The 121,980-nt window shown below is 39.8% G+C and overlaps 4 protein-coding genes and 1 long non-coding RNA gene across 9 annotated transcripts; 4 read left to right on the top strand and 1 right to left on the bottom strand.

Moving 5' to 3' along the window:
* Positions 1 to 1,422: 1,422 nt before the first annotated feature.
* Positions 1,423 to 19,124, top strand: abcc12 (ATP-binding cassette, sub-family C (CFTR/MRP), member 12). The gene is made up of 30 exons (XM_056374170.1): positions 1,423 to 1,475; positions 1,666 to 1,817; positions 1,930 to 2,076; positions 2,359 to 2,506; positions 3,494 to 3,730; positions 4,535 to 4,708; positions 5,307 to 5,454; positions 6,157 to 6,305; positions 6,572 to 6,679; positions 7,132 to 7,350; positions 7,435 to 7,506; positions 7,681 to 7,805; positions 8,512 to 8,584; positions 10,238 to 10,441; positions 10,570 to 10,704; positions 10,972 to 11,068; positions 11,468 to 11,518; positions 12,361 to 12,459; positions 12,559 to 12,662; positions 13,447 to 13,629; positions 13,849 to 14,075; positions 14,221 to 14,358; positions 14,605 to 14,794; positions 14,890 to 14,979; positions 15,149 to 15,338; positions 15,545 to 15,704; positions 15,792 to 15,870; positions 16,121 to 16,234; positions 17,214 to 17,378; positions 17,459 to 19,124. The coding sequence occupies exons 1-30, from the start codon at positions 1,425 to 1,427 to the stop codon at positions 17,567 to 17,569; spliced, it is 4,140 nt and encodes a 1,379-aa protein (XP_056230145.1). The 5' UTR covers positions 1,423 to 1,424; the 3' UTR covers positions 17,570 to 19,124.
* Positions 19,125 to 22,648: 3,524 nt separating this feature from the next.
* On the top strand, positions 22,649 to 68,165 carry LOC130174027 (myocyte-specific enhancer factor 2A-like). Of its 2 annotated transcripts, none has more exons than XM_056383626.1 (10): positions 22,649 to 22,802; positions 41,165 to 41,351; positions 45,733 to 45,936; positions 56,535 to 56,669; positions 57,139 to 57,343; positions 57,731 to 57,784; positions 59,199 to 59,365; positions 63,503 to 63,629; positions 64,171 to 64,273; positions 65,287 to 68,165. In XM_056383626.1, exons 2-10 carry the CDS (start codon positions 41,298 to 41,300, stop codon positions 65,618 to 65,620), a joined length of 1,383 nt encoding a protein of 460 aa, XP_056239601.1. In that variant the 5' UTR covers positions 22,649 to 22,802; positions 41,165 to 41,297; the 3' UTR covers positions 65,621 to 68,165. The 2 variants fall into 2 exon arrangements, with proteins under 2 accessions (XP_056239601.1, XP_056239609.1); XM_056383634.1 differs by lacking the exon at positions 22,649 to 22,802 and adding an exon at positions 40,175 to 40,440.
* A 1,176-nt stretch (positions 68,166 to 69,341) lies between these two features.
* mctp2b (multiple C2 domains, transmembrane 2b) lies at positions 69,342 to 104,790 on the top strand. 4 transcript variants are annotated; one of them, XM_056379197.1, is made up of 23 exons: positions 69,342 to 69,473; positions 74,770 to 75,346; positions 79,515 to 79,568; positions 80,820 to 80,937; positions 83,385 to 83,527; positions 84,003 to 84,079; positions 85,527 to 85,641; positions 85,807 to 85,839; positions 88,019 to 88,189; positions 89,631 to 89,761; positions 90,158 to 90,344; positions 92,078 to 92,171; positions 92,274 to 92,376; positions 92,504 to 92,606; positions 92,797 to 92,898; positions 93,005 to 93,079; positions 94,299 to 94,418; positions 97,959 to 98,072; positions 99,734 to 99,775; positions 101,864 to 101,973; positions 102,281 to 102,390; positions 102,855 to 102,952; positions 103,789 to 104,790. In XM_056379197.1, exons 2-23 carry the CDS (start codon positions 74,819 to 74,821, stop codon positions 103,834 to 103,836), a joined length of 2,676 nt encoding a protein of 891 aa, XP_056235172.1. In that variant the 5' UTR covers positions 69,342 to 69,473; positions 74,770 to 74,818; the 3' UTR covers positions 103,837 to 104,790. The 4 variants fall into 4 exon arrangements, with proteins under 4 accessions (XP_056235172.1, XP_056235188.1, XP_056235180.1 ...); XM_056379205.1 differs by lacking the exon at positions 69,342 to 69,473 and adding an exon at positions 69,489 to 69,711; XM_056379213.1 differs by lacking the exon at positions 85,807 to 85,839.
* A 3,275-nt stretch (positions 104,791 to 108,065) lies between these two features.
* On the top strand, positions 108,066 to 114,305 carry LOC130177525 (uncharacterized). Its single transcript, XR_008829032.1, has 3 exons — positions 108,066 to 108,260; positions 112,544 to 112,603; positions 113,230 to 114,305. It is a non-coding gene; the product is annotated as an uncharacterized LOC130177525 (long non-coding RNA).
* On the bottom strand, positions 108,978 to 111,067 carry LOC130177464 (high choriolytic enzyme 1-like). The gene has a single exon (XM_056389286.1). The coding sequence runs from the start codon at positions 109,951 to 109,953 to the stop codon at positions 109,168 to 109,170; it is 786 nt and encodes a 261-aa protein (XP_056245261.1). The 5' UTR covers positions 109,954 to 111,067; the 3' UTR covers positions 108,978 to 109,167.
* Positions 114,306 to 121,980: the final 7,675 nt, after the last annotated feature.

Below are 121,980 nucleotides of genomic sequence, written 5' to 3'. Positions count from 1 at the left end.
GGTCTTCAGGTTAAGTGGCCTCATGTGATTTGGCGAGGTGTTTCAGAATATTTGCACCCTTTCTTCTACATCTTATGAGACGAAATATTTTAAAACCTGCTCAAAATCCAGTGACTGACACAAAAAACACACCTCCGTTCATTTTACAATGTTAACAATACAAGTTAGAAAATATCTATTAACTCATATTAAGTCCAAATGATACAAAGACTGTTGGCTAGAGAGCAAAAAAAGCAGTTACTTTGATTTGTTTATCTAAGTTGAAGCAAAGTGTTGTTACTGCCCCGCCCACCACTCCAGTGAGCGTAGAGGGAGATCTGCCTCTCTGCTCAGATTAACCTTTGATCAATGAGTTAAATGTTGCTCCAGTGTCAGCTTCAGAGTCAGTGTAAATAAGCTGCAGTGTGTCTTACCTGTCCTCCACAAAGAGGTACTGTTCTATTTCAGTGTGCTACCTTACAGCAAGTTAGTTTTGATCAGTGTTGGTTGTTTTGTTACTTAAGTCTGTTTTTTTTAGGTGCATTTGAATTCAGTGATATTGATTGAGGTTATTTTGATTGTCACTTTATTTAATTGATCAGCTCTAACAGGAGGTTCCTGGAGGTCCCCAGTAAAAAGGGGAATAATTAATTTTCATTATAATTCCATGCTTAAGAAACAAAATGACAGAATGTATGAATATTTTAGTCATGGGTTTCAAACACTTTCTTTTAATAAGACATCTAAAAGCAAGAATCTTATCATATCGGGGTACATGGTCTAATTTGTGTCAGTTTGAGGGTCCTTGATGCTAAAAAGAGATTAGAGAATCAACTCAGGACTTTTGACAAAAGAGCAGTGTCATTGACCCCTGTTGGTTGTATTGTCTGTGGTTTTGTGTTGGTTTAGATGTTGGTTGTTATGCTGTAGGAAAAAGAATAGACAAGTCTTTTATATATATATGTGTAGCCTAATTTATACCCACCCTCATTGGGCATTATAACACGTAGTATTGCAACTGATCAGAGCTGTTTCATCCACTGTGCATGAATGGTTGTAAAATATTGCTGTTTCACCTCTTCATGAAATAACTAGAAACAAAGGTCACATGGACTCCTCTTCATGCATGTAATTTAATTCAGCTGCAGGAACTTTGACACAGTATGAATGGAGGTGAGAGGTAGATAGTAGGAAAACTCCTGAAGTTCATTGACTCTGTATTTTCAGATTTTACTTATGAGGCATGAAGTGTAATATAGGTGACCCTCATAAAAACTCACGCCAACACATGTTATGTAACAGAATGAGAGATGCAGCCTCCGGGCTGATACTATCAAACATCTGTGTGTTGTAAACAAGTTCTACAGGAAATGCTCCTACTTTTTTATATTTAATATTTTGTTGTCTGGTAAAATTCTGACTTTGCACGCTTCGCACAGGACAAAATGAAGACGGACTATTGTGTAGAGAAGAATGGTATTCGAGGAGTCTCTTTTGTAAGTACAGAAGAAACAGCAGCTTCCAGCAGAACATTCCTGACCACATGTTGCTTTTCACTTCCTGAGATCTTTTTCCTTTGCCCATTGTCTCTCCTGCATCTACACTCCCTCTCTACTCTCTGTTTCTCCGTTCAACTCTGTACGTCTGATTCTCTGACTCTGTCTCTTCTTATTTCTGACTCTTCAGGCAGTAGATGGTGTCAGGTGGAGAACTGGATCTGAGGTCTCCAGTCCAGGGCATGCTGATATGGACAACAGTAAAGTACCCCACCCTTCCCCTTTCAGAAAATACCACCAGAACCTTCAGACTCTCAAACCCATCCGCTGGTCCTCCTCACAGTCAGTCTCATTGTTGGCATACTTTGTCTTTTTTGATGCACTTATCATATGATAAATAGTTTTAATATAACATTTTTACCTTACTTATATCAGGCGATGTTTCTGTGTCTAGGTCCCACCCTTTGGACAATGCAGGTTTCCTGTCCTTTACAACCTTTGCCTGGATGATGCCCATGATGTGGGCTATGTTCAGGAATAAACTGGACATGGACTCCATCAACCTGTCTCCCTTGGATGTTGCCGCCACCAGTGGAGAAAGGTATGACACTGTTTGTGTTGGTGCATGAGGGTCCAACATTTCTTTACTGTAATTTGATGCAATTGCAGCACATTTATAGACCAGGCAGATGACAAGATGAGTTGATGAAACTCATATCTGGAAAAGAATTCATGAAAATGAGAGGAAAGTAACAGCTTCATATGGGTTTTTACTCTGAGGCTAAATTGACAAGGCCAAGAATTTTGACTCTGACATGTTGGTAGAGATAATATGAGAAAAGCAAGTGCACTGTACCACCCCCTGATTGTGTGTGTTGTGCAGGCTCCAGAGACTCTGGGAGGAGGAGGTGACAAGGGTAGGCCTGGAGAAAGCCTCTCTGGTTCGTGTGATCCTTCGCTTTCAAAGAACCAGGCTGATTCTGTCCGTCATGATTGGTGTTCTCTTTATGGTGGCTGCGTTTGTGGGCCCGGTGAGTGGTATTTAGATCTTTGACTGAAGTGAAACTACCAGTACACTGTAACAATACTCCACCACAAGTAAAAGTCCTACGTTCTAAACCTTGCTTATGTGGAAGTACGCAAGGTATTATCAGCAAAAATGTACCTCTCTGAGCTTAAAACATTTAATTAAATGAAACCAACTAAGAAGTGGAACTACTAACAACTCATTGACATCTGAAACATGACCATGTGACCATGTGACCACGTCCATGCAGACACTTCTCTTGTAAACGCTCACAAGTCAAAAAGATTGAAAAACCGCTGGTTTAATCTTTAACAATGTGCTGTATTTTATGGACACATAAAATTTTGCTAAAATCTTAAACTGAAAAGCAACTACCAACTATATAGCCATGTTATAAATATAGTGGAGCAGAAAGAACAACTTTCTCTGACACATAGAACAGTAGGAGTAAAAAAGGAACATAAAAGCTAAGTGAAATAAAAAGTACCTCAAAACTGCATTTAAGTACAGTACCTGAGTAAATGTACTTAGTTACTTTACAACACTTAGAAAACACAAATTGTCTGCTCCCATACACAAATGTAATATGTTTACATATTGAATTTCCAAGAATGGAAAGATAGACATGTTTAATATAGATATTTTTAATATATGTACATGTACACATTTTCTATGGATATTTCATATGTTATAAACCCATATCTTCATATATCAAGAGCATTTATGTGATAACAATATGCCATATATTATAATTCTGTAAGGGCTGTATTAGCGTCAGTGCTGGATGGGAGTTGGTGGTAGTGTCCCTGACTGTGTAGAAATGGGTAATTAGTAACAAACAAGTTGTTCATACATTTAGGAAAAAGTTGATGTGTTTTCAAAAGCTATTCCCAAGCTGTTTTCCTGCATTGAATAATGTGTGATGGTGCAAATACTGTTTATTACTGTTTACTGTTTTATGTTACAAACCTGTCTGTCTCTGTCCTTTCAGGCTGTTATAGTTTATAAGATCTTAAACTATATTGATGACCCAGGGAAGTCCACAGTGTCCCATGGTGTTGGTCTGTCCTTTGCTCTGTTCTCCTCAGAGTTCTGCAAAGCCTTCCTCGTGTCCTTGCTGTGGGCGATGAACCTGCGCACAGCTGTCAGGCTGAAAGGTGCCTTTTCGTCAATGGCCTTTCAGAAAGTCATCTCTCTGCGGGTGCTCGGCAGCATTTCAATGGGAGAGGTACAGACTGTGTGTCACAGCAGGTGCAAGAAACACAGGGGAAAGGACCCAGCAGAGGCTCAGCTAATTTAGTTCAGTGATTTTATTTACACAAAGAGGAACAACAGCTTTCAGAACATTGAGGCGGACAACAGTCAAAACCAGGGAAGGAAGTCCAAAAAAGGCGAACAAATCCAGAAATTCACAGGAGGAATCCAAAGTCTAGTAAACAGGCAAAAGGTCAAAATGCAGACAGACAAGAACAAATAAGCAAGACATGAAGCACACAAAGGTACAAAAGTGATCTGGTGTATGTAGTGACTGCAGGGAGATTAGAGGTGGGAACAGGTCTGTGGATGGGTGCTGCTGTCAGGTACTCAGAGAAGGGAAAGTATGAGCACATCTGGCCAGTTGATTCGGGGACAGGGTCAGACAGGCCAACTGAATGTGGTGCAGAAGGCTGGCAGCTGGTCTATAGGCAAACTTTTTGCACTTTTTCTACGATGAACATATTGAAAATACATTTTGTTATGAAATATTATATTTAATTATTATTGTGTAATTTTTCATATTTTCTGTTTTGTAAGGTCTGACAGGATTAAATACAAATAAAGTTATTAATATTATTATTCGTTTTAGAATAGCAGTAGTAGTAGTAATAGTAGTAGTAGTAGTGGTTGTAAAAGTTTCTTATTCTAAACTTCTTTTTCAGAAATATCCTGTTATTCACCTACTCTGATGTAGTTCAAGCACCTTGCCCTGGCAATGCAATCGTGACAAATGTTGATTACAGTCTTTCTGTCTCTCTGTGTTTCTCCCATCCAGATGATTAATGTTTTAACCAACGATGGACACAAATTATTTGAAGCTGTACTATTTGGGAGCTTCTTGCTGTCTGCCCCGGTGCTCTTTGTCGTCTGCATCATCTACGCCTGCTACATCCTGGGCTACACCGCACTGACTGGAGTCTTCACCTACATCATCTTCATCCCCATACAGGTCTGTACATATAGTTCAATAATAGACTTTTTTTTTTTTTCTTAAGCAGTGGAAAATAAATGGTTTCATTTTTTTCATCACAATCAAAGCTAAAACAGGATAATGCAAATATCAAAAGTTATAAACAAATACATTAAACAAACTATTTATTCATTCATCATGGTTCAGTTTGGACAAAAACCTAAGGTCTACATAATGCTGTATGAAGAATAGTTGTTGCTGTGATTTTGTACAAACAGATGACTAATCTAAGTCATCTTTACTATGTTAAACAATTAAGGTCCCATATTGTTTCCTGTTGTCCTGACCAATACTGAAGTAAAGGTGTTTAAAGACTCTAACATGAACCCATATGTCTAATTTCAGAAATATGACGCAACTAGTTTGTAGAAACAAGGACAATAAATCAGAGAGTTTGTAGTTATGAAACTTCTGCATCTCACCTCTCTGAAAAACAATTTTCTTCAGTTTGATTAGCCACTACCAGGCTAATATCTCATGTTTTCCAGCTAAGTCAGCCACAAAGGCACCTCCAAATTTGGCATCATTTACTGCTCACATTGTCACTAACACTGATGTTGTTTTTTTCTGCTTTCAGGTTTTGCTGGTCAAACTCATTAACACGTTCAGGTGGAAAGCCATAGTGATCACAGACAGCCGTGTTCGCACGATGAATGAGATTCTCAACAGCATCAAACTCATCAAGATGTACGCCTGGGAGGATTCATTTGAGAAGAAGATTGCAGGTAGTGATAATTGGAAATGCAGATAGTGAGGTAGTTTAATTGGGACAATACATTTTACATTACTTCTTAAAATTAGTTTTTCAAATAAGCATGCTGCACTAGAGGTTGGAGATGAGGCTGCAGCCACATTCTCTCGCACACCTTGTGCTTTCTTTGCATTTCAGCAACTGTCCTATTTGTTGAAGTCCCTGCTGCTGTGGCTGAGTTTACGTTTTTTTGTGAGATTGTTGACCTCTGCCTCGCTCACAAGCTAGATATTCATTTAGATATTCATGACAAATTTTACTTTGATAATTTTATGGTCAGTTGAGGGATTGTGGCAGGTGGGATGTGGCGTTCATCCTCGTGTGAACATTGTTTTAATCCTGATTTATAAAAGTGAAATTGCGTGTGTGTGTGTGTGTGTGTGTGTGTGTGTGTGTGTGTGTGTGTGTGTATGTGTGTGTGTGTGTGAGTTTTTGAATATGATCTTTTTTTCATGCACACATTTTTGTATTTTGTGTGCTTGTAAAGCTTTAAATATTATTAAAAGAGGCCCTAGGTCTTCAACTGTATAAACATTTAAATGTTTAAAAGTGAAATGAATGTAATATATTAAACATCTTCATAGTGTAAACACCTTCTAGCTGTGGCTGGGGCATTCGTTATTTGCTCAAGATAACGTATGCATGCGTATAACGTATGTAACAATGTCTCTTACAGTTTTGAGGAAAAATGAGAGGAAACAGCTACAGAGGGTCAGTTATGTCCAGAATATCAACACCAGCATCACAAGCATCATCCCCACCCTCGCCACCATTCTCACCTTCATGGTTCACACCTTGCTACGCTTAAACCTCAACCCATCTGATGTGAGTACCATAACAACCTTTGCGCACTTTGGGGTTGAAGTGGTTAATAGAGGTGTGTTGCTGCATATACGTGGAGTTGCTGTAAGTGTGACATGAAATGTGTATTTAGATAATTGTCGTTCTGTTTTGTCACCAGTTATTCATGATAAATGCCACAGACAGGTGCTGGCTACTAGAGCATTGTGGGTCTATTTAAGACCAGTGTATGACCAGTGTGTTGTGGTGTCTCATACTGTTTGAGCATCATTTTTTTGTGTTGATTCCAGGCCTTCACCACCATCGCCGTCTTCAACTCCATGAGGTTCTGCCTGGCGCTGCTGCCCCTGTCTGTGAAGGCTATGGCTGAGGCTGCCGTGGCAATAAAACGACTGAGGGTAAACTGTCACTGCTGCTTTAAACTTATATCAAGGCTCTTTGGATTGTAATATCTTAACTTCCGGTGTTATATAATGATATATGAATGGCTTTCCTTCTTCAATCATCCACAGAATCACAATCAGAGTCAGAGTTTTTATTTCATCTTCTTTTATTTTAAATATAATAAACAGCATGTATGAAGTTTTCATGAGTAATACCAACCTTCTGTACAAATGAGGCTTTAATGCTTTGGTTGTTGTTTGAGTTTTAAGCTTTTTGGTAAAACTTGATTTAAAAAAGGTGTTATTTTTTATTTCACTGTATTTCTGATTTTCATAGCAGTCGGAGGCATTTTCCTCTTTGTGTGTGCAGGATTTGTCACTGCAGCTTTGAAGGCCATTGTTCACTTCAATCTCCATTTTTTTAAAAAGAGAGAAAAGCTTTTAAAAGGAATGTGTGGCTGTTTCAGAGAATATTGATGATCCAGAATCCAGAGCCGTACCTGATGCAGAGGAAAGACAGCGACTCGGCTATAGTGATGAAGAATGCTACGCTTGCCTGGACCAGAACAGACGCAGTGTCCAGCACAGACAGTGAAGTGAACGGACACAAGGCGGACGAGGTGTCCCAGGATGAGAAGACTGAAACCATGCCAACCCTGAGAAACATCTCCTTCACGCTGCCTAAGGTGTGCTTTACCACTGATAAGGATAAATTAGGTTAACTCTATTAGACTGAAGGTACATTTATAATCCGTGTTATTTTTCTGAAGGGCAAACTGCTCGGTGTCTGTGGGAATGTGGGGAGTGGAAAGACATCACTGATTTCCAGCATTTTGGAACAAGTTGGTTCTTCCTTTGTCTTTTCCTTCCTTTGATTTTATCTTTTTTTTTGCTTATAATATTTTGCCTTTTCATTGTCTACCACTCTTTTACACATATTTAAAGCTCTTTATTTGCATTATGTTATCTCTACACCAGAGTTCACTCATGGATGTTTGTTGATTTTGCTATTTTAGATGCACCTTCTTCAGGGCTCCATCACAGCTGACGGGACATTTGCCTACGTTTCCCAGCAGGCCTGGATATTCCATGGGACTGTTCAAGAAAACATCCTGATGGGGGAACCTTTTGACCAGGCCAAGTAATTAATCAGTTAACCCACATATATCATTATGACTAATTATAAGTAACTGCAGATAACCTCGACAGTTGAATATGGAAATGAATCAACTGAACACCATTTGTGCTGTTAATGTGTTTTGCTGCTGTTCCTCGTGGCTGCACGGACACCGACCATTAACACAAAGCATGAACAGGCCTTTCCTTTGAGAAATGTTTAACTTTAGAAAGTTTCTCTTATCTCTGTGAGTTAGTATCTGGCCAGGTATTCAAACAAGAGCAGAGGTCATCTCCATTATCTAACAGGACTCTCACTGGAAAACGACCCCATGCTCGCAGAGATGGCGAGAAGCAAGACTGCTGACCTGTGCACAGGATTTGATGAGTCACTGCACTTGGTTTTTATGATTGTGCTTGGTCATTATAGCTCAGCTGTAATCACCACTACACATGAAGTAAATACTGTAGGAACAGTTAGATCACCTCCTCACAGTGTTTTCTCTAACTACCCACAGAAATGCTTGTTGGCTCTATAGCGTGTGCGTTGTTTATTTCTCATAAACTTCCAGGGACAGTGTGTCTGAGCCTTTCTGCAGGAATCACATGCTATTTGTTGTGCTGCTTTAGCTTTCAGTTGGAAGCTGATCATTACAGTGTGGAACCCAGTATAGGTGAGTACAGTAAACGTGGCTGTCAGACAGTAACTGTCTCGCTTTGATTGTGCACAGATACAACAGAGTTGTAGATGTCTGTAGTCTCAGAGCTGATCTGGAGATCCTCCCATATGCTGACCAAACCGAGGTAGGAGCTCTCTCTCTCATACACTGAACTATCCAAGCTGACTGTTTTTAACGTTTTTAATCATTTATTAAAAGTGTAGTAGTATCACATCATCCTCAAGTCAGGTAAGAAACCTCCTGTGGACATGACATCAACAATTAAACACTGAAAATTAGCTCTGACTGACACTGTCAATTAAGCTAAAAATACTGTACATTGTTGTGGGAGTTGCCTCATTTTGTTCCATAATTCAGAAGCTTTATTAGCCTTTTCTCCATACTGGGGTCATTGTCTGTGGCTGGAAAGTTTGTAATGTCCAGCCAGCAGCCAAAACATAGTCATATTCTCAAGTTACAGTTTTACAGGGTCACAAGTATCTATCACTTTTATAGTGAAGTCTAAAGTCAAGTTAAAAGTTGCATGAATGAAGGTGAGTCACAAGTGTTGAACATAACTATGAATATCTTTTTAAATTGATATCATAGTCAAAATGTTCTAGTTACAAGGCGTCTTTTACTTGAGTTAAAGTTGTAATGATTCCAGGATAGCATTGGTGTTGAGTTCTGCTCTCTTACCAAATGACTCACAGTTCAAGCTAACTGTATCAGTATCACTATCTACTCATACAAGGGGTTGTAAGTAACTCTCAAAAAAGCGTTTTAAAGCGTTTGCTTATGAACAGCAGCTGCCTCATAGAAATCTGTGGCAGTTTTAAGTTAACACTACTAAGACAACTAAGAGTGCTTTATAGTCAAATCAAGTCAATTTTATCTATATAGCACCAAGTCATAATAGAACTTATCTCAGGGCACTTTTCATATAAAGCAGGTCTAAACCAGAGTCTTTAAAAATTTTATTTACAGATATCTATATTCCCTCATGAGCAAACACCTAGCGATACCCGAAATACAATCTGCAACTAACTAGTAACTATAGCTTTCAAACAATTATATTATTTCCCTCTGAAATGCAGTGCAGTGGAAGTTTAAAGTAGCATGAAGTCAGGGGACATCTGGTGGACTGATGGAGTATGGCAGGTCAGGAGATGAAGGGATGAAAATCCAAAAGGAGTTCTGCAGGCTGCAATACTAATAGTTACGGCCACTTGCAGTTATGCCCCTCCCTTGCTCTCTGCAGACAGACCCCTCTCTAAAGCTCTAAGACCTATGACCTGGGAGAGGTGAGCAGGGGCTGAGGGGAACTGAAGAGCAGACTGTGACACTATTTAAACATTAGTTGGGACAATCAATGAGCAGCTTCACTTTTACCTTTCACCATTCAACCTTGTGTGTGACCTTAATGCCAGAATTCTTTTGGATGGCATCACAGTTCCAAAAACAAAACTAAACTAAACAAAAAAAGGGAAGAGTGAAAATAGAAAGTGAAGAACAGAACAAGCTCTAAGATTACAAAAACAAGATCTTGCAGTGCATGAACCATGTTATTCAGGTCTTAGTCAAAAGTAATTAATAGCAAGTTGAACACCGGGTCTGGACTGTGACTCAGTTTTGGGTCCAACTGATGTTTGTATGTGTATTTGAAGCTGCGAGCACTTTCTTGTCTTCACTCGTCGTACACTGTTGTAAATTAGTGAAGGTGGATTTTGAGACGTGCCAGACCCTGTGGCCTGTGGTCTTAGTGGTCTTTTAGGAGTTTTGTCTGTGTTACTGGCAGATTGGAGAGCGGGGGCTCAATCTGTCAGGGGGGCAGAAGCAGAGGATCAGCCTGGCCAGAGCCGTCTACTCCAATAAAGACATCTTCCTCCTCGACGATCCACTGTCTGCTGTTGACGCCCATGTGGGGAAACATATCTTTGAAGAATGCATAAAGAATGAGCTTCAGGGAAAATCCATCATACTGGTTACACACCAGCTCCAGGTAGGAAAAGACACTGCTACACTTTAGCAGACAGTGAATATGAAATAATGGCGATCCAGTCAGAAAGTCAAACTCATCTATACTTATAGTATATTCTGGGCTGAGTTTTCTTCACTTGTGTTTTCTAGTATTTGGAGTTCTGTGACGACATCCTATTCCTGGATGACGGGGAGGTGCGGGAGGCTGGACACCACGAGGCCTTGATGAAAGCCAATGGACGCTATGCTCAGCTCATCAGAAACTATGAGATGGAGCAGTCCAAAGTAAGATTGTCACAAAACTTACTGTACAAAAGTCTCATGTACTGCAGCTCTTCTATTCTTATAAGCTGTAAAACTTTTACAAGCTGTAAAACCTTTTCCCCAGTTCATTATTGTTTAAAGTTATGACACAGATGGTTTTCTCAGTATAGCTGCTACATTATTTGTAAGTTGTGACTCAGACATGGAGAGATTTCTGGTTTACAGGATGCAGAAACATTTTAGCATCAGTTCGGCAGCATCACTGTGTTTTTGCTTATTGTTTTATAGACTCAGAAAGAGGAGGACGAGGCATCACCCCAAGACGCTGCCCAGCTGAAGGAGGTGGAGCCAAGAGAACGCACAAGCAGTGGGATAGTGAACCCAGGTAAGGAAACAAGGAAAAAATATTTGTTAGTGTAATGACCAAAAAGAGTCATACTTTGTGATGCCTCAATTCATCAGTAGAGAACTGAAAATGAGGCTGGAGTTCATTATGTAGTGGGAAGTGTTGTATGTTCTCTGTTGGAAACACATTCACATCAAGTGGCTGGCAAAAGAGCCAATATTTAACCATAAGCAGGAAAAGGTCGTAACAGGAGTCCATTCAGGTGACAAAGGGACAATGGACGACAAAAGAAAGGTCAATGTGTAAAACGAAACCAGACAGGGCAACAAACCTACAACCCCTAAGGTCAATATACTGGCAGTGTTGTATTTTTAGGGACATTTTTATGCCTTTATGAGAGTCTATGACTAACGGACTGACATCTGTGCTTCATTTCAGCATTTGACATGTCAGATGAAAAAGATGATGGGACACCTGCTGACCAGAAATGTAAGTCCTCAGCGGAAATTAAAATGTAATTGGTGTTCAGATGTAATATATTGAGTCTCCACATAGAGCTCAGGCTCATGTAGCTTCATTTTAATGTGGAAGCCTAAAAGATGAAGCGTGCACATGTGAAGCTGCCAGTCTGCTTCAACAGAAGAGCCTGTTGTATAGTTGAACAGCTTCAGAACCCCACCCCCCCAGAGCCCCCCACACCCCCCCACCCCACACCCCACACCCCACAACCCCCACCCCTCCCACCCTCTCCCTCTCCCCTCACCTCTCCAACACTGGAATTGTGGACTGTGTCCAACAATTTCTTTAACTTTCCAAAACCAACAATATGAAATTCACACTTCATTCACACTTCGTTAGCACACACTATTTCTGTCACTTTTCGTGTTTACAGCAAACATGTGCCAATGACTTCCAGGAGAGAAAACACACGCTGCTGTCCCCATATTCAAACAATTAGCACGTCTCGCCCCTTTTTAAGATGGTTGGGTTTTTACTCTGCCTTTGAGTGTGACTGCTGGGAACAGCTATAAACACTTTCTTTCTTTCTCTCTGCAGAAATACTGCAGCAGATTTAAAATCCAGAGAGATGGCTAGTGTCTATATAAATATAAAATTATATTCTTCTGTAGTTATGTGAATTTTCACATTTGTGAATGTAACAAATGTTTGGGTGAATGGATCTTCAGTGAGGCTTGTGTACATTTACATATTTAGTTTTTTTTTTTTTTTATTCTTTTTCTATAGGAACACAGTCCAGTTAGTCAGGACACATGCTGACACAAACTAAAGTGACTTTAATCGTTCTCTAAAATCCTTTTCTTCCTCTTCAGCCACTGTCAGTGCTGATGATCAGCTGGTCAGTCAGGAGGCCTCCACAGAAGGCGCTGTCTCCTGGAAAATTTACCAGCAGTACTTCCAGGCAGCTGGAGGTCTGACATAACACACACACGTATGATTCTATGTAATAATGCACGAATCACCAATGCACAACCTGCCTGATGATATTCTGTGTCACTTTGTCGCTGCAGGCTACATTATCACCTCCCTCACCGTCCTCAGCATCGTCCTGATGATCGGATCCACGGCCTTCAGCAACTGGTGGCTCAGCTTTTGGCTGGGGCAGGGTGACGGGGTGAGAACCATCTCTCTCTCTTTATTGTCTCTCACATGCACACACAAAAACTGCTCACCAGCCCTTACTGCTGAACCACACCAACTGTCTGCCTGGGTTTGCCTTTAGAGTTCTGCACAACAGTAATGACAGACATACAGATCCACACTCTATATTTATTTACATTTACACAGCTCAACACATGTTTGATACTAGTGTGTGGTGATGAAGCAGAGTAAACCCAGTGATTCCTGCAGAGGGAGGCAGGGAGTCAGTTTACAGGCCTAAGCACAGACTCGTCTGCCTCTGTCCCATGAACGCAATTCTCAAATAACACAGCTGGCAGGCCGCACAGTGTTTTTATCTGACCGTTACCGTGTTAGAAGGTGATTTTTATTCATAGCAACCACCTGAAGAGAACATCTTGTCATCTCATGTCTGTTCCCTTTTGTACTAAACTGATATGAATCTTTTTATTGGATTCATTTCACACAGTATCCACCCTCAAAGGACCTACACATAAACATAGTCATCAGGATGTGTCAGAAAACCAGATTTGCCTCTCACTGTAATCTTGTCTTTACAGAATCCTCTTAAAGCAGTGAATTTGGCCATTATCATTATACACATTTACATTATACCATTATACATAGATACAGTGTGTGTTATTTCCACAACTCTGTGCCATATTGTGTTCACAACAGCATAAAAGTCCTTCTTGGAATTAAAATAACTTTTAGTACTAATTAGATCTCTCTATGACCCTGATCTCCTCTAACATCATACATCCACTGTTTTGTCCCAGTCACACAACAGCACAACTTCACACCAGGGCGACATCTCACAAAACCCAGACCTGCACTTCTACCAACTGATTTATGGCATGATGGTGGTCGTCATGGTGATACTTGCCATCATCAAATGCTTTATCTACACTCAAATGACCATGAACGCTTCCTGCAAACTCCACAACACCATGTTCAAGAAGGTACAGTACCATCAAACATTCAAACTTTACCATTTTAATAGCAGATAACAGTGTGAACAAGTGAACTGAATGTGTGTTCATTGAAAGTCTGCCATCTAACCATCTAATAATGTGTTTGCCGTTTAAAAAACGGGGACGTTTTTCATTCCTGTTAGAAGCCAAAGTAGCCACCAATGAGGTGCTGATGATGAAGATTTTTTCTTCTGTTCCTCTCCGCAGATTATTGACAGTCCCATGAATTTCTTCGACACGACGCCAGCAGGTCGCATTCTCAACCGCTTTGCGAAAGATCAAGAGGAGCTGGACACTGTGCTTCCCCTCCACATGGACCCTTTCCTGGCGTTTACACTAATGGTCACCTTTACAATTATCATCATCTCGGCCGTTTTCCCTCTCATGCTTGTAGCTGTGGTCATTATGGGAGCTTTGTTCACCCTCATCCTCTTGTGAGTTAATAGCAGTTTAGTCTAAACATGATACAATCATTTGCTACAGGCACTGTAGGAAAATGACAAGTTTTAGATTGTCATGGAAATTGCTGTCTTCACAGTGGGCTGAAAAGTTGAGATTAAACTAGTGATTTCTCTGCAGTGTCTTCCAGAGGAGCATCCGTCAGATGAAGAGGATGGAGAACATCAGTCGCTCTCCCTGTATCTCTCTCACCACCTCCACCCTGCAGGGCCTCAGCACTATTCATGCCTACAACATAAGACACAGCCACATAAAGCTGTAAGAAATTTCAGTTTCTCAACATGACATATTTTGTTTATTTTTTCTGTCTGCTGAACTTTCAGGTTTTTTAAGAATTCAATGCCGTTTCAATTCTTCCCTGCTTTTTATTCATGCGGTGCAGCAGCAGCAGGTGATGCCTTAGTCACAGTGTCTGGTCCTGGTCTGTGTTGTATACACTGTCTTATTAATAGTTGGGGTAAAGTGGTGTTCACACAGCCTGACCTGTCCAATGTCATATTGTAGGTTCAAGTCCCTGAATGACATCAACTCCAACCACTATTTACTCTTTCACTCTGGGACACGTTGGCTTTCCTTCTGGCTGGACTGCATGGCTTCATCCATGACCTTGTTTGTGTCTCTGTTCGTGGTGCTCAGCAGTAACGACGTCATCAGTCCATCCTTGAAAGGCCTGGCCATGTCCTACACCATACAGGTGCATTTCTACAGCAAATTTACAAATGTTTGGCTCAAAACATGTTGAAAGTAAATGCAATGTGTGTGTTTACAGAATCTCTATGTGTTTTCCAGTTGACAGGCATGCTTCAATATGTAGTGCGGCAGTCGACAGAGGTGGAGGCCAGGTTCAACTCAGTGGAGCGGATACTGGAATACGTCACGGTCAGACTCAGATTGCTCTAGAGAAATAATAACCATTTACACACAGTCCCACCATCTCTCCTGGTCCTCTTGAGCCTATTAAACTCCACTCAAGAAGTGCAGTTGTAAAAGCCTTTGCATGCAGTTCAGAGCTCCCTCCCTCAAAGTAGTCGATGTTTATTCTGTACAGAGTTGCAAGCCTGAGGCCCCCAGACACATAGAGGAGGCTCCGATCCCAGAGGACTGGCCAAAGAGCGGAGCCATCACCTTCCAGGACTATAAGATGAGGTACAGAGAGAATACACCCATCGTCCTGAATGGGCTCAATTTCTTCATCCAAGCTGGAGAGAAGCTGGGCATTGTGGGAAGGACAGGCTCTGGTAAGGCCTTTACACCAGTAGTTGTGAGTCTGCAGTGACCATAATTTGTCCCATACAAGGCAAATTTGACAACTGTGTAACAGCAGCATCTTTAAAATAACAATGTTATTTTTTTTAAACCATGACTGTACGTTGCTGAGGGAAACCCTGCTTCTCTAAACAATCAGGGTAAGTATGATCAGGTACTCTCTGCTTTGCGTTTGTAGGGAAGTCCTCTTTAGGTGTGGCTCTGTTCAGGCTGGTGGAGCCAGCTGCAGGAAGCATCCTGATAGATGGAGTGGACATTATGGCCATTGGTCTGCAGGATCTGCGCAGCAAGTTGTCCATCATCCCCCAGGATCCTGTCCTATTCATTGGCACAGTCAGGTAACTGTACCACCAACTCCCCACAGCTGTCTGTTTACACACTTTTTTTCACTAACCAACTGTGATAATGAATGCGTTTGTCTACAGGTACAACCTAGATCCCTTTAATAACTACACTGATGAGGAGATCTGGGCAGCGCTGGAGAAGACCTACATGAAAGACTCGGTATGACACCAGAACAGTAGATTTACACTTTTATTATGGTGTGTGATCATTTATGCAGACCAAGATGCGACAGCGGAATTAACCCTCTCATTTAACCCTCTTCAAAAACACAAAATGTTATTGTTAGCATGTTGTTGTAATTAATTATTAAGTTAATGGACTGTTTGATCACTGTCCGTCTGGTCAGTCTTGTAGAAGTTGTAGCTGCAGCAGTAAAAGTGATGTTATGATGATTGATGTGTCTCCTCAGATCTCCAGGCTGGAGGGGAAGCTACAGGCACAGGTGCTGGAGAATGGAGAGAACTTCTCCGTAGGAGAAAGACAGCTGATGTGTATGGCCAGAGCGCTACTCCGTAACTCCAAGGTTTGTCTATTCTTTTTGCACACTTGACAATATTAGTGTTACTGAGCAGTTCAGCCATTTGATAATCATCTCTACATATTGTATCTGTGTGCCCGAAACTATGTAACTGCTTGTGATTTCTCTGTTCACAATTGCATAAATTACCTCACCATGACCAGAGTGTTTGTCCGGTAAGATTACTTGCTGTGTTGTATCATTAACTTATATATTATATCTTCACTGCTCTCAATTGTCAATTGTTCTGTTCTAAATATCAATCTGTGGAACTGTAGATAATTGAATATTAAATCAAACTAAAAGGAAAAGCACTCAAATACAAAAACATAACATGCTTACATTATCAGGAACGCATGACAGGAAGACTGGATGGAGAGCAGAGAGAGCTGCAGTTCTGAGTGAAGGCCTTACGTAGTGGCACATCTGTCTGAAACTGGCCATCAATAAGGGGAATGACTGAGTTCAAACTGTTGTGAATACTTGGTCCACCAGGGGCTGGCAGACTCCTCAATTTCCTTTAATAATACACACACACACACACGCACTATCACACTACAATCACAAACACAGACTGACTGAATGTATATACATATTCACCTTCCACAAACGATATTTTTAATCTACTTTTACTGTATTTTTAATCTGCTGCTATTTCCCTGCTGCTGCATTGTGCACTAATTCACTGTCTAACACTTGAGCACCTTATTATTACAACTGACATGTTGCACTATTTGTTATGTCTGTCGTCTATTATGTCTATTTATGTTTGTGTTTATATATTTATATTAATACATTTTTTTATACGACTGCACATTGAGCTGGGAAAACACAATTTAATTCTGCTGTGCACTTCTGTTGGATGGTCTGAATGACAATAAAGTTCACTTTGACTCGTTTAGACAGCATGAGAGAATTCACAACACTCCTCTTTGAAAAACCAGTCTATTTATCCACAGTAACGGTCCCTCCTGTTGTCCATCAGATCATTCTGCTGGATGAGGCAACAGCCTCCATTGACGCAGAGACAGATGCTCTGATCCAGAATACCATCAAAGAGGCCTTCCAGGACTGCACCATGCTCACCATCGCCCATCGTATCAACACTGTGATGCACTCAGATCGTATTCTAGTCATGGACAATGGACAGGTAAAACACAAATACAGTACACAAAGATTAAGTTTATATAATCATGAACCCACTCTGATAGTATGTGTTGCATCTGACAGGCGGCTGAGTTAGACCACCCAGATGTGCTGAAGCAAAGACCAGACTCTTTGTTCTCATCACTCCTGACAGCTGCTAACACTGTGAACACTGGAACCACAGAGGACCAGTGACTCCACAGCACAATGGCACAGTAATCACTGAAACATATTAATAGTTATTCATTTAAACAACCCAACCAGATCTTAATCAGTATGCTCATATTAAACTCTGGACTGAGGTGCTGGTATCAGGTGTCACTGAGCAGCAGAGATGTGGTTTGATATTAATGTAGGAAAAGAAACATTTTATTTAAATAGTGGTTCATTTTTCACTCCTGTCTGAATCTGTCATGTTTATTTAAAACATATTATTTATTGATTTTCTACATCTTTGTTTGCTGCCACTTGATTGGAACTTGACACTTCTTGCGAAGTTTCAGTCTGCTGTGTTAATATGCACTACATATGCTACTATTGGATTTTTATCGTATTAAAGATATTTATACAGAAAATGTTACTCATGTCACATTACCTGATCAGTTTCTGCTCACACAAACTGAGGTAATAAATCATGGATATTTGTAAAGTTTTGTTTGCTGTATTTTAACTGTGCAATTCCAATAACTAATTTTTCTTTTTCTTTGTCATATCCCATAATTTTCATTTAAAAAAATATCAGGCAAATTAAAGCTTAATATTACTCATAGCTTATTTTTACACGGGGTGGCATGAATAATGCTCTCTGTTTGTGGATCAGTTAACAGAGAAAGTTTGCTACTACAGTTGTGCCTCTTTTAAAAGACAATTTCACACACATGGGCTTCAAATCCAGTCATCTTATGAGGAAGAGAGTTTTCTGCTGTGAAATCTCATTAAGGCATGACATTCCTCTCAGCTTTGCTTATTGTGTTAAAGTGGTGGGGTCTCATCCTCAGTCTGCTCTCTCAATCCATCCTTTATCTCTCCCACTCTCCATTCTCACGTTCCACTCATGATAACAAACCACAGGGATACACAATTTACATATTTAGATATATAATCTTTACACATTGAAATATAAAGGCATGACTCACTTTTTAAAAAAGCATGTTAAGAGCTAATCTAATGAGCACCTACTGCTCAAGCCAATTTCTTGTTGCATAGAAACCCATCTTCAGTAGAAGGAGATAAATAACCAAAATTACATTTTAGTTTTAACTTTTACACAGATCATGATGTTGATTAAAAACATGTGAAGTTTAGTTCTAGCTGGTGCAAACACGCGAGAACTTTAAACATCGCATAAGGAACCCATAAACTATTTGAGGAGGACTCACAGGGCAGTGTTTACAGCTGATTATCCAACTGAAATAAGGGAAATGGATTTAAAATGAAAAGAAACCGTATCATAAACAGACCCAGAGTAAGTGACAAAATGGGAGTCAAACATAAATGAAGGTTTAACAAAAGAAAATAATTGTAAATTTACCTTAAAATGTGTTAGTCATGTTGTTTCCTACCAGAACACATTGTACCGGATCCACACTGGCATCCTCTTGATGGATATTATAGAAAATATTACCTGTTGTTATACAAAATATTTTCAGAAAAACAGCACTATTTTTGTACTGCACTCAATTAAAACATGTCTAAATTGATTCACTGATTTTAATACAGGCCTAAAGTGTGCACATAAGCTGGACAATGTAGGGAAACAATGGTAAAAATGTTTTTATTAAATGTGGAGTCAGATACACTTTGTCAGAAATGTTAAAATGTTAAAGTCATACACTGAATTACAGTGAAACTTTGAATTTAAAATTATCCAGAAGATTATGAAACATTGTTTGTTACAGTTTATATGTGCAATTCTTGATGCCAGAGTGGTGTGTTTTCTACATAGCTGAACATGTCACATCCAAGTCAAACCAAACTGGACATGATATAATCCCGTTTCTCCATATCTCCAGTACTCAGCAGGTGCAACAGGTACTGCTGAGGAAGGACTATTTTGAATTCATGAAAAAACAGCCATCTCTCTGCTGCCGCCAGTGGGGGGAGACAGAGTCAAACACAGGAAAACTCAATATTGAGATTCATTATGTGCTATATTTTCTGCACCAATCCTCATCTGTAACAGATCTGCAGATTTGACAAACATTTTTGTCTCCTGCTGTTTTAACCAGTGTTTCAGCTGTCATTTGGCTCTAGGACACACGATGGCACCAGAGTGTTTTGTTCTTCCACCCCACAGTACAATGATGCAAATACTACTTGAAATGTGTTTGCTCATTCTCCTCTCATGAATTTCAAAATGGCACAGACGATACTGAAGCTGTGGATCTTACTTGTCTTGCTCACATATATCCACATGGATGAAAGAATGCCACCTTCAACTAAACCTCTCTAAGACTGAACTCTCAAAATCACCTCTTCATCTCTTACCCCAATCAAGGTTGAGAGAAACCTGGGCATCATCATGTTTGATGACAGCTCCTTCTCTAACCATGCTGCATCTGTCTCGCAGTTGTGCCACTTTGCACTACACAACATCAGAAAAATCAGGCCTTACCTGACTCAGACTCACCACCTCCCTCACTCAGCCCTCTAGCTGAGTGCAATGTTACCAAAATTGTAACATGTAGTAATCCTACTACATGTCCATCCCAGTCTCCCCAGGTTAAGGATGCATCTTTTCTCTAATTCACCCCTCTCACTGAGAATGATGTGTCAAAACTTCTGACCACTAGTCATCCTACTACATGTGCAATGGAACCCATTCCCACAAACCTTCTCCAAGCCATGTGTCCCACCATTGTGCCAGCAATCACACTTGTGATAAATGGCTTTATGAACAATTCCAACTGGATTCAAACAGGCTCAGGTAACTCCTCTGCTCAAAAAGCCTTCACTTGACTCTGCTCAAGAGGAGAACTATCGACCAGTCTCACTTCTTCCATTCTTATCTAAGTGTATCGAAAAGGGCAGTTTCAATCAGGTCTCAGAATTCCTCTCACGGAGCAACCTCCTTGATCCAAATCAGTTGGGCTTTAAGAGCATTCACTCCACTGAAACGGCTCTGTTGTCTGTGACATAAGCCCTAAGGGCAGCTAGAGCTGCACCTCAGTCCTTGGTTGTTATCTTGCTGGACCTATCAGCAGCCTTTAATATGGTGAACCACTGCATCTTGCCTTCTGTACTCCCTGACAAGGGCATCTCGGGGAAAGAGCTTTCTTGGTTTGAATTCTATCTCAATGGGCCCCCGTTGAGTCATGGCAACCCATTGCTCCCCCCAGGGATGCCCCAAGGATTGGCCCTGGGAACCCTTCACTTTGCAATATACACCACCTCCTGGTCCAATTATCTGCTCTCATGGTTTTTCATATCACCACTATGCAGACGACAACCAACTATACCCCTTGTTCCTGCCAGACGAACCCCCAATCTCTGCATGGATCTCGGCTTGTCTCTGACCCATCCACATGAGTGAAGGAATGCCACCTTCAACTAATCTGATCTAAGACTGAACTAAAAAAAAACAAACAAAATCAGGCCTTACCTGACTCAGTACGGAACCCAACTCTTGGTCCAGGCCATGGTTATCTCCCACCTTGACTAGTGCAATGCTGTTTTTGTGGGGCTCCCTTTATGTACAGTGAAACCCTTACAGAAAGTCCAGAAGGCAGCATCTCGTCTAGTTTTCAATCAGTGTACATGTTACTCATCAACCTACACTGGCTACCCGTGGCCCCCCGAATCAAATTCAAGTCAGTTATGTTTGCCTCCAGAATGACTTCTCAGTCTGCTCTCATCTACCTGAACTCAGTCATACAGACTAATGCTCCTTCTTTGACATTGCCATCCCTGCAAACAAGACAATCACAGTCCAGACTGTTTTCATTTGTGGTTCCCCGATTGTGGAACAAGCTACCAAATCTCTATCTTCAAGGATCTCTTGAAGACTCATCTCCTCCGAAAGACCTCCTCCCCTAACACCTCTAACACCCTAACATGCCTAACTAGCACTTACTATGCACTTTCGGTGCACGTTTTTTTTTACCTAATTTCCTTGCACTTATTGAATAGATGTAGTGCTTATACCAAGGTCTTTTACTGCACTGAAGTTTTGGTGTTGTCCCTCACATTTAAGTCACTTTCGATAAAAGCATCTGCCAAATGAATATATATGAATGTAAGTACACGAGATAAATCCTTCTACCTCTGGTTTCTGGTTTCCAGGCAGCATCACTGGAACAGTCAAGACTGGGAGGAGAGTAACACTGCATGGCCTGCTCCAAAGCAGATCTTCTCAGCTGGTTAGGAAACCTGAACCTGTTGTCTCACAGTCACAAGCTTTTTTTCTCCCTCCCTCAGGCAAAGGCTAAATAAAATATCAATAGAGCAATTATTATACGAGGCTTGTGTTTGGGTTGAAGGCGACTCACATGCTGTGCTGTGTTTGCTGTGTTTGCCAGCTGAAAAGTCTGGTATCAAAACTTTTTCATATGATGATCCCAGCTTTTATATGATTACATCCTTGGTTTTAACTGTTCTTGTACACTATAAAATTATACACTAACAAGGTAGAACCTCCATTTTTCCAGCTGCTATTTAAGTTTACAAAATTCAATGTCTCTGTGTTTCTGAAATTAATGAATGGTGGAATGATCTTGTTGAACTAAATTTAACCTAAATTTTCACTCATCCAGTTGCTGAACACACTCATCACAGGTTTGTAAGCAATCAAAAGCTGCACCAGTATGAAATGTTTGCATTGACGTTCAAGGCTTCATTCTTCCACTGCTGCAGGAAAGCTGGAAGTTAACCAGTTTTCTAACCCTTAAGGCATGTTTCTTTTAAATTTACATAGTTTTTCAGATTTTGGTGACCTAGACTTTTTTTTATTACTTGGCAGTCTAGCATTTGCATTTGTATCATTTCGCTAGAGTTGTCCTGCCGAAATTTCAATAAAAACAGAAAAATTGGGCTTTCTAAAACTTTTGACTGGTAGTGTACACAGAAATCAATTTAAAACATACTGATCAGTCACAATAGCGCACAAACTGAAAGACCACAGCAGAATTACGCATGAATAATACATTGAAACACGCATACGTGCACATCATTAACACTCATATGTTATCGTAAACACTCCTACACTCATATGTAGGAGCGTCCCTGACACACACACACACACACACACACACACACACACACATACACAGGCACACACACTGGTGGGAGGAGCTAAAACCTCTGCTGCTCTGAGTTTGTCAGTTTCCCAAATATAGCGGACGAAGCTCTGTCTGTGTGTGTCCATCGGAGACACTTTGATAAAAAAAAAAAAAAAAATCCGTATTTACAGAAGCACGCGGAAGGCAGTGAGGTAAGTTGAGCAAACACATGTGTCTGAATATGTGAGGAAGTGTGTTTACTGTTTGTCTTCTCTGCTGTACTGACTGAGGGAGGGCAGCCACTACACTTCATATCACGTAAACGTTGCGATATTCTTGTTAACAAACTGTTTGACTGTTATCTTTCCTGAACAGACTGAAATAATAACAGTAATCTACTGTTACTACTACTAACCGCTTATTGAGGGTAATTTATTGTTGTTGTGACTGTGTGGCTATAGGTGTCAGTGTGTGTGAGTACAATACGTGTACTGTATATGTGATATGCCGAAGTGCCTTGATGGAGGGCTTTATAAAACTCTGATTAACTCTCTCTCCACACAGTACTTCTACTACTTTACATCACGTGTCTTTGAATGTAATAGAGGCTGGCGTTTCTGAAACAATGTGTATATGATCATTAATAAGAGATACACCAGTTGGGTTGCTGCTGAAGTACCAAAAGCTGGATGTCCCTACAGGACCGTTAGGCTACTATCAAAGTAACTGAGGGAAAAGCATGAAATGCATTAAGACAACAGAAGTCTGTTTGTTGGCCCAGTTTAATAATGTCACACAACTAAAAGACACAGTAGTGCAGCAGATATGTGAATTCGAAGAGGTTTATTTCAAAATGTATCTCAAAAGTGCCAAACAGTGTCCCCCTCCAGGACCTGCATGACTTCGATGAAGGCAAGTTTCTCAAAGGTTGTTGAAAACCACTGCTGAGCCAGAATGAAAAGGGAAAGTAACACTCTAAAACCATCAATTACAGTCCTCTATCACAAAATATTTTCCATATCAACTGCAATGTGTTCAGATGTAACAGACAAGAGTAATGCAAATAGCTGGGAGACTTACAGAAAATAAAGCTAAAGCTTTAGGCAGAGACAAGAAACAGAACATTTAATTTAAATAGTGTATTTATTTTTTGTTTTACACTTGTGATAAAAATCAATAAATACATTTCTGCGAAAAGAGTGAAATAAAGTAGAGACTCTTAAAATCAACAAACTAGCCGAGTAATATCAGTTACACAGAAATGCTGTGCTAACGTTAGCTAACATGAGCTTACATTAGCCAATGGTCGTTTCTGCAAGAAATACTGATCAGAAGAGTCTTAAATGAAATAATTTGGGACTTACCATTTAAATAAGGAAGGACGTTTTAATGATTTGCCAATGCAATGATAACAATTAGCCTAATTTTAACTCAAGGTGTGGCAAGTAGGAAATACAGCAACAAATGGCCAGAAAATATGATTAATTCAGTGAAATTCATCACCATTTTGAACAAATTCAATACCATTGGTAAATTATGTTTCATAATTGCAAACACATTTAATTATTGAGTGTTACACTGGAGGTGTGACTATAGTCTCAACCCATACTGGAATTTTGAGACTGATATTGAAATTGTTCATGATTGGTTTTATGGTAGCTTAAAAAACAAAATTTAAAATATGGATCCTTACATTTGTTTTTTCGAGAATTATGACTAAGATACAGACTTCTACAACTTGTCAGTGTTTAGCATTTCTGTACTGCAATTTCTTGTTATTTAGTATTAAAGCCTTAATTTTAACAGGTAGTCTCCTTGAGATCGCAGTGTTTTTTTCAAGAGAGACCTGTGTACAAAAACAATTGTGCAATATTGGCCAATATATGAACCAATATTGATATATTTGCAAGAAGCTAATATTGGCTGATATATGGGCCTGGCGGATTTATTGGTGAAGCTCTACCAAAATGGAGAACAATGCCGAAGCATGGCTGACCGGGGAAAATATATATATTTCTGAATGTTTTTACATTAAAGAATTAATTGGCCCTTTTCAATGATGTGTGGAGCCAATTACCAGGTTCAGGGGTATCATATCATATCACCAAATACAATGGCGATTTATTTTAGACTAGCTGTGTTTGCCTTGCCAATACCTGTTCTGCTTTACAACTGTTTGTTCATGAAGCAGATAGCTCATCTGGACAACACATTAAGATAAGTGATAAGTACTGGGGTGGGAGCTCCACCAACTGATGATTGGGTGAGCAGAGGTTCCAATACACTTTGTGCCTCAAGGCAAATATAGTTTTAGTATTTCTGAATGTTATGCTCCAGCATGACTCAGTATCACTGGGCTCCCACAGAGGATCTCCCTCTGTCAGAGAGTTGTATTTAAAGGCAGCGTGAAGATGGTCTGATATGCTTATTTAGCCTGGCAGGGACTGGGGGATTCTCAAAAAGTCGATAGCTAGTTTTGGAATGATTTTCTTTATTTATTCACGATTTCTAGGTTTTCTTCCTTGTATTACGAGCTTTAGGAACCTCATAACTCTTAGTTCAGTCGGGACAGATTCCAGCAGGTTGGGAAATATGCTCTGGCTTCTTTTAGTTGAAAATTCAGTATTTTTTTCACAAGATATTGAGATGTTGATATTGATCTGCTAAGAACAATATTGGCATATTTAAAGAAACATTTGTCTAGAGGTTGTTTGCTGTTGTATGACAGGTTTGCTGTACTTAGCCAAGCGCAAATCCAAGTCTCTTCAGAATAATCTTTTTTATAGTCAACACTGTAGATGCCGTAGGTGCCAGGAGGGCAACTCTGCAGTGCATCAGAATGTTTATCACTAAACTAAGATAACAACACCCATCTGTATTTGATGAATGTGACTAATGGGAACACGTGAGACTTGATGGGAATGTCGATGGCAAAGACCAGTCACAACATCAGCTAAATCATATATCATTATCATTTGAAGATCAATATTGCTGGTAAATAGACAGAAAACATCCTGCTCTGTAGTTTAGGCATCTCTGATGCCCTGCTGCATTGTCCCTGCTCTTTGTTTTCATATTTCATTAGCTGGGCCAGCAGCATGTAGCGTCACCTTCAATTATCCTCCCTGTCACTGGACCGACAGTGCCTGTCTGCTGGCTTTAGTGATTACAGGCTTCAGGGGACAGGTAATCAGGTCATGGTTACACTGTCACCCTGTCAGACTGCTGAGACCACAGGGAGCATATGGGATGAAAGAACTCTCCCATCTCCAGTCAGTTATCTCTTAGCAGGCTTACACATGCTGATATTGTTTGATGTAGAGTAAAACACATGACATTACAGTACAATGCAATAGTTTTTTTATTTTAGATGTTAGTTCATTTATCATGTTGGCATTACGGATAAAAGGTGTCAATAATGAGCCAACAACACAGCCAGGGTTATAGGACATATATAAGTGTAAAATGGTACAGTGCAAGATATTCTCTTTTCTCGGGCTGTGATGATGAGCTTATCTTTGTTGATATTAGCATTTAGCTTAAAGCATTGCTGTGCTAGCCTCAAGTAGCTGTGAGTATTGCGTAGTTTTGTTATATTAACAATGGATCACATGACTACTTGTATGTGAAAGGTACCGCCTGAAGTGATGTACTCACAAAGAATAATCTCTTTCCTCTTGGCTATATGAAGCATTTTTATTCTCTTTCGGCTCATTGTATTGGTTTTGTAGATGGCAGCTTTGCTGATTTCTCTGCTCTAAAAACCCACATTACACTACCTGTCCAACATCAAACGACAGACAGACACAGTTAGCCGCTAGCTACTGAGCAAAGTGGAGAATTTAGCAGCTAAACAGCCAGACATTTTCCTCAAGAATTGTTGGAGACCTAAAAGACCAATACATTCGTCAGGTGACCAGAAACACAACTTCAAATGAATGCTAATGTTGCTGTATGTGTACACAGGCAATTGTTTGCTAACATGTTAGCCATGTCAACTTAAAAGATGATAATATGTTGTGTTTATAGCATGTTTCCTCAAATTTCCTCATAACATATTTCAGCTAAAGGCCCTAAATGACTAGTTTTATGCCCCATATGAAAACATTCATTCAGGGTTGACACGGCATGATTTTAGGAACCTGCACCATAAGACACTTATGGTGCAGGTTCCTCAAATTATCTATATAACTTTACAGTCATCCAAGAGTAAAACCCAAAACATCTTGTGCTCTCAAGTTTGACAATGCATTGGCCAAGTCATAATTAAATTGGGAGTTTTTGTGAGAGGGGCTATGTCTTCTTTAAGGTACATCATCATGTTACTATGTGTTTCAGTGAGAACAGTTCTTTGCACATAATGGGTACATGCACACAATGTTCTGATTACTTTAAATCTGATTAAGATGTACCGTATGTTTTTTGTGTTTACATTTAAAGGAACATAACTTCCCTTCGTAGTTAGGTCAGCCTACTCAGAGAATAGGATGGGACACAAAAAGACCCAAAGCAGGTCATCTCTGCATCAGTCAACATACACAGGAATATCATCAACAAGATTTTGATCATGTGGTTAGTATAGTAGAAAATATTTTAAATGTGCATTAATAGACACTTCAATCTGTCTGCCAAAACGCAACAGAACACCCTCCAAAAACTGGTTATTGTACTATACAATGGTTGGCTGGATATCTGATATTGTTTCATGAGAATCAAAACTTCACTTTGTCCTAATGTAATGTAGCTGGAAACATTCCTGGGATCCTTTCCCACTTAATCAAATGGACTTGGTCTTCTAGCAAGCATTTGTTGCTGAGTGTTAGTGAGTGTGTCAGATTTGTTTTTTGGCGATGTGTTACTGATAGGGCTAAGAGTTTCTGACCTGAGTTTAGCATATTACTGAAGTGATAGAGGGGATTATGTCAGTTGATGTCATGCTTGTTGGACAGTTTAGCTTCATTTGTGCCCGGTATTCAAACTGAAAAGAATGAAAACCAGACAAGATCAGAACCTGAATGCTTAAGAAAAGGACTGTGTTGTTGATGTTGTCCACAGGTTAAAGGATTGCAACTTGTGTTTGATGACCTCACCTAAAGGTATGAGTTTCAGTATACCTGGTGGCCAGGCATCTCAGTGGTGCGCATGTGTAGTAGGAGTGAATAGCAATTGGTAATAAAAATCTATCTAACTTAATGTTAGCCAGTCAGTTCTCTCCCTCTCTCTCCCTCTCTCCCTCAGCTGTGTATCACCACATGACTCCACTTACTGTACCCATCGTTTGAAAGAAAAAGCCCTCTGCAGAGTCATGTACTTGCCAATTCATGACATTGCAGCGGTGGCAAAGAAATATGGCAGAAACACCGCTGTCCCTTTTGGCTTCTCTGGTTGCCCCAGGATACTTCCTCTTAATTACATCTATTGCAAAATTTTGAGATAGATAGTGATGTTGATTCCTGTAATCTATTGGCCATCAGAAAAATGAAATGCATGCCAGCAACTAAAACAGTACATTATACCTTTCTTGTGTCATGCTGTTTTTAATGCATGCAACTAAAAAATGGTAGAAAATGAATCACCTCCAGAGTAATGGCTCTGGTTAGAACGGTATCCATACATACATGCAGTCGTTGTGTGTATCCTGGAACAAATGAAGAGGTGTGTCAACTAATGAAACAATGTGAGAATGAAAAATAAAGGTCTGCACACTGTAGCTCCCTTATGTAATTTTAATGAGGTATCCAACAGGGATGTTTCGAGCTACATGCTCTTCTTCAGACTGAAATGACTATATACAGTCACCATCTTGATATCATATGATGTTCGTGCAAACCCATTATATCCATATATACAATCACAAGTACCAAAACATACACATATAATACATAGAAACACAGACGTATGAAAAGAAAAAAAGGATCCTGAAAGCACAATAGAAATATATCAGGCCAGAAGCCATCGCACCTTCAATATGGCCAGAATAAAATAGAGGCGCGTCTATATTCTAACACCATTCAACAGATAGGACAGAAATATGTAAATAAACAACAGTGTGTGTTGTAGAAAGGCAGTAAGCAAGTCCAACCAAGGTAACTATGCCAGGTTTGATGTCTGACAACACTCCACCATGCAAAAACACATAAATATAAGACATACATTGACTAGACAAGATACTGTAGTTTGAAAAAGTAAAATTAACGTCAAGACAATAATTTTTTTTTTGTTGTTGAAAAAACGCTTTGAAGAAGTTTTCAAAATACAGTCATGTGCCAGCTACACTTTTTAAAACTCAACTACCCTCCATTGTACTCCATCTTCAAGCAGTTTCACATCATTTTAGTTTTCAGCCACAGTGGTGCTGCTTGATTCAGCCACTGTGTTGGTGTTTGCTCCTCATGCTAACTTTTCTGGGCTCTACACACACCATGTTATTTACAGCAGTACCGCATTATATCAATCAAGAATGGCGAGTGGAAAAAACAGAGATTTGGCAAATTATATCTTATTGAGAAAATATCATGTTTGTGACAGTTTTAAATGGACATGTATTGTTGAAATAAAATCTGTTACCAGTAACATGAGGGTCTTTAACCACTTCAAACACAACCCTGTCAGTTAGTTTCATTTGTGTGGCTGTACGGAGCCCGTGTGTTCCCCAGTGGTATTTCCTCTCCCTCCTAGTTTCCCTAATGATAGAATATTTGGAGCCTTGTGGTAAACAGAAATAGCAACACTTCTGAGGGACAGGCTTCTCTTTTTGCACCACACACTGCAGAAATAGAGGCTGCACTGTGTGTGTATTTTATTGAGTGGCTATTTCAAGTCCTCCGTGACTGACTGACTGACTGACTGACTTAGTTTTTTGTAGTCAATTACATGACCTGCTCTAGCGGGTCCAAGCTAATGCAGGCTGTTTCTGTGTGGACTAATGCATTTCCTATCCACTCTGATGAGCTGCGGCGATGACTGGCTGAACAAATCATATGCTGTTTCACAAAGAGCAGAGAAGACGAGAGGTTTAGCTGACTCTTGCCGCTGTGTAGGCTTGTTACCTGTCTGTGCTGATGCTAACATCAAGACTAATGTGATTATGGAACAGCACAGACTCCTTTTAGTTCTGTCTGCTGCACTTAAATCGTACAGTTAAAGGTTTTATGACCTGTGGAATATACCTGTTCTCTCTGATGTGATTACATGAAATAGACATCATATCTGTTTGGTGGAAATTATTGTATTTTCTCCGATGGTTTCATCACATCCAGTAATAAGGCTTTATTCAGTATGGAGGGTCTTCACATAAACAGCACACTTGTGTCTACATATGAGGAGAGAAGCAGTTTGTTCTCAATGTAAGAAGTGATCTTAAGAGGTGAATTACTGCCCTCATTTAATCTCCACAATAAAACACACCCTTTCCCAACCAGAACAGAACCACTTTTTCTACTTTACCTGACATTTTACCAAAAGAAACTGAAGACTATTTTCATTTTTTTTTAATGCGTGTGTAATGTCAACTCTGGATTTCCTGATTCTGATTACTTGCAGAAAGTGCTGAGGGCTCAGGGGAATTTTAAAATGTGTTTCATGTTTATATTTATATGGAAGTTATGTTGGTTGTATTGAGCAATACCTTCTAACAGTAAAGGGTTGCTCCTCTCCTCTCCTCTTGCTGTGGTTTCTGGAAGAGCTCCTAATCTACTGGACTTGAGAACTCTTCCTGCCGGGTCGCCCCAGTAATCAGGCCTGAGCTGGTCGTTCCAAACCAGCCAAACCTCTGGCTGCCTGCCGTCTGACCGCTGGGCCACACACCCGCACGTTTGATGCTAAATTTGCCGCAGAGGAGCTCAGAAATTACACTCAATAAATACAGAAATCAAATAAAACAATTTCCAAATATTAGCCTTGCAATCTACTTTCCTGCAGTCACATAAAACTGCCTTTGTTGCTCCCAGTAAATAGGTTTCCCTTGGCCCTGCCAACTTAAACAGTAATGTTGGGTCAATGGCAGCGTGGCTTGGCTTAATTAAACTCAGTGTTGATTTGCAGAGACAAGGTCCAGACCAGAGAGCGGTTTGGGTCTACTCAGAGTCCTGACACGGTTCTTAATGGTGCCAACACTTCATTAATGCCGGCTGCACATGAAGACAGTCTCACTCCATGCTGAGCTGAGGACTAGGTTATACCAGCAACTTCCACGCACTCTAGTGTAGCTGGTTTAACTTAGTGCTTCTGACTATGAGCTATTAAAATGAGAATTTATTATAAAAATATGTATCCCCTTTTTAATCATCTTACCTTTAGAAGTACTGCAAACAAATATAATAGCTAAGAGGCAATTAAGATACGCCTTAGAGCATATTTCAACAATAAAAAATAAAAAAAGAAACTCAAAAGCTTATGCACTGTAGCTTTAAATTCAACCTCTGACTTATTTTGCTGAGCTTTGACATTAGGATGAGTTTGTACAGCTTCACATACCTTAAGTGTACTGTTATTTGCCAGACTTCCAGATATGTGCATGATATCTCTGGTCTTGTGTTTGCTCACCTCTGATATGTTTGTCCTGAATAGATGTTGATAGTGATTGTCTGGTTATTGGTGATTTGGAGACCACAGACTGACGTCAGCTCGCCTTGTTGCAGCCTGGCTGTTCGGTCTGATGTTAATTTCCAGCAGAAGCACCCAGTGTGATGTCACACCTCTTTCAGCAAATATACACCCTAATCCCAGGTGACCCAGAAACTGATGAGGCGATCCCAGCTGTAATTTCATTTCTCATGCCAGCAATTCAGTTAAAGAGAAATAACTGTGAGCAAACTCAGACAGTTAACCTTAGTTTCATGATTCCTCATAAGAATAGTCTGGAGCCAGTTTGCAGGATGGACAAGCTACCAGCTGCTAACATTTATTCAGAAATCACACATGATACATTTCAATAATTTTAATAAAGTTATGTTACAATTAAAACAGTTTAGATTAGACAATTAACTGAAAAAGTATCAAAACTGACATTTACAAGCTCGCATGACTTAATCTTGCTCATGTTAATCCACTCAAGCGCAAGCACTGAGCCTCAGGCTACGTCAATGCAAATACGTTTTAGGTTTAAAACTCATCACTTTTGCTGTGTTAAGATCTGATGTGCACTACTCTGGACTTTTTGTGCCCCTAAAACAGAGAGTTCTGGAAACACTGCTGGACTTCAGGGTTGCATTCTTGTCTGGACAGGCAGAAACAGAGACTTTTGGAGACGTTGACACAGACACTCGACTCCCAGACAGTACCAAAGGTCATTTAAAAAAAAAGAGAGATAGACAAAGTAAGTGTTCATAAATTGTAATCAAGTTAAAAGTTTGAAATAATCATGATATTGATTTGATCAGCCCTAATTTGCCACATTTACAAGCACTTTAAATAACATCTGTATGTATAATTCTGATTGAGTTGTGTGCTACATCTGTTGCCTTTAAAAAACATTCATCCAAACTACTCCTGCAGCACAACACTGTCAATCTGTAGCCTATATTCTGAGCTTTCAGTTCCTTTCATTTCAGTCCTCATCTCTGTCTTATAGGAGTGTGCAGTGAATTGCACATTTGAAACACCCAGTTTTTACCCCAAATGGTTATCTTGAGTGTTAAACACAACAAATTCAAAGATGAACTTTAAATGTCTAGATATAGCTTCAAGTTTGCCAGAAACAGTTTCAGTCATTTAAACAGGCCAAAGCTCTGAGTTTGTGTCACTTAAACTAAAATATACAAAATAATCTATATAAAGAGCTTTAGTGGCACATGTTTCTCATGGTCTGCCTGTCTGAAGTGCCACTTCACAAGGAGCAATCTTCATTACTGCTGTATACACCACTAACATGAGATTGATGCAGGATGAATGCATGTGGAAGCGCTTGCATAATGGCTCCAACTGAACTCTACTTGTCCTGTACATACACTAACTTGAAAAAGAGTCCACTGTTTACCCAGTAATCTCAAAGAGAGAGATGGTAGTGTTGGAAAATGTGTTTATATGAGTGTAAGAGGGAGTCAGGGGTGGGGGGATAGGAGATTGCCTGGAGGACCTTCAGCATAGAGGCCTCAGATCTACTTACCATTGCCTCGCAACATTAAAAGGAAGATATTACTTTGCTGAAAGCACAGAATTTCAATGAGAGCAGGAACAAACAAAAATGTTAAAGAATTAATTATAATATCATTTAGTAGATCAAAAGATTGGGCTGAGGCTAGAGATGCTTCTCAGTGATGGAGTTATGAAGCTCTGCAAACTCATCTGCAGTGAACACAGAGCAGGAGGGAGGAAAAGACTGGTGGTGCAGATCTACAGTATATGTGTAAGTGGTGTTTGCATGATGGTGCTGTGGGATATTATACTACAGTCTTCAGCACCGCCTCACTCAGCATTGCAAGAGGAGTGTTTTGTAAAGATATACAGTAATATGTAACTTTTTCACAGACCTATGTTATGCTTCTGAATTTGACTGACTAAATGGGCTTGAAACGAGGTATTACAAGTCACAGTAGCGTGTTTGAGGGTCCTTGACATGTTTTGGAGCAGTTATAGGATTTTTTTTTATTTTATTGGCCCAGCAGAGCTGTGGTCTCTTTTCCCTGTTATAAATATTATAGTGTACTTGCTGCATGAGACATTTAACCAATGTCATTTCTCCTCAGTCCACAGTCACTGCAACTCATTGTCACCGCTTAGCTAGCAGAGAGCAAAAAGCATTGTGTCAGTTTTGAAAGTTCTGTTGAAGACCAATTAGTGTTTTTTTTTATTTTTTTTATGAAAAGAACAGAGTATGGAAGGGGAAGCATATTTTACAGGGCAGCTTGTGTTTCAATCTGTGTTGCAAGCATGACATCAGTGTCTCTGTGTTGAGACAGGAAAATCTTATCCCACTGTCATAAAAGCAACACAATAATGAAATGACATCACAGTGGGCCAGTAATTAAATGAGCAGACTGCTGCCTTGGAGTTTTTACTAGGCTGGGAGATTGTGAGTAACATTGCAGCATGCAGGAAAATAGGGTGTTGATGAATGTAGGCATTAAGCTAAGAGCTTGAGTGTGAAATTCACAAATTTTGTATCAGGGTTTTCTTTTTGTAAGAACACATTTATTATTTTCTTGTTATTATGCCCTGCATAAATGTATACTCACACTCTCATATGAGATTTTTTCTACTCTCATTCCCTTCTTATAGTGATCCATACTTCACACAGTAACACAAGCTCTTAGTTTGCTAACTGATTGCAGGAGTCGGGTAGTATGGCAGATGACAGTTTAAGCCATATAATCTGCCTGGCCTTCAGCCTGGCATTAAATGGCTGGGCTGCTGGTGGGGCAAGATGACTTTAATTATTACATTTCAGGCAAAAACTCATTAGCTCAGTGACCCGCAAAGCAGCAGAGGCCAGCGTCGATACTCAGGCTGCATGATACCAGAGGCTAGCCTGTCTGACCGTGGGTGATGAATTAATCACAGTGCGTGCTCCTGCCGTGCCTGGCAGCAGACAACAGCAGCACTTGGTTTCCTTGTTCCTGTCTTGCTGTAAAAGACACGTTCATGTCTCAGTGAGCCACAGTAAAGGGTGAAGTGGAACATTTTGCGTCTCGGGTTTTGTCATTGGGCAGATTTACAAGGACACTCATTTGCAGCTGTCGTTGCTGGTTGTGACGTGTGTATTAACTTCTGCTTATTCAAAGATCCTTCATTGTGCCAGAGCATCATTTGCATAAGAAAATGCTAATTTCATTGCTGGTGCTTTTAAGTTGCTGCAACTCCATTATGCTTTTACATAAATTGTCATTCGCTTTCGTTACATCAAAGAAAACTCATATTCACAGCTGGGCATGTGGGGAGGGTCGTTCTGTAAACAGGGAAGTGTTAAACACTTCAGCCAGTAAACAAGCCTGATCTCACTCCATCTCCCTCAGGGAGCTGGTCCACCACATAGGCTGCCTGTTTACTATGAATAAGTTCCCCCAAGAACTTTAAAAAAACTCCATTTATGAGAACTTCAAAGAATGCCCGGGCTTGCCGAGGGGGGGGGGGGAATCTTCTATCAGTCCGCCTCGTTATGCCTTGAGCAATCTCTTCCTGCTGATGGCTACGATGCAAATAAGCTGCTGGAGGAAGAGGGATGAGAATGAGCAAAAGAGGAAGTAGAGCAGAGCAAGGAGATGAGCCAAGCTGTTGGGAAGGTAAAGATACAAATAAACAATATAATCTGTGCCATCAGTCCTTAACACGTTTGTAAACAGTGACGAAACAGAAACTTTCAGCTTCCAAGAAATGGATCTCACCATGGCTGTCTCTGCACTGATAACCAGGCTCAGCTTCATGATCTACCGAACCAGATTTATGTTTACTCCTGCACAGATCAGAGACAGTGGTTTCTTTATTCCACAAGTAGCCGAAGATTGGGGGGGTTACCTAGTGGTGCATGCTGGCTATCATCAGCTTGAAGCCTCATTGATTCACTGCTGGAGTGACTGGAGCAGAGGTCACGGTGGGGTCAGCACAATTAGAGATGAGCCCCTGGTCTTTAATGAGGAGGAGGGATGAAAGGGTTGCCAATTACTCTGTGCTGTTTTGCACTGGAAACAGCCTGATGCTGCTAAGACTCAGCATGATTAACCTTCACCGGCTCTAATTTTGTTTATTCTTTAAATGAGGAAATGTTAAAAGGGAGGTTGTTAATTAGAGCTCATTATGTTAAAACTGTTATTAGAACTGTGATATTTACACTTGTGTTGACCTGATTTGTTGGGGTTTATTGGGGTCAACAGGCCAGTGTCAGAGGGGCCCTGCCATGTTCTTGTGCAGGATGGATGAGATGCACGTCACTGTGGAAGAGCTTACAAACCATTACCTGAAGAATAATTGGTAGAAAGATTGCCTGAGTGTTTTCAAGGTTAAAGGTAACACTTTTCACAATTAGTGAAGGTTGAAAAACCCCTCAGCATGTGTTACAGTGTTGAAAAGCTAATTAGGAGCATTCAAAGTGTACAGGAAGCTTCTATCACAGTGTCTTGCTTTAAATGAAACCGTGACAATTCTTTACACACTGGTTTTAACTAATAAAGTCACTCCACCAGTTTTCCCTGTATCACATCAATGCAGCAAAGCTTTGTTGGTTTAGTTTAAGGGAATAGTTTGATATTTTGGGGAAAAAGAAACGCTTGCAAATTAGATGTGAAACTGTGGTGAGTATAGTGAATATAAACCAGAAGCCTCTTAGCTTAGCTTAGCATAGCTTAGCTTTGTGTAAAAACTTGAAGAAGTCAGGAACAGCTTGTCTGGCTCTGTCCAGAGGTAACAAAGTCCAGCTATGAGGTTACATAGGATTTTTTTTTTTACCTTTTTACAGAACCAGGCTAGCTATTAGCCTAGCTATTTCCAGTCTTTATGCCAAGCTAAGCTAACTGTGTGTTGACATTTAATGCACGGATACGAGAGTGGTATTGATCCTCTAATCCAACTTCAGACAAGAGAGCAAAGATGTTGAAGTATTCTTTTAACTGCTTCACAAATTCTAGTCCTTTCCATAGCCATATAAGGTGTTGTAGACACAGTGTCTTCCTTATCTCCATTGGACAGGTATAGTATGGGACTTTGTACTTCTTCATCTAATCACTTTACCTGTGTCTTGTTCTATCTCCACAAACAACTAAACTAGCTCAAGCCGTGTTGTTATAATTAAGTTAATTGTTGATGTTGCAGTTCTGTTGTTCTGTCAAACAGAATCTGGTTTCATATTGGCGAGGTGTTGTGGAAGTTTATTCTACTTTTGCTGTCCGTGTAAATTAGATTAGATACAGTAAGAAATTTATTCTCAGCTGAATGAGAAACGTCAGTGGAGGTGTGTGTGTGGGTGGTGGTGGTTGGAGGGTTATTTCCACTTACGCTCCCTCTTTAACTGCCAGACAGGTCATGAAAGAGGAGGTAGTGTAGCTGTCAGAGCTAACAGGAAGTTAGGAGTGTGGAGGGGTTTTATTCTGTGTCCAGTCCTGCTGGCATCATTCTTTGGTAATCAATACTATTGTCTTTCCTTTAATGACAGAGCAAGCTGAGTTCTGAGACATACATTGGTTGATCTGTGATTGTAATTCCAACATGTTTTTAAATGAGCAGGATGTCGTCAGTTCTCTGAGGAGAAGACAGATGTTTTAGCATTCATTTGTTCGTGGAAGGATGAACTTCATGCAGCTCATCAGCAACACCCTGTTCTTTTTCAAACTCCCACTTTCTACACTTCACATTTTCTGAACTGCCCAGTACAGTCATAGGTCACGGTCGTCTGCTGTTACTGTGGTTATTAGAGGATCCTGCTATTGCAACAGTATCAGTCACTAGTCACTGAACAAACCCTACCATCACATCTAAAACTCACTTTGTTTTTTCTGTAGTGTAAAAACAATAATTTGTAGTTTTAAAGGAAATTATGTGCTGGACTATTTCTTGGTACAACAACATCCTGTAGTCTCAGCTCATTGCCTCTCAGTATCACAGTGATGACAGGATGGATTTTATTACTTTTGGACAGAGCCAGGCTAGGTGTTCCCCCTGTTTCCAAGTTGTATGCTAAGCTAAGACAAACATTTTCTGGTTCTAGCTTCATATTTAAATATATTTAAACTAACTCTTGGCAAGAAAGCAAGTAAGTGTATTTCCTAAAATGTATTATGCCATGTGAACAAATTTGTTACGTGGTCACTTTTTCAAATGACTAATACCTTAGTGTGGCAGTAAAATATATTATCACAGCAGACAGCAAAAACATGTTTATTTTCTCCTCATCGTACGTTCATGTATGCCATTCAGAAAGGTCCCATTTACCCAAACAACAAAAAGTGACATTCTGCTATTGTATAGGCGTGACAGCTATAAAATCCTGTTCAATCCAACCTTAGAAAAGTGTGTTTCACACCCTAACAAAGAATGGTCACGCTTCCAAAGATCCACAGGAATTGGATTTCATGGGTGAGATAAAGAGGAGTGCATTTGGCTGTGAGGTTCGCTCTGGGGGCTTAGCACTTCTTGTTAAGGATACATCCAGAGGCAGGGAGTATTTTGAAGTTAGAGACAGGCGTTGAGAAGGTCAGAACGAGTATAGATAAGAAAACTGTAGAGCTGTTTCATTGATGTTTGTATTTTTTTTCTTTCTTTTGCCTTTGGAAATGATGTAATAAACACTAAATATTCAGAAAATAAATAAATAATTGTTAAAATGTGTTATTCTGCATGATACCAAAAGTACTTGCTATACTTGATATAAAATAGAGGAATCATACAGAATCATTTGTGGCTCTTATGTTGTGTTTCTGTTGTTTTCCACTCCTGTGTGAATGTGTATAATCATTTTAATATATAATCTAAAAACATTGAGCGTAGCTAGAATTATTCAAGAGGATTCAGTCTGTAAACGTATAATTTAGTCACTAGCTACTGTCGAGCGTATCCTGAATTGCTATAAAATGTTTTTTAAATTGTGGTGCTCATTGTATTAGATTAGGTGTGACTTTTCTTTTGGCTGAAGTTATGATAAATAGCCCGGCCGTGCAGATGTCTGTGTGAGTGCTGGTTGCTGCAGCCTGTTGGCTCATCCCTCTGTGCTGTATTGATTTTCACGCCACCCAGATAGAGTTTCTGCCATAGTAACATATTACATCTGTGCTGATCAGGACAACTTGTCTGGGAAGCACATGCACAAGCAGATGTAGAGCAGGCAGCAGTAATGCTCCACAGACTCTGCAGACTGAAACTGCAATGATCAACTGCTAGATCAGCCCTGTCTCCTAGAAATTATATTCATATACTAATTTGTAAATATATTTTGTAAGAGATGTAATGCTGCTTCAATAACTTTTATCAACATAATGAGAAAATGTTGTTAATGAACATATCTGCAAAGTTACATAATGTGCAAAATGTTCACTGACAACATATTTTGTTCGCCTGTAGCAACTACAATAATTTAAAAAACGTTTTTATGGTTTTGTTAATGCAGTCACAGCAATTCAGGTTAGGAAACTGTCTCAGGTGTCAAAAATAAAGAAAATTAAAAAAAAAAAAACTTGCCAGGAAAACATAATCCAAGCAGCAATTGGGTTTCCATACAAAGTGTCTTTAGAAAAACAAATTAGTAGTGTATACAGGGTTGACAGGGTTGATTAGGGGTGTGAATTCCTTTATTAACAGAAATTAGATTAGATTAGATTCAGTTTGTTAAATTAGTAATTCAGGTGAAGAGTGATTATTGAGTTTATTTCTCAATTTAATATAATTAGATTTTCAAAACCATTTTTGATTTCAGTAACTGAATGAAATAAACCTTTGCAATAATATGAAACTTTTTAATCTCCTGCGAAATGGAAAATAGACATCAGAGTTATATTTTACATGTTTTAAAGTAAGACTTAATGAGAATGAGAAGAATTTATGTTACAGTATTTCACTAAAATTACTTCAGGAAATAAATAACGCCACACACTGGGGACTTCAGACTGTTTCTAATAAACAGTGTTGTCACACTGAAAGACTAAAGATCTTCACATCAAATCTGTCCTGAGTAAAAAACAAACAAAAGTATTTTTCAGCAGTATAGTAGCGACCATAATATTAAATACTGGCATTGGCAGCAGTAGCAGTAGGACTAGTGTCAGTCCCAGTTTCAGGTTTTCTGTCCTGACAGACAGGAGAGTAGTTTTGAGTCTGTTTGATTATTGTGATTAAGATTGTTTGTTGCTAAAGCTGGAGCATTATGTCTTTACAGAAGTGCTAGAAAGTGTCTCCTGCTTTTTCAGGGCTTAACTCCTAACTAGACCAGAGCACTAAAGAGTGACTTAATACAGCTTCAGGGATTTAGCTGCTTCAAAATTAGCAATATAACATAGAAATCAAACGGCACCATCACTCAGAAGCACAGAAATGTGTATTATCTCTTTTGTCATGGAAATGAAAACTCAGAAGAGTGGTGGATTGTTCTTCTCTTTTCAAATTATTTGTGTCTTGCCATCAAATCATCCATATTGTAAAACAGATAAATCCTTGTGACCTTTAAATCCCAAATATCTTTGTTGCAGTGTTTACACCCTGAACTGTCTTGGCAGGGTCAGCTGGGATCTGGGCTGGTGGGGAACTGGAAGGGTTAGACGATAACATACAACTCAGCTTTTAAATGTTGAAGGACGACAAAAGAAGAATATGAAATATGAGATGGGGTGTATTTTCAATAGGAAGCACTGAAATAATCAGTCAAATGGGGCAATAACAGAGCAGGCGAAGGAAGACTTCAGATAGTAGGCTTTAAATGAATTTTAAATCAACATGGGATTTTCTATTTCATTTTATTTATTCCTTATTTATCTGCTGTATGGGGCATTTAGGTGACTGGCACTCAGTTATATTATCAAATACAGAGGTCATTTAAAACAGCAAAAGTCACCAATAAATTTCCACTGGTGCATGACAAATGCATTTGTCCCATCTCCCAACCCTGAGAACTGGGTCTGCAGTGGGGGTTTTGGTGGCTCAGCTCTGGGCTCCACATGCTGCAGTAATCCAGAGAGGGTTAGGATAAAGCCTGGCTTCGCCTCACTCTCTGCCTCCTCCCAGATCAGATGAGATTAGGAAAGAGCTAAGGAGCTCTGGGGGAAGGCAAGGCTGAGAAACACTGAGGCTGAGGAGGGACACGGCAAGGCAGGTGGGCACTCCTGCAGGAGGAGGAAACTGGAGAGCAGAGGCGAGTTCCCTCAAGACTGCAGGGTTAAATATGTTGGTGCACATGAGGGAGTACTGCTGTGGGGGAGAGTTTGGAGACAGCTAGAAAAGGTGCGTAATGAAGGAGATGCACTGGACTGAATTATCCTGGTTTTTCTCAGCCACTTGTGTCCGTCTTGGCGTGTTTGGTCTAGATCCAGTGTTAACATTTTAATTTCAAAAACAAAAGATGAAAAGTACTTTGGAAAAGACTGCGTGAGACAAAAGAGATATTTGGATTCCAACAAACACAGTTGGCATTGATTGTGGGTGGGAATCCAGTGAGGGATGAAAGTCCTGCTGGTTGGTCAGTAAACCTTGGTGTGACACTCGTTGCTGTCAGGTGAAGACGCAGCTGTGACAGAGGACAGTGGAATTAGCAGTGACAAAGACATCTGTGCATGGGAATGTACAGTAACCAGACTGAGAAGAAAAATGGCAAATAAAGAATGAAAGCAGAGCCTGAAGACTTTTTGCAAGAATGATCCATCAGGTGCCACCAGACTGACACAGATTATAATCTGTAGCACTGTAATCTTTAGTAAATATTGTAGCCATTCAAAAATTTGATTAAAATGAATGTATTGTGTCTAGCAAACTGTGTAGACGTTGAGTTTCTTGATACTATCTTGTGTCTTGTAAAAAGCCTGGGTTTGAAAACTTAGATGCATGAATCTATACTCATTTGTTAAGTGATGCTCTTATGAACATGCACTATATGATTTGTGCAAATATTGGCATTGTTCATGCTGTGGGGGGATTAAACTGATTCTGTCTCTGTCTTGCTCTTTCTCAGCAAACCATGCCAAGCTGATACTGGACTAACAGAGCTGACAGTGGGACTGTATGTGAGGATCGTCTGTTGAACCCTGAACTACCTGGAGTCTACTGATATTCTTCTTCGGCTTTTATTGGAAGGTATTTTAGCAATGGGGAGGAAGAAGATCCAGATCACCCGGATCGTGGATGAGAGGAACCGACAGGTCAGTGTCCTCTTCTTTTGTCCTCTTCTGTTACATTTTATAATTTTGCACAAAAACCTGTGGGACTGACACTACTCCTCAGTCTTCTGTATCACAACAGACATCCATACAAAAACACACAGTGTATTTCTGCTGTGGAAAACAACATCTAGCAGCAGTTTTGGAAGTTTTTGATATTATATTTAGTTTTCATGACATCCTGATGCGTTGATGTGTGTCCTCTGAATCGTGCTAGAAGCCCACTCTAAAGTGAGAGATTCACTCTGTTCATCCAAAAGGAACAACAAGGACAGTTGGAGGCAATATTTTAAAAGTAGCCCTGTACATTTTTCAATAGAAAGATCAAATATTATATGGATGTGATGTGTAAGTATTGACAGGTTCAGGAAGACTTTGCGAAGGGATCCCTCAAGGACTCTTCTGCAGATCCCCTATAGTTTCGATGTAAAGACCTCTTAAAGATTCTTGTTAGCTGTGTTACTTTCTGAGAGTGCAGTGGTCACAGCTGGTGGCGAGGGCAGTAATTTGGGGTTAGCTGGGTCCAAACGGCACCCTGTCATTAGCAGGGTGGGTCAGCGTTAGGGACACACAGTGGCCTTCTCTCCTCACAGTCTCCTTGCTCAGCCACACTGCTGCCCACTGGAATCCCTCTCTGTCTGTCTCCTCTATATATATCACCTTCAGCAGCACAACAAATACCAGCCTGTCTGGAAGGAAAGCGCAGGCTCTGGAAATAGGGATGTGGCTGGAAAGTAAATATCTGGGATGATGTTTATATTTGATGTTTGGTTGTCTTGGCTGGAGCATTTTTAGATAGACACTGCTTTAGCTGTTGGGTGTGCACTATCACTGGAGCCTGCTGTATATTTAGTTTCTTGCACTCTATTTTGGGAAGTTGGCTTGTTCTCGTTTTATCTGTCAAGTGCATCAAGTGTTTTTAGCAGTTTTTCCTCTTTTCTTGAAGTATCACACTATTACACACTCTGCAGATTATATGGTGGCGACATGACTGTAGTAGAAAGATGCACCAGCGATACACCATCGACCAGCACACACATATTCTAAAAGAGGAACAAGGTAGTTCTTCTTTATCTCTTTTCACCAAAATATATTTGCAAGTCACGCCCGAGAAATAATGAATATAATTAAAAACTTTGTTAAAGAGGAAACTGACTTTTCCGCCAACAAAAGTTAACTGTTCTTGGAACCATAGTGAGAACTGTAGCGTCAATTTTACCACTATCCTCTAATCTAGTTACTGTAATGAGATGCAACATTTATTCAGTGAGACCTGTTCCAAAATGTTTCTGGCATTAGTGCAAATGTTCAGCTTGGTTGAATGTGAACTTGGTTCTGGCCTCTGGTTCCTAACTGGAACATGTGATGTTTCAGGAGCTCCAACATCTTAGACCCTTCAAAAACAAATCAAACCGTCCTGGAGACAAATGACATCATATCATCCCCATTGGGAAAATGTTGAAATATCTTAAGAAGACTATAGTTTTATGGCCAAAAAGGATAATAAATCACTTATTAACGGGATAGCGTTCTCTCCCTGGCTTTCTGTGGTAGAGAATATATATAAAGCCACAGTGCTCTCATGCATATAATGGTACTTGCAACAGTTCCCTGGATAAAAGCCTCTGAGTGGGGATGGAGGGCGGCTGTAAGATACTGGGTTCCACACATTAAAATGCTTTGGCTTACATAGCCTACGCTTTACACCGTGCATATGTCAGTTATCTGACATATAGGCCGACAATGATTAGGAAAGGAAAGGCAAATTTATTTGTATGGCACATTATCATACACAGAGGTCATTCAGTGTGCTTTACAGAAAATAAAAAAAGCTTAAAAATAGAAATAAAAAGCATAATAAGAAAACTGTATAAAACACAGATTATAAAATAGATAATATTTAATTAAAGTGCAAGATTAAAAGATTAAGTTAGCAGTGGAGAAAAGAGCAATTTTTAGCTTCTTTTTAATGCCAGTAACAGTTTGGGCAGATTTGATCTCCATTGGGAGCTGGGTCCAGCAGTGGGCAACATAGTGGTTGAAAGCCATTTCACCCTGTTTAGTTTTAACTCCAGCTCCTGCAGATCTCATAGACCTGTTAGGCTTATGTACATTGAATATTTCACAAATATATTTAGGGGCCCAGACTATGACTTGTAGACAATAAGTAAAACTTTGAAATCAATTCTCTATCTGACTGAAAGCCAGTGCCAAGACCTGAGAACTGGTGTGATTGCTCTTTTTTCTTAGTTTTAGTTAAAACCCTAGCAGCAGCATTGATGGAAGCATCTCATGTCCTTCTTTGCAAGGACATCGATGCTCAGACATTACAGACTGAGGAGACATTTCTGTGACCAGTGAATAACCAGTGATGGTGAGGAGGTGCCAGGAGAGCCTATGGAGGAGCTTGAATGTTCATTTCAGGAGCCTGTAAGAGCAAGAGAAGCAGAAAGCTACAAGAGAGGAGTGGCTGATTTCTACTGAACGGATAAGATGTGTGAAATGCACACATACTTGCTTGACACACCACTCTGCCAGTCTGATTAGGAGGTACCTGCTCTTCCCAACCTCTCTTCCAAGTTATGTTTATAGAATAATTTATACTTCTCCTCAGTGAATTACATTTGGCAAAACACTAACTCAAAACCTTGGTTGAAACTGAAACTGGTAAAACTTTTTGATGATCAAATGTGGATTATATTGTGTATCTTCTTAGAATGCAAATGACTGTGCCCTGCTTCATGGTGTCCATGTTTTTGTTGAACCTGACTGTTTTCTGGGTGCAGTTGTTGCTTATGTTTTGAAAAAATTAAGACTCTGACCCTCATCACCTACAACTGTTATTGTGCTTTTGAGCAAGCCTGAACTACCAGCTGCTTCAGAAAAAACTGCCCTGTGACCTGCAGAGCTGTGAACATTTGCAAACGTGAGAACATGAATTGGGCAGGGGGGGACCGCATGAAATACACCTGTTACTCAACACTTCTAGAAATCTTGGCGGTGTGAGACAACGTGAGAGTCAGAAGGAAGTTTATGAAGATGATATGAGTCAGGATCCCAGAAGCTGGAGGGAAGATGCATTCAGGTGACTCACTGCAGGGAGTTAGCTACACACCAAAAAAGGGATGACAGCGTGATCGATGAGTGACCTGTGGGTTGTATGTGGGTTTGATATGAGCTGTAAATGGTCCACTCCGAACAATGCATTTCAGATAAAATGTAGAGGTGCATGTCATGGTTTAGGGGAACATGGTTGCTTCATTTTAGATATCACAGTACAATATAATACTGTCTGCTTGGAGGTTTGCTTTATATTGGGAGGGTTCAGTCACATTATTATGAATTTACAAGGAATATGATGACTGTGAGGTAACACCTAAGGATGAACACCTTAATAGTACTCATTAAGGGAGGGAGGGGAAACATTACTGAGTTGCTTTACCCACCCACATTTCCCATCCATTCAATCAGTGGCATTCCATTGGAAACAAATTTCCAGGATATTGCCACCCTCCTGGGGGAGTTCAGTTTCAGAACCCATATTCTTGAGCCACCTCTTCCCTCCTCATTCCTCTCCCTCTCTTGGTGACACAGACACATTTTAAATATCTTTTCTCAGTTCATCCATTGGCTAATTATCAGTTGTGATGGATAAGAACAGTCGCTTAATTAGGGGACCACAGATGTAAATGAGCATTTTTTCTGCAATCCAGCATGTTTACATAATGTATTTTGTACTGATGTTCATTAACTTGCATTGTCCCTATCAAATTAACAAATAAATAAATAAGTTCTTGAAATGAAACATAAATGTCAATGCAAATCTGTGTTAATATGACACATTTGACTCAGATTAGAGGCTGCAGTGGAACCTGCCCTTTTGCCATTAAGCTATTTGGATTTCATCACCTAAAAAGCCATTTTTACATCCACATGTAATCATGGATGACAAAATGCTGAATTACACTGTGATCTGATGTTCAGAAAGTTTTACTCTGTTTGAACTCTGACATCACTCCATTCTGGGAGATTTATGTCTCTAAAACATTTCAAATTTGTTTTTTCTGCACAGTTTACAGCACTGATCCCAGTTCACAGAAAATATTTTGGAGACACTCCTTTGCCCATTTAACATTTTGTATATCTTCCACCTTGACATCTTTTTTATACAAACAATTAAGTCTTCTTGTATCAGGATTTGCTTGAGGTGATAGAATGAAGAGGAAATGATGATCAGCTGATTATGCTTTCAAAATAACTGAAAAATGCAACCAGTTCTACAGCTACAGCTTTGCATGTAAACTCCTTGTCTGAGTGGATATTTGAAGGAAACTAGACTGATCCTCTGCGTCTGTCTTTCCAGGTGACGTTCATGAAGAGGAAGTTCGGTCTGATGAAGAAGGCCTACGAGCTGAGCGTTCTGTGTGACTGTGAAATCGCCCTCATCATCTTCAACAGCTCCAACAAGCTGTTTCAGTACGCCAGCACCGACATGGACAAAGTCCTACTGAAATACACCGAGTACAACGAACCCCATGAGAGCAGAACCAACTCTGACATTGTAGAGGTGGGTGGTGGTCGTGCCATAATGTCAGCGCTGGTGTTGTAATTGGGAAAACATATTGCATTGGGCAGGGTCTTATTCATGTCCAGCCTGACTTTGTAGAGAAAATGTGGACTTCCCTCTTCCTCTTTGTGTGGGTGAACCATTGCATTTATTGTGCTTTTTCAGTGTAAGGCAAGGCATGACAAAATTATTTGTATAGCACATTATCATACACTGAGATCATTCAATGTGCTTAACAGAAAAATAAGAAGCACAAAAAATAATAGCATAATAAGAAAACAGTATCAAACACAGATTATAAAACAGATAATATGTAATTAAAATGCCATATTAAATGATTAAATTAAGCCAGAGGAGAATAGAGCCGTTTTTAGCTTCTCTTTAAAGCCAGTTACCATGATCACTGAAACTAAGATCCCCATCCATGATTACACCGAGGTTTTTAACATGAGCGAAGTCTTTAATGCTTTAGACTCCAGGTAGGCACTGAATTGCAACCTTCCTTCTTTGTTCCCAAATAGTACTATCTCAGTCTTACCTTTATTTAACTGAAAGAAGTTTTGTTGCATCCAGCCATTCACTTTTCAAGGCAGAGACACAAAGAGTCAGTGTTGTCTGTTTTGAGTGTCAGCTAAATGCCTACATGCCTAATTCAGCAACCTCTGTCATTTGATGGTTTTAAAGAGTGTATTCATACCAGGGGAATAGATAGACGACCCTAGACAAGTGTTCTGTTTCTCTCCAGTAGAGAGCAAATACAGAGAAAGAAAAAAACTGTAGAAATGATAGAGAAGAGGAAAAGAGAGAGGGAATAAAATAAAGACTTGGAGAAACACAAAATCAGAGAGCTCATAAGAGAGGGAAAATTCTTGAAACTGTAAAACACTATTGAGGATTTACACTCAAACTCTTTACTTTCTGAAAATCCGTCAATATTTGTTATGAAAGCTCTGACGCTGTTAGCATCCATTTAGAGGATTAAGGAGGGAAATGACTGCAGCTTGTGCTTTAGAAAGATGAATTCCTAGAAAGCATAGTGACTCAGGATTCAGCAGAACTGGTCCAGCTGTGTCTGCCTTCAGTGCTCTCTGTATTAAGCATTAACTCACGCCAGTTGTAGCAGGCCTACTGGAGAACATAAATGTTTTCGGTGATAAGATCAAGCCGTCCGCCCATTCTGTGGGCTCTTGCAGCGTCATCAGTGCTGTGACGCTGGCAGTGTTGCATCATGGTCCTTGAGCAGCCCTATCCTGTCCCTCACAGCACGTACTCATTGCTGCTTCCATTAAAAATGAATGGTCATCTTGACTCATGTTCTGGCTGTTTATGTAAGCTTCTAATGCGTGTCTGCCTTGCTGAGAGCCTGTATTTACTGCTTCCACCCATCCTCCTTTACACACACACAGCAGGGCTGTACCAAATACAAACTGAGTGTAAAGGAAGCTTAACTTCCCAAATTAACTGTTTGTTTTGAAAAATGCCTCTTCCCACTTCCTGAAAAAGAGAGAAGCTTCAATGTTTCAGGGGAGTCCAGTTTTCCATCTGCTCAGTGTCCTCTATCTTACCACATTCACAGATTCTTAACCTTCCTAAGTAAATCTAACATTGTTTCTCAGGAGGAATTAGTCAATTATAGGGCTGTAAATAAAAAGAAATTGAGGATACAGGCTTAGGGATGAACAGAAGCCGATTTCATCCTCTGATACAGTGGTCTCCAACCTTTTTTACTCTGAGAGCTACTTTAACAAAATAAAAGGGGCTCCTAACATCTTATATTACTGGTTACATTTATTCACATATTATATCAAAATACAAATGTCCAAATCAGATTAATAATCAAATATCAAAATCAAAAATTCACATTTTGTACCAAAAAGTGTCATGATTCAGTCAAACCTTAACACACAGACATGACACCACTGCAAATAAACGTCTGCCTAGAAAACAGAGAAGGAAGAAGCTCCTTAGTGAGTAATCCAGTGATAGTTCTCAGTACATCCAATGGTAGCTACATAACAGACAAGAGCTTAAAATAGATAATTCAGTACATTTAATTTCCCAAAATGTCACCAAACATGGGCTGAAAAAAAATGGGGCTCAAATTGAAGCCCACAGCTTAACTCACTTAAAAGTTTATATATGTTCTTTAATTTAGAAGAGTTGCTATCACTGCATGTCGCCTACAGCATATGTGAGGTAGACAAACTTGACAGTGTAACTCATTTGACTGACAACAGGGGGGTGTGTTTGTGTATTTCATTAGTTGCATTTGGAGTAGATTTACAGAGTGAAGTTGTGCTGTTTAAAGTTTGTACTATGCGCCCATGGTTCATATTATATTCTCAGAACCTTTGGGTGAGCTACTGGTAGCTCGCGAGCCGCTAATATGTGGTGATTGCAGTGGTTGAGGTTGCATCATTGATATTGCCCATAATGACTCTAAATAAGATAATCATGTCTATTGTCCTGATAAACCACACACAGACACCTGTACCAACTCTGTAGCCTTTAGCCAGGCTTTATTTGCCTAAATTAAGCCCTTTGTTTTTTTTCCCACAAATGTCACGCAGATAGACAACCTGGTTAAAACAAAACCTGGATAGTGGGAGGTTGCTCTTTTACATATGGGTCGGTCCATCTGCAACATTTAAGCATGGAATTTGACTATGTGTAAAATAACACCCCACTGGCTGCAACAGAAAACACCTGTCACCAGGGACCGGCAGAAAGATTCTGTGGGTTCATTGTTGTTGTTTGCTGAAACATGATGTTTGCTAATGATTATCTCTCCACAAACAAACACACAACAGCTCACAGGTTTCTTTGTCACACACAGGCAGCCTTCACAGGAGCGCTACCACATTCACAATACACTTTGTCTTTTTACTTTGTTTAAGTATGTTTTACAGTCAAATTGAAATTTGCATTCTACTCACTTTTTGTCTAAGGAAATGTAAACTATTTCTAAAGGGGGATAAATTCCCTTTAGGGCATAATTGTGGAAGCAGTGGATAGACCTTTCCAATGGCATTGGCTGACTTAGAGCCAATGATGCTGTGCGTGCTAACTTAACTACTTAGCTGCTGTGTTAACTCAGCTGATGGGGTGTGTTGACGACCTGAGAAATACTGTAGAGCTTGAAAGTGATAAGACAAAGCATTTTTTCCTCTTTTCAGCAAGTTCAAAATGCACTTAGTTGCTTTCTTGCAGAGTTAGATGCGGAGATTGAAACCACTCTTATGTCTGTATGGTAACAGCAAAGAAATACTAATATATAAATGAGCTTTAAAAGTGGTGGAAGGCGGCTTTGGACAGAGACAGGCTAACCATTTCTCCTGTTTCCAGTCTTAATTTGTGCCACGCTTAAAGTTAACTGGATGCTGGCTGTACAGATATAAGAGTGGTATCAATTTATTTCATCTGACTTTTGGCAAGAAAGTGAATCTCAAACTATTTTCTTAAGCTGCTTGTCCCTTTACAACATTCAACACTTGGGAGTGGGACTCAGAATACCAAGCTAGCAAGCTAGGCTAACTAGCTTACTCTGATAAGTGGAAGCTTAGCTTAACTTGCCATTGTTAGGGATTGAATCCTATTAGATGTAATGTTTCATTCACGTCATTTCAACACAGCTGCACACTAAGTGTTTTGATTGTCCCATAGTATAGAGTGCTGCAGGAATGAGTCCTAAAACCTGGAAATTAGCTAGCATCTTAGCATAAATCAAACTACAAGTTGGAAGTCATGCAATGTTGTTGTAGTTTGTTTATAGCCTCATATTAGCTTTTTACTTCTGGCGATTGTATTTAGGCTTCAAAAATCATAAATTGGTGTTCATTTGTGAAGATATTGTGCTGAACAAAATGTGTTAGTATCATAAACTTTTGTTTGTCACAGAGCTTTTACTCTGCAGCAATCCAAAAGCCAATGTAGCCATTGGCGTTTTGTAGAAGGAACCAGGGTAATGCTAACTACAAAAATACGTCTTCCCTGTGACGCTCTATACAAAGCACATTTTGCCATGTGCCACATGGGTCCAGTTGAGGCAGATGGCACATGACCACACTGTCACTGTCAACGCGTAGTGATTTGAATCGTAACACAGTGTAACTTACAGGGTCATGGAATAATGGGAGTGCTCCAATCACAGATGGCACTAAGTGCTAACAGTGTTGAAATTGAAGCAAAACACCAAACTATTTTTAGTGTCTGTCCACATCGATTTCCACCAATCAAGTTATTGTCAGTTGGGTAAGTCATAACCATGGATGGTTTCTTAGCAAAACTGTTTGACTTAAAGCAGTAGATTCTTTTGAAACACACTCTACAGATCTATGTCCATATGGAGGAGATAAAAGTGTAATGTCAACCTGAAACAAAGGTGGAAGCCAGGAATGGTGATCTGCCAGCTATAACAACTACAAAGTCCCAACTGGTCAGCTAATCTCACAAACAGATTACTTTTGTCATAATAATGAGACAGTTTTGTGTGCTGCAGAGTTTAGTTTCAACAATAACAGAGCAGCCGCCAAGGTATGCAGTGCAGTCATTTCAGCCTGCAGAGCCCAGAGATGAATGAAAGCCATAACAGAAAGTGAAAACTACAATACACTGAAATGCAGACACTGTGGCATACGGCGCAGTGGTTGCTCTGGTTTAGTTCTGTATGGTAGCATGTCTCATTAAAAAAAACAATCTGTGGAAACTGTGTGTGGACTGGCCTTTGAAAGTGTGTGAGCTCAGCTTATCGCTGCCAGAGATGTGTCGAATCACATCTCAAACACTCCCTTGTCTGCACTATTCTTAGCCTATAGGACAATCACCCGACTGGAAGAGACTCACTCCATGGTAAGAGGGAGCCTTATTTTATCTTTGATGCAGCCCCAACAGCAACAAGGCATCACCCTCATATGTTAAGATGCTTAATGTTGCAGCCCGTGCCTCATGGTGGCAATGATCCAGATGCCTTTGGTGATCCACTAAATCCGACTTTGACATTTGAGATGATAAGGAGACACACACTCTCAGATCCCCCAGCAGACACTTTAAGATAGTCTTCAGTTCCCAGACATGATGTAGTGGTTTAGACCAGCATCTGTGGAGCCACATATAGCCCTATGGGTCTCCGACCAAATCCCTCTAGACACTCCTTTCCTGGGTCTACTCTGTGTCCCATGCTGTCCACTGTCCTTTCTCTAAAGAAAACAACTTTTTTCACAGGAGTTGGAACTGTAAAGCTACCTGAGTATGTTGTGAAACATATAAGAAACTGGGGGGATCACATGATTGGTAACAGCTGTCCTCTCGAAAAAAAAAAAAAAAACTCCTTATTTTGCTTGTAAGGTCAAGCTGAGTTCACACATGAATCAGAGAATGGCTGTAGAGTAAAAAACTCCTGATGCTGAGTAACTGAAGACTTTCCATCTGCTGTTTTTTCTCGTCCTGTCGTTAATAATAACAATGATTGCTAAGTCATTATAAGACTTGTTCTGGAGTTCTGTCATCTAACTTTAATATCTATGATGGATACCTTCACCTGCAGGTATTTCACAGGTTATGATTGCAATCAGACGGCCAGAGATTGATCAGTCCTGTATCTTTTTCTGTTTGTTTCATTTCACATGACAGACATAAATGTGAACCATTGAAAGCAGAGATGAATATTTAAACACTTCATCGCTTCTTGTTTACACAGATACATTCCAGTGTTAGCAGACTATTATGTGATATCTCATTCCAGGTTATGTATGACAGCACTTCCCTGTGTAAGCTTGTGTTAAAAAATGATACTTGATACTGTGGTGCTTTACTGTAGCAAGGGCAGGGCCTTTGATCTTAGTTAATGAATGATCAAATAGTACAATATAAACGGTATATTGGAACTCAGAACTATGTGTCCCAGCTGACTTGTGACTGGCAGTTGATGGGTAAGGGTCTTTTCCATCACCTTGTTTGTTAGAATGTGTCCATATTATCCATATTGTACAGAATTTTCAAATCACTGATGCATAATTCATTCTCCACCTGTCATTTTGACTGATAATCGCTGGCACTGCTTCACAGGGTACCTTCCTGTAATTAGACCAAATGGCATAATTATCAATTGAAGGGTCCAACACGCAGGCAGGTCGACAGGTTGAGGGAAAGCTTGTCCTGAACTGAACAAGCCAAACACTGCGTGTTTCCTTTGGAATTTTAAACTGTCTGGTAACTAGAGCGAGGAAACGAACAACCGTTGAATTGAGCAGGAATTGAGCGTGTGACTTTGCAAGTGGTCACCAGTTGTTAAAGTGGAGTTTCAGGCCTTTGGTGAAAATAGACTCGCAAATGTGTGTTTAAAGCGTCTAATAACTACTAGTGTCTGGGAATGCAGAGGACATGTGGTGCAGACAGTCAGCTGGCCGCTTTGTCGGCCTGTCAGTCTATCCTTTTCACGCCATCATGTGTAATGTAATGAGGAGCAGAGATGAGATGATGGATACCAGAGAGGTGATGTCATCATCCAGACATGATGTTGGTATGATTTGATTTTTTTTTGCAGTGACTCCTGGACTGTACCAAGGTCCAGGTGCTATAGACTTACATCCATCAATTCAATCCAACCATATTCTAAACCAATCATCTTTCTAAACCACCTGAGCAATGCCAAGTCCATGCTTGGCTTCATTTTATTTACAGTGGGAATTATATATATATATTTTTTAATATCACACAATCTTCTGCTACAATTCACCACTGATATAATTCACTTTTGTGTATTAACAATAAACATGTATAAGGTGAAAGGTGCTCGTAATGATAAACCCACAGAGAATTATCAGCCAACTGAACCATTCAGTGTCTTTTAGCGCATTGTTTTGGTGTTACGGCCTATAACTTCACTGTTTTGATTAACTCTCATCAACCTTGTTTCCTGCCACAGCAGGCAGATTTAACCAGCAAAAAAAAAAAATTAAATCCCACTGTATGATAGACAGACAAAGTTTGCGATTAGCTGGTGAACATAGTGGAGCATTTAGCAGCTAAATAAGCAGATATTTCCCTCAGGAGCTAAAAGCAGAGTAAATATTGGAGCATTAGCCGAAGACATGACTGAATGAATGCTAACGTTGCTCTGTTGCATGTTATCAAGTTCATACCAATTTGAGATGATAGTATGTCAGTGTTGTAATGTTGCTTTTTTTCATTTAAACCATCAGATTTGGATATTCAAACAGCCAACATCCAGTCACAGGCTGATTTCGCTTCATGTATAGTTCACCTCACAAACTAACTTCTCTAAACATACGACTTGCTATCTACCTCTTATAATTTATCTATGGTCTGTTACATAACACATTTTACAAAATGTATCAAGAAAAAACAATTTGTGACAGATACTCAAAAACTAACCAACACAGTTTTATGATAATGTAATGCATGTTGTATAGAGCATGGGCAGAGCTATCACATGAGAGATATAGTTAAAGATGTGATGTAAAGAAACTTTTATGATCCCATGACTAAATTATCATCTAATAATGAGTGGTATATTGATGTAAGGATGTACACATGTTATGATATGAAGAGATAAGCTGTTTAATAGAAAGTAAAGAAGAGACAAAGAGGATGAGTCGCATTTTACTTTCACATAGATTAAAAATGATGATTGCTTAACTTTTGTCGAAGCCTTTGTGGTTTGAGGTTCTGCATAATTCTAGTTAATGTCACAAGTTTCAGTTTCACATCATTTTTTCCACCTCTTTACATTTTTATCTGTCACAAGAATACTATGCTTATTCTTAATTGTTGTTTATGATTGACGATGCCTCTATAAGGGACCTGAGCTGATGTTAAGCTCAGGTTCATCCTTCCTGAGAGCAGCATTTTCTTTCCCAGGATGGTCTTTCTGTCGCACTGTGGCTATTTGTGAAAGCTGCACTGCTCACAGTAACATGATCCTCTATAGACAGAGGCGTTTGTGCTAATGAATCTCATTTGACGGCTAAATCTCTGTGATTAACAGCCAAGTCTTTGCCTTTTATTTCCCACCCTGCACCATTATAAACACCCAACCAAACCCCAAGTTGTTTCAGGCCTGCTATAAAAATATCTGCTTACTCCAGTCCACAGTGTTTAAAAGGCTGATGTGAATGTCGATGAGTAAGTGGAGTGTGATGTGGAGCAGCATCTCTCCAGAGGAAAACTGGATGTATAATGTCTGTACCACTCAGACCAGCTTTTTGTCTGTAACGTCAAAATGTCAAACACACACTGTCAGAGCAATGTACAGTCCATGTAGGTAGCTGTTACGATACTATACATGCAAAACATAAATGCTAGGAGGCAATTATTGTGACTTATAGAGCACTGAAAGTCAGATCAGTAACACCCAGAGAATAATTAGGTGAGTGGTTCAGTGTCTCAGTTAAGAGCATTTAACCATTTGACCTTACTCAGACTCAGACTAATTGTATGTCACACCTTCTATAGGTCAAACTGTCCTGATTACTGAGTTGGTACAGTTAGATAGATAGGAGGTTTATTCCTCATAGCAGACTGAGTAAAGAGCTTTACTGTGTAGCCGAAACTGTGAAGAACAGTTTTCAGATTTATTTATTTTAACCATAATCATCAACTTTAATAAATATTGTTTCTATTGTTGAGTATTGTATTGATGGCAGTAGCTCTGTGATGCTGTACTTATGCACAGCTGTGAGCTAAATGCTAAAGTCAGCATGTTAACATACTTAATAATTAATAGTGTAATAGTAACTTAGCATGTTAGCATGCCAACGTCTGTTAATTAGCATTAAACATAAAGTACAGCTAAGACAGATGGCAATGCCATCAGGTTTAGTTATGCTGATATTTGGTTATTAGCCAAACTACTGGACAAATTAAAATTTTGGCCCGATGATGACGCTACATAGAAAGTCAGGGGATCACCAAAGTTACCACAATTTATCCTGAGGGGACATGACTGTGTTTACCAAATTTCCTGGCTATCCATCCAATTAGTTGTGGAGATATTTCGTTCAAAACCGCACGTTAATGTCAAACAAATGTTGGTTGACACATATAGAGTAGTGTGGATGGCAGGAGGAAATGTAGGAAAAGAGATGCGTTATAAAACTAAAACCTAATAGTGTGGGTGTAACCTTAGAGGGGATCACCAAAGTAATTAGGATTCTCCATTTGGGGATGTAGAGATATTTACCCAGATAAGTTTTACCAGCTGGTGGTGCTACATGAGCAGTCAGGGGATCAACAAAGTCATGAGGATATGTCCTCTGTAGCCCCTGAATCCCTTAACCAGCATCCCACCAATCTATCTAATAGATGTCGAGGTATTTCATCCTGGACCACAGAAGTGGACAGACTGACAAACTGACAAACTGACGGACAGACTTTGCCATTCCTAGAGCAATGCTGCTGGTGTGGCTAAAAATTAAACAACTACAAGGGCACTCATAGAGCGCAGACCTCTGCCATGGTCAGTGTCAAACAACATACACCAGACTTTAGAGAAAAAAATTCAAATTCAAAGTAAATGATCTGCATCATCCCCCAAAATTTAATGGGTTGTTCCCTGGCCTATGCCCCATCCCTCCACCAAGTTCAGTGCAAGTCAGTTCATTACGTTTTGCATAATCCTGCTTACTAACAAACAAACAAACAAACAAGCAAGTAAACAAACACACAGACATGGTTGAAAACATAACCTCATTATTACTGTGCTTTATTTTCTACAGCTCTATGCTTTCAGTCTGTGACTGTTGTTAATGGATTCTCCAGAGAAACACTCAGATAATTAAATGCTCGACAGACATGTGAATTAAACCAGCCATTGGTTGGTACGCCTGCAAAGTCATTGGAAACATTTTTCCAAATAAAAAATAAATAATGTGTAATGAAGCAAACACCGGCTACTTTTTGTAAAGCTTTTTCAAGTGATGAACACATTACAGGCATTTTACCACAGAATAAAAATATGTTTACACATCCACACTGATTTAAGAATGAAAATAAGGATCTTATCTGGACTGTATTTACACAACTACAGGAATGTAAATATGGCCTCGGCGGTAGGGAAGTATCTGTATTTTTGGAACCTCTTGAGAATCAGATCTGGTTTCTAGTCTCGTTAGTGGTTAGTTGTCCTTCCTGCTCTTTAACCACATATTGAATGGGGACCAGCCAGAACCATACACATCCTGTCTGCAATACCTCAGCTTGTGACAGGGACAAATGTTATTATAGAGAAATAATGAATTATTGCTATGTTACATGTTCAAACAGTTTTGTGTCATCTGGACTCTTTTGCATCTGTAACAAATTTCTTTGTGAAAATAGACTTTACTTAGACAGAATTAATTTAAAAATTCAAATACATTTGTAAATCATTGTAAACAAGCTGGTTTATTATGATTTATGAAGTTCTCTACTGTAGAACATAAGTTAACTTCCTTCCGCTCTCTGTGACTTTATTATGAATCTCAACTACAGGACACTGCAAGCTGTACCAAAGACTTGTGGATGTGTTTGTACTTTCTCTTTCGTTTTAATCATTTTTTCTCTAAACCTGCGTTCCTCACGTGTGCTTATTTCACCCACAGGCTCTGAACAAGAAGGAGCACCGAGGCTGTGACAGCCCTGATGGTGAGGCCTCCTACGTCCTCACCCCCAATACTGAGGAGAAATACAAGAAAATCAATGAGGAATTTGACAACATGATGAAGAGTCATAAAATCGTAAGCTGCATTTTAAGTTTCTTGTTCTCAGTTTTCGTTTGCTCTCACTTTTCACAACTTAAAACTTACACAGAACACAGCCTTGTTTATTAATGCCTTAAGGACTTTAACCTGTTGGCTTTACCCATCCACATTTTGTCTGCAGGGACTTGAACTTTCCAATCTTATATCTGTTTAACTTTCTTTTTTGCATATTACCCACAGGCTCTGATACTTTATTTTAGATATGATGGAAGTTTTCTTCCATCTTTTTAGTTTAAACATTATGTGGGGCAAAAGGCCATATTCATATCATTCAGTCATTAATCATGTGTTTGACCCCTGTGTAACCACTCTGAATGGTGATGTACCCACTCAAACAAACACATAAAGTAGGATGTAGATAAAACAACAGATGAAAAACAAGCATTTCATTGATTAGCAAGTCAAATATTACTCAACATGCCTCTCTCTGCCGCTGTCTCTCTAGTCCACAGGCCTTCCACAGCAGAACTTCATGCATGTGGCACCAGGCAGCATGCCGTACAGCCCCGGTGCAGGAGGAGGAGGAGGTGTGACTTCCCAGGCTTTAGCTGCAGCCACAGCAGCTCTGGCTGACAGCGGGATCCTCTCGTCACATCACACACACCTCCACAGAAACTCTCCACAAAGACCTCCCAGCACTGGAAATACAGGTGTGTGCATGTGGCTGTGTTTACTGTAATATTCCAGGGTAAGACATGTAACAACATATTTGCATTGCTCTTTGATGACTAAACTCATTCTGTCCTGATAGCTGCATTCAGCGTGCATTCGTGTTTTCCCTGTGAATGTTGTGAGTGACAACATGTTTGACAAAAGGGCAGTGTGTCTGTATTTACTTTATGGGAAAACATGTACCAGACAAAATAGATAATGATCTGGAAATAGGGACAGAGAAGGGCAAGCACATGATTCAGTCGACCATTAAAGCCAAAATATTAGTTACATATCAGTGGTTACAGGACACAAACTGGTAGAAAAAGAAATCAAGTATAACTGATATGTATGCAATGTGTGTGTGTGTGTGTGTTTATCTTCAGGTGGCCTGCAGGGCAATTCTGATCTGGCTCTGCAGAATGGATCTGGACCAGCTGGTACGTAAAGTATCTTACAGGGGTCTTACAAACAAACTCCGACATATAAAGGACATGCACACTGACACACAGATCACTGTTTTGATCTGAACTGTGATGAGTAGGAGGAGGAGGAGAAGGAGTATTTTACCACCAGGTAGAGTCTGAGCTGACTTCAGTAATCACCAGTCACATCTGCTGGGTGGACTGGGTGGAGAATCAAGGCTTCTCAAAGGGGGAAAATCCTCTCCTCTTCTCTCCTCTCCTCAGGCTGATATAGAAAGACAGGATGTAGACTGACAGTCTCTTAAACATCCTGTCAGCCTACATACATCATACCATTTCACTACAAACTCCAAAATGCCCCAATTCTCTGGACTACACACATGCTGTACCCAGCAACCTCCCTGATAGGGCTTTACCTGCTATAACCTCTCTCTCTTTCCCTCCCTGTTCTGTGGCTGCCAGTCTGCAGTTATGTTCAGTGTCCAACGACTCAGCCCAGTTACTGTGGGGAAATCTGCTTTTTCATAACCATGTACAACCAAGTACTGTGCCTGACTACGAGTACATAAATGTTTCACATTCTCATTGTCATAGTATTATATTTCATATTGTACTGTTTTATTAAAATTGTGCAGTGAGCTTTAAAGACATCTAGTGGTGGGATTTTCTGAGATCACTGAGCAGAGAATATTGTACCAAAACATTTATAAGCCTTTAAATGTATACCCGCTACATATGAAGAACCAGAGCATCTATTACTATTAATAATGATAATATCATTTTACCTAAAGTAAATTATTTTTGTCAAATTTACTGCTGTAAGAGTGATTTTTGGTGAGAAATTATCCAATAGCAGTTTTGGCCTAAAGGCCAGTGGAGGCATCTGTGTTATTCCAAAAATCTGGATGCACCTCAGTGTCATTTCTGCTGGTTCATCAGCTGTTTTTGTCTTTGATGTTGGGTCTTCAGCCTTCACTGCTGTCTGTCCTCCTTACAGACTATCCTCGCTGTCATCTCTGTCCCAAAACAGCATGGCTCATATGAGGGCTGCTATTATGTAATGTCAAGAGCAAGAAAGATCAATTATTCATTGTTATCTTTTGTATAATATATAGCTGCGCTTTCTTCATTCTCCACTCAGGGCTTGGTGGTGGACAATTTTGTTTTTAAAACACTTTCTAAATCTTCAAATATTTCTAAACTTGGGCTAGACACACTGTACTTTTCACTAAAAGAAAAGATTTCAAGAGGCTCTGCAAAAATATCCCTTGCACGGAGTTACAGACCAAACATTCACTGTGACTCCTCGACAATTTAGATTAGCTCATATTCTCTATCAATCAGAAGGTCAAGCTGTCAGTCAGTTCTTCTGGGATTTCCTTACCTTCAGTCCTAAAATGTCCATGTGTTTTTCTATTTCTCTGTTCAGTAAATGGTTTTGTGGGTTCACCTGGTGGAAGCAGTTTGGGGAAGATCATACCATCCAAATCTCCTCCTCCTCCTCTTCCACTGTCTGGGAACAGCCTGATCCCGACCAGCCGCAAGACTGACCTCCGAGTGGTCATCCCCCAGTCCAAAGGAATGATGCAAACACTGGTAAGTTTGTGTTTGCTTTGTATATTTATTATCTCAAATGTTATTAATAAAGAGGAATATGATTTTTTAACCTGATACTTAAAGCTGCATGAATTGATTTGTTGCCTCCAATGAGCAGAGAAAATCGTCAAAACAAGATGTCATGTTCACAGCTTTTAAGCAGATTGGATTAAGTGTTGCACTTCTCAGCTGCTCATGGACAAACACAGGCCTAAAGGCTTTCAGTGCCTGAGTCTGAGTTTTATTAGGAACCAGAACAGTACACGATGTGCTCCAATCCTGAGGGATCTTGGACACAGACAAGAACAAGGTAAATAGATGATGCACATGATCACAGAGTTAGTCAGCAACTTTTCAGAACAATTGGTTTGACACCATCTGGACCAGATGGTTGCTGGGGTTGCAAGTGAAATCATTGTTCTTTTAAAGAGGCAATGATTTCTCTGTTCTGGGTTGAAATACAATCTGCAAAGTACCGTAATCAGTAATCTTCTTTATGATCCATAGTATTTCTCCAGTTTTCCAGTTTTCATCGTGAAGTAACATAGATTTGTTTATGTTCAATGTTTCTTAATGCACTGTGCATCCTTAAATAAGCTATTTGTAAGTTTTGCTATTGCTGCATGGCCAATGTTAGCATTAACAGCTGTTTACAATCTAGAAGAAACGTTGCAAGTTCACCATTAAACTTCATTCCTTTACTTGCCGAGAGCTGTCTCCTGTGGTAGAAAGCAACCCCCTAGTTTTGCTTCTATTTCTATCACTTCTACTTCTTTTCTTATACTGAAGTTAGCATGCTAACCAGCTAGCTCCAGCCTGGTCAGATTGTCTCATCACTTTCCGATACCGAGTCACTGTAGCATCCAGTCTACCCTGAAGAAATAGCACTGCCCAGTTGCGTATTATAACCTCTTTGTCCTGTAAACACAATGATGGGTGAAGCTCTTGGCAAAACTGGATAGTAAACAGCTGTATATGTTAACACTGGCTATGTAGCGATAGCAAAATGAACAAATAGCTCCTTTAAGGCTTAAATTTTAGGCCTGCAGTCTCCTCTTTAATTGGTATTGGTCTATTGGTCTCACTATTGGTCAGAAACTATTATCTTCTCTCCACGTATGATTCTATCCCTACTAAATAGGCGTTTTTGCTTCATTTTTGTCTCTTGAATTTCGGCATTTATGTGTTGCCATTAGGTAAACACTTATACACTATACTACTACTATTACACAAACACAACTACTTACACAAAAAAGTATTTTAAATCATAGAAATCTACATAATGACTGTCTGATAAAAGCCCTAAATAGCAGCTTACTGTTCAAGACAGTGGACTGATAACTCTCCTAAACATTAGGACAGAAGAGAACTTCTATTTCATAACCTTGGCTGTGGCCTTTAAAAAAAAATTTGGGTGGATTGTGAAGCCAAAGCAGGAAAGTCAAGGTCACCAATGATAATCACAAGAGTGTCTTGAGTAACATGTTTTAAATCATGGCGGACTCTAGGTACCATCTCTGTAGCCTGTACTTGTTAGTTGTGTGTAGTTTTTCTTTTACATACAGTACGTGGCGACACCACTGCTTGTTCACACCTCCAGTGATCTTTGCCTCTATCATAAAGTACCTCATAAAGTAAAAGGATGCATTTCAGTGATACAGAAATTTCCTGTCCTCTACAGCAAAATTAGTTTTGTAAGAAAACAAGCTGCACACAACAAGACTGATGATATTTCAAGTAGGCTGCCAGCTCATCCACTACGATGGAAAGGGAGTGCATATTCTCTGTGGAAGATCAGGTCAGATTTAAACTCAAGACCAATGGTACGCAAATGCAGAAATAATATGTTGTTACATTCTGCTTGCATCTCAAATTGAGGCACAAATAAGCCCTCAGAAAGAGAGTACACAGCACCAGAATTTCTGGTGATTAAATGCATTAAAATCTAACAGAGTTCATGGTTTGGTGAACTGACTCTCTGCCTCTGAAAAGTGTAGAAGGAGTCTTCAGATCTTCTCTTCCTTCAGATTGTACATTCAGCAGCTGTGCTGGCTTATTGAAGTTATTGATTTGCCCTTAACTCCCTTACTCTTGCCCTTCCCTCCCACACTATGCTCAAACATGATGTAACGATTAACAAACAATGGAAACGGAGAATTTTTTTTCTTTTTTATGGTGACCTGGCGGCTCTGTTACTCTGCTGGCTGCAGGATCAAGGGGATTTTTACATTTAGCAGTGATCCATCAGTGAAAGGACAGGTGTTTGTGATTTCTATTGTTATGAATATTAATGTAAAAGTATGGCCATTTTGTAGATACAGTACTTGAATAGTATACATCCAAAACATCTTTACCCAGATGTAAACATAAATTATGTAACAGTTCTTTGTGATTTAGGAAGAGGATTTGTGACTTTTGTGAGAATTTACAGACGTGGACGACAAATTGGAAATTTTGATTAAAACTTATTTAGGGATAGTCATTATATATACAAAAATTGCAGGTGGAGAAATTATGAATTAACAGCCTTACATCTGGTAGTGGTAGTCAACACTGCATTTGTAGAAATGAATCCAGATTTAATTACATTTTTGTTAGTCATCATCGTTTCTCATAACTGTTCTTTCTGGGATGATTATTGGTGCAGTTAGCAGTTAGCATTGTCTTTTTCAGTTGTATGAGAGTGTGTTAAATGTCAGCGTTTATGGGTTGACACCAGCATGCAGTTGAAACATTCTGCTACTGTCGCCATCATGTTGAAACCAGCAGAGGCGGAGGGTAGCTGCTCAGATCATGACATGTATTTGTTTCTGCTTTTCATTCGCTGCAGTGAAAGATGTTATGTTGTGGTCAGACAGCTGCTCCTTGCTTTGATCAGTTTGAAACTGCCTTTCACTTCCTCCAAAATGCCAATATAGGCATGTAAGTGTGTAAAATATGTTCTGTGCATTGTGTGTGTGTATTTTGCAAAAACTGGCAAGAACAACTCTTTTGGATTACAAAATATAATATAAATATCTTCATTGAGTTTCTTTAAATCCATTATTATAAAGAGCTGAGCAGGTCAGACTTTGTTCACAATCTTCATTGTTGTCAGTGTTTAGCAGCAGTGCCATGTTGGCTTGGACTTCAATTCTCTAGTGCATGGTGACAGGGTTACCACACAGAGAGCACAGGGGCAGGGGAACACGGTGCAGTGCTCCAGGGAATCACACGGGGTTAACTCTGTTAATATGTTAGTTTTAGACATGTACAGGTTGGTTAACCCACCGTATGTGTGCATGCATGTGTGTGTTTAGCAGTGAATGACCTCACTCGGGGTGATGTCATCACTGACATTATCAGGCTGGAACGCCAACAGCCCACAGAGCAGCAACACAAATCTTATACTTATTGTTAGAGCGTGTCCAGTTGAAGAACCACCAGAAAGAGCCTCAAACCACCTCGGTTTCTGGCTCAGTTTGAGTCAGCGACTGATTAAGAATTGAGTGGTTTGTTGATAAAACGTTCAATCAAGAAAATGAACACTTAGCTTGTAGCAGTAGGCCTAATAATGATTCCTTAATGAGACTGTTTCTAATTAAAATGCATAACACCTAATCTTGCAAAATAGCACAAATTTGAACCATATAATTTGGACAAAAGTATTTTAATTTCAAGAACTGTTTTAAAGCTAGTGCTAGAGCTGACGATCAGGTATTTGTCTTATAAAAGGATTTATAGGGTTTTGGAAATTAACATAAGTCACTGACAGGTTGGTGTATCCATGGCAGACCCATCTTTCCTCATCCTTCTGATCTGTCCAGAGTTTTCCTGAGCAAGATGCTGAACCTCACTAAGTTCATGCCCACTCTCTGGAAGATGGAGGCATTCTGGGAAATGTAGGAAAGACTATTTGAAGTTTAATTTTTTTTCCTTGTAAGGAAAACATATGCCACTTGCTGTAAGAAGTCTCGGTGAGAAAATGAATATATACTGACATCAAGTGGTTGAAGTGGGGTATCACTATCCAACTTCAGCTTTAGGTAATGCACTGCACAGTATATCAGAAAAGCAATACACAGAGACATTATAGGAGTCATTGAAGTTTAATGAATAATCATAGAGGACAATCCTGTTTTTATTTTCTGTTTCCAGAGCAACCAGAGACTGAGCAGCTGTCAGTCCAGCCAGCCTCTGTCCACCCCAGTGGTCTCCATCACCACACCCAGTCTGCCTCACCAAAGTCTGGTCTACTCCGGCATCAGCTCTGCTTACAACAATGGTGCCTGACCGTTAATTCTCTTTGTACTGTGTTGCTGTCATTAGTGCAGTCCTGAGGACCCAGAGATGACACAATATGGTTAAAAAAGCTGTGATTCTTTATTTTTTCTTACTTCATTTGATGCAAAAGTGTGTAGATCATTAATTCATCATCGATGAATATTATCTGCCATTTTACTCATATTACTACATAGGAAAAGGCAGCTGCTTTGGACATTTTTTTGGAACATTATATCTGTATTTTATAATTAGTATAAAAAATGTATAGATACACTTTTTTAAAAAGATAAAAAGTATCTTTAAAGTATCTTTAGATACAACAAACTTCTCATGTGTGTCATCATGTGAGCCATCATGTTACACTTTCCACCAAAAGTTGGTGAAAGTGAAATAGTTTGGTGGCACAGCAGCTTCTTATTATAGGAATGTGAGCAAAGTTCCCTGTTAGCTTGTTAGACTGATACTTAAGTTGAACGTTTTTGTGTGCCACAGTGTTACATGTCACCCCTCTCTCTCTCTCTCTCTCTCTCTCTCTCTCTCAGATTACTCCCTGAACAGTGCAGAGCTGTCGGGCTTCAGCTCCCCTGCAGGCCCGTCTCTGGGCTCCATGGCAGCATGGCAGCAACACCAGCTGGGCCCACTGGGGTAGGTACCTGACACAGTTGACTTTTTACTGCCTCACTGTTAGTTGACATCATTTCATTGGTTGACTTGGTTTATTTACACTAAGTTAAAACAAGACATACAAAACAAGTAGACAGAAGCCTCAGGGAGTCTGACAGGTGTCTTATTGAGGAGAAAGGCTAATGATTTAAGTAATAAACTGAACATATTGAAGGACTAATATCTGATTGACTACTGATGGAAACTTCAATCTGACAAGTTCAGTGGTGTCGGAAGTACTCAGATCCTTTACTTAAATTAAAGTAGCAATATGACACTGTAGAAATAAGAGGCCTTTAGAAGTCAAAGTGACTATAACTTTTGCTGAGCAGCCACTATGGCCACAACTGACAGTTATGGGACAATGGTAAATGCAAAAAGACAGTGAAACAGTAGAACAAATAGAGCTGTAAAATCAGCAATTTTTGTTAAACCCATCTCATAGCAACTGTGAGTTCAGCTTTTCATTTGTAAGAGGACGATTGTGTTGTCTCTACTTTCTGCCACTTTAATCTCCTGCATTAGAAATGTTACTTAAAATAAAAGTGTGTAATATTAGCAAAAAGCACTTAAAAGTATGGAAGGTAAATGTGTAAATGTGTAAATAGTGTTTTACTATTATAAATGACATAATTTGATTATTTTGTTGATGCATCAATGTGCAAGTAACATTTTAATGTTGTAACTGGTCGAAATGGAGCTAATTCATAACTGATTTATGCACTGCACTGTTTAATCTATTAAAAGTCATGATATTTTATAAGGTCATCGTATGCTTTATATGTATATGATGTAATACTCATGTAAAATAAAAGTATCTCAAATGTGTATTAGAATACAGTATTTGAGTAAATGTACTTCCACAGAGTAAGTTTCAGTAAAAGTCAACCAGCTGTCTTCTCTGTCTGCAGACCTGTTAGTTTCCCCACTAGGTGGTGTCTTCACCCCACAGTCACAGCCTTAAACAATCCTCTTCCTCTTTCCTCTGCCCATAGGCCAGGAAGCTCCAATCTCTCCATCAACACCAACCACAACATCAACATCAAAGCCGAGCCAATCTCCCCACCCCGTGACCACCTCAGCCAGTCCGGGTACATGACCCAGACTCACGCCCTTCCTCATCTTCACTCCTCCAACTCCTCATCCACCCGAGCAGAGATGGGGAGGTCTCCCGCAGACAGTGTCAGCTCCTCCTGCAGCTCCCACGAGGGCGGCAGTGACCGGGAGGAGCAGCAGCGGCTGGACTTCCACTCGCTCCCCATGATTCGGTCAGAGGGCAGGGAGAGTCCAACGGTCAAACGAATGCGAATGGACAGCTGGGTGACATAGACCCTGCAGTCACATGACAACACAACTCCAGGGCAAACACAGGAAGGACACTGTTATGCAAATGAAATGTGGATTTTATAGATGTGTTCTGTTATTTTTCATTAAGTTATCTCTGTTTTTTGTTTTGTTTTTTTTCTTGTTGGTCAGATTTTTGAGAAGAATTAAACAACATCCATCTGGAAATTGTGAATCTGTCAGAAACATCTCATCAGCTTTCAGAGATCTTCAGTGGTACTTACATAAACATAAACATAAACATAAGATGCAGTGCTTTTGAAATATATATTATTTTAAGCATCACAGACTGAAAACGTGGGTCCAATTGCAGTACAGTCTGTCATTTTCTTATCCAGTGGGACACGGTACTGTACACAGAAGAATGGAAGAAAGTAAGTTCAGCGTTGTTTATGATCTGGGTGGTAAAGCAGGGAAGTGCTTATATGGATGTCTCCCACTGGGTGTCACCCAATTCATTTCTGATCTTCTCAGGGTTTGAAACATTGAGTCCAGCATGAAGGCAATACTCCCTCCACACCATCAACCCCGTAAATCCTCTTTACAAAAACAGTTATTTATATCAGCCAAAGCAGTATGCTGTTTTTTATGTTGTTTGTGAGTGTTTTTATATTGTGCACAGAATAAGACAATATTTCATTCAGATTTAAAACTGAAAGCCATGAACACTTGTTCTGTATGTACTATCTTTATTGATTTGTATATAGTGTCTTTAATATATATCACTTTTTTGGTGTAATTATATACTGTATTGTTATTGTTATTCGGACTGTTGTATCTGTCTGGGTGAAAAACACCTCCACCAGATTTTACAAAAGTATATTTTAGTGGATGATTGCCATATTTGCAAGGCATTGTCTTTTCCTCTCTCAAGTGTCTGTTGGATAAATTTGTTTTGTGAAGTTTGCCATGCTGCACTCTCTTGAAACCACATCTTCAAAATATAGTGAAAGGTAAATGCACTCTAGAAAATTAGTTCAAGAAATCAAGCTCCTCAGAAACTTATTTTACAATAGAGGCCCACTGTAAACCTAGACCAGGATGATGAAGAAACAAGGAAAAAGTCAGACTGATAAGGCCAGAGTACATCAGATCATATGAGATGAGATTTATTCTGTTTGATTAATTGCAGAAAGAAACGTATGTGTCACATTAACCACAGAAAAATAAACCCCTAACATCTTCACAATAGGGTGTTGAAGTGACCATCACTCATGTGTGCATGAGGTGACTTCCCCTCATGTGTATTTAAACGCACAATGTCGAAATTAAACTTAAAGAATCAGACAATGAAATTTGAGCAGAAATTCATGCTGGACTAATAATGACAGGGTTATGATGTAATTCTTCTTCTATTAAATGCATTTTTTTTTATAAAACAAAGGTTAATGTACATATAAGTCTTAACTAAGCACAGATAAAGGTGGTTAACTGAAATATCTAAATGCACACAACATTGGTATGACAATGGGACAATTAATTGAATACATTTTTGAGTTCTCAGGGACAGATTTAATAAATTAGAGTAATGACAAACGTTTTAGGGACTTAAGATGTTTAAATTCTTACTCATCTTGCAATGTCAATTGTATACCGTATATTTTGAAGATGGGTATATACTGAAGATTTGTGTGACTGAGTAGCAAATGATTACTGAAAAAAAGGAACACAAGGGTAAGTACAAAGTAGCACATGTGGTGAAGGGTGCAAAAGCTGCAAGAGTAACCACAGTGGTTCCACTGAACAATAGTGTGATGGATGGGAAGCAAATCAATCATGAGAGAGAGTAGAAAGTTTTGTAACACATACCTGGATTACTTTTCACAGGAGGAAAAAAAACATATTTTGGGTTAGTTGTCATAAACAATAACAATAGGAGAGCATGATCAGATTACTCCAAAAGCATTGCTGCATTTTAATAATACGGGCCTTTAAATAGGGGCATCTGATATCTGCATGTGCCAGATGTGGAGGTGACCTTAAATGGAAAATGTGGTTACAGTGAAAATCACAACTGTAAAGGAAGTGGTGGTGATTGGGTCATGAGAATGCATGAATTAGACCAGAAAAGATGAAAGAAAAGAAAAGAGATAATGCAGAAGAAAACTCTCAGTTTGACTGAACACACTGAAGGTCATTGACAAAGAGCATCGGTATCTGCTGGATTGGAATCACACAGACAGGAACTATAGTGGTTCAATGAGGATGTACTGTGTAAGTCAGATATTGACGGCATACAGCAGACTTGGCTTATACCGTGTGTGCGTTAGGTGGTGGAGAACTGGAACAAGAACAGAATTACTGAAGTTGGGGATTCAGAACAGAAGCTGTTTGATGCAAAAGGTGTTGTGTGTAACAACTCTGGTTGGTGGCATAAGCACTGTCTTTAACTGCCGTGTAAACGCTGATCTATCGTGTGAAAAGTTGACAATGTGTAGAGGTTACGTGTGAGCATAGGAGAAAAAACGTCATGTTAATTACTCTTTTTAAAGCAGCACAATTGATAAAATAAAAAGTCCTATATTGTTTACCAGGTTGTGTCAGCTCTAAATTTGGAATTTTGATTGGTGATTTAAACAGATACCTTAATGGTAAAATCATTATTATTAGGATTCATTTGTTGATTAACTACATTAGTCTTATTTAGTCAAATTAAGAGAAGACCAGATGGCCTCAATAGGATAAAACATATATGAAATGTCAGTATAATTAAGATGTAATAAATAGAACACATTAACTTTATGAAAAGAATTTGTGCTTGTAGGAAAGAGAGGAGCAACAGAATTATATTTGTTCAGATGGAGAGAAAAGCACATAGACCAAGACCTCACTCACTCAGTACACTGAGGTGGAGAATTGGAGGGTGGATGGATTAAATGTACCAAGGTTAATGGGAATGATGAGAGCAAACATCTGTTTGAGAAAAGGATTAGGTTTATGTGAGCCACAAAAGACTGTTCTAGAAATAGGACTAACAAACAAAAAGAAGCTGTAGCTTTATGGTAAACATATCAGTAGGATTAATAAACTTGCGACTCTGGTTTACACGGACCTATTTAGAATTGATTTGCACAATTAGATAACCAGATAGCCAGTTTTTCCCACCTACGTCAAAGGGAAGCAGGTGGGAAAACAAGAATCTGAATATGTTTTTTAGGCACTTTGAAGAAGGGAAAAGAACAAAATGACTCAAAACACTGGAGTTCATATTTGCTGTGCCATTTATGGAAATGATGCCCCCAGCCAACACATTGCAATGTTATTCTCCCATCCCAGTCATGTTAGATGGAGTGACTGCTTACCGGACATGTCATTTTATATTTTGAAATATTTAAGTTAACCACCCTTAAACTTATATTTAACATATTCTAGAGTTGGTAGAGTTGAACAAACTGGGATTACATAAACAGTGGATTACCATAACATTATCATAATTGTGTTTGTTAAACGGCTGACTTCTGAAAGGGGTGTTAAGGCTACATCACTACATCACATCATAAAAGCGTCAACATCTTTAAACATACACGTTATACTCACAGATATTTAGACGCCCTTTAGGCATGTTCCTAAATGCTAATATGCCCATCTAATGCCCACATTTTCTTGGAGTCTTTTTTTACTGCACACGCCCGGCGGAAAAGCTTTTATTTTGAAAACCCTAGTATAGTAGAGCCGTTGTTGTGTGTAGCTTGACACTGGATGCTAATCGGAGAGGAGGAAGCCGGTCAGAGCCACACAGTACGGTCGATGTTTTTGAGGTGTACCTGTTGTCTTTTCTGGCCAAAATGTGAGGTTAATGAGAATCACTCGTCGGAGGGTCTTAGCAGCGGAAAAAAAGGTAAAGGGTCACTCATTATTACTTTTTCTTGGCGGGAATCAGAAAGCTACCAAGTTTAGTTACTTGTGGGGGTCTTTGAGTCGGGGCGGGTCAGGTGAGCCTCCTTCCCGGAAACATTTCTCAGGGCGGACAGGTGAGGAATCTCAACGGCTTCAGTTTGAACTCTAACGTCTTGTCACCTTGTGAGGTTGTTCTGTTTTTTGCTGCTGCCCATGGAGGGAGGGAGGCTGAGCTCGAGGTAAGACTCTGTTTAAATATGTGGCAATTACATACTTTTTTTTTTTTACCATTAATTTACAATCTTATTTCTTGTACAACAAATAAAGGAAGTTTCCTTGTCGGTAAGTCTCAATTCAGCATTGATATCAAACAAACAAAACTTGTTTAAATGAAAATGCTTTCGAGTTATTGCCACACACAAAGTCTTCTAGCAGTACAGTGCTGGACGTAACCAGAAGTTCCTCCGTGAAGTTTGGTGTCATTTTTAAACGGATGCTTGTTGGTCATTACCAAACATCCGTTTACATCCGTATACATTCCGAATAAAAGAGCACGTGTACGTACAGGTGTATGTATGTACATACACTAAAAAATACAACATTACAGTTAGTGGAGCTCCATCCACAGCATTACTACATGTGTTTCATGCATACAATACATGAAGAACTGCTATTATTGCTAAGTTAGAATATTATCCCATTTTTAATGACAGACTGAAAATGGTTTTCCCCTTAGAAATTCCAATGTTTACTAAACCCATATGTGCTTAAGGTCATGTTTTATATTGACACTGTATACAAAAGCTTGTAACCATAAAACTGACAAAACAGGAAGCTCTAAATCCACCAGAACTGCAGGTTTTTTTATCCATGCATGAGTTTTATATATGTATATATATTTGTTGTTTGTGTGTAGTCTTGCAGCATATCAAAGAGTAGGGACCACAATGTGAAATTGTTTCAGGAAATAGCTTCTTGTCTTGTTCTGAGAAGACAGCCCACAGTCTTGCTCAACACAGCCCACAGAAAATAAAAAACAAAACATAAGAGGCCTCAAAAAGCCTTTATCACTGCAACTCTCAACTTCTTATAAAACACATCCATTAAAATGAGAACATAATATATACAGTAGGTATTTATATAAATCAATAAATCATTGCTCGCTCATCATCTCTAAATTTTGGAGGATCCAGTCAGCAAAAGTGCTTTCATGTTTAACAACGGATTAACCCAATATCATTTTTAAAACGCTTTCATCTGTTATTTGCATTCTATCAGGCATTTGTCTTTGTTTTTTTCAAATGGAGATGACCTCATTTAGGAGTGAGAGTGGGAATGCAGTATGTGCAGATGTGCAAAGTTTTCTTACAGTCACTGGTACACGAGTCATCCCGTCCAGCCCCTGTTATAACAAGGACAGAGGCTCAGATTAAGTTTAAACACCTTCTAGTTACTTATCATGACTAAAAACCTGTTAACTCTACACTTCAGACTTATGCACCTCAGATCACCTCGTCCTTATCACTAACACAACTTGGCTTCATTCATATTTCCAAAGGTTCTTCTTATGTAAATTTCATGCAAAGTAAAAAAAAAAAAACCCTGCATGAACAGAGCATTCACTGGCCAGTTATAAAACACACGTATTTACATTAACTGTACACATGTTCCCAGGTATTATAGCCTACTTATTTGTGGCAACACAATCCAACGTATATCTATATACATATTTGTTCAACATTTGTTAGAACGTATTGTCATTATTATTATCATTGATATTGTTATCAGTAGAATCACCAGTTTTTCAATGGTTGTGTGTATTCTAATTAGACACACGTCTTAATTTTAGTCTAAATATTTGCTGCATAATTTTTTGTTAATAGAATAACTTTTTATTACAGAATTGAATTTTTATATATTACAAGTAAATTAAATGGTGTTTTGTTCTCGTCTATCCTTCATGCTCATATAATTTTCTCTAACTATCAGTCCGTCTTTATGATCATCAAATGCTGAGTCATGTTTGTGTAACACTGACCTTTGACCTGTGCACTATTGGCTAATTGTTTATCGTGATATATGAGACAAATCATGTTTTTTTTTTTACCATCACTAAAGTTGCTTAAAACAAGATAAAGGACTAAATATGTGATGCAAGTGAGGTTGGTCAGATGGTTTCTGGACCAAGGTTGTCTGCAGGAAGGATAGATTGCGTCAGCATCTCCTTGAACTGGGCTGGTTTGTGCTACAGCCTTAACAGCTTCACTGCATTGCCTGGCCTTTCAACAACAAGGCAAAACAAAGAATGATATGGATAATAACTGTTTTAGAGCCAGCGTAGGTGATGAAAATCTTAAGCTGTAAACACGACTCTCACATATCATCACCTTTTAAATTCGATAAGGCAAACCTGTAGCTTTTATTTACACACCTAGCAGACGCAGAGCAACATTAGCATTCATTTGTATTCATTTTTGTATTTCTGCCAATCTAACGTCTGTAAGCCGAAAATTCACTCCTTTTAGTTTTGGCCTCCACCAACTCCTGAGTGAAATATCTTCTACTTTTCCTCTGCTAAATGCTCCACTGTGTTCACAAGCTAGTTGCTAACTTTGTGTGTCTGCTGTTTGGTGCTGGAAAGGTAGTGTACAGTTGGTTTTTAGAGCTTCTTCTCTTACAGCTGCTGCTGAAAATGATTCTGTTAAAACTGAATCAAAACAATAAAGTTCCATGCATTAAAAAACACAATAACGAGCTAAAAAACACCAAAACACTCTATAGTGCCAAGTGGAATTACAAATATAGGTGATAATTTTTGGGGTTTTACACATACACATACCATTTATTCCATTATTAATATAAAAACATTGATTAGCGCAGCTTAGAACAGTTACATGTAGTTTTCTACATGTCCTACAAATAAAATCTAATATAATCACATCATGATTTTTTTTTCACATAGTGGCTTTTAATTTTATTTCTGAAAATTTTTTAACCATGTCAACACAGTGTGTCTGTAGTAGACTAGTAGATCATGACCAAATTGTATACTTAAGATAAAATAATACATTAACATCATCATCACTTGTCGGTTAAATACCTGACAGATCTGCAGTCAGGCCGCTGTATGGCCTATTAGTGGCCATCATCCTTTTCCTCTGCATGCTGCTCTCTCTCTCTGTCACTGTTTCCGTGATCCACCATCTAATCCCTATATTTGGGTCAGGCCAGAGAATTCTGAATCTAGGCTACAGATATCAGAGTCATTAGTTTACCCGTTTTTACCAAACTAGATGTAGAAATAAATGGTTGTAAACTGACTTATTCCTGGGAAAACTACTTCAGCTCACCTCTGACTACACTAGATACTAGTATCTCTTTTGATAGAAATATGATTTCAGCTGTTGCTGTTTATATGTCAGCGTCTGAGATTAGGTTTTAAATGCTTGTGCTCTAATTTTCAAACACTACACTCAGTTTCACTCCTTAACTTCTGCCATCATCTTTGCCAGCTTTGTAAAAACTGATTCCTATCGTGTTCCTTCATCTGTTACCACCCCGCCTTTTCCTCCACTTCCCCTTACCATTTGATAACATGGCAGGTCGCTGGCCGCAGCAAATAACAATAGTATGAAGTATTGAAGTAAGAAGTATGAAGCTGTTAAGAGGCTTATGGGGTTGTTGGTTTACAGAATCAGGTTTTGTCAGAAGCAGCAGCAGCTCTGGGCAGGTGCTGCTGTCTAACAGATATCATTCAGAGAGATGACAGCTTGAGGTATAAATGAGGCGTCATAGTATGTACTGACTGATTTGTTTACCAGCTGTTCATTTCATTTGAATTACAGATCTTGTTTCACCTAATGAGAGCAACTTTGCATTGAGTAAACTGAGAATAAATGATACATGACTCAGCCAAATACACACCCACACCCACACACCCACAAACACATACATTCACACACATTAACAAGGGCTTTAAAACCACTAGCGGCTACACTCCAAAAATTAGATCATATTAGGGATATACAGGCTTCACCATACTGTACAACTTTTGGACCTTACTGTTAATACTTATTCTCACGGTCTTCTTCAAAGACCCTCTTCAGAAGACCAGTGGATATAGTTAAAAGCCCCAAAAAAGTGAAATGAGAAAAAATACATTTAGCAGTGTCATTAGATCACACCATTTCATAATTGTCTGACATTACATGTTTTACTTAACTGATGGGAATTGCATCTACAGTTCAACACATACAAATGTTGTGGTGGACTCATTGTTTGCTGTTGTGAAAAAGTTCTGTCTTTCAAAACTGCATAGGAGTCTGTGTGTAAAAATTTTAATTATCCTAACTATTATGAATTGGGTTAAATTACATTACTACAGTTATTACTCCCAGTTTGTCTGTTAATATTAGTGAGCTGATTGTGGTCACACATTGAGCTATGAGCATATGACTTAGAATAACTTAAAAGAGTATTTGTAGATTTGCTCTATTGGATTGGAAGATTGATATCACTCTCATGACACTTTGCTAAATAATGAGGCTGCACTGGCCTAAGAAAACAAGATCTAACTAGTTAATGTGGGAGCTACAGAGGTGCTGGTGCGTTACCTTTGGACAGAGCCTGGCTAGCTGTTTACTAGGGCTGAACAATTAATTGAAATAGTATCGAAATTGCAATATGGCCAAGTGCAATATCCAAATTGCAGGACTTGCAATTTTTTGATAAGGGAAAATGTGTCACAACATACCATAAATTAAGCATTGTGGTGCTACAGATTGCCCCGGGTTATAAATCATATTCTTCAGATCTAAATGTACCTGTTTGGTACAAGCCCCAACAAACATCACATCATTATCATTTTTATATTTCTTTCAGTGAAAATTAAATGTAAAAATTAAAATTCCGGCTGAAATTGTGACTCACAATAATATGCATATCATTCAGCCCTCCTGTTTCCCCTTGTTTCCTATCTCTATGCTAAGCTAAGCTAACTGGCTGATGGCTATAGCGTAACATTTAACAGATGCATGAGAAGACCTCGTCTAACTTTTGGCATGAAAGCAAATACTAAGACAATTTTGATGCACATTAATACAGTTATCCTTTAATAGTTGTAATTATTTCAGGGCTAATGACGATCAAATTGAGCTTCATTACATTTTCATAAGAATTCATCTTGGTTTCTTGTGTTTGACAGAAGAATTTAATCTGACTGACAATTTCCCAGTTAGTTGTGAACATGTGAGACAGACTGATGGACCGTAACCCTCTGTCTCTGTTCTTTACTATAGCTCTCAGTGATGTCCAGATCTTAGACACAGACTGAAACTCCCTTCTATCATGGACTCCAAGAAGCCGGGCGTGCTGCGCCATCTCCGCCAGAAAATGCTGCCACACCTCCGGCGAGGCAAGACAAGCTCAAGCAAGCCAGCTTCCCAGCTTGAACACTTGATGGACAATCGGATGAGCTCCTCTGTTCCTGACATGAGAGACATGAGGCAGGAGTACTCCCAGATCTCCCCCAGCACGCATCTCCAACAATATAACACTCCCTGTTACAGCAACCCCTGCACACCGCTTGTCAAGCCGTCTAGATGCAAGGAAGGAGGTGGGAGTGGCCTGACTGTGGGAGTGGTTGATGGAGGAGCTGGGAGGAGTGAACACAGACTGAGCGTGCCTACAGACTGCACAGACTGGGCTTCCTCCCAGGAATCATTCAGCAGTCTGTGTGAGGTGGAGAAGAGCTCTCCGGAGACAAACTACAGACCTGTCAGGGGCATGGAGCCTGAGGAGCTGGCCCTGCCAGAGATGATGACTGTCTACAGCCCAGACCCTCCGACTGTGGAGATCTCACAGGACAGCTCACAGGTACAGGAACTTCATGTGAAAAGTTGCATCAGTATTAAAAAAAAAACAAACAGACAAGTTCTTAAAACATAAACCATAGCCTTCAGATGGCCTGATAAAGATTTCAGTTTCCTGGGCGGTAGCACTCAGAGAAAGACTACATCCATTTTTTAATTAATGCGTTTTGTAGAAACATTAATAGCAAGTATGGCAATAGAATAAGCTTGTATAGTAGTGTATGTTTTTCCTTAAGGCACAGGTAAGAATATAAGGCACATCTGATGAAGTGGCTGGTTTATTGTACATTGGTGGGTGTGAGGTGTCAGGTGTGTTTGCACAGGACACACAAAGTTTAACTTGGAGGAGCTGGATAGAGTTGAAATTGGAGGTCCTTCCAAAATCAATAGTCTCCAGCAGCACTGGGCAAACTGGCAGTGTGTGTTTAATACTGTCATGGCATGAGATTCAGTGACTCGCATCATGACACCTTTGACAGTGACAAGGATGTGGAGTTGAGCATGGCTGCAAAACTGACAACACAACATATATAAAATATATCATGCTGTTTTAGGGCCATTGTAGGTTGAAAAAAGAAAAAAAAGTCAGAAAAAATACTGTATTGAAGTTGATCCAACCTTGTAAAGTGAAGTGTTGTGGTTCTTTGACCAAAAAAACGCCACAATTCTTTTATTGTAAATTTTTAACTTAACTCTTGTTTTTCTCATTTAACTATCTCAGAGAATAAGGTTTTTTTCTCATAAATGTAAAGCTTTAATCTTGAAAATTCTGAGTTTTTTCTTGGAATATTAATCCCTCCCCTCAGAATGTCCCGTCTCCCGTCTTCATGTCACCTTTTGGTATCACCTCAGCTCGCTTGGAACCTTGGTGGGGGTGATACAAAAAATAATACCAGGTCCCAGGCACTATCCACATCTCGTGCCTGATGGAAAACCAAAAAGGCGAGTACCGTCGAGTCAAGTTGAGCTGGTACCATGCAGTGGAAAAGGCCTATGTGTTTACTTAAAGCAGACACAATCCTGTTTGGTGCCCAGATTGAATGTATGACTTATCAAAGCTCATAATTCAGTAAATACCTTGTTCAATGGATTATACCATGAACAATGGAAAAGATTTGTTCTGAATCATCTCCACCTATATTACATTCCACCCAGTTGCTGCAGGAGGTAATTCTTTTCTGTAAATGAAAACTGCTGGGGCTGAGCTGTCATGTGTCTTCACTGTTAGGTTCTGTGTGGCAGAGCTTCCCTTCCTTTAATGAATAAGATTCCAGAGTTGAAAGTGTAAGAGTTGAACTTTTTTCCCTTAACAGTGCATTTAGAGGGGGCGTGGCCAGAATGCAGTCAGACAGGTGAAAAACATGCCAGTCACATTGGCTGTGCTCAGATGTGGTTTAATAACTTAACACCACGCCCTTGATGTTGTAACTCTGATGACATGGTATTTCTTACATTAAAATTGTCCCCACTTTTGAAACCTTTTTCACTGAATCAATCAGTCAGTCACTTATCCATTGAAATAGTTCTACATATGCTAGATGGATGGGTTTCAGGGAAACATCTCAACAACTATTGTATGGATTGCCCTGACATTTGTACAGACATTCCTGTCTCCCTCAAAATGAATTGTAATCAGTTTGGCAAATCTCTTAATTTTTCATCATCAGTTCAAAATTAAATGTTTTTCAATACTTTGGGAACTAACCTTTTGACCCAAGTTAACATGAACATGAACGGGTTTCAGAATGTGAGCTAGTGCAAGGCCCACGCAAATCTTAACATTGTGGCAGCATCCCATTCAAAGTCAATGGGTACAATTTTTTTAGGCCAGAAAACAAGGACAAGGGAATCTGGCACAAACCATCACCAAAGAATGGGTGAAGTACACCATGGCAACCTCTCAGGAGGAGCTGTGTTTTTACAAAAGGATATCATTTACATATTCAGGTTAATCTGGCATCAGTGCCAATAATTTAGCAACGGCGGGAAACACTGGAATAGGCGGACGGCATTTTATTTTTGCCCTGGGGCCACACAGCAGGTAAATCTGGCCATGACTCTTGAAACCTGTGCACTTGAAAGTTGTTTAAACGACATCAGCCCTGAGCGGCAGTCCATGAATTTCAAAAACAAAACAGGAAAATCACCATTCTTGTCTTCATTCCTAAAACGCTGATTTTCCTAAAACACTGATTTTCTGCAATGGTTGAGGATGTTTTTGCATCCTTTAATTAAGTACAAGTACTAATACTACACAGTAAAAATAATCTATTACAAGTATGTAAGTATTAGATTAGATTAAATTAACTTTATTAATCCCACAACTGGGAAATTCATTTACCACAGCAGAAAAATAAACATCAATAGAATAAACATCAATGGAAATATACTACAAAAATACACCAAATATACACTAATAAATACAATATACACAATACACACGATATGTACATGAAAAAGTGCAAGTTTGCACATGGCCAGGAAGAGCAGGAGTTGATTATAATGATAAAAATCAAAGAGATAAAATAGAAGGAGTTTGGTGAGGTGAGGAACAATGGGAATGGATGTGGGTGGCACCAAGTCACAAAACAAACATAAAAAAATTTACATCCTACCTAATCCATCAAATCCCCACTGAGTCACCACAGCAGCTGAAACAAAAAAAGGTAATCACTAATCTTACCTGTCAGAATAAAAGCACACTTGGGCTGTCACCCATGACTTTTTTTTAACTGATTTTTTGGCAGAGAGAGACAGGAAAGTCAGGGAGAGAGAGGGAATGACGTGACTCAAAGGGCTGCGGGTTGGACCCGAACCCTTGGCCGCTGCGCCTAGGACTAAACCCGTGTGGCACGCACTCTACCAGGTGAGCCACCGAGGCGCCCCAAAAGAAGAAGCAGCATCTCATGGATATCAAAACAAGCTCCTGTGTGGAGATGTGGAGACTTCCAGAAGGACAATCAGTTCCAAGCATCATATTTGGTTTCCTCCAGACATTACGTTTAGACTTGAGTTCAAACAGTTCAATCTTGGTTTCATCAGACCAGAGAATCTTGTTCCTCGCAGTCTGCGACTCCTTTAGGTGCTTTTTTGCAAACATTCACTGAGGAGAGGCCACTGCCAATAAACCCAGATCAGTGGAGTGCTGCAGTGATGGTTGTCCTTCTGGAAACTTGTCCTATCTTGACACATGATCTCTGGAGCTCAGCCAGAGTGACCATCGGGTTCTTGGTCACCTCTCTTACCAAAGCCCTTCACCCTTGATTACTCAGTTTGGCTGCACGGCCAGTTCTACGTCAAGTCCTGGTTGAATTATGGAGGCTCTTGGGAACCTTCAGTGCAGCAGAAATGTTTTTGTAGCGCTTCCCCAGATCTGTGCCTCGACTCAATCCTGTATCTGAGCTTCCATCTCATGTTTTCATTTTTGCTCTGATATGCACTGTCAGCTGTGAGACAGGTGATTGCCTTTCCAAATTATGTCCAGTCAACTGAATTTACCATAGGTGGACTAGGTGGACACCAACCAAGGTGTAGATAGATATCAGAGATGATCAAGAGAAACAGGAGGAACATGAGCTAAATTTCAAGTGTCATAGCAAACGGTCGGGATACACCTGCCAGTGTCCCCAAAACCACCTCTGGCAGTTCCTACTACAGTAGGTGTCACGATCACGTGGCAGCTGTTAATAATGTACTTTAGCTACTTTTACATTCCACGACTGTTTTTCTCTAAATAGTATGATGTCCTGGATAATGCTGGAAATGTCGATGAAGATAAAGAACAGAATAATACTGGACCTTTTTTTAAAAAAAATTATGGTTCAAAAACAACAACAATTTGCCTAAGCAAAAAGCTCAGTCCCTCGTGGTTTAAAGTCAAGGGTCAAAATTGTAGTTAGTCTAAAGTGAACAACAGGGCAGAAAGGGAGCAGAAAAGCAAATTACCTTTTTTCATTACTATGTTCTTTGGTTTAACGCTGTTCAGTCCCCAGGATACAGGAATTTTTAATAAATGCTCAGAGGATTTGTCCCAGTGGCTGTAATGCCACAGAGAGATCAGTTCTTGAACCTGTAGCAGTCAGCAGACTGAAATGTTCCTCTTTCAACATGTGGGAGTTTTTTCTGATATCATATGATTGATTTTTGACATGTATTTATCTTTGTCTCCACAGTATGAAAATCATGATTTCAACAGTCATGTGTTAAAGGACGAGGACTCCCACAATGTAAGTGCTGTTATTCAGTATTTTTAAGATGATTTTATGAACTGATATAATTTTAATCATTTTTATGGTTTCTACTGAGGATTTGTCTCACAGATAACAGCGTGCTGAAAAGGTGAGTGTAGGTTAATGTAGCTGTTTAATTCCTGAGCTACATGTCAGTGGTTAAAAGGACTCTGCAGTAGACTGTCTCTGACAAGAGCCTGTGATAGTGTTTTTTGTTATGTATCATGCAGACAGCAGGACTGTGCTTTGGTTGACACACACTCATGCCAAAGTTTAATTCCAGATTATCTTGCTGTGTTCAGGACACGATGGGACAGTAGGCTGTGTGTGGTTCAGTATTCAGTGTGTGTCACTGTGGCTTTTGTGGCCGGTTAGGGTTGGGATGCTGAGCTGGGTGATTCCAGGCAACCGGGTTTTATTCACTGAAAGATGCTCGGTTTGGTGGACAGGCTTAATAGCGATTAAATAATCCATTGCATAGACAGGAAACACAGCATACAACCGCAGAAAGCCCTTCCTTTTAATTGTGTCAAAAAACATTAGTAAAATGGTCAAAAAGTACATATTTGGTGTAACAGATGTTATGCCCAAGTGAATTGAAGCATGTGAATAACATGTGATGTTGAAAAGAATTAGTGAAACAAACCAGCAGAACCATGAGAGCATATCACAACTTTGTGGTTAAAGCCCATAACTGCTAATATTTACAGGATGGGCTTGTGTCAATGTGGACAGCACAACTAATTCATTATTATTGTTAAAGGAAGAGAAACAAAGAACAAACACAGAAGTGTCCCTGTGTGCTTAAAACTTTAATAACAGCATTTTGTGAGTTTACAAATTCATAACAGAATATGCTGACATAAGGAAAATATAGCAAAATATGACATGACTGAATGATGAATCTAACATCAAATTAAAGAACTTGGAAATATGAAAGAATTTCCCCATGGTTGTGTATCCATCTCAGTCCTTTACCAACTGAAATGTGTCCGTAGCACCAACTATCAAAAGCTGGCGTCATGTTTCTGGCCAAATTTCTATATATTTGTACATCAGATCATTAAAATCAATAACTTAGGAATTGTATTCAACAGTACTCAGCCCCATTTATACACAATATGTGTTTATATTCAGATGCAGCTTTGGACTTGCTCAGGAAGTATAATATAATCACATGTACTATTGCTTTGCTTCTGCTAGCACTAGTAAAACAAATAATGATAATGTATTGTTGTGTGTGTCCAGAGTGAGATGGGCAACGAGACTCTTAGTATGTCAGAGAGCATCAGGGATCATTCCAGGTCCTTCCTGCTCACCATCAACCTGAGGGAAGGACGCAACCTGGTCATCAGGGACCGCTGTGGTAAGAGTCTCATCTTAGCACTGCTGTTACTACAACTACTGTAACAGCACCAACACTATCACTAAGGCTGTCACTATCAACAGTAGCACTATATTAGCTTTATCGTGACAAGGTGACAGGTGATGCCACAGGACAACAGGGAAGTCTAAAAAAAAGGGACACAGATCATTTTACATAGGATCAAAACAGTAGAATGTACAGAGCAGAACTTTTTTTGTGTAATTATGTAGTGTTTCATGCAGAAGGTAGCAGTTTCAGAGTCATGCGGTACAATAGACCAACTTAATGCAGGTAGATGCTAAGATGGTAAAATACCTGGAACACTTTCTGAGTCTGAGCTTGAGCAAACAACATTAGATCAACAGGATCTTCAGCCTCCGTGAGGTAAATTATTCCTGATTGGTCAGAACAAGAAAACTGGGCTGTTGCACAAACAAATAACACTTCAGCATGTTAGGAAACACAACAGCAAAGAAGAAGAGAAGTGACATAGTGGGATTATGTTTATTTTCATACATCACTTCAGTAAAAGAATCTGTAAATACTTCACCATTTTAACTTCCTCGCTAACTGTACTTGTGCATATGACCGCTGCCTGGAGGTTTCATGAGATCTAAACCTAATAAGGTAAAGCTTCATACTTGGCATTTTTTCCCAGCAGGTATAGTTTTTACTGTGAAGGGTGTTTTCACAGTGGCCTTATTATCTTATTCTTGTTACTTCTGACACATGGTTTGACAGTTTATCACCTACATCATCATGCATCACATTCTTAATGTGCATAGCTGTCCCAGTGAGTAAGTGCTATTGCTGTTACTCATGTATTCTGTCAATTGTCTTCTCCTGTTGCAGTTGTTGGTTGAATTTGTTGTGCTTTTTCCCACTTGTAACTTTTCCCTGTCACTGCTGATAACTGACGCTGTATCAACTCTCATCTAAAGATAAGTTTTCTCAACTTAAGAAACTTGAACCCAGAGGAGTTTGAAACTTCCAAAAACATCACTGTGTCCTCTGCTGGTGTGTGTTTTTCTGCTTGCATCAGCCTCAGTTTGTGTGTTTAGCCTTGGCTTGTTCATGACGGCCCGGAATGTCTGTGTGATGACACACTGTGTTATTGACTCCAGGGACACGAAAAACAGCCGTGTGTCAGGTTAGCTGTGAAGCTCTTATAACAGCTGGGGCAGGATTCTACAAATCATATTATAACCTGTCTGAGCCCCACCCAGCATTCACTACACCAGGCCTTTCACTCTGGGCATGCACTTCAATTACATTTTCTCCTGCCTGTGTGGGTTCACATTTACACAACCAGGCTCTGGGTAAAGATACTGAGAATGGAGGGGGAGGATCAAAAAGATTTGGTTTCACCACAGTATTGTTAAAACTATATGGCCTTTTAAAAGCAGTGCAGGAACAGCCTTTTGTTTTTCTCTTTGATCAGGTTATATACACTGAATGCACAGCATATGCCTGCAGCTGCCGATGGTTTGTTGTGTAATAGGGTTATAATGCAATGCTTATATTGTAACATCAAAACTGCCCAGAACCAGGCACGATTTTACAGGACATGGATGCAGAGTAGTGAAAGCTTACCATCCAGTGATCCTGTGTTTGGGTGCCTGCTGCCCTCATCTGGTCAACAGATCAGCTGAAAGTCTCAGACTCTACTTCCTTTACCCTGAGGTGAAAATGATTCATCACAGGAGCAACAGATGTGAGATATAAAAATATAAAACATTTATAAAGCTGAATAAATAAATAATAAAAAACTAAATCTGTTTTCTTAATTCTGGTATACTCACATTTACCTGTTGCCCCCTCTGCATATGGCAGTCATAAGATCTTAATAAACACGTGTAACATCACAAAAAAAGCTCAAATGTGATTGGCTATTGATTCAGGAAGTTGTGGTCACTTTGGTTGGGGAGAGAACAAAACCCACATCCTCCATGAAGACACGAGATGACACTACAAGCACTCTGGTCCTCCCATTTACTGGAAACTGCTACATTTCCCTAGAAGTTAAAAAACGAGAGAAAGGGCTCTTTAGCAACTTAGTTTGGAAATTAGAAGCAGAGTGATTTCATTGGTATTTATAACAGTCAGTCTCGATGACAAGTCAACCCTGCTTTTCAAAGATGGCAAATAACGGCTCAGGAGGAATATTTTTTGACCTATAGAGTAAAACAAAACCTTTTCAAAAATGGTTGGCTATCACTTAATTTAGGTCTGACCAGTCAGTTCATCGTATAAAATCCTTTGGCAACAGCTGCAGTGTGGTCTGTTTGTTCATGTCTAATCCCCAGTTGCAGAAACTGTCTCCATCAGCATTCATTTGTCCTAGTGAGGTGCCAGCACCAGGTACTGATGTATAACAACAACGACAACAGCAACAAGTATCAGTAAATAATCTAAAGTGCATTGTGTCATGTTTGTATCATTTTCAGGTACCAGTGACCCTTACGTAAAATTCAAATTGGATGGAAAAACGTTCTACAAAAGCAAAGTGGTTTATAAAAACCTCAACCCCACATGGAACGAGACCTTCTCTCTTCCCGTGAAGGATCTGAATCAGAAACTCTACGTCAAGGTAACTGTCACTCCTCATGTGTTTGATATTTCCGGTGTTCAGAGCCATTTTTCATTTTCCAGTGCTCTGGGGACTTTATGTGTTTGTCCCTCAGGTGGTGCAGCAACATAACCATGCATAAGGGAAGTTTAATTTGCACAAACAAATATGAACCAAACTGGAACTGGTGTGTATACACACATCAGGATTAGCTTAGTGGTTTTTCAGCTATGTGGTATAAGTCAGCACATGAATTAATTCATCAATTCTCTCAGCAAAAAATATCAAGTCAGCTGCAGTTTCAGCCGCCCACCCCTCAAGCTGAAACCCTAGAGCATGTTAGTGCATGTTTCTTCTTTGCTGGATTTCATTTCAGTGACTCATTTACAATCAAAGTATGTGTTGTAGTGTTGTAAAAACAACACAGACAGAGCTTTCAGCCACTCACTATTATGTTCTCACTATCAGTGTTCTCTTGTTGTTTGACATGACACAGGTATACGACCGTGACCTGACGACTGATGACTTTATGGGCTCTGCCATTGTCAACCTGAGTGACCTGGACATTGACAAGTGAGTCGCTCGGTGATGGTACGGTGATTAACTCTGAGTGAGTGTGGCATGTGCTGGAAACAGCGTTAGTGTACACTGTGAGTGAGTTTATAAACTGATTCTGAATGTTTGTGGTCAATGCTGAATCTGTTGACAGTATATTGTCCAGTGATATTTCTTTTCATAACATAAACATTTTTTATAATGACTCCTTAGATTTTTTTTTTTGTGACCATGATATGCTCTGAGGGGGACACTCTGCACTTACTCTGCAGTTGAAATAAACTTGTCAGTGCTCTTTAATGGACAAACTATGTATCAGAGACACTTTTCAAATTTATGTTAAACACATGTTGTGTTGACAGTGCCTTGGGCTTTAAGTGGTGGAAATTAGGAATGGGTGGGAGGAATGTTTGTCCCTCAACTATCAACAGTGAAGTTGTAGTTTCACTGTCTAATCAGCATGTACTGAACCAGTGGTTCCCAACCCTTTTGCCTTGTTACCCCTTAAAATGCTACTTTGTGTACTTGCCAACTCATTGCTACAGGTTGCACCATGTCTGTGCATGGCGGACATTTAAAGTGAGGATTGAAATTATTGTTTTTGGGCCTAAAGATGTAAAATCCACAAGCAGAAATGAAAGATCAGAAAACATCAGAAAAAATAAAAATAATTTTCTGCAGTAAAAATGTGTTATCCTGCTTTGCTCTCCTGTTAATCATCTCGTCACCCTCAGATTTATCTTGCAACCTGACCTGAGGTTAGGAACCACTGTAGTGAACTAAAATATCAGTCATGCTTATTATTGATGAGTGCATTGTCTATTTTTAGCATACGCTGTATTGAATGTGCTAACAAAGAGTGTTGCATAAATAGTTGGGGACAGTTAGCAGGGCCCTAATTTTAATAAAAACTAGCATACTACAATAGAATACATCAAGTGCCACCTTTTCCTGTCCTTCCAAAAGTCCAGATCAATTATTAACCAGCCCACACACTGAACACAAATGTACGGTGTAATGCAGCTACGCTGCAGTAAATTCGGTCTTTGTGAAGCTTATTTTGTGCATTTTCATTGACATGTGACGCAGACATGTTGATTCAACTCTGTGATAAATTCAGACGCTTATCTGATACAAGCTAATGCAACAACATGACTAACTACAGCCACCTCTCTGACACTGTGTCAGCAAAACTGAACATGGTATTAAGTAACATTTACTGCTGGGCTGTTGTGTTGGATTGTATTAGACTGTAGAGGTGTACTTCAATAATAGACTGGTAACTCAGCGCATAATTAAAAAAACAAAAACAAATGTGCCTGCTTCCACAGCCCACATTAACCAAATAACCCACTTCTGCACCAGTGCAGCTGCAGAGCGCCCTCTCTCTGGCCCACCCCCTCTCTAATCTAGATCTGTTTAACTTAAATTGAAGCTGAAATTTGCTTTTTTCTTTTTCCTCCAGAGTCAATGAGCTGTCTTTGCCCTTGGATGACCCAAACAGCCTGGAGCAGGATATGGGCATAGTGTTAGTCGACATGAGTCTGTCACTCAGAGGTGGAGACAGCAAAAAAGGCCAAGTATGGCATGCTCCCATTTATATTTATTACATGTTTTCTAGCATTGGGGAGAGTTGTTATGCATCATATTTATTGCATGTTTATGTTTAACTCAAAGTCTCTGTGTATATCCTACTAACGCAAGTGTTTTTGTTTTGCACCTAACATGTATGATCCTGTCGACAGCGGTGGGCCCAAAAACGAAAACGAAGTATTAGGGTAAGAAAAGATGGAGGGAAAAGACTGGACAGACTAACTAACATTTAGTTTGGTCACATCTCTACATGTTTCTGCCAAATGTAAAAGAGAGACTCCACTGCATCAAGAATAAAAAGCTATGGTGAAAGACAAATATAGCGCTTCCACTATCATGCTCAGGGTTTGGCGTCTGATACAGCTCAGACTTGTCGAATGATACCACAAGATACACAGCAGCTCATCTTGTGTCTCATAGTTGACCAACAGTTTCCGTTGTTTATTTTGGTAGTTACTGTACTTCAGTTGAAGAATTGAACTGAATAATTTTTGTCTCTTTGCACAAGAGGGCAGCAAATAGCCACATAGACAACACTCTGGCTTCTGTGGTAAATTAAATCTGACAAATGTAGATGTCTTTATTACTTCTAGATTAAACATCAGGACTCTAACTGTCAGTGATAACTTTAACTTTACACCTGCCTAGTACTGAGTAAAACCACATTTTGCCTCTGAAACTGCATAACGTTTTTCCATGCTGACTCAGTACACAACTCATTTTGTTTTAACTTTAGAGTCACCCTTCTACACACTACTGCAGAACTCAGCTACAGTATTTGTGAACTTGTGACCTTCCTGTTAAGTCTGGTCTATATTTTCTTATCGTCAACAAATCCTGTGAAAAGACCCATATGAACAACGAATTAATCCAGTTAACAACTATTGTCTGTGCATCAAAAGCTTGACTGTGAACATAGTCACCGTAGTTAATTTCGAATCTATCCCAGATCCACCATCCTGCTGCCACAAATACTAAATTATTGAATCTTTTAAAGAGACACTCCGTATCTATTGCTAAAAGTGTTGTTAGTGGGATATCAATAAAAGAAAAATCATATTGTACGAGGAGCGCAAGTACACGAAGTCAGCAAACATCAGCAAAATCAGTTCCATCAGCCACCATAAGCTACCAGTCATACCAGAGCAAGAAGGGCTGTAGTATTATATTGAGTGTATTGAATTTAGCAAGAGTGTATGAGTTCAACTATTTATTTATAAGAAGAAGAAGAAGAAGAATGTATTATTTATCTTCAAAGGTTATATAGTGTGGCTTTTAAAAATTATATTTGTGAATGGTTTTTAAAGATTTAAGACTTGAGGTGCAGAGCCACAGACACAGACAAGGTGGGGACACTGAGAAGGACTGAGTGAGGGACTAATGCATTGTTGGTTGTGGGATTTTAATAATAAAATAAATATATTTATATGGAATATTGACGGCCTTATCCTTTAGATGAGTCCGAACATTATGTTCTGACTTCACTGAGGAGATGGTTTCTCCCACAGAGCAGCTGCATGCTCATCACACCATCCTCTGTAGTGCAGGAATCTATCAGTCTGAGGATGGCAGTTCGCTCTCAGATGCTGCAAGCACCACATCAGACATCTTTGCTCATTCCTAGTCAAACAACTGTTGACCATGTCAGTTTACAGATTCAGCTGCAGCCAGGTGTATCTGTATTTGGATACCATTTGCTTTAGTAAACAGGTGTACCTAATAAAATGTTCACTGTGTGCATGTATCCCCTGCTACTACAGATACTTACTGTACTCTGCCAAGCCCATTCAGAGCTGCATGTTAAGTGAAACATCATTTTCTGCTTATGCATGAGGCAGAACAGAGTCAGACAAGACAGCAGTGTCAGCTTGATCCGTGTTAATTAAATCTGGGTTAAATTTATCTCCCTACAGCGCTGTGTCTACATTTACGCTCAGCTAATTATCTTAGAATACGGCTCGACTTCCTACTATACAGTATATATAAGAGAAGATGCTGCTCTACGCTGTAGCGAGCTTTACCTAATCTCTCAGTGAAATGAAGGATCAGTTAATTTTCACAGGAGAAAAGAGATCATGCGGCTTCATTCAGCTTTGCATCGATAAGTGGCCATCTTGGTGGGATGCTGATTGTGATGTTCAGAGCACAGATCCGAAGCATGTATGCATCTAATTTAAGCCTTATAATAGTGTATGTGGTTGTGTTTCGGTTTCCTTCCCTTCTGTCTCTGCGTCATGCATGTGTGCAGTGTTAAATAGTGAAAATATAACTGGGCGGAATGTGAAAGGAATTAGATTAATTTTTTCTATTCATGATGGGAATTGTTTTGTTTTTTTTCTCCTTCTTTCTTCTCCTCTGCTGCAGTCGGGAGCGTCCCCTCAGAGCTTTCGTCTGTCAGAAACACTGAGGAAGAGTCAGCTGTGGACTTCTGTTGTGTCAGTGACTCTGGTTGAGGGTCACGAGCTGCCGCTGGACACTCAGGGGGGTCAGCTCTTTGTCTGCTTCAGATTGGGAGAGCAGAGATACAAAAGCAAGGTACTGGAGGACTAATTCTTTTCATCTCCCGCAGACCCCCTCCCCTCTTCTCAAATTGTCCTTGTTATTCCTAAGCCCTCTCATCATTTCCCTCTCGTACCCCTTTCTTTGTCTCACACTACCTTTCCTCTCCTCCATCCCCTTTTGCCCCCAGTTCTGAAAACTTCACTACTTCAGCCCCTCTTCCATGACCCCTGTTTTCCTTCCCATTTATTTTCTTATCAAATGCCATTTCCTTTTCCTGTTCCCTCCAAATAATATTGTTTGCTCAAACTTTCTCCAATATTGACTGTGATTTATTTTGTTAGTACTCACAGCCATACATTACATATAATTATTAATTATTGGGGAATTCATGGTTATATTTGTATGTCCAACTCACTCTGGGTAATTGAGAGCCTCACCTACAGTAGACACATGAAAAAGAAAAAAAAAAGAGAACAGTAAAAAGGTAAAAGAAAAAAAAATCATAAAAATTAAAACGGTACACAAGAAAGGAAAAAAATACTAACTATATTATTAATAATATGATTATAATGATTCTGATGATGATGATGATTGTGTTTACAGTTGATGCCATTACACCTATGACAGACTTGATAGTAGAGGCATCCAGATGTGGACAGTGTTTCTCTGATGCTGAACACATTTACTTGCTTGTGTAAAATGCCTCACAAGACACTGTTAATGTATTTGTTTATGTTATGTGCAGAGTGAGATTGTTGTCATTCACTGGAATTTGGATTACGCAGTAGATTTGTACACTTATTTTGCATTATTGTTTTTGTTTTCTCTTCAGCTGATGCCAGAGTGTTTAGTGATTATGTCAACAGTCAATCTGTTTCAAAAGTGCAAATGTGAAGCCCCCGTGACCTTTTATAATCTTTCTGTGAACACTCATTGTGTAAACGCCACGTCCTGGGAAAAAAAAAGCAATAAGAGCCAAGGAGATATATAAAATGGGTTTTCAATGTGTAACATAGAAGGCCCAAGTGCTCACTGCTGCTCATCCAGGCAGCTGCATGACGTCTAGCAGTGATGCTCACTTTCTTTTGCTGCAGGCTCTGTGGCAACTGTCATTGATGATTATCCTGCTGTTCATTTATCTTGCAACATCATGCATTACACATCCAAGCTGCATGCTAATGAGCAGCATTGCTCCTTTTCTTTCTTTGTATTCATTTTCAAAGTAACAGTAATTATTTATTTTTACTTTGATGTGCAGTGGAAACAGCAAAACATTCACATAGTCTTTTGAAAAAGCTGGACATACTGCTACTAGCTTATTTTCTAAATATTAGTTGCGAAGGCTCATCTTGACAACTACAAAATTAAGAAAAGGAGATAAGTGTAGCTATGTGGAATGGCTGCTGTTATTATTCAATTTACATGTACATGAATGTGAAAGTAGTTTTTGATTTTCGTGTTCTTTCTGATTCAGAATCACTGCAAAATGGCCAACCCTCAGTGGAGAGAGAGATTCACCTTTAATCAGTTCATGGACAGTCCGGAAATCCTGGAGGTGGAGCTCTGGTCTAAGGAAGGACGACGGAGCGAGGAATGTTTGGGAACGTGAGTCTCTTCAGCTCTTTGAGCCTGTGTGCTTGTTTTTACAGTATGTACGTAACAAACAGTGTATGGAGTCTGACAGATGTCTGTTGGACCAGTATGAAAACTAATGATGGGACTCACCATGCCTGAACCTTGCGACAACAAATGTGGATGTGTTTATTTATATAAACTGAAGTAAGATTTTGTAAATGAATGGCCTGTTGCCCACCTCCGTATAGGCTGATGTAGTTAGATAATTAAGTACACACAAGATATTGTGTGTACTTGGTTGTGTGCACACAGCCAAGTACACAGAATAAATGTGCATTTATGCCTGTGTAGGCGTATGTACTGAATGCTGTCTTTCTATGTTCCTGTGTGCATGACTGAAATTGTGCTGTGTGTTTGTGTGTACAGGTGTGAAGTGGACCTATCCAAGGTCCCTTTCAATGAAAGGCAGCTGTTCACACACACCCTGGAATATGGGAGAGGACGCTTAGTTTTCCTCCTCACACTGAACACATGCAGCGGCGTCTCCATCTCTGACCTGTGCGCTGCACCTCTCGACGAATCTCACGAACGACAGAACCAGCTGGACAACTACGTCAGTGTCTCTGTGCTGTGTGTCTTCTGTCTGTAACTGCTGCATCACTTTGCTCCCTACATTACCCAGTACAAGTGTCAGTACACCTGACACCCCTGTGTTTGATTGACGTCAGCCCCATGATACTCAGTCAAATCCAGATCCAACCTTTTTTCTCCATACACTGTATCAACACAAGGCAACAACAGAACACCCATGTGTCTGTTACTTTGAAATGCAGCACAGCTTCATAAAGCACTAATAGTCAGTTAAATGCTCAGGTACTCAGAGCTCAGGAGAATCTGGAGTCAGTCCACATTTTCTGCGTCAAGTCAAGTAAAAGGCCATTACAGTTTCTTCAGAGAAATTCATGTGTGATTGTCTCAATCTCAGTGTCTATAGAGTGGATATGGGCAATTAGGGCTTCACATTTTTGGTCAGTATGATGAGAGCACTTTCTGTGTTCTGTGTTAAAGGGCCAAGAGATGGCAGTATCTGTCTAGCCAAGTGCTGAGAGCCTGTAATTTTTCTGTTCTGTCAGTGTTGAGCTACAGAAATTATTTTGGACATTGTGTTTTGAACTTCATCCAGGCGGTTGTGTAGTGAGTTCAGAATATTAAAACCTGTAGGTTTTACAGTAAGTGTTAGAGCTGGGCGTCAAAGGAAGAGAGATGCCCCAAGACATTGTACACAATGAAAACAAGATTGAAAAATCCCCTCTGGTAAATTATAATGTAATGTTAAATTTGAAGTTGAAAAGAACATGACTGTGGCAGAGAGACCATACCAGAGCACCAGGCTCCCAGATGCCTTAAACAGTCTTATCAAAAGCTGCATTTATCGTACCATGTTTTTTATGTCGTCCATTAAATAAAAACCATAAATACTTTACATTGCATTGCTAATAACCAATTCCCAAATATACTATATATTTTAGCTGTTATATCCTGTTACACCTTTCTTGCAGCCACTGGTTTCAGTTCATACCAGACAAGTTTGACAATGAACTTGCTCTAACTTGAAACTGTCAAAAGTTAGACTTTAGTGTATCAGTGCAATTACAAGCTCTGCCTGTTCTGAGAACATGACGTGTTTGTGTATTTAGGTTCTTGTGAAAAACACTGAAAAGGAACCTTTCTATTGCAAAATGAACTACTTCACCTGAATCCCTTCATGCACTCAGCAAGTATCTGGTCTGAGTACTATCACGCAAAATACTGTAGCTTGCAAAAGCACTGCAATTTAGTGGCGGTCGCTTCAAACATAGATGCACAACTTTCCACAAATACGTATTTAAACAACCTTTCAACATTTATTGTAACATATTTCTATGTTCTATATGTGAAAAGCTAAACTTTGTTAGGAAGAATCTGCATCTGTCTGCATATATATAGACTCGGTGGCTCACCTGGTAGAGCGCGTACCACATAGGCTTAGTCCTAGCCACAGCGGCCATGGGTTCGAGCCCAACGTGTGGCCCTTTGCTGCATGTCGTCCCCCCTCTCTCTCCCTGAATTTTCTGTCTCACTGTACTGTCTGAATTAAGGCAAAAATATAACTTTAAAAACATTTGGACATAGAACATGTACATGCACTTGAATGAATAGAAAATCTGGCACATATTTCCCATGATAGTCTCTCGCAATGTGCATGTTGTTCCAGATCCAGATTTTTAAAAATAAATCTCCTCTGAATTTTTCTGATTTAAATGTTTCCAAAACCTCATGCTTCTTGTTTGCTCATTGTCCCCACAGAGTTTAAAAAGCTCCCTGAAAAACCTCCGTGATGTTGGTTTCCTTCAAGTCAAAGTCATCAAAGCTGCAGATCTGCTGGCTGCTGATTTAAACGGTACGTCACACATTTGGATTTAACTTCTTTCTTTATTCTGTTGTTACAGGAAAATGGATGGAGGGAGCCCATTGTTGAAGTGTTGTGTGTTGTGTCCTGTAGGTAAGAGTGACCCTTTCTGTGTGCTGGAACTGGGGAACGACAGACTTCAGACCCACACCATCTATAAGAGCCTCTACCCAGAGTGGAATAAAGTCTTCACATTGTCAGTTCGACTTTGTCTCTGCAACCACATTTTATCATTAATCCCACATGATGCATGCAGTCTGAACCACATGTGTGCTTCATGTTGCATCTGCTGTGTTACCTGACCTCCTTGTTTGTCTCCACAGCCCTGTCAAAGACATTCATGATGTTCTGGTGGTGACTATCTTTGATGAGGATGGAGACAAGGCGCCAGACTTCCTGGGAAAAGTTGCCATTCCCCTGCTCTCGGTAAACACTACCTCACTAAGAGTCCGTCATGCAGACAATAGACTAATGTATTTACACTCTGCGTCTAAATTAAAGTGAAGAGGGCGATAACACTCCAGTGGGTTGAAGACTTGCTAAAATGTAATCCGGCATGACTGATAGTCGGGCTCATGGCTGAGTTCAACACCTGATGCCCTTTCTGTTCCTGCAGATCCGCAGGGGACAACAGATCGCCTTCCCACTGAAGAAAGAGGATTTAGGTGGACTGTCGAAGGGGAGCATCACTCTGGAGCTGGAGGTTATTTTTAACCCTGTGAGTAAAAGTTAAGCCTGCAATGAGGACATGAGGCCTTGATGGATATGAAGTATGGGCCTGATTCTGTCTGTTTCTCATTGCTTCTTTACTTTTTTTTTATCAGGTCAGAGCAAGTCTAAGAACCTTCCAACCCAGAGAGAGAAGATTCATGGAGGATAATCCGAAATTTTCCAAAAAGGTTTGTCACAGTTCTCCTAATTTTAATGTTTAATACAGAGATGACGAAATTAGTTTGCATGCAGTCAAAATAAAAAAAAAAACTTACATACATACATTTAATATTTGTTGTTTATTTAGTCTGCTTATCCAGAGCAGCATACAGTTAGGTGAATGGTAAATGTCTCTCAGCTTCATTAGAGCCTAGATTAGATCAGACTGACAGAAAATTAAATTATATATAATAAATAAATATATAATAATTTTGATATTTAATTAATTGTTGTCAAGGAAAAACATTCTCTGGTTTTTCGTAATCATATGTGATGGTAAACGGAAAATCTTTGGCCTTTTTGACTGTTGTTTGGACAAAACAAGAATTAACAGCAGATCTTATGATGCTGTGGTGGTGAAAAATAATTCTTCACATTTTTTTAACCTATTCATAAACCAAACAAGTAATTGATGAAGAAGATGATAACAGCTAATTCCAGCCCTAAACTCCATAAGATTAAACTTGGAGGGAACCAACTGTAAGGAGGGTAGGGGTCAGAGGTCACTGCACTCAACAATATTCGTGTAATGCTTGAATAATTAATAAGTCATTTTTCTGAAGAGCTTAAAGACAGAGGGAGAGGTAGATGAAAAGTTGTCGAAGTGATATTTTTATCAGTTATCTCTAACATAAACCTTTTCTCCTTGATTTTGTCTTTAAAAAAAAAAACACACCATCCCCAAAAGCAAAACTTCCCTTTGGCTGAATTAAGTGAATTGAGCTTTTAATTCTTTTAATTGACCCCAACTGTGACTGAGTTCTTGTCCCTTGTTCTACAACATTAGTTTGATATACAGTGTGCAAGACAGGGTGTGACACAGGGTGCCTGACTGTCTGTACTCTGCACAAAGACTCATTGTTGTGAGACAATAGATTGCTCAGTAAAGCCAAAATTGGCTTACACTCCGATGACTTGGGTTGTAACGTGCAGGTTTTCAGTTTGTTTAAATGTTGAAAGTCTAGGTTGACAAAATCAGGTCAGATTTTTTGCCCCCTGACCACATTGGCTCATGCCAAAACATACCAGCAACTCTCACTGTTTCACTAGCTGACCGGATGTTTCATGTTTGGCATGAACAGAACGTAATCATATTATTATTATTATTATTATTATTATTATTCATGTTGTAAACATGACTGCTGTAATATTTATGTGTTTTGCATGTTTATGATCTGTATCTTTCAGGCTCTGGCCAGGAACGTGCTGCGTGTTCAGACGCTGTACAGAGCTATCATGTCGACTCTGCAGTACATCAAAAGCTGCTTCCAGTGGGAGAGTGTTCAGAGGAGCCTCCTAGCCTTCCTGGTGAAGTGCTTTAACTGCTTATCAACACACTATCTGCATTTCCCTCTGTTTTCCCTTTAAGGCTGCGGAAGACAACCGCAGTCTGGCCAACCTCTACTTGAACTCTCCCAGCGAGAATCTTAATCAATGCAGTGTTGGGCTCAGCAGAATCGCAGGCTTGGCCACGGCTCTGTGCTGGAGTGGAGACGCTTTCAGTGTTGCATATGTCGCGGATGCAGAGTTAAACCTCAGCTGGAGAGAGTAGAGTCCCAGTGGAGTCGTGATAGAGTCTATTTTTGTTCTACTTCCCTGACAACTCATTAACCCTCTGTCCAATCTGCTCGATTTGATTTAGACCCCATTATGCAGGCAGAAGTCCAATTAAAAGGCTCTTCAGAGCTAAGACTGATTCTCCATCCTGCCATTGTTCAATACAAGTGTTAAGCAAGTGTAAAGGCAGAAACACAGGAGAGGCCATTCAGCCCTTGTTGTTTAAAGTGCAAAGTGAAGTGGGTGCTGATCTTTTTGACATTATTATCTCCCAAATCTGACTCCATCAATACAGCATGCAGCAAGTTGTGCATTAACGATGCAGGCAATCAAGGTCATCTGGAGTTCTTTTTGTTTTTAAAGCTGATGTCCTGTAGATGGCACTAAAGCTTTTCTCAGCATCTAAACACTTTCTTATGAGGCTGGTGAAGAGATACTGTACGCCAGCCAATAGTACAGTTTGTTCAATTTACTGTGAAAAATGGGAGCTGCACAACAGATCTGTTATCTGAACAGAAGCCACAGTTTGGGTTTTAGCTTTTATTCATGCATTTAGTTTTATAATTCAGGATTACTTGAGCCTCTAGAAAGTGTGTGATCCTGGCTGGGGTAAGAAGGTCAGTGTGCTTTAACTAGAAACTGTTTGCAATTTAAATAGTTAAAGCACAGTTAATGTACAGGCACTCACAATAGATTCTTACACCGTGTAATTCTGAAGAATACCCAATCCCCTCCTTTTTATAGATAGTGTTAATTATTGGGGATGATATTGGTTTTTTTTCCTAACCGCTCAGACACACACACATGCTAAAGTAGGAATCATACAAGCATGAACAAGCACACAATGTACACACACATTCGCCCACTGCAGCTCAGTGTTTGAAAGACAGCACCATCTGTACTCGTGTTTTCACACTAATGCTCCCTGCCTTTTCAAGCCTCAGTGAGAAGAAATAAATGCCTGGTTTAATGCCGCCACATAAGATTAATGAATCAAAGCTACCCTCTGCATGACAGGATACACTGACGGACTACTTGCAACACCTGCCGATTGTCAAACACCTTCGTGCAAAGAGATTCAGTCAATATAATATACTTTAAATACACCAGTCAGCCAGTCAGGTACGGGTTATCTCAGTGAGAAGCCTCAGTCCTGGCAGTGTTAGTGCCTTATCCTGCCCTCTGAACTATCACATATTGTTGCCCTTCATCACTTTAGTTTGTAGAAGGTGGTCAGCCCTCTTATTTTGAAATATAACAGTAATACTGCCAGAAAATAAAAATGCAGCTTTTTTCCTGATAGCACACCCCCGCTTTTCCACTCTCACTCCAACTAAACACAGAAACAAGAGGGGTCACCCAAAATACTAAGTGGCTTTGTTAGAAATAAGGAGAAGAAGAAGAAAACAACACAGTTCTGAGAGTGAGAACAAAAGCATTACTCCTACATGGAAGTCGGCGTCATCCACCTCATTCTATCGCTTCATACAAGAAATGTATATGCCCCACTTGAGGTACATACAACGAATTACATATTCTACAGGATATTCGTTTATATGCAGCAACATTTTTGTCACTTGGTACTGAAAAGGAGGCTCTTGATGCATTTTCCAATTCCTTGCATCCAATTAATTTTTGCCAACCAGTCAGTGATTGCAGAAAAGCAGACACCTCCTGAAATATAAAGTCTCTATACATATCTATAAATAAAAACTCCTGCAATACAAACTGCGCAACATAAGAACAATCTTCATCCAAAATTATTTTGCAGCTTGTCCACAGTGCATCCAGCAGTGTTTCCTCATCAAACCTATATTTCTAGCAGGTTACAGAGTCAACTTTACTGTATATAACCTACTGGGGGTTCAGTAGTAACAATGTAAAATCTTAAATTTTATGCTGTTTGACTTTTCTAATAATGTTTTGCTTACTTGTTCTGGTGTGTCATTAGTTTATGGCAGCTAATGCTAGCTAATTTTTGTATTCTAGACTAGGCTAGAGAGTGCTGTTCACTGACTTTAAGAATCTTCTCCTCTTGTGCTACTGTTACTCTACGTTGTAGCATTCATCAATTGTCCCATAATTGTCACTTGAGGTTGTTCCGCAAAGGTTACTTGTTCTGGCTTTACAACAGTGAGTGGTTTCAGTGATGGCAGTGATTTCTGTGCTCTTGGATTACCTCTGTGCGATGCAAACCCTTCCCCAAGCATTAGTGTGGAAATCCTACTGCATTCTTGAAATGTGCTACCCTCCAGTTCAGTAGCTCTCCCGACATTAGGTAGCCTTTCATATTTTTTGTTTCCTCTAATCTCGATTGTATTTCCAGATCCCTTTTCGCTGTCGAAGACTGTGTAATGCCTCTCAAGCTGAAATGGGCTGCAGTTATCACAATCTTTATGGGCTGAGTATACATTTCCACCAAAGCGTGACTTGGCTTTCCCCTTGTCCCGGCTCTCCCACTCATTACAAAGTCCTCACTAATAAAACATAACCCTTTCAGTGAGGAACTGGTTTCATCTCCTCTCCCAGGCCCTGTTTTGGCTTGTGATAACACAGACAAGAGCGTGCTTGGCTTTTTGCACATTAAAGCTGATGGTGGTAGTGGTGGTGGAGGCGAGGAAGAGGGGGATCATCTTTTATGCCAGTTGGTGCCTCAGAGGAGAGTGATGTCTTTACCAGATGTTCACTTCTATTTTTATTAGCATTTAAAAACCTGTAAACCGTTCCCCACGCCTTTTGGCTCACTGCCATTTTGGCCACTCTTACCGGATTATTTTATAGTTCCATTTAGCGATCCAGACATCACAATCCATTTCTCTTTATTCTCTCATCCATTTTACCTGAACCGCACACAGGTGGAATGTGCGCCACAAGGATGGATTTTAATGACATATTCACACACAGGCCCCCGCCCCCTCCCTGTGCGGTCAGCTTTAATGTACACAAGATGAGAGAGGCAGAGCAATTAGACCTATGTGGTTAATGTCAGTGTATATGCAGGGACTGGAGGGAGAGTCAGTCCTGCTGAGCAGAGTGGCCGCGCTGCACAGCATATGCAGGATAACTGTATGTAGGAAGCCAGGCTTTTATAGTGGCAGGGGTAGCCCTCATCAGCTTGATCAGTGCTTATGTAATCAATAGCAGATTGGATCAACCTTTAGCTAGCAGGGATTCAGGATCAATTGAAAATGTCTTTGAGTGTGACTTAATGAAGAGCAGTTTGTTTTGTCCTGCCATCACCCTGGTGCCTGATCTGACTGATCTCTGACTTGTGCGGCCCTCACCCTGCAGGTGTTCGTGGTGACAGTGTGGTACTGGGAGTTTTACATGCTGCCCCTCTTCCTGGTTTTGCTCATCTTGAGGAACTACCTCTGGATCCGCTCCGGTCGGGTCAGTCAAGACCTGGTGAGTCCAGAGCAGAGCTCATCCATCTTCTTCTCCTTCAGCCCAGGGACACTGCAGGCTCCTGTTCACTTCTTTATAGAAAAACAACTATCTCAACCACGTTTTGCTCTCGTAATTAAAAGCTGTTTGTTTATATAAGTGCTGTCCATTTACCATTTCCATAGCAACCAGCTGCACCTTTCTACATAGCAAATAATAATGAAATAATACATAAGCATAGAAAACTCAGTGAAAGGACTAATGCAACATATCATTATAGCCTAAGCTAATTGGCTGTGTTTTCTGCAGTCTAGTTGCTGTCCTGCATCCTGCCTGCTCTTCACTGTAATTGGTCTGTTGCCTGGTTCTTGTTGTGACTGGTCAAATAAAAAAAGATTTTTAGCGCTCTGCTCTGAAAAGGTCACAATTAACAGTGTTTTTTTTTTTTCTTACTGTTACCAGTTTTATCACTGGAAAAAAAGGTTGTATCCTGTCTTTATCCAGTGTAGAATAGCAGCTGTATTTACTGTATACAGTAGTGGTAGTTCAGCACACACTATAGGTTATAGCAAATTATATACACAGAAAACTGTTCAGGCAACAACATACTTTATTATGATGTGAAATCAATGAAATATGCGCCGCTTTATAATTAGGTAGGGCGCAACTAATTATTATCAATTAATTTCTTGACAATTAATCAGTTGTTTAGATTGTAAAATGCCACAAAATTGTGAAAAATAGTCACTCACTGGTTCTCAGAGCCCAGGATTATGTTCAACACTCTAAAACACAGAGAGATTACATTTGGCAGTTAATTTTGTCAATAAACTAAACTATTAATCAGCTAACTGTTTTAGGTCTACAACCATGTTAATTAAGACACACAAAAATATTGCAACAATCTTTTTAAAATAAGCTCCGGGTGTTATTATTTCATAATATTTTTCATAATTGACACTGGGATAAAAGTTTGATAGAATTCTTTTTTGAATTTTTTTTATTAGAATTAATTTAAAGCTCCAAGAAATGTGATTAATTTTATTTCTAAAATATCCATTAGCGGATATGCCACAATTATTTTATTATATTATATTATATTATATATTTACTCAAGCTGCATCCGGACTGTGTGGGTAAAGTTAATGATCAGATAGGATTCACTGGTAACATGAGGGGATAACCTCACAAGTGTCAGATTTCAATTCAAATGTCACTCAGTCCTGATTGGTTCAGAGAAAAGAAAAGAGTCCCACTCACTTCAAACCAGACAAAACAAAAATGATAGAAAATCTGTCATGTGAAATAACCAAGAACATTAATTATACTAAGAAGTTCATTGAGAAAATAGATCATTTCATACCTTTGATTAATTTTGAAACATCACAAATAAGTAAATAAATAAAAATATATATATATATTTTTTTTTTTTGTCATTTTGGGGCTGCAGAAACAGGCTGGTATTTTAAGTTAATGTAACAATCAGTGGTTATTTTCCACATTCAGAAAATATAGACCAACATAAGTAATAAATTAACTTAACTGTATCAGGCGGCTGACTGCAGGGTCACCATTGAGCCCCTGGAGTTGACACAGAGTCCCAGTGTCACAATGAGACAAAGTTTATCATGTAAAGGATCTTGGAATCATTCACCTCTCCATTACAATTCTTTTGTTTTCAGGACAATATGGATCTGGCAGATGAGGATGAGGACGATGAGAAGGTACGTACATGTGCTGGCTGTTTATTTTACTTTTTTTTGTTGACTCTGTATTTCTGAATGCTGATGAATAGAAGAGAATTTAGCTTTATTTATTTTGTTTCATGTTGACAAAGGTATCTGCCGATGATCTATGGTTCCATGTTGTTAAGCTCTTTATTCAGTACCAAATCTTCTGATGCATTTTGATTCCTGCCAACAGCTAGTTGTATGTCTTTGTAAACTTGTGGTTAGCAAAAGACATTTGGGCTTAATGAAGACGTTTCCACATGTCACAACACATTCATATGCAAATAGAGGGATGGGGGAAAAGGTTCTGCTGCATTTGGGAAAGTCCCTGCGCTTAACACGCCATATAATACCATCAATATGGGACTAATGACAGCTCTTACAAATGCTTTTCCAAAGCTCATTTTGAAAGTTTGTGTTGAAAGTGTTACAATGCTTTTAGGCAATGAAATATTCCTCTAGAATGACAGCAGTTTATTGTAGACGTTTTGAATGGCCTGCGTCAGCCTCATGTAAAGTGGTTCTCATACTGGTTCCAGTGGGAACATGACCCTGAAATGGCTCAAGTGGTTTAGTGTTGTGATGGATATTTGACTGAGGTGAAGCTAAATTGTCTTCCATATGGTTTTTTAGACTGATAGTCACCGTGCATATGAACCATCCCAGGTTTGATCCCCTCTGCAGCTCTTTTCCCAGGCTCATCCCCAAAGTCTTGATGGCAGTGAGCCAGCAATCACTCAGTGTTTCCAAGCAGAAGCGGACATATATCACAGAGATCACATGGTGACAAAGACCATGGCTTTGGCCAGTAAACACTCCTTCAATAACCACCACTGCCAGCCCGCCATCCCCACAGAGCCCACCTCCTTTCTTTAGTCCTGTAACCCTCCTCTGCGTTTGATGTGGACATGTGGCCGTGTCTCTGTCTGAAGTCTGGCTCTCACGGCAGAGATCTCCAGAGAATCTGGTCTCCTCTGTTTACTTTAAAGCTGTCCTTCCCTCCTGGGATCTTGTCTAGCCTGAGAATGGTACCTCTTCTCTTTCATAATGTGAAGTCCAGTCCCATTCTGAAGAGCCTTTCACTTCAAAAAGACATGTTCAAACTTGCTTTCAAAGTATCTGCCTTTACATTCACATTTTGCACACTCTCATCTAGAGCAGCGCTGAATGAGTCTGTTGCAGTGTTGTGGTTTCTTTCTCAGAGACTCTTGGATGGGCATTATTATGAAGTGTTACAGGGATCAAACCTGTGGCCTTGAATGTCTCAACAATCCGTCTGACGAGACAAAGCTGGACAAGCTCAGTTAGTTTATATTTGAGATGACAAGTTATCAACACATTTTTTGCTCTTTTTATGCTGCAAACTACATTTACATAAGAATAATAAAACCTTTTCATTTAAGAGAACAAATAATTAAATGTTACATTTACAATTTAAACTTTATTTAACCAGGAATGACCTGGTTACAGGAATTATCTACCTACATTATCCCAATGACAAGGGCAGTGTACTGTAGTTAACACAAAGTCACATCAAAGTATTCACATGTAGCACAGTTAAAGCATTGTATCACAGTTTTACTTCCATTTTCTTTATCATACCATCTTATGTGTATATTACAATCAATAAAATATGGTTTGTACAAAATGTTTGAGTGTCTGTGTGAAAGTAGATCATGTAAAAATTAAAAGTATCTAACACCACTTTCAGTTTTAGTGCTCTGGAGAGTTAAGAGTTAAGCTGCACGTCAGTTTCTGTCTAAATGAATTATAGCAACAGTGATTTTCAATCAACTCCAAACTTTCATTAGATTCATGATGACAGTTCAATTTGAACTTTACTGAAATATTAATACAGGACAGTTTATACTATTACCATTCATTACTTTTTAAATCACATCTGTTTGTATGTTCGTTTTTACTGTCTGTGCTAAAAATGTTGTACTACTGCCCGTGAATAACTTTCCCTACCAGCAGAACAGAAAACAGGAACAGTAAAAAAAAAAAAAAAAACCTTAAAAGTCATAGACAGTGTGTGAACTTCTTCTAAGCACTTGCTGTTTGTGTTGTTTGCTGCTGTAGGAGTCAGAGAGGAGAGGGCTCATGGAGAAAATCCACATGGTGCAAGAAACTGTCATCACGCTTCAAAACCTGCTGGATGAGATCGCTTCTTTTGGGGAGAGGATTAAAAAGTAAGAATTAAAGATCCATCAGAAATGTTTGCTCTGTACTATTGAATATTTATTTTTATTTCCGCTGGAGGGATCGTAAATGTTTATGATCACAGTATGAAATGGATTGTATGAATACATACTGAATATGTTTTACCATATTATTTACTTGCCCTTTAATTATCCATTATAAAAGAAAAAAGTCTGCATTATTGAGGCCTCAGTTACATTTCATTATTTCACCTACAACTACTGTAATTTATGTGCAATCAGTAAATTCTGATTCCTGACACTTACAGAGCTAATGTTTGTGATCTTAATTTGTCAGCACGTTCAACTGGTCTGTGCCGTTCCTGTCCAGCCTGGCTCTGCTGATCTTTGTCATCGCAGCAATCCTCACATACTACATCCCTGTACGCTACATAGTTTTATTATGGGGTGAGTGTCAAGCACTGTTATGTTTTCTGTGTGGCCCACCCCCACCCCCACCCCCCACCCCCCCAGTCCACTAACTGTAATTTGCTGTCTCCCAGCTCGCCCATTATTTTTTGGTTTCCTACTCTGTTGTTCTATGACACGTTGGATTTATATTATATGTATTATATTTTCGGGCTGCTGACACTTCTTCCCCTTTATCTCTTTACCATTAGCTGCTTATGATGATGAAGTGAAGCATATTCTATTGTTAAAATGTCTCACTGAAAACTGGAGTGTATAATATTCATCCAGCCTAAAAAATTAAAGTAAAACAAGAAGACGCAAGAAGCACATGCTGTACTACTCATAGTAATATTTCTTGGACAGCAGGAGCCTCCTCTGCAGGTTTCTGTTTGTGTGGAAACAAAGAGTGCAGTTACAAAAGACTACTGTTAATGATATGTTGGTGTGAATTTCTGTTTTAGGTATCAATAAATTCACCAAGAAATTACGGAACCCGTACAGCATCGACAACAATGAGGTTCTTGATTTCCTGGTGAGGGTGCCTTCAGATGTGCAGAAGGTAAGCCCCGCTGGATCAGCCGGCCAGGAAGCCCAAAATCCCAGAGCCCGCTAGCTTTGCATTTTACTACAACAACTCCCAGGCATTTTTCGCTGTTTTCTGTATAATTAGCTTCATCTGTATAATTACGTAGCCCTGTATAATTTCTGTTGTGTTTTGGTCATGATACGGTGGAGGTCTGCTGCTGTTCCCAGGCTGAGACGGGAGACGCAGCTCCTGGTGTCTCCTGTTTGAATTGAGCCTGAGCAAACTGTCAGCCTGTATCACTGCATCTCCTCCAATTCACATCAGCCAAAAATAACTAAAATAACATACCAAATTTAGCTGGTAATTTACATCACTTTGATGTTAAAATTTGCCACAAGATTCAGCGTCAAGGTTGCAGGACCATTGATGGTTCAAGACGGCTGCCTTATCCAAAAACCACAGACTTAGTATGAACTATTCAAAAGAAATCTCTCCTCTTCCATCTGTGTGACCTCTATTCATCCTTTATTCCCACTCTCCTCTCTGTCCCCTCTCTTTTTACACACCGTCCTCTCTCCTCCTCTCCCTCTCTCTCTTTCTGTCCCTCTCACTCTAAGCTGTTTGACCCCTTTTTGTCTCCTCTCTTTCCTTCTTTGATGCCCTTGGGTCTCTGTTTGACTCTCTCCACTGACCGCTGTGGTTTTGTCCATAACTGAGTGTTGTCATTGTGCTCAGTGCACATCATCATCCTACACTGCCTGAAAAAAGATATTTTGGTTTAGCTGTAGTAATTGAATAAAAGCAGCATAAGACAAATGAAAAGAAATGTGGCTCATTGTGGTGCTGAGTCTGCTGCTTATCTCCTGCAGGTTCAGTACAGTGAGATGAGAGGCAGCAGGAAGAAGAAAATCTCGTAAACAGGACCTGATGCTGCCCTTGTGGGCTTCCTACCTAAGAACTGTTTCCCGTGGATCCGATGGTGGTCTGCACAGTCTCACTTTCTGTTGGTTTCAGGGTGTGTGGTAGGTCTTAATCTGCTGTGGTGAGACATAGCTCTGCAACGCTCATATAGACCTGCACCTAAAGACCTTTCAACCAAAGACATCCACACTGAGGACCCTGCAGAGATTACTTACATTTTACAAATGTGACTGATCTGTGCATTTTTCTGGAGCAAGTTGTAATGTTATGTCCAAAGATTGTAGGTGTTTTATTGTATGTACAGTTTATTTTAGATACTCAATCAGAGGCTGCTTTATTTTATATTATCTTCCTAGTCCCAGGTTGTGTTCTCCTGAAACCAACTGAAATATCAGTTTGTGTTATACGGAATATATATGTTTGGTATGTGTGTATTTTTACATAATTTACATTGACAGATATGATGACTTTAATTCTAAAATAGATCATTCACCTTTTGAAAAAAATTGTTGCTGGGATCAAGTAAATTTCATTATGGGCTACTTAAAAAGTAGAAGTCTTCATAAGGCAGAAAATATTTTTAGAGAATAGTTATATTTTTAAGTGCATGATCTTTGTGGTTTAAATATTAATTGAGGTTGCAATCACTTTTCCTACCTTTCATACTGTATGCCCATACAGCAACATATGAAATGTTATATTCCTCTATTTCTTCCATTGACGTTTGAAATTGGATAAAGAGCTATGTGACTACTTTTCCTTCAACGTCACCAGATGGATTTATATTTACACACAAAGGTGAGTGCCTGCATTTAGTTTTAGATTATCCTACACAGAGGATGCTCTGTGCTCTGTACACACTTTATTTATTGAAGACAATCACTGATGAAGACTTTGTGTCTCTTTTGTGTAACAGCAATAAATGCCACAATCACACAGTGTAGCATCTACTACTGCCTCTCTGTCTCTGTCTGAATTCCCCTGCACGCCATATTCATACTCTCCATGCACCCGTGCTGCAGGATTGTGGGCGTCTTTACAGCACAGTTTCCGAGCCCCCCTCTCTTCATTAGGCTTTCATGAAGCGACGCAAGGCTGTTGGAGACCTCACCGGCACCCGGGCTCCCCACTGTGTTGATGGCCCTTGGGCGTCGCCACAAGCAGGAGGACCTCTGCGACCTCCTCTCAGCTGCTGTGACGAGATGCCCGCAGCCAGCGTCCTATCAAACACAGCAGCAAGACAAACCTCCGGTACTGGGCTGCTCACCACTCAGCGGCAGGAGGAGGAGGAGGGTTTTAAAAGCACCCACAAGCAACAACAGCCGCACCAATGTAGGGATCGGAGAATTGGAATAGTTAAGATGCTGGCGTTCAGAGTAATACCCTGGGATTTATGGCTTTTAAGTCAGAGCGCGTGGGTTCTCAGTCAGCAGGCTCTTAAATGAGAAATGAGGAAAATTAGAGGAAAATTTGTCTCATTAAATACAATAAGAATCAGCTAGTTTTTGTATCAAAGCACAGATGTCCTACATATGAAAGTATTTGATAATTGACCTCATTAGATAGTTAAGAGTGTAACTGATGTCTATTAACACTAGATTGTTTGATAAGTCCATGAAACTATGGAAATAAGCTTAATATCACTTAACTGCTTAATGCAATGTACACATAATATCCCACACAATGCTACACACACACATGAAATAATTTGATCATTTGCCCAATTGTCTTGAGGACAGAGTGTGGAGAATGTGGCAGACGATGACCTGAGTATCTCTTCATCTAGTTATAATTTTGACTTAGGTATTCAATATTAATAACCCGCTGTCAAGGACACTGGAAGGACATCTCAATTTGACACTTATAGGCTCGGCATGAATATGTATGGGCAGCAAGACGCTTCAAAATTACCAAGTAAAATCACGGTTCACACGTGGGGACTAATGTGATGTGGCACATGCATTCTGATGAGCCACAAATACGGCAGCTGATAGGTCTCAAAAGACTTGTTACAACTCAATATCGGACCCGAGAACATTCAGCTGTGTGTGTGTGCGTGCGTGTGTGTGCAGAGAGGAGAGCTGCATATAAATTTTTGCAGAAGGTGTCAATGACCATTATTATCTATTAAGTCTGTATTAACTCATCAATAACTGCATTCAGCATGAACCATTTGGTCTAATGAGCAACATAGTGTTTAGCTGTTTCCCGACATAAGAGATCACCAGCGAGCAAACTGCAGAGCAGCAGGAAGCTGTGTCCACACTGACAGCCCAGGTGGTTGGTTTATGGCTCACAGTGTATTTCTATGACCATTCACCCTCAGACTCTGGCTGCTAGTTTGAAACCATGTGGCCACTGATATCCTGTGTATGATTATACATTCACTTTAAGGGAAAAGGGGATACAACATGACATTAAAGCAGAAACATGGAAGTGGATTCCAGTCAAACACTGTTCAGGTCACGTTGAGCTGAGGTCAGTTTCCAAAGATCAGCTCTCAATGTAAGAGATGTATGATGATCCTTAAATTGTGGCGATAAGAGATGTATGATGATCCTAAAATTGCTCTGAAAAGAGAATCATCATTACCATCATTGCTGTTGACCTCTGGCTAAGAACTGCTAATATGTTTTAATAAAGGACGGCTTTTCACACTGGATGGCTGGAGTGAGCAGTTTGACCTCTGAATGCACTTCTTGAATTATCTTTTAGGTTTCAATTAGGAAAATAAGCAAAGCGAAGCATAAGGTTAATGAATTTAATATACAGTGATTATCTCTAAAATATTTTACTTTCAAGGAAAATAAAGCACCAGTTTTAAGAGACAGTTCAACAATTTGGTTGAATGTTGATTTGTTAAATATGAAGCTAAAGGCTTAGCCCAGAGGAAGTGGCTAGCCTGCTGGCTCTAACTAAAGTTAAAGTAGAGGAAAGGCTGTTTTCATACTGTTGCCAGGCAATGAGCAGAGACCCCAGAAAGTAAACTGTCTAGCCAAGAAAAAGACCAGTACATAATCCTTGTAAAACCATAACGTGTGATTCTTACGGTTAAGATTTAATGAGAATTAAACAAATTAGATCTACCGTTAATTGGTGAGCTTTACAGGTGCTGGCAGACAGACTGAGCCAAACTAGCTGTTTCCCCTTGTTTCCAGTCTTTAGGGGACACCAGGATGGTCGTAACACGGGTCAGTTTTAGCTCTTCCAATCTCTCCAATCAGGACAAGTTACGAATCACCTGATTCACTATACACTCAATTTAGTCCTTATCCACGTGTGCGGAAGTAGCTGATTCGTTGTTTGGCAACAGCCAATTTCAAAGAAGGAGATGAAGTAGCACCCTGTGATTGAAAGCCAATTATAGAGCTAAAATTAATTTTGAGGTAAGAAAGTACACTTTTTTACTTAATTTATTTTTGTAATAGCACTGCCTGCTTTGTAGTTAAACTCTTCAAACTTAAATGATGTTTATTGTGTGTCTATGCAGATGTGTTTCATGCTAGTTGTCACTGCTAATGTTTTAGCTGTTAGCTGTAAGGTAAGCTACGTCATGGCTACAAGAGTCCGGGTTACATTATTACATACATAGGCACACACATGTTAAAAAGGTTATTTTTTTAAATAAAAAGATTTCGTTACCAAGTTTCTTGCCATAATCTTTATATCATGATGTTACATTTCACCCCAGGGTATGTAACAACTAACCGGTCTACAGAGATAACACGTACACCGTTTAATATCAGACATGTGTAACTGGTTTGTATTACATTTTGAACACACTGGCTTAAAAGATACTGGCTCCAAGATAAAGACAGAAATATCAAAAATGTTACAATCATCCCCGCTCTCCATTACTCTAAGCCAGGCTGATGTCTCATTTTTAGTGAACAGACATGAGAGGGATCCTCTCCTCTAACTCTTGGCAAGAAGGCGAATGAGCACATTTCCAAAAATAGCTGACTCTTCCTTTAAAAAATCAATCTGTAAAGTTCTCATTTTGTCAGCTTATTATTTTATATATTTTTTTTTTACAGTCCTACAGCAACAGGAAGTGTTTCAACTCATCTGTGATCAACAATTTTGTCACTGAAAGCCTTGATTTTTAAAACATTTCATTTCTGTCTCTTCTTCAGTCAACAATCATTAGCTGTACGTTGTCTCAGTAATGAGCTTGATTCTGACCTTGTGGACATTCCACAGACCACCCCAATGCTCCCCACAGTGTTGACAATCCTTCAGGGAGTCTGGGTCCAGGTAAATCACAGACACAGTGTGTACTGACTGTGCTGCTGCCCAGAGGCTGTGGGCTGACCGTGCTGTCCCGGAGCAGGCCAACATCAAAGCCGTTGATCCAGAGGAGCCTGAGGCTACAAGCAGCCAAGAGCTCTGATCAACAGAGGAGATGCAAAATGATCCGGTGAGAGACCAATGTATAGATATTATGTCGGCCTTTTGGCTGGTTTATTTCTGACACCTGGATATTACATATTAATAGTATAAAAAAGTCCTAAAATTGAGTTAGAATCACAAACTTTCGGATGTAAATGTATTAAAAGTTCACAGTCACTGAAAACAGAGTGCATAGTCAACCTCCTGCCCCCACAGCCCTGTCAGATGAACCCAGGGTTTCCCTACGTCAACTCCACCGGTCATGGTCCAAGTGTTTTCATCTGTGTATATCAATATAGTAAACCTGACAATACTCAACTATTAATTATATAAAACTTCATGTTTTTCATGCAGTTGAACTGTTAGTTTTTAGGTCGGTTTAGTTAAGTTTGCATTTGCATTTGTGTGTTCATGGTTATGAAGGAACGTGTTGCCAAGTGCAACAGTCTTTTAATGGTTTCTTGAAACAGTGGAACTCTTTGGCACAGAGGAGTAAGTTATGTCAGGCTTTAGAAACACACATAAGGCGTAATTGTTAGTGGAACCAGGTCATTGTTGGTTTGGGTCTTTTCATGGCATTGTTTGACAATAAGGAAAATATAGATTTTTACCAGAATCCCTAAATTAAAATGAGATTAGATTGTCAACGTTTTCTTGTCTCCATTGGAGCCTTGTGTGAATTTGCGCTTTTTCCAGTGTATGTGTGAAATGATTTACATAAGTAACATAAATTCTATAAGCAAAACTAGAAAACAAACATGTATCATTTGCTTGAATTTATTGCAATTGTGAGTCAAATTACAGATCAAAGGTTTCACACGCTTAATAGATCCGATACCATCCTGTCCAGTTGTGAAAGAATATACCAGAAACTTGCCCTTGTTATTGAGCTAATTTGTTTTGCCAAATGATAATTTTGATCAGAAGCATGGTTGTTAGCAGCCATAGAGCATGTTGATCCTCATGATGTCCCAGTGGGACATGCCCTGCCTCTGGCCGATCTGGACGTTGGGGTTGGGGATGGGGGTGATGGAGTCCCTCCCGTACTGGATGGAGAAGGCTGTTCTTCCATAGTGCATGATGGAGGAGTAGTCGTAGGGAGTGTTCAGGTTGTTGGTGGGCTGCTTGTGGAAGTTGTAGGCCATTCGTGGATCGATGTTCTCCCAGTTGATCCTGACGTATTGGTCGCGGTCACTCCTGGTCTGCTCGTGCTGGAAGCCCAGAGCGTGGTTGATCTCGTGCTGGATGATGCCGTGGTAGAGGCAGCCCTGCCTGTTGAGAGAGAGCACCTGTCTGCCTCCCTCTCTGCCAAGAGCCGAGAAACATCCGGCTCTGTTCTCGACGCTGATGTAGTCGTACTCGTTCTGACGGGGGACGAAGCGGATGCAGGTCCTGCTTTGGTAGGACTTCATGGCCACGTCGATCTTCTGCTTCTCCCAGCTGGTGAACTCTCTGCTCATGGTGAAGGGGATCATCACCAAGCCGTTGGAGGCTTTCCTCCACAGGCAACTCTGGGACCAGCACGTCATGGCGTTTCTGGTTCTGGGAGCCAGCAGGTCTCCTTCCAGCAGGATCTCATTGGTGGCGTTGTTAGAGGTCAGAATCCTGGTGGTGATGTCCATGGTGTCTGGGACTTCTTCTGCGCTTCCTTCCTCCTGGAGAGGATGAGCCTGAGAGAAGCCGAGCAGGACCAGCAGCAGCAGGCTGGCAGAGGGAGTCATCTTCAGGGTCAGTCCAGAGGCTGTGGAGCTTGTGTGGAGAGACTGTTTGAGGCTTGATGTTTGACTCAGTGCAGTCCAGGGTTTTTATACTCTCCTCTGCAGGTGTGTCTGCAGGAGGATTATGGGCTGGGGTCCACACTGCTAGGCCTAAATAAACCTGTGAAGGGAGGACTCCACAGACAAACCCACTGTTTCAACATCTAATCCCCTAAAGTTTTTCTTTGTCCATTTTGTCCTCTTTGTGTGTCAAATTACTCCCCTCTCTGTCTCTCTCTGTCTCTCTCTCTCTTTCTCTCTCTTCTCTTTACAAATGGCTTGTTCACAACCTTTACCAAAGCATATAAGTTCAAATTAAATCTGTTAAATTTGTGTGACCCAAATACTATGATGACCTGCGTAATTGAAATCCCCTGTGTGCCTTTTATGACAAGCTGTTAAAGTTGGTAGCAAAAGCCGTGTGTCCCTCTGTGAGGATGATAGACGGCCTATTGAAACTCTTGCATATGTAGAAGATGGTAATAGGTTCCTGTGGGACGTGTTGCTGTGGCCGTGCCTGAGATGTCTCTCTCTTCAGAAAAAATGAATACTAAATTGTATGAAACAGTCCAGGCCATTGTATAAAACCATCATGGCTGCCCCTCCATCAGGGACAGTGTGTACGGCAGTAACCTTTACTTGCTGATGCATGCATGCTAATTTACTGTGTATTCTAGGTGTATTTATTTTTCTATTTGTTTGGTGCATCAGGGTTTAAACTTACATTTTCTTAATTCAGTTTTCTTATTTCAAAAATGATGATGACAGATCTTAAGCCCCATGGAAACATCTTCATTCTGTGGTAGATTTTAAAACTTTATAATGTAAATATATATATTTTATTGGTGTTTAACAATGTACCCTGGATCGTCTCTTGTCTCATGAAAATATGAAACTCTCATTTGTTCAATTTAATTATCACATATAAACCTACTACACCTCCCTTGAATCCTGGCCTCATATAAAGTGTAAAGATGAATTGTGAAAAGAATGTGTTTTCTCTCAAACGCCCCCCACCGTCCAACACCCTCTCCCCTCAATCTCATCAGCCACTGTGATTAAGGTTTGGCATTGGGGATTGTGCTGTCTTTTTGGAGAGATATTTCAGCTGCATTTCTGACACTCTGAAAGGAGAGGGAGATAAAGGAGGCGTCGGGGAAAAAACTCCTTCCCGTTGTGTGAGTCCTAGAGAGGGCCTTGAACCCTGCCATTCACGCCTTTCTCTCCATCAGCTGAGTCTAATTGCCAGAGAGGACAGGAGACCCCAGGCCCGATCGTTCCTTATCCTCTTTAGCGCTTTCAGGCGAGTGAAAGGCGAGCTTCTGCTTTTGATCTTTTCTCTGATTCGCTTTTTCTTCTCTGTCATCCCTACCATCCTCTCCTCAGGAGTGACACCAGCTCCTTTCACTGCCTGCCCCCGTCTCCATCTGCCCAAAATAATGACCAAGGCCTAGGCATTATTAAACAGAGGTGGAGAAGGGAGGTCAGCACTGGGAGAGGGAGAGGGAGGTCTGGATGGGGACTCCAAACTCGTCTAAGGAGGGGTGCCCCTATTCCAAATCTACTCCGTAGCCTCTCTGTGTCCCCCTAGATTCATCCCTTACAGTTTTCATGGCCTTAGCCTGGAGAAAGCCCATTCTTTAACAGACCACAGACGTGAAGGCTTGTCCTTTCCCAGAGGCGCTGCTACAATAAGACCCCAGGCTGTTTGAGACAATGGGGCCTGTGTGATCCCTCAGCCCGACTCAGGATGAGACGATGCCTTGCTTGCCAGTCCCATGGGAGGGTAGACCCAGTGGTCATTGTTGACAGCTAATGGACAGCATCTTTCCACTGGCAGGCCCCCCAGCAGACTGTGTCATTTTAGGTTGCTTAATAACAACACTCAGTCTGGACGGAGGAATTCTATCAAGAACAGCAGTTTGTTTGCAGATGAAAATCATTCCCCTCACAAATCTGAAAAGCTAACACTGGGGGGTGATTGGATGAATGCGGCCGGCGAGCAAAGACGGCATTCAGCGGGGGAAATTCAATATAACTTATCAAAAGAGAAACCGGTCATATGTGTGAAAAGACCAGAATTAGAATCACTTCATTCAGCAGGAACAATAAAATTACAGGCGTTTGTTTTTCTTAAAGCAGAGCAGAGATGTACTGACAGCTAATTATAGAGCTGTACATGCTGACACACAGGGTGCAGGACAATGCAAGACGTCAGTAGGAAAAGATTGTACATATCACTGTGCAAATATACTTTTAGCACATATAGCAATGGTACATGCAGACGCTGTGTTTGGAATGAGTCAGATTTAGAGATGATGTAACAGCCGTCATCTGTCTGATGGATGCTCTGTTTTCCCATAAGGATGAATTACATGCAGTCCCATATATCTACATATATATACACTTGTGTATATTTCATACTGTTTGCTATTCATATGCGTGAGCACCTTCACAAACAAAACAAAAGAAAACAAGCGCAAGTGCATTTTTAATGTTATTAAAGCTACTGTGATGGATACAAACATTGGTGTGGCCTGTGTTTGCTTTTCAGACTGTTCTCCACTAACACTGAAGCCTGTGAGCTGAAAAGGACACAAAGCATCTCTAAAGGGTAAATATGTGACATCACTCCCATTATATGTGGCCAAAATCCCAATAAAACACAAACTCATATTAGCCATTTAGCCATACTAAAGTCAAAGTTTTGCAATCTACGTCAGCATATATCGTATATAATATCATTTCTAGGCTTTTTGTATCAGGAATAAGCTGTAGTGTTGTAAGAATACCTAAAACTCTCCTTGCTTACTCAGTAGAATCAGGCCACATGAACATTTTCATCTTCTGCCTGAAACTAAAACGCTTCTCTCATCTACTCTGAGCAGAAAATGTGGCATGTAAATAATTCTTCATCTGTTCCTATATGCAATTCACTCTTCACACAGGTGGTCTGAAGGAAAACTATATTTTCAAAACAACATGTTAAAAGTAATTGTCCTCCCAAAACAGCTCCGCTTTGACTCCAGCTTTATATTCCTTATATTTCATGCAGATGAAAGCACAATGAGAACTCTCTGAAAAACCGAAATAGACTTTTCTGCAGCAGCAGAAGAAGAATTCATTCTTTTATGCATAAATCACAATATAAAAATACTGATGATGATACCAATATGTCAAGTATTGGACTTGTTGCTTGAATATTATTAGCAAAATGTAAAATATCCAAATTCTCCACAGGTATCCTTGAAAGTTCGTGAATTTGAGAAAAAAAATTGAGGCCTTGAAAGTTTTTGAAAACAGGCGTAAAGAGGGACATGGGTTATTGAAAGTGCTTGAATTGATATATTCTGTGCAAAAAGAGATTGAAGTTCTTCTGATGTTTTTCTTTACTCATCATTAGTAAATAGGCTGTGTGTCACTGTCTGCATGTGTGCAAGAGGCCACAATCTGCCATCACTGTATCAAAGCACAGCGAAGAAGTGTTCACACATTCAAGCTTTCTCTCTTTTTAATTGTTGTCTGTGAGCTTCTGTAAATCCTTCTATAGCTCTCATTATAAAAAATTCTTTGTGTTGTAGCAGTGATTAACCTTGATCTGTGTCTCAAACTGTGCTGTGCTGGGTCCTTCAATTTGAGGAGTCCTTGAAAAGTCCATGAATTTGATGTATAAGACAGAAATTTAAAAGTACTTGATTCAGAAAAATTCCCCCTGTGAGTGTTATATTATTTTATGTGATATTACTGGATTATTACTGATGTATTCATGTATCAATATCATATTACTGTTGTAGTTGGCTGAGGTGGAGCTGATTTTAAGTACTTGTAATCTGTTGGTTTTATCTTTAACATTACATCACATGTTAAGCTCATAGGATTTCTATGGAAAATCATAATTTCTAAAGCCACTAGTATCTATAGTTGTCAAATCAAGGTAATGGAGCAGAAGTGTAGAGTGCACGAAATGGAAACTTTCAAGTACAAGAACAAAAGCTTCAGTTAAGTAAATTGAGGTCATTTCCACTTTTCTGAACGGCTTTTCTGTGAATATTGATTATATTTCAAGGATGTCAAATTCATTTTGCATTTTTAGAATCAGTGACGAGTCAGAAATGCACATTTTGTTGCATGCAAAATTCATGTAACTGTGAAGGTTCAATAGAAAAGTGTTTTTTAAATGTATTTCTGTGGAATATGTTCCTGGCATATCTATGTGACTGCTCAACTAACAATTAAAAAACTGATGAATGGGTGAGTATGAGTGTGATGAGTTCAGAGCTTAACACAGCAAACTAAACTCCTGAGTAACTCAGTAAAGTGTTTAGTTCCTGTGCTGTCTGTTGGAGAAGGAAAACTTAGTTGTATTTTTCTTTCTGTAAGTTCTGTTTTTGTTTACCCCTTTTGTTTTTTTGAATGTGTAGTCGTAGTGAGTGGCTCAGGCCAGAGTGTGATGGATCCTGGAGTGCAGGAGGAGGAGGAGGAGGAGATGGTGGGTGGGAGGAAAAGGGCAGAGTGTTAGGTCAGGCTGATAGAGATGTCAGCACCGCTTCAGTAATCTTGTGACGCCTAAGAGAGTGGCAAAAAAAAAAAAAAGCAGGGAGGGAGCAGGCAGCTGAAAGACCAGCGGCTTGGTGACAGCAGAAGCAGAGACCACCGCAACAACAGCAGCAGGGATGCTGCGAGGGGAGGGAGGGCTGTGGTTGGGGAAGAGGGCGCTGTGCGGGAGTGGGGGGGTTGGGTGTGAGGAGTGAAGCCGCGGGGGAAAGCTGATCTTCAGTTACACATTATAACTGATAGTTAACCCTCCTCCTTTCAGCAGTGTGTTAGAAATAGAGAGTTGTGAGCCAGTTATCAACGCAGTGGAGGATTTAAGCCTTGTCTACCTCATTTAACATCTCCAGCAGGTTGCAGCTTTTTTTAGTGCTGAATGCAATGTACCTAATGAAAAACACTACACACAGCAGTGAGGCGTCCACATGAGATTAAGAATGAAAAATGGATTTTACTGCAACAATGAACCTTTCACAGAGACAGCCTGTTTGACTTCTGATTTGCTTAATATACATATGAAATTTGAATATATTTCATTAAGTAAACAGCATGCTACTGCACACCTATACATGCTCAATCCACACTCATAAACGGTCACTATGGTGCCTATGTCATGTTCCCTCATAAACATTAAATCTACCAACAGAGAGTATGTTGTGTTGTGTATTTGACTGTGAAAGTGGATTCTTTGGAGTCCAGTGTTGGGTTTAACGGGTGACCCGGTAATGAAATGTGATTCAGGTGGTAGATGGATATCTGTAGTGAAATATCTCCCCGTTCACTGGCCGCAGCCCAGACATCGCCTTCTGCTCGCTCCTGCTGTAAAGTGTGATTTACGGTGTTTGGCCTTTTGTCTGGGACAATTATGTTCACCATTAACAAGCTTTCTTCTGTTATTGTTCATATCAATTAGAGGTGGACGGTAATTTGAGCTGATGGTGGAGAACGAGCTGATGGGTTTGGTGGTGGTGTTGTGGGTGTATGGGGGGCAGTTAATGTCACAATAACGTTCAGCTTTACTTCAGATATTTAGTGGCAGCATGTGGAGTGAAGCAACATTCCTCTGTGTCTGGGACAAGCTCAGACCATCGCTGTGTCAGAAACACAAAACACAAAAACATCTTTATTTGAAAAGCACCACTGCATTAGCACAGTTGTAAGCAGCAATACATTTTATTTGTGAACACACTGTGGGATGTCAGGACATTTCAATGAATTGGTATTAATTAAAATAAAGCTGAGGAAATGCTGATCCTTTCCTATTGTTCGCAGTATTTTGTCCACATCATCCTGCCAGTGTTGCAGCATTGCTCTCCTTTATGACAGACTACGGTGCAAGCATTTAACTGCAAGTGTGTGGATGTGAAGCATTATTTGGGCCCACTTCTGCAAGTGGCTGTGAGTTCTGACGTCCAGGTTGGCAACAGACACGGATGTGCTGACCTCAGACTCTTCTCTCTGTTTTGTAAAGAGTAGCAGTGTACAAAACATTCAGGTAACAGCTTCTCATTTTTAGGCGACGCTGAGTGTCGCTTAAGCTGCTTAAAATGACACAGCTGGCGGTGGGTCATATCAGCTGTCACTAATTAATGTTAATTCTGAGGGCAACATGATGACAGTTAGACAAATTAAACTCATCGGTTTGTGCGCTCTCTGCAGCCTTTGTCTGTACTCAGGCAAAGATCATTTGTGAGGTAAGAAGCTCCACTCTGTAACACCACTGCACAACTTTAACTTCTATTCATATCACATCTGTAAGTCAAGCGTATAAACTTTACAGTTTCAAGCTTGTGAAAATGAAGTGTGTGACACTCAGTGGACTGCAGCTGTTTGTTCCTATGTGGCAGATACACATTTATTCAACATTTCGCATATCTTCTGCTGCTATGTAAATATAAGCATCAGACTGGACTCTGTATTGGTAGATATCCTGTAGTAAAGGACCTGGATCAGACCGCGGGGGCCAAAGAAACTGTTTGGGATGTCCCTAATTTGTAATGTTTACTTTGTGAGATGGAGGATAATCTCACTGCTGTCAAGGTATTTTCCACAGATGTAAATTCCTGCCCCATGGTGTTATTAACTGCTGTGAAGAGTTCTGGTGTCTGAGTGAGAAGGGAAACAACGAATTCAGAGATTGTTTGATCAAAATAAATGAAAACAGTTGAATCCCATTTCCTCCATTTACATTTAAATCAATCTAGTAAATAATTAGAATTAGGGTGGCACTAGTTGTCATTTTTTCCATTTATGCTTGCCATATGAATGACTGTATTTGGTAAAAATGTGTGTTGTAATTTGCAGCATTATTGATGCAGTAACCTTATGATTACATTTAGTTTCCTTGACTTTATAATTAATAGTGCTGTATTTCCATCTTTACAATACAGAGCTTTACTGCATTATCATTGGTGTTCAATTCCACTGTCTCATTACAAGCATCTTAACTGTAAAAAGAAACTTGTATAAACTTAGACTTGTAAAAAACTAAATTAGTAATCCAGGGAACATTCAGAGGAGATGGATTATTTATTTTCAGCCCTGAGCAGCTTCTGCATTTGGCCCCAGCAACCTTGATCAAGAAGATAAGGGTAGGTGTATGTTACCAGAGAAGCAAAATTCAGGGCAAAAAAAAAATACAGAAAGTACTTGCTACTTCTCATAAAGCTAAATTGCCGTGAACACACATCTCTGTAAACTCAGAGCTTCATTCATCTTGATTATAGCGACAGTGTTTGTAGAGATCTACAACTTAAACTTCAAACGTGGGGGGAGAAACAAAAGTAGGATTTTGAAAGTGAGAAGGGAGGTCCCTCCATCCCTGTTGGGAATTACACCCTTGTCTCGGATCATATTTCATTTTAAAACCAGGACCTGCAAGAACATGCCCGCACCAATGCCGACCATTTGTTAAATGCAGTGTTAATCTCAGTCTGAATCTCCACCATGGTGACAGTAGTGGTCCCTCTGCTCTGTGGCATGAATAACTCCTCATATATAGGCAGCGGCCCAGTGCTGAAGCCTCCTCCTGCCCCCTCCATCCTTTTTGTCTGAGCCGCAGGATGCCCATCAGTGGCATGGCTCAGATAATGACTTATTGATAGGAGAGGATGCTGGGTACTTCGTGTATATTAGCACCGTGCCAGCTGGTCGCGGTACAGCTACATTGCTAATGCAATTACCTGTAGATGGCTTGCACACATCTTAATCTTGCCATAATTTTTTTTTTTTAAGAGTAATCAACTACTTAAACTCTAAGGCAAAGGCAAAGTGCATCATATTATTTGCCACCAAAATGTAAAACATGGCTTGCACTCAAAAACGTAGTTCAGACTTTGGACTTAAAGCAACTTACAACTTGAAGCTCATACTCTTCTTGGCCTGAGTTCCTCAGTGTGCAGCTGAGCAAAATGTACAAACCTACATGTTTCAGCTTACACGCTGCACTGACTGTAGACTCACTTAATTTACTGTCATTGGTTTTTAATTTTCAGACAAGGCTCACAAAATACACATCAGGTTAGAGGGAGCACTGATGATATTTCTAATGCTTTGTGTCTCTCATGATGGTTAAAAACAGCAATAGCAAAAATGGACAAGCTAAAAAAAGGAGGGTTCCCACGTGTTACCCAGTTGACATCCTTGTACAACGAGATGAAAAACATTCCAAAAACATTTCCAACTGGGCCAAAGAAATCATTCTGCTGGATCAAGGGAGCTCGAGAGAGGGGAGGTGGCTTTTAGATTTCCAGCAAGTCCACATATGACAGTCCTTCACCAAGGGCTGGACGACACGGTGACATTGTGTGCCTGTCATAGCTGCCCTTCAACAGCAGATGAAGCTGTCAGCAGGACGATGACTTTATTCTGACAGCTGCTCCACCCTCTCTCTTCAGAGCATTGCAAATAAATATGTTGGATTTCAAAGCTGCCAAGCCAGACGTTGGACAGTGGGTCAGGGGGCCAAACACACAGCAAAAGCATTCCCTTCCCCTCGTAACCTGTTCTGAATGAGCCTGGTCACCTCGCCAGGGCACCCATTCAGCGTGAGCCATCCAAAGGGCCCCAGGGCCCCAGATCTCACACACTGCCCGCCGGGGGAATTCTGTGAGCCTCTCCTCTCCCTGTGACAGCCATCACTCTCTCTCTCTCGCTCTCTCTCTCTCTCTCTCTCTTTTCTCTGTGCATCTCTCTGCTTCTCCACATCGGAGAGCCAAAAATATCCACTGCAGAGAAAGACTAAGCAGTTCAAACCATTTGTGACAGAATGTGATTCAATCTGATGAAGATGAAATGACTTTTCTCCACTGACTCACTGCAACAAGAAATATTTATTCATAAAGTTTCCTTTGATGGTGGAGTCAGGTTTCATTACCAGGTAACAGAGAGGCACTGGTTTGTATTTGGCTGTGTGAATGGAGCCGACAGATCGTCTGCACTGTGACATCTTCTGGATTGTGTCGTGAACAAAGTCGTGACTTTGGGGGTTCATATATATTTACAGTAAATAATAGTGATTCTACTCATAACCTGCAGCATTTTTACATAAAACATGCAAATGTTTGCTAACCATTATTGCTAACAGTATATAACACGACTGACAGAGATTTAACTTATGTGAGCTGAAAATGCACATGTGGCTCAGGCTGCAGAACCCTCATATCATCTTCAGCTGAACTTCAGTGTGCTTCTACACAGAATGACGTCTGTGGATTTTGTTCCCCATCTCCGACTGGAATCACCGCAGGATGGGATCTCTAGGGGGTCGGCATGGAGAGGAGGAACAATCACTGCAGCCACCCAAAGCACTTTCAATAAATGAGCACAAGCACAAGTCAGTATTGTTTTAAGACAGACTTCAAAAAATTTTATAAATTCTTTAGTTGCACCCGTGTATCTAAGTAGAATCAGTGCTGATTTGTCCCCGAAATCCATCTGTCACACAGCTAAACCGCTCAGTTTGTGTTTGACTACAGCAGCTCAGATGACTGAAAGCATTGTAGTGTGAGGTGCAAAAATAGTTGAGGTGCTAGCGACATTATCTATATTGTATAAACTTGGTGATTGCATTACTTGGACTCCATATTACTCATATGTCCTGTGTGTGTGTCACTGTACCAGAAAAGGAAAGCAGAGTCCCGAAGAAAACAAAAGAGAAAAACTTCATGCTGATGAATAAATATTCATCAGAGATTTTCTGACACAGCTGCAAATACACGTTCTGCTTTTTTCTTAAAGAACTGTCCTGACCCCAAAAGACATTCTCTAACTGTAGTGAGCCAGGCATGTTTTTTTTGTTTTTTTTTATCATTTCTTTATGCCTATTGTTTCCTGTGAGATCAATTTCTTTACACACTGTTACTGAGAGAAGCATTTCCACACAGAACAAGCTATGTGAGGCTCTAATGCTCAGAGCACTGGATGAAGAAAAATCTATTTGTGTCTCAGAGCAAACTCATCTGAGACAAGATTCTGTTTGAATAAAACTTTGAGATCTTTTTTTTCCACAATTTTTATTTTTATTTATTTATTTATTTGCAATGTTGCCTTTATATAGCAGCAACACTGTGAGAATTATGTGAGAACAGAGGACAACCATGTCCTCCACTATAACTGTAAACCAGAGTCCAGACTGAAAAGGGTTAATTTAAGATTATTTCTTTTTTACTTTAATTTTTTGGTACTTGCAGATGTTAAAGAGAAAGATCAAATCCTGGAACCCACTAATTTAACTACATTTCACTTACTTTCTTATCATATAACAGATTACAGCCTCTTCTTATGTAACGCATCTAAAGGGAGCAACTTTTTGCCTTTTTGTCTTTGCACGCAAAGACACTGACATCATGGACTTAAAAGTGGGACTCTTGGACATCATGAATATTTACACTATTAAATGAAACATTTGATGGTATGCTGTTATATTATATTACTCAGAGATAGAGAGTGGGACATAGACACAAGGGGACTCAAAATCCAGATGTACTTTAAACACAAACTACTGAAAAATTTTTAGAGAGACTGACAATAATCCTTTTTTTGTGCATTTTTAAATAAAAAAGTGAAGCTCTTCATTCAATTTGCTTTATGTAAATTATTGTGTTTGTGCTTCATTACTTCTGTTAATGATGTTAAAGTTTAAGAAGGCCCACATAGTTATTGTAATGTATGTAAACTAATGTGATGTAATTACAATTCAATTATAATTCATTAATGTACGAATCCAATCGTCTCATCACCATCTCCATCACACCCTTTACCCCAATAACAACCTGATATCAGTGCAGTCACCAGTGGTAAAATCTCTCCATAGGGCTGTGACATCATAAAATTTAAAGGAAAATAACTGAGTTTTAACTCATATAATACCTCCTGTGTAGGGCCAAACGAAAAAAAATCATATTGCAGTTATTTTTGGCAGAAATTGCAATTGTAATACGAGTCATGATTTCAGTGATAATGATCATTTTTGCATTTCATTTCCACTGAAAAAAATATAAAAATGATGATGCCTGCTGTGGCTCAGGCTGTAGAGCAGGTCATCCACTAATTGGAAGGTCTGTGGTTCGATCCCCGCCTCCCCCAGGCCGCATGTCGAAGTATCCTTGGGCAATATACTGACCCCCACCTTGCCCCTGATCGCTGTTCCATCAGTGTATGAATGTGTGACTGAATGGGTGAATGTGGCAAGTATTGTAGAGCGCTTTGAGTGGTCATTAAGACTAGAAAAGTGCTACATAAAGGCAAATCCATTTACCATTTATTGGTTCTTGTACCAAACAAGCATTTTTCCTTTACTGCTGTGGCGTCTCTGTAGCACCACAATGTTTCATTTATGGTCCGTTCTTGTGACACATTTTACCTTTATTTAAAAAATAGCAGCTCCTGCGACTTGGATATTTCACTTTGTCATATTGGTATTTCCATAATATTTGGATGAATTGTTTAGCTCCTACGTTTTAAATAAAAACTACACAGTAAATGAATGGTAACACACATTATTTGAAACAGCATGCTGACATCTGAATGTCTAATGAAAAGTTTCACAATGAAAGAAAATTATAAAAACATGAACATTGATATCTGTGACCATGCCGACTGCTTGTCAGGAAGAGTGTAGAGCAGAAGAATCCAAACTGACTCAAACTCGACCGGCACAGTTTGAATCCTACAAGATCAAAATTTAGAAGTTCAGTCTCCAAAACTGACAAGAGTCATACAAACACTTTGTGTTTTTGTTTTTTTTGTGTGTGTTGTCAGTCACATTCTCAGTATTTCCATAACGCCTAGAAGGAATTTCTTCAAATTTGGCACAAACGTTCACTTGGACTCAAGAATGAACTGATTAGATCTTAGTGGTCAAAGGTCAAAGTTCAAAATTACTCTGACCTCACAAAACACGTTTTGTCCATAACTCAAGAATTCATGTGCTAATTGTGA

This window comes from Seriola aureovittata, chromosome 1 (assembly GCF_021018895.1).
Source record: "Seriola aureovittata isolate HTS-2021-v1 ecotype China chromosome 1, ASM2101889v1, whole genome shotgun sequence".
NCBI classification, from domain to species: domain Eukaryota; kingdom Metazoa; phylum Chordata; class Actinopteri; order Carangiformes; family Carangidae; genus Seriola; species Seriola aureovittata.
Note: the sequence above shows the minus strand (reverse complement) of the source record. Positions and strands in the feature narration are given on the sequence as shown.

Excerpts from the sequence above, each read along its gene's own strand:
- abcc12 (XM_056374170.1), top strand. The coding sequence starts at position 1,425 with ATGAAGACGGACTATTGTGTAGAGAAGAATGGTATTCGAGGAGTCTCT. Across the intron at positions 2,507-3,493 it reads TGGCTGCGTTTGTGGGCCCG|GCTGTTATAGTTTATAAGAT; the intron begins GTGAGTGGTATT and ends CTGTCCTTTCAG. Across the intron at positions 17,379-17,458 it reads TAGTCATGGACAATGGACAG|GCGGCTGAGTTAGACCACCC; the intron begins GTAAAACACAAA and ends TGCATCTGACAG.
- LOC130174027 (XM_056383626.1), top strand. The coding sequence starts at position 41,298 with ATGGGGAGGAAGAAGATCCAGATCACCCGGATCGTGGATGAGAGGAAC. Across the intron at positions 59,366-63,502 it reads AAGGAATGATGCAAACACTG|AGCAACCAGAGACTGAGCAG; the intron begins GTAAGTTTGTGT and ends TTCTGTTTCCAG. Across the intron at positions 64,274-65,286 it reads CACCAGCTGGGCCCACTGGG|GCCAGGAAGCTCCAATCTCT; the intron begins GTAGGTACCTGA and ends CTCTGCCCATAG.
- mctp2b (XM_056379197.1), top strand. The coding sequence starts at position 74,819 with ATGGACTCCAAGAAGCCGGGCGTGCTGCGCCATCTCCGCCAGAAAATG. Across the intron at positions 94,419-97,958 it reads GGAGCCTCCTAGCCTTCCTG|GTGTTCGTGGTGACAGTGTG; the intron begins GTGAAGTGCTTT and ends CTCACCCTGCAG. Across the intron at positions 102,953-103,788 it reads TGCCTTCAGATGTGCAGAAG|GTTCAGTACAGTGAGATGAG; the intron begins GTAAGCCCCGCT and ends TATCTCCTGCAG.
- LOC130177464 (XM_056389286.1), bottom strand. The coding sequence starts at position 109,953 with ATGACTCCCTCTGCCAGCCTGCTGCTGCTGGTCCTGCTCGGCTTCTCT.